The sequence below is a fragment of the Scleropages formosus genome, chromosome 1, assembly GCF_900964775.1.
Source record: "Scleropages formosus chromosome 1, fSclFor1.1, whole genome shotgun sequence".
Lineage (NCBI taxonomy): Eukaryota > Metazoa > Chordata > Actinopteri > Osteoglossiformes > Osteoglossidae > Scleropages > Scleropages formosus.
Genome location: NC_041806.1, coordinates 6,252,018 through 6,373,426, shown reverse-complemented (window position 1 = coordinate 6,373,426; position 121,409 = coordinate 6,252,018). Strand labels below are relative to the sequence as shown.

General features: G+C 42.6%; 5 protein-coding genes and 2 pseudogenes across 8 annotated transcripts in view; 4 read left to right on the top strand and 3 right to left on the bottom strand.

Moving 5' to 3' along the window:
* Window positions 1–1,149: 1,149 nt before the first annotated feature.
* On the bottom strand, window positions 1,150–41,910 carry dnah12 (dynein, axonemal, heavy chain 12). The gene is made up of 75 exons (XM_018737580.2): window positions 41,836–41,910; window positions 41,310–41,383; window positions 34,495–34,706; window positions 32,703–32,790; window positions 32,543–32,569; window positions 32,169–32,358; window positions 31,832–31,901; window positions 31,559–31,717; window positions 30,978–31,173; window positions 30,228–30,416; window positions 29,956–30,109; window positions 29,696–29,787; window positions 29,440–29,618; window positions 29,145–29,280; window positions 28,860–28,985; window positions 28,576–28,710; window positions 28,228–28,421; window positions 27,759–27,972; window positions 27,428–27,613; window positions 26,863–27,063; window positions 26,448–26,642; window positions 25,879–26,000; window positions 25,322–25,604; window positions 25,118–25,237; window positions 24,272–24,428; window positions 22,588–22,760; window positions 22,339–22,491; window positions 21,344–21,583; window positions 20,982–21,227; window positions 20,767–20,886; window positions 20,556–20,665; window positions 20,278–20,461; window positions 20,004–20,144; window positions 19,603–19,686; window positions 19,156–19,344; window positions 18,950–19,069; window positions 18,594–18,782; window positions 18,369–18,520; window positions 17,519–17,657; window positions 17,263–17,429; window positions 16,834–17,089; window positions 16,173–16,472; window positions 15,632–15,810; window positions 15,343–15,535; window positions 14,626–14,787; window positions 14,329–14,523; window positions 13,431–13,564; window positions 13,105–13,267; window positions 12,403–12,483; window positions 11,941–12,117; window positions 11,462–11,593; window positions 11,199–11,288; window positions 10,913–11,053; window positions 9,611–9,852; window positions 9,360–9,507; window positions 8,911–9,056; window positions 8,376–8,590; window positions 7,902–8,094; window positions 7,632–7,824; window positions 7,376–7,548; window positions 6,684–6,824; window positions 6,388–6,546; window positions 6,016–6,160; window positions 5,664–5,814; window positions 4,807–5,060; window positions 4,576–4,716; window positions 4,234–4,371; window positions 3,601–3,834; window positions 3,326–3,514; window positions 3,038–3,141; window positions 2,730–2,934; window positions 2,119–2,256; window positions 1,921–2,012; window positions 1,736–1,803; window positions 1,150–1,445 (listed from the first exon to the last, which is right to left on the bottom strand). Exons 3-75 carry the CDS (start codon window positions 34,704–34,706, stop codon window positions 1,252–1,254), a joined length of 11,898 nt encoding a protein of 3,965 aa, XP_018593096.2. The 5' UTR covers window positions 41,310–41,383; window positions 41,836–41,910; the 3' UTR covers window positions 1,150–1,251.
* LOC108925550 (inositol hexakisphosphate kinase 1 pseudogene) lies at window positions 38,028–41,328 on the bottom strand (annotated as a pseudogene).
* A 1,551-nt stretch (window positions 41,911–43,461) lies between the features above and the next one.
* On the bottom strand, window positions 43,462–45,724 carry LOC108925524 (40S ribosomal protein S23-like; annotated as a pseudogene).
* A 5,076-nt stretch (window positions 45,725–50,800) lies between these two features.
* On the top strand, window positions 50,801–61,716 carry LOC108925543 (V-type proton ATPase subunit S1-like). Its single transcript, XM_018737560.2, has 7 exons — window positions 50,801–50,970; window positions 55,712–55,752; window positions 56,196–56,281; window positions 57,384–57,628; window positions 58,742–58,792; window positions 59,303–59,546; window positions 61,281–61,716. Exons 1-7 carry the CDS (start codon window positions 50,870–50,872, stop codon window positions 61,515–61,517), a joined length of 1,005 nt encoding a protein of 334 aa, XP_018593076.2. The 5' UTR covers window positions 50,801–50,869; the 3' UTR covers window positions 61,518–61,716.
* A 9,054-nt stretch (window positions 61,717–70,770) lies between these two features.
* On the top strand, window positions 70,771–98,970 carry LOC108925549 (sarcolemmal membrane-associated protein-like). Of its 3 annotated transcripts, XM_018737578.2 has the most exons (22): window positions 70,771–71,835; window positions 76,705–76,852; window positions 78,540–78,612; window positions 81,511–81,547; window positions 83,723–83,785; window positions 85,506–85,601; window positions 85,925–85,996; window positions 86,095–86,235; window positions 86,370–86,507; window positions 86,651–86,819; window positions 87,137–87,184; window positions 88,335–88,397; window positions 90,908–91,030; window positions 91,310–91,369; window positions 94,896–95,021; window positions 95,175–95,249; window positions 95,441–95,746; window positions 96,047–96,164; window positions 96,340–96,511; window positions 96,636–96,770; window positions 98,251–98,338; window positions 98,680–98,761. In XM_018737578.2, the coding sequence occupies exons 1-21, from the start codon at window positions 71,638–71,640 to the stop codon at window positions 98,332–98,334; spliced, it is 2,445 nt and encodes an 814-aa protein (XP_018593094.1). In that variant the 5' UTR covers window positions 70,771–71,637; the 3' UTR covers window positions 98,335–98,338; window positions 98,680–98,761. The 3 variants fall into 3 exon arrangements, with proteins under 3 accessions (XP_018593094.1, XP_018593092.1, XP_018593095.1); XM_018737576.2 differs by lacking the exon at window positions 98,251–98,338 and having other exon boundaries at window positions 98,680–98,970; XM_018737579.2 differs by lacking the exons at window positions 70,771–71,835; window positions 76,705–76,852; window positions 78,540–78,612; window positions 98,251–98,338 and adding an exon at window positions 79,291–79,721 and having other exon boundaries at window positions 98,680–98,970.
* A 4,016-nt stretch (window positions 98,971–102,986) lies between these two features.
* On the top strand, window positions 102,987–106,372 carry LOC108925536 (BTB/POZ domain-containing protein KCTD6). Of its 2 annotated transcripts, XM_018737550.1 has the most exons (4): window positions 102,987–103,401; window positions 104,121–104,254; window positions 104,928–105,038; window positions 105,538–106,372. In XM_018737550.1, exons 3-4 carry the CDS (start codon window positions 105,006–105,008, stop codon window positions 106,222–106,224), a joined length of 720 nt encoding a protein of 239 aa, XP_018593066.1. In that variant the 5' UTR covers window positions 102,987–103,401; window positions 104,121–104,254; window positions 104,928–105,005; the 3' UTR covers window positions 106,225–106,372. The 2 variants fall into 2 exon arrangements, with proteins under 2 accessions (XP_018593066.1, XP_018593068.1); XM_018737552.1 differs by lacking the exon at window positions 104,121–104,254.
* A 9,874-nt stretch (window positions 106,373–116,246) lies between these two features.
* LOC108925521 (coiled-coil domain-containing protein 71-like) overlaps window positions 116,247–121,409 on the top strand; it is a 10,874-nt gene continuing 5,711 nt past the window's right edge. The window contains exon 1 of the mRNA XM_018737530.2: window positions 116,247–116,616. The gene's annotated coding sequence lies outside the window, so the exon portion shown is untranslated. The remainder of the gene's footprint in view (window positions 116,617–121,409) is intronic.

The following is a 121,409-nucleotide window of genomic DNA, read 5'->3' as shown; positions in this document are numbered from 1 at the left end:
GCACCCCAAGCAGGACTCGAACCCCAGACAGCAGGACCCGGTCCAACCCACTGCACCACCGCACCCTCCCTGAAAAAACTAATAAATTATAATTCAATGGCCCTCGTTGGGACAGTCTCTGCTGCGGCCTTAGTGTCGCATGGGGCTTTTTCTGTTGTAATTCCCTATTTGACATTAGGTTGTTTAAATGTGAATGCACTCTGTACATGAACATTACATTTACTCATTTAGTGGACGCTTTTCTCCGAAGCCACGTACAACGTTAGGATACTTACAGTTATTTACCCATTTACACAGCTGAGTAAATCGAGAGCTGAAAGCTGAACATTTGTTAGAATTTCAAATGCGCAAAAGTTCCAAGAGTTTAAAACTGGATGTTGTGAGGCTGTGAAGAGCTCATTGTCCTTAAGCATTTTCGGAATTCAGGAGGCCATTAGGAGAGAACAGAAAGAACAGGCAGTAGGTTGTATCCTAACAAGGTTGATGAAGCCATAATTTACACAGTTTCCAAAACTAGCTATTGTATAAGACACAGAGCTCGCATTTTCAGCGTTTCCTAGGCAACTACTATCCAGAACTGAGAGTCAAAGGTTCGGTAGGGTTTCAGACTGCGTCCATAAGCAGGGAAGTGAACGGACTGATTACAGAATGTATGGGTAGGTATTAATGATGGGATTTCATTGTAGAATTCCATTTACCTGTTCGGTGGCAATAGTGCTATTTCTTATGTTCTCTGTTTTCACAGTCAACAAAGTATCTGTCACAAGATCAATTCCATCCCACAGAATCCAGAAGAAATATCCGTGCTTAACCAAAAAAAATATATATACTTAGGTTTCAGGAGTTTTTTAGGCCTCCACTGAAATGATGGTGGGAAGGAAATAAAAAGTAAGAAATAGTTGACATGAACATGTGGGAATGAGAGTAAAAAAAAATGCCATTAGATGTTAAATGTCTAACATTGTAAATATACTCGAAGTCGTTGCATTGTGAGGCATATCCCTGAGGTACAAAAACACACATTTTTAAACGTAATTCTAAATAGAGACATTTGTCAAACATTCTACAAACTGTCCTTCATAATGCAAAAAATGCTAAAATGAGTTCCAGTTGAAACTTCATGAAGATATCAGAAAAAGGTTTGGGAACTCTGTTACTAAACACCCCTTGTAATGCATTTAAACATAATGTGAAACTAAAGAGGAAAAATATGTGTTTACATTGAGCTTCTTGTAAACAAAATATCTGTGGTCAGTCGTCCAGCTGACACAGCAAGGCCACTCCTCTCTTGATCCAATGCTGAGGGGGGTTCTTTGTGGGAAGTGTCATTGAGATGACGAAGTTGGTGGAATGTCCGGTGGTAGAAAGGGTACCCTTACGCTCACTTGTTTTGTACAACGGACACACATAGAGGCTTGAAGTCATCACAATGTATTGCTTCTTTGCTAGAAAAAAAAAAAAAAAAACAGACATGCACCACAAAAATTAAAGAATGCTCATACCAAGGACAATTTAAAGGTAGGCCTGACTATATTTGTGAGAACTGTGGATACTTTTACCACAATATATACCAGTGGTACACCATCTAATATACTCCCAACTTACTTACATTTTGCTATTTGAAAAAATATGACATATATAAGCAGAATGTCAAAAACAGACGTCTTGCATAGTATTATTCATATTTCTGGTTGTAAAGTGGACTGCAAGTGCTGCAAACTAGTCTGAAACTTACTTGGTTTTATCCAGATGATTGGGAGTAAATCAAAGAGAACTTTGGGGTGCTGTTCTGTTAGAGCGCCACTGTGAGGAATTAAAAGAACATGCTCATCACGTGAAAGTCCTATATACATTATATCAGTGAAAATTGTGATTGATTCCAAGATAAGGTAATATATAAATATATGATCAGATATTTACATTTTCTTGTCCCACCGTGCACCGTCCAGGAAGAGCCCATGGATATAGACCCCATCCTCAGGGAAGGTGTCTGACGTGCTGATGGGCAAGACCTGTCACATGAGGAATGAAATGCAGAGGTAGGGAAGTACCGGGAATAACCCTGCATATACAGTCGTGGGTGTCATAAAATTAATGTTAGAGTGGAGGCAATGGTACCTCAAACTCAAAGCCAAGGAGGTCAATGGGGATGGAGTATTTCCTAGCATAGTTTTGCATTGCTCCTGTCAGGAAGGCTTGGGTGAAGAAAAAACCAGACAGCCAGAAGACATTGGGCTTGTTGTTTTCATACCAGACCTACGAAGACAAACGAGTCACACATGTAATCGCATACGGCCAAAATGCAACTTTTAATAATCTCAGAATAAACAATTCAGTAACTGTGACTAATTTAAGTTAGGTTATGCTTGATAATACATGTATAGTAAATAGGACCATGTCTTAAAACACAGCACAATGAAAGAAATATTGAAATTTGAAATAAATGTGAAATTCTGCATTGACACTATCTTGATGTGATATGAGGTTCATATAGATAAAACAGAAGAATTATTAAATTACATTTTTTTTCAATAGAAAATGAAAAGTATCTGGGAACAATACCAAGTTTTCAAGTTACTTTGTTGGAGTGCCCAACCTTGAGCATCCAGTAAGAGAAAAAGCTCTCCATGGTTTTTTAAATAAAGCTCAATTTGAAATTTTCTAGAGTTAAAGACTTGATACTAGGAATTAAACAACAGCTAAGGGTTGATGTGAAACTACGACCCGACCTGTAAAAATTTAAGCCTTGCAAGGAAGTCAGTGACATAGCTGCCAAGGGGCTTGAGGCTGGGGTATGAACGCTTGGCCCACTTCTCTGGTACCTTCCCTACCAGCAGACTGCCAGCCACGGCCTCCAGCTCTGCATCCATGACCACCAAACCCTTGATGGCCTTCTGCAGGCTTTGGAGGCTGTTACGTATTGTGTAGGTCAGTCTGGAGGAAGAGAACGAAGCACTTTTAAGTAGTTGTGTGCACCCAACATGTAAGAATCGTAACTGAGAGCTGTGATGGTGTGGATTATTGGGTCAACACGTACGTGTTATATCTTTCCATCTCCTGCACCAGAACAGTGTTCATACTTTCCTCATACCTCACTGGATATTTAGCCAGGGCAGATTCAGTATCAAAGTTTCCTGGAAGCTAAGCAGAAAGACTTTTTTTCAGAATAGTGAGCCTCATGTAGTGTTTAGCATGAGGTGTAGAGGTTAATCAGTATTACACAATGTAGGCAAAGTATTAAAAAACAAGGATTTGTTGGCATTGAAAAGTGAAATCAGTACTGCTCTCTTAGGCTATAAATGTCAAAAGGGAGTAAATTTTTAACCTTGTTAAGGATATCACTGGCAATGTCAAAGAGCGCACTGTCTCCTCCTGTGGTTGCACCACCCTTTGTTCCACCCCCCTGGGTTAACAGCAGGGAATCAAACAGAAGCTTTGTTTCCTGCAGGTCCTTGGAAATGTCCACATTCTCATGCATTCCAAAGACTTCTGGATTTTGGGTAAATGGCAGTTTCTATGGATCAGAAAATAAACTGCATTAAAAAAAAATGTTTCTATAAAATTAAAGAGCAAGACATTCGACCAGTCCTCCAAACTTACTCTGATGAACTCCACATACTCCTCATAGCTGGACTTGGGTGGTGCATAGTATATTCCACTGGGAGAGAATTTGTATTGGGGGTTTTCAATGATTTCTTGGTTGTAGAAGTCTGCCAAAACAGTCATAAGCAACCGCCGGTCCCAGTCATCCGTAACACGGCCACCATAGTTGCACTCTCCTGTGAGGTAGGTAATGGCCTCAAAAGGAACTACGTCATACTCGTTTATAAAAAGCTGGAAGATCAAAAACAGGGAAGTGGTTTTATACATTTTATGTATACCAAATGTCTTTCTTACCAAAAATATTGGCAAACAAAGAACAAATGGCACCAAAAAAGAAAAACAAAATCAAAAAACCTATTTGCTACACCACCTTATACCTCCCTTAAATTCTGGTTTTTAACCAGACCTAGAGAGTAATTATAAAGCAAATAAATATCCATACTATATATAGAGAAAACATTTCTTTCTTAATACCACATATATTAAAGCTGATGTTGGTACATTACCAATGTAAACAAATGGATGTCTCTTGGAGATGATTTCCTAAAGAGCATTAGTCAATAGTACAGCTGTCTACAACCCAGGGAATTTGTATTTAATTCTTAATAATTATTCCCCACTGCCACTTACTTGCAGCTGTCTCATACTAATGCGCAGGTCAGATTCATTGAACCCATAGGGAATGTTCCACCCCAAAGGCCCAAATTTCTTCCTCTCCTGGACCAGGGCATGGAAGAAGCAAACGCCAAACAGCAGCTTCTCCCACACCTACAAGGGGGAGTAAAGCGAATGGAATAAATAGTGACCCTAATCCCCCTTATCTCTACCATGATCACACATTTTGCTATAGACTTAGTTACAGTTCATTCCATTTTTTAATGTTGCTGGAATAACTCCAGTTCCTCCAAACTAGGTGATTCACAACAATTTCTGCAAGTGATCATATGAACAAATTCCTAGTACACGACTCACCAACTCTTTGTCTGGACAGCCAGCAAAGAACCCTTCATCAGACAGCGGGTCGGAAATGTACGATTGTAGCAAGTTCAGCCTGAGGCCTGTGGGTGGCTCATTGGTCATCTTCACCCCATTCTGTAGGATGCTCACTGGGAACTGATCACACAATGATGAGAAGGTAAAAGGCATAGAAGTCTTCAGTCTTGAATCAATCTATGTAAACCACAGGAAAAGCTTAGAAAGTACCTTGGGTGAGGGGTAACTGGTGAGCCAAAGCCGGAAGTCAGGATGGCAGATCTCAGGGCTGAACTCCTCACAGATCTTCTCAAGGGTTGGCATCCATGAGATGGCTAGATGGCAGTTCTGTAAACACACCCAGGAGCCCTCTTTGGAGCCAGCACGGATCATCTTAGCAGCAATGGGACCTTGTCCTTGGCCCAGTGAGATGGACTGGAACCTCGCTGTACCCATGTTCTGGTCACTAGCAAACTTGAGCAAGCCTAAGAAAAACAAACTTGTTTGCTTGGACTTGAAACTAACCACAACACTAAGCAGATGTTTATCACAATACTGCTGACATATAGCAAAGGAACTAGTAAAGCTAGGACTATTAAAACAATAAGTCACAAAGTAAACTTATTCTTACTGGATTTTTTTAAATCTAAAGGCTAATACTAACATTGCAAACCATCATTGTATAACTGCAATTGCAGTTATGCCCAAACATTTAACTTCTAGTCCACATCTGATGGAAAGTGATTTTAAATATTAAGATAACGCAACAAGGAAAAGGAAAAACATAATATAAAGAGGAAAGGATCAAAACATGGAAATAAGGCTAAGTCCTATCTGCATCTTCTACAGCTAATTTAACTAAAAATCAATGCTTTGATTTGCATTTATCTTTGTTACATCATCACTAACATGAGTTTGATTTTAAGAAATCTGCTTAAAAACTTTGTTAAAATTTAATAAGCAGTTTTACAGAAAAACAGAAAAACATACTCATTAAAAATGAGAAGTTAAGCTATTAATATGTTTTCTTTTCCTTAGAAGAGTAGATATGGTGTTTGATGCTCTGGTGGATTGTAAATAGTACTCACTAGCCATGGGGTCAGCACCAGGGGACAGCACAAAGACCAATGGGATGGCACTGTTGGAGTCTACAAAGCTCTTGCTCAGATCAAATGGAGGTGGTTCCACAAACTTCTTCCCCAGTTTATCCGTCACATAATTAGCAAGAGCTGGTGTAATCTTTCAAATGAGGAAGTAAAAACCAAAATTATATAAATTTTTTAGATACAGATAAATGCTAAGAATTAATTCAGTAATATGTTACTATACCATTACTAACATCCTTACCAGTACATCAATACAAATTTGATTCATAAGAATGTCACATAAGACAAGATTTGATTTATTTTGCATAGATGTTGGAAATACTTCAGTCCTTACCTTGTCAGGCCTGAGGCATCGATAAATGATCATTTTCTGAAAGTCGGTGAGTTGGTCACACCAAGGCATGGGCAGCTCTGTGTTGTATGGCTCCTTGCTGTCATAAATGGGGAGGAAGTCCCCTGGGTTCTTGCTGAAGCTCTCCCTAAATACCATAAAATGATGAAACACTGATTATTTACATACAAAGGACTTCAATGCTCCTACACATTTTGTATCCAAGAGCCTTGGAAAGCTCAGAGGACCCGAAACATTCTTCTGATCTGAATTGTAATTAAAATTCAACTGAGAATATGGTTGAGTTAGTTCACAAATAATGTCAAACCAAGGTCATGGCATTGTGGTTTCAGGAAGACGGCTGGAACATGGTACCTCAGCCCGTTCAGTGCAGGCAGGTCACTGGCCCGACAAATCTCATCCCAGCTGCGGTCCTGCAGCCAACTGGGATCTGGATTTGGCAATGTGTTATGAAGACCCACTCCACCCGTCAGAAGAAACATAAACTCTGTATACTGAATCTCTTTCTTTGCTCTGACCAAAAGAAATTAAAAGCAGAAGTGAAACAAATGCATCATTGTGGGCCCAATTAAATTTTGTTTTCATTAATGAGAATAATAACCCCTCCGCTAGAATAGAGCATGACAGAAGGCATCTGGCTCCCAACTCACAACTGGAGGTTGCAGCACAGCAGGAAAGAGAAGAGCAGTTTATCCTTCTCAAAGAGTGAGCGGCAGACGTTGCAGTACAGATTGTATGTGAAGTGGTCCATCAGGTACCGAAGTCGTTTCTCCAGGATCTTTGATTTATTACTGGAAAGAACAAGTAGAGATTAGAAGTCATGTCTGCTCTGAAGTAGAAGACTTTACTGTGAAATGTGGTAGAATTAAATCATATACTCGTGCTGCAGATTAAACACAATAACATTCATCTGGAACATATAAACTGTAATTTCACACTACAGGTGGTCCCCGATTTACGATGGTTCAAATAACGGTTTTCTCGACTTTACGAGGGTGAGCTGGCGATAGGCATTCAGTAGAAATCGTACTTAGAATTTTAAATTTTAATTTTTTCCTGGGCAGTGATACACGGTGCTATACGCTTTCGCAATGATGGGAAGTGACAGTGATCCGCATCTTCCAGTCTGTCACGCAGAGGTGCGTATTAGGTGTATTAAATGCATGTTCAACTTATGATATTTTTGACTTATGATGGGTTTCGCAGAACGTAACCCCATCGTAAATCGGGGACCCCCCTGTATTTGGCACAGCTGTCCAAATACAAATTGACACACCAAAAATCCAAAATCAAGTTGAAAATTTTTTTTCTAATGGCTGATTTAATTGTGTGTGTTCCTCACCTGTCCTGAATGGAGTTGATATAGAGGTTGACAAACCAGGCAAGAGAATACTGGTACATAGGATCAATGTTGGCTAGGTCCGCAATGCTGAAGAACAGGATAGAGGAGTGTTTGGCAACTGCTCTGTAGCCTTCCCTTGATTCTGCGATTTTTATCTCTGTCTTCTCAGCAACCTGACAGAAACAGTGGGAGTTAAAGACAGCACCCTACATGCATGGGTGCATCTCCAAGTCAAGAAACAGTCCAACTATCAAACCTGCTGCTTCTTGGTGATCTCATTTGACATTATTTTGGCAGAGTCCAGAATCTTAATGGCACTTTCATCCTCCAGAATGTTGCCCTGGGAGGACTGCAGGGTTTCTAGGATCTTGTCCTCTATCTCCTTCAACTGCTTTTTGTTAGCAGCAGATTGTAGGATAAGTGCAGTTCTTTCTTCTTCGAGCTCTGGCCTGCCAATAAGTTCAACTCACAGTGAGGACAAAATGTAATGCTTTTCTACAGCTAGCATTCACCGCCTCATATTTACCTTTCCTTGGCCACCACAATGCCAAGCAGCTGGTCCTCCAGTCCTTCAGGTGTGATCATGAAGTTGAGCAAGGAAACTTTAGTGGCCAGCTCAGGCAAGTAGTGAGGGTTCCTCAGCTTTGTGGTGATGTAGAAGCGAAAGTCACTGGAGTACTCTATCACACTTTCTCCCAGTCTGATGCAGTCCATGCCCCCTGTGGGACGAAAAGCTTGCATTGGTGGATTTCACTCTTGTAGAGATACAAATATCAATAAAGTCTAGATGAAGAGAATACCAGAGAATATCATGCTCTGTTCCATCCTGTTTCTTAGTCTTAGTTATCAAAGGTGCTGATATACACTGTAGGTACATTCATGTGTAACATGTAGTTAACTATAGATTCCTTGGGGTCAACGATACTAAGACAGAACCTTCAGTTTTTATAGCTCCTATAAAGTTATAAATACAGATAAGGATTCCTTAGCAAAACTGCACCTTGTTTGAAGATTTGCTTTAGCAGCAGGGGTTCCAATGAGGGGTCCAGCTCTTCACCAACATTTTCCAGTAGGCAGGGTGTACCAAACTGGAGGCAATTTTCCAGGGTTCGCATATAGTCTGCATCAGTCAGCTTTATCACACTGAGGTTGTTTTCCTTCTCTGAGTTCTTTACCCATTTATTGGCTTGGCCCTGAGGATCAATCATCAGTGGCCTGACAGGCAGAGAGATATTCAAAAGGAAATTATATGTGGTGGGTAAAAGTGGACACCGAGTCCAAGTTAATGAATTATAACTCAGAGATCAGTAATATTACACACAACTTGTATGTATCACCATCTGAAGCATAAAGCACTTTGGCTGTGGTTTTTGCACGGCCTGTGTGAACCTACGTACTTATAGTACTGTCAAATACTTATCACAAAAACCAGAAACTGGATTAAATCTAAACTTAAATAACTAAAGGTTTTGTTTTAAACCCCGAGCTGTGGTTGATTTAGTCTATGCTTAGCTGTATGTACAGTCACCACTTACCATCGTCTGGAGTTACTCACAATGACCCCATTATCGATGGAAAAGCTGTCTGTGGGCAACCCTGCAATATTCCAGGCCCTGATTTTGATTGGATCTCCAAGAGTCTTACTGAGGGAAAAATCATCTGATGACGGGATGTTTTTGACCTAGAAACACGTTCAAAATTTGAGGAATCAAAACAGGCTAAAAATATCACGTTTGTATGCTTTACTAAACATTAAGGAAAACAATGCATCAGAAGAAAGCAAACATGTGGTCTACCCGACTCGGGTTGTTGGCATTACGATCCACACTGAGATTAGAGATTTGGAAAATGGATGGATGATTACAGCTGAAAGAAAAAAAAACCTTAAACCTCTAAAATGCAGACAGCCATAATCTCAAGCTGCAAGCAGAAGTCAGTGACTTAGTGTCTCCTGCTCTCAGCTGTGATTTTTAGTGAAGCATACCTTGCAGAGTTTGGTCCAGGCCCTGGTGCAATCAAACCGGAATGCAGCTGTGAAGGCACCCAGGTAGGCAATGACCCCAGCAGAGATCAACACATCTCCTGTCAGGTTGTCATACGTGTTCTGAAGATCATCTGCTGCCTTTGACCATCTTCACAAGGGAAAAATGCTCTGAGACTACTACTACTGGTTCAAATTAGATACAAAGCCCAATGAAGTATAAGCATGTGTATGAATGAAAAAAAATCACAAACCTAGTCTTTTCTCCTCCAAGGCCTCCAATCAGCTTCTCAGCTCTGTCCAGCTTATTAGCGCAGAGTTCCACCTGAAACTCCAGTTGAGCTTTCTCTTGAGTTTTCTCCTCAAAGGTGCGCTGCAAAGCTGCCAGTCGATCCTCCACCTCTTTTAGTTCGGCCCGTTTTTGGTTCAGCAATTGCATTGTGTTAGCAAGTGACTGCTGAGCTTCAGCCAGGTTGGCCTTTTTAGGTGCTACCACCTGAAGAGGGAATACAGTGAACCTATGATTATGAAAACTAGTCATAAAAATTCTAAAAAAATTCAAAAATTGTGTTGTTTATTTCTTTGTACACAGAGAATTATAGTCCTTCAGTTTCAAACTGAAGAAACATGTTCAACTGTTCCACACTAAGAAGACTGATTCTCTGTGTAAAAACACTGTAAAAATAACAATTTAATGACGGCAAATGTTATAGCTTGAGCAACACCCAACCTAACTGAGAAGAAAATTTATAATATTTTATCATTTCCATTTCTGAATGCTTTAGTTAACAGCTAAAAATCTTGATTAAGAACAAACCAGTCTTAGAGAAAGTTTCCAATGAACTGGCTGAGCTTACTGTCCATCCAACTGCAGTCTTGCTTAAGCAGATGAAAAAAGCTAAATAAGGAACTGAAGCACAGTTGCCATCCAGTGATGGGATCAACAGTGCTGTTAAGGCAGTCTGAAAGTGTGCCATTATTAAATAAGGAACTAAAGTAGCACTGCGGTTGGGTGACCAAACGCGGTAGAATGGACAAGTATCTAAGTTGCTGAAGTTCTGGGGTGTGGCAGCTTGTTGTGCTTGCCGTGAGGCTAGTTCTTTTTGGAAAACCCTAAAATTTCATAGTAAGCCTAAGGGAATCTGAACTGCGACTACGACTGAACTAAGGATATATTGGGGAGCACCTTAGTAAGGTTTATGAAGTCATAATTTAAACAGTGCCCAATATTAATTGATATTAACATTAACTATCATACCATATTACAACACCAGTTAGTTAAGACTAGTTATTGTATGAGATACAGGGCTTGCCTCTCTAGCCTTTTCTGGGAAATTATTGTCCAAAACTGAAAGCGAGAGGGTTCTTTAGGGCTTTGGACTAAAACCACAGCCAGGTGGATTCATGAGCGGATTGAAAGGCAAAGCAATGAAAACGTGAATAATGTGTACACACGACCTTTGTTGGTCAGGATCAACAAAGTAAGGGGATAATAAGAAATAATGTTGTTAAACACGGAACACAATTAATCAAAAAGTAGTCAGCACTTAGTATACCTTAGCCACTCTGTCATAAACTTCCATGGCTTTGATCCATTTGCACAAGCCCTCGGCTGCAGAAGAGGCTTTGGCCACCTTTGCGGGGTCAAAATCGGGGTTGGTCATGTATTCACTGCGGATTTTGTGCATGACCGGCACCTGTCACATAGAAAGTGAATAGGACAGGAGGGTAACGCTTAATAAACGTAAATTTCATACGTTTACATTAGCATTTTAAGTTCTCAGTCTTGGTACCCCTACCCAATAGTTAGACAAGAAACAAGCATTGTACATGTTCACTTACAGGAATGTTGTCCTTATCATATTCTCTCAAGTCCTTCAAGAAATTCATATCACCAAGTAGCTTTTTGCTTGGACCCCAGTAGTCAAGAATCTGTTGGAAAACAACAAAACAAAAGTCCTTCACATCTGCATTGCTATTTAACAAATAAATATTAAATTGTCATTTTTTTAGCAGTCAACCAACTGAGCTGAAAGTGAAGAAATTCATGGACAAATCTCATCACCTGTCCGATGCCGCCCCTGCACCACCAGACTGAGTCTCACCTTCTGTCCAGTTCCTGCTGGGTCATTAATTTTCTCCGGTTTGATGTCTTTCATTACACAGACTGCTGCCATCACCAACTTTACCCCCGAAGGAGGATTCTTCATGGATTTTACTATGGTCACATCAGATGGCTAAAAATGTAAAAATAGAAATTTGTCCAGTAATGACTAAGAAAAGAAATACTTTAAGAGCCAGTAATAGGAACTACTGAAATACTTGAAGGAAAGGCACCTCAGAAATTATATATAGCCAGTTATGTTCTGTTTTCTTCAGGTCAATATACATAGCTCTAAATCCTTCTAAATATAATTCTTATTTGCATAAATGGACAATACCTGTTTGTTGTTTTAAGTAGGACAATATAGTGCTCTAAAGAAAATTGTGCTTTGGGCACCTACATGCGACATCTTTTCTTGCAAGAGAAAACTGAGGGGTTAAAGAACCATTATAATCCATGCTACTGTGGTCCACCACATACTTTGAGGGTGTCAAGAGCAGACAGAGCAGCCTCTAGGGCAGGGATGGCTTCAGCCAAATCACTTTCGCACTCGTCCTTCAAGGCCTGTGCCTCGTTTGCCTTGAGCGTGGCCATCTCTTCATCCACTCGCACAACCTTACTCTTGGCCTCCACCTGTACCGACTCAACTTCGATCACCTGCAGTGCATCAAAGGCAAAAATATTCCTCTCAGTTCTAAGAATCTGGGCACCATAAAAAGTCCTACTGAGTCTATTACCTACACTAAACACCACAGATTTCGAGGGTCACAGATCTTACAAAATGGTATGAATGCTACATGAATGAGAAAGGCAGCATAAAATTTCAGTGCATGGTACATAAAGCAAAAATTTAATTTAGCTAAAAATGATGATTAAATCTGAAATAATTATTGAACTTATGAGCTGTGCTAATTATGAAATGAAAAATTGGCTTATCTTCACCTCCATCATCCGTGTATTTTCTATCTTGGCTTGTTCCAGTTTAGGCTGCAGGTCCACCAGCTCCTTCTTCATTTCCCCCACCTGTTGGAAAGGATTTGATCCAATAAATTACTGTACTTGTACCAATAGCATGACGGAACCTTGAGGCAGACATGTTTCAGTCACAGGAGATTTTAGACGAATCAACTCAGGAATCTCATTTACAATTTGAACTTATTTAAATGTTTCTCCATTTGTAGGACTGAAAATTAAACATTTTTTTCATAGAAAAGCAAAGGACATTCACTGAAGCAAAATTAAAATAATTTGCTATTAAGTATTGTATTTCTTTGACATTTTTCTTCAAATTCTCCAATTATTTGCCTATTTATACAGCTGGGTAATTTTTACTGGAGCAATTTAGGGTATGTACCTTGCTCAAGGGTACTATAGCTGGAGGTGGGGATCAACCCTGAACCCTTAGGATCCAGTGGCAGTGGCTCTAGCCACTACACTACCGGCTATTTTCAGACACATGTATACAAATATTTGCAATTACTATTCCACATGACTGTGATGGACTGGGACTCTATCCAGGGTGTACCAGCCCTAGCCTAGCACCCAATGATTCCGGGATAGGCTTCCGATTGCTGTGACCCTGATTTGGAAAAGCAACTGGACAAGTGACTGAGTCAGTGAATGTAGTCAACATGAGGAACTAACCTGAGACTCAGCAAAAGCTAGCTGGTCCAGCCCATTAGTATACCTCTTCTTAGCCTTCATTACAGTGTCTCGTTTCTGTGTGAGGAGCTGCCGGAAAGCAGCGATAAGCTCCAGGTAGGAGGTAGGTGTTACATAATTGTGGCGTCCTAATTCAGACAAGAACCTGGGTAAATGCAAAAGTCAGTAGTCAGGCTCAAAATGCAGAGACGTGGTAAAAAATGAGTATTGAACAGAGTCTCATCTTTGTGTAATTGCTGTGCTGATATTGATTCATTCTGATCTGTGTACTGTATGCCAAATTTAGAGAATAGAAGTCTCTGGCATACTTTTGAGACAGCTCGCTGGCAGACGTGTGGAAGGTTTTACAGATCGGTACGACCTCTAGACGCTCATGATCACTCATCTCAAGTGTTTCAAGGAACTTGTTGGCTACTCGCTCTAGTGCTTCCTCTGGCCAGGGCTATAGAAAGAAAAAGAAGGAATATACTAATACAGTAAATACCAACAACATAAATATGTAATAAAAAAACAATTAAATAAAAAGATAACGAATTTCACTAACTCTGCTTTTCTTCAGTATTGAACTGACAACTTTGTCATGGGAAAAGTAGTGTGAGATAATCAACTTTACAATAACTGACCTATTAATCCTGCATGGTATTCTCATGGTATCATTTCTGGGTAAGTACCGTGATCAACGGTACAACAACGGAAGTAAGAATTGACCCAGAAAAGTTTCACACAAGGCAATGTCCCTTAAAACTAGACTATGGTACCTACTTTTTATTTATTTTGTATTCATTTACATTTATTTTTTTTATTTATGAGACGCTTTTCTCCAGAGCAGCTTCCACTGAACTCTATGTAGTATTAACAGCCCACACACCTTATTCACCGTGGTGACGTACACTGCTAGATACACTACTTACATGGGTCACCCATCCATCTATCAGTGGAACACACTCTCTCTGTCACTCACACACTATGGGTGAACCTGAACAGCATGTCTTTGGACTGTGGGAGGACACCAGAGCACGTGGAGGAAACCCACGCAGCCAACGTGGAGAACATGCAAACTCCACATAGACTAAGCAGGTATTGAATCTATGGCTTCTCGCACCACCCAGGTGCTGTGAGACAGCAGCACTACTCGCTGTGCTACCAAGCAGGTACACTACTTACAATGGGTCACTCATCCATACATCATCACTGCCATAGGCTCACCTGGAACCAGTCAATGGTACAGCAGTTGATGAGGGAGGGAAACTGGCGTAGGCGGTTGCGGAAGGCTTCCCCAATGGGACTGAATGCCACCACAATGTGGAGGTTCTCTCGGCAACGTGTCACAAAAAAGGCAAAGAGTGCCAGTGGTGTGAAATCCGCGTTTTTGTTCCCTGCTTGGGCAACGGATCGAACCGCCTGGAGAAGGAAAAGTGGTTGGAAGTAACACAGTATAAAGGAGTACATGAATAAAGAAAAAATATTGCAGCATGAAATATGCAAAGAAGTTCTACAATTCACCTCCATAATCTCTTGCTTCTCATCCACAGCGAAAATATTGGGAACCTCCCCTGTATTCAGCAAACTGTCCACATCCTCAAGGAAGGCCTCTTCCTTGATCTGGGCATCAGTAAGCAGGAACACCGTCTTCTGTCCTTTCAGGCCGGCACTCTTCAACAGACGCTTTGAGGAAAGGAGCAGCAAGAGCCACAGAGTAAATGTTTTTAAATCCTTTTTACTTGATCTAACGATGTAACCACAGAGGCAAGTCAGAGAACGTCTACGGTATCACAGGAATTTCATGAAGATAACATTTGAATTTGTTCAGATTTAAATAAAATTATTAAAAGAACTCCTGAACAGCTAAGACACAGAAGATCCTAATATATCTGAAACTGCATCGTCAGTCTGAGCCCTGTCATCTGCTAGATCTCAGCAAGCATTGTTCTAGAAGTGAAGTAAGAGCTCATTTTAGAGACGTTTAGATGCTTCAAAGACCTTGATGTTATTCAGTTAAAAATTTGACAAGACTCTCTTGGGTAGCTCCGAATGGTCATTCTCTACCCTCCAGGTTTCTACGGGGGCATTTCAGATAGCGAAAGCACTGCAAATATCTAAGCACTGCTGGAAATATTGTGAATGGGTCAAGCATTGCCTGTTTAAAATTGTGCATTCAAAGTCATTTTAGATTTACATTTTTTAAATTTAGATTTTAAAGGAGGTGGACTGGCACTGTACCTTGAGGTCATCTCTCCACTCATTCATACCGTAGCTCTTGGAAATCTCAGGCTGAAAGAGCACCATCTTGGCCATGTAGGTGGCCAAGCGAGTAAGAGACTGTCGACCACTGCCACCCACTCCCACCAAGAGGGCGTTACCCCCAGGCTGCTTTAGGATGCGGCTGATCCGAGAGAGGTGTTCTAAGACATACCTGTGAGAAAAACGCAATCATGGAGAGCTACCTCAAGTCTGAACTTTCCATCACTGCTTTGTTTCCATTTTATGGGATCAAAACAAAAGCATTTACCGAAAGATAACCAAGTTCATGCGGTTCTTGTGTGTCCGGTTGTACTCATCCAGACAGAGCTCCACAACCTCACTGAATTTCTCCATGGATGGCACTTCAGCATAGAGTCGCTCATCATCTTCTAAATCAGGGTTCATGTAATCTCCAAATATCAGGTTCTTCATGTTCTCCTCACACAACTGTATCCAAAAAATACACAAATGATAAATGCTGTGTCCTGTTACTTCAAAGTGACATAAAATTTTCAGTGAAATTTTTAAGTAAAAAAATGTAAAGAAAATAATTTATGAATCCTTTAAAGCATGAAAAGCTTGAAGATTTAGATTCAGATCTATATTTGATATCTGCAGTCACTTTTTTTCCAGCCATGGAAGCATTAAGTCCTCAACTAAACCATCACTTCATGATGGTGGAAAGGGACATATGTTGGAGCAATAGCCGTTGACTGATCAACTTGTTACTTTGACATAAACTCATCCATGCCAAGTACATGGTACATGTGTCAAAATATTTAGAAACAGCATTTCTTCACAAGACATACTGGCTTGTTGTTTTGCTTCAGGTGCTCAAAAACATTATCGAAATTCTCCCGGAAGTGCTGCTTCACTATGTCATTTGTTAGTTTGTAGAGCCAGGCTCGGTCCATGTCATCCACCAGGCGGTCGTAAAACACACGGAAGACCTCATGTACAAAGAGGCGGATCATGGTGAACTTGTTTTGAAGGGACTCCTTTTTGAGGAGGAGGCACCCCTGCACAACACGAGAGAAGTCTCTCAGGTTGAAAGTGTAGTGGGACTTTGCTGGTGTTGGCAGAAGGTTCTCCATGGCTTTCTTGTACACCTGGAGTAGACACAGGACATTTACACAGGTTAAAATCAAATTAGTCTATCATATTATAATATTACATGCTACCCTGCACTAACTCTGAATATATATGCTCATTCTGTCTCAAACTAAATTCTATTATGATCAGTTGTAATGTTTTTATATAGGAATCTTAGTCATTTTAATAAAAGCATCATGTTAATAAAAATTATGTTAATGTAAACAAGTGCTCTCTTCCCTTCGTTGCAAAACTTCAGCTCCTTCAATAACGCCAATATGTGTAAAATGCTACAACTGCCAATGTAAAAGCACATCAGGATAAACTGTTTATCATTTATAGCAAACATGGTTCAGTGTACCTGAAACGAGACGTTACCTCTAAAGTAGCAGCCACAATCTGGTTGCCCAACGTCATATACTCAGGTGGAAAGTTGTTGACTTTTAGGTAGAATGCAACAATATTAGAGAAGATATGGACCATCGTGTCATCACTGAAGGCATTGATGCCACAGATGTTAAAGTGGCGCAGGAAACGTGGTGTGACAGCATTCCGCCCACCCCCGGGGGGTCCCATGGCGGATAGCAACTGCAGGTCATTCAGGGATATCTTGCTTGTGTCTTTCACATCATACCTACAACAGCCACTTTTTTTTATTAATTTATGTAACACTTTTATGGCAGTGACAGTTAAGGTACATTTGAGACAAAGCACCATCATAAAAAGAACTAAGGGCAATAGTCCAAAGCAGCTAATGTTTGAAAGCACAGTGATAAACGTTCTGAGTGATCATGCATTACTCCTTACCAGTTTTTATGGTCGAAAAACTGGCGGAGCAGCTCCACAGGAGGCTGTGCGCCAAACTGCTCCAGTGCAGGCATATTCATATCATCCACAAAGATCACACACTTCTTCCCCATTGGTGGGCCAAACACCCCTTTCCGTCTCTTATCCAGCCGAGCCATTATGATGTTCTTTAAGAACACAAATTAATCAGTGTGATGCATTTTTCAGAGATCTCAAAGCTGTTAATGGACTCCATTGACTTGATTTCGGTATTTACCTGGATCTGGTTGGCACTTGTTCGCGCTGAAAAATTGATGAAGAAGGGTATGTAGATGTCTTTGTCCAGGTTGTTCATGAGTTTTTCCTTCACATACACAGACTTGCCAGTCCCAGTAGGGCCAACAAACAGGAGGGGTCTGCAAAATGTTAGCTCAGTAAAAAATATGATACATCAGTAAAATCTGGATTATTTCACAGGACTGTCACACACAGTAGCAGTAACAGCGACATCATGTTTCCAAAAATGAGATAATGTGGTGGTCTGGGAGCTACCCTAGAAGCACAGGGAATGAGACATGGTACACCCTGGATGTTAAGCCAATCAATCGCGAGGCAGTTACACACACACATATTCTCTCACATGTACACATACCGTGAGCTATTCAGAGTCACTAATTCACCTACAACACATCTTCAGACCGTGGGAGGAAACCAGAGCACCCAAAGGAAATCCAAACAAACATGAGAACCTGGGAATTCTGCAGACTGGGTTCAAACCCATGACTCAACTACCTGCTGAGCCAACATTCACATTTACATTTATTCATTTAGCTGATGCTTTTCTCCAAAGAAACCTACAATGTTAAAGTTACAATTATTTACCCATTTTGGCAGCCAGGTAATTTTACTAGAACAATTCAGGGTAAGCACCTTGCTCAAGGGTACTACAGCCAGAAGTGAGGCTCAAACCTGTGACCTTTGGGTCCAAAGGCAGTCACTCTAACTACTACACTACCAGCTGCCTTAACTAAGACATTAATAAAACTTTATCAGCACAGAAATTCAACTGACCAAACCCTCAAAGCAGGAAAATCCAACAGAGCTCTAGCAGGAGGGTAAATACTCACATTTCATGTTGAATGCAGATGTCCATCAGGTAGGTATACCGAATCGTGTCAATGGTTGGAACAATGATGTCTTGCACTTTGGTTTTGCTGTCTCCAAGACTGGTGCTCTTTATTGCCTCGCTCCAATGTACCCATCGACCTTTACCTTTAAACTAATATGCAGAACAATTTTCAGAGAACTAATTCTCTCTTGCTTTGAGAATGTGTCCCTGTTTCGCATCATACCTCATAGAAATAGTCGTAGACAAGGCCCTTCTCACTGAAGGCACAATCCCACTTCCCCATACTGGAAGGAATGGGGTGCTTCTCTGATCGGCCAGAAAGAATCTCCCTCAGGAAGTTGTCAAATTTGAAGCGACTATCTGTGTCACAGCTACCACCCACAGACCACACGATGGAAAAGGCAAAGGAAGCCTGAAAAAGTGAAGAGTAGTGGTTTTTGTTTTAGGTTGGGAGACTGCCTTTTCTCAACAAACCTGACATTTGACCCCAGAAACACTATCATGAAAAATGAAAAGTGAAAAGGTCTTAAAGAGTATTGATGAAATATTTGTTTTTATATAAACAACACCAATTGTTACCATAATCCATGTGGGTATGTTCTTGGTCCCAGAACTGTCCTGCAGTGGATCATGTAGCAGCATTGCAATGAGCCGTGTCAAGGACATCACTACGTTGCTGTCACTGGTGCCGACGACCTCCTGGAAGGAACAGAACTTGTCGGAAGGGCAAACCTCTCTGGCCGGCATTTAAATTACATGTGAGCACATGCTAGGTAAGCACTTACCCTACAGTGTTTGCGCAGCATTCTGAGGGAGGGGGGTACCAGCCAGTGGAAGAGTTCTGTAAGCAGGGAAGTTTTCTCTGGCTCCTTCAGAGGCTCGGGCAAGGTATTTAGCCAAGACGACACCAGGGGCTCCCAGCCCAGCTGAGAGGGCTCCATGTAGATCATGCCGCATCGGCTAACTGTAGCTGGCTGTGAGGGATTTCATCATGGTTAAAAGAATGTCAGAGGGCAATTTAAAATACTTTTCAGAAGTCACAAAGTCAGACTGCAATAGAGCGGTCAAATGTTGTCTACACAAGCCTAAAAGGGTAGTGATAGACGTAGATAAGAGGGTAGTAAATGCTATAGTCTACTGAAGGTACTGTAGTCTAAAACTGTCTGCAGGTGAAGACGTCAGTATAGGAGGGTAGCTAATTCAGACCATCAAACATATTATGAAGCATTTACTGAGGCCTGAGACAGGTCCATGGCTTCAAAGACAAGACTCATCTGATTGGACATCTGGATAATCTCGCCACTCATCAGACACAGCTGGAAGACAAAATAAGATTCATTATGGAGCTGCACTTGTTTGAAACAAAAAATACTGGTATGCATCAGCTAAAATGCAAAAATACTCCAAGAAAACTAAAATGAAACTTGAAATGAGTATATGCTACAGTCAACAAGTTCTGAGACTGATCTCCATGTGGCACTGCTGTAGATGTGAGCCAGTGGCACCTGGGGCACAGCAGCCTCACATTGGCAACCAGGCTTATAACTTTTTGACTGTACTACATAGCAGACAAGTGATGTGCAGCAACAACATTTATTCTTGAAAAATTTTATTGCCGAGGAATGATTCATGCCTTTTTGTTGTCATCAAGTACTGTGTTCATACTCTCAATCCATAGTGTGTCAATGGGCCCATCAAACACAACCCACTTGCGATCTGGGGTTTCTGCTGAGGCAAACTCCCTAAATGTGTTGGCCACAATTCCATCCACCCACTGCAAAAACACAAAAACATTAAGCAAATGCTAAATTTTTTTTAGAAGAAAGTACACAGAGAAAAGTAAAAATATTAAAACATTAACCAGGACACAGAATCAAAAGAAAGATATAAAATAGATATGCATTCACCTCATGAGAGATTGGATCGAATTGACCGAAAAGCTGTCCCATAGTGATGGATTTGGGGTTAACGGTTCGGTACAAAACTTTCAGTTCATCACAGAGCCCTTTCTCATTCATCATGGTCAGGGTGTCTGCCAGGACATGCAAGACTTTTGTTTTACCAGCAAATGGCTCTCCTACAAGCATGAACCTGAAAATGGTTGTTGGTTAGTACTGTGCATCAAAACCAACGTCCACTTTCATCATCACAATCTGATAAGAATGACACAAATTAATATTCTCACCCATGGCGAACAATCATCATTTCATAAGTCTGGATCATCTTTTCCAGGAACACCTTCACGGGTTGTACATTATGATTCTGACAGCACTCATGAGCACATTGCAGAAAGAGCTGCATAAGTAGATTAACAACATGGACCAAAAGGTTAGCTTCCAATTTCACACCAAGTGAGAACATTAACAACAAATGATAGGAAAACTGAATCTGAATACCTGATAGTCAGCAACAGGTAAGGAAATGCCAGGGAAGAGATCGCTTGTTATCCCATTGAAGAGGGGGATGTCATGAGAGAGGAACTTGGGCTCATTTACGTCCTTGATCGAGCGAAGAAGCTGGAAAGACACAATAAGGACACTTAAATGTTTAGCTTTCTCTAAAAACTTATAAAACATACACTTTCCAGTGGTACTTCAGTTCCGGTATTCACCAGAATATCCTCATTTTGATCTGGGAACTTGAGCTTGAGGTTTCCAGCAGCCACGAGCACAGCCTTAACTGCCCGCATGCCGTAGTCATAGTGAAACTGGGAGGACAGTTGTTCTGAACATAGCCTGTAGGTCATCACGATCTTCACGGACAATGACTTGGCATTAATGAAACCATAGGAATACAGGGATATCTCTGCAATCAGCGCATAGTTGGGGACCATCATTGCCACTGTTCTGAAGAGGACCTGGCAAAGCAGGGAAAGAAAGTCATCTCAACCACATATCTGAAGAGTAAAGAAAATGAGGAAATGAGAATGATAAAAATGCAAAAGAAAGACCGACAGGATGACAGTAAAGTCACCTTCAGGTTGTCAGGGAGCTCAGAACGGCCGGCATAGCCTGGGTTCATGGTGATGGCAACAAAGCAGTTGGGGTTAAGGCGCAGTTCTGTGCCCTCAAAGTCAAAGTACTCAAGTTTCATTTCAATGGCCCTCTGGATGCAGAGGATCTGCTGAGCCACCACTGACAGCACTTCCAGCTCAATGCGGTTGAACTCATCAAAACACGCCCAGGCACCTGAAGAAGCCAATCCTTTGAAGAACTGGGACAGAAGAGAGAGACTAACTGAGTTGAGCCAGACCCCAGTGCAGTGTGCCAGGAAAAATTCATATGATATCCCTACTAAAGAGCAGTGAAATGCAACAGGAGAAAACTCCAACTTTATGATGCCCCTCAGGGCTTTTCTACAAACACAAAGCACAGTATGCTCAGTTGCAAGATTCTTCTTTTTTGGTCCGGCTTACTGTCTTTAAGGAAGTCACACCAACCTCCCAATCTCAAGAAATTTTATGGAAAGGGTCAGATGCAATGGCTCAGACTCCAGAAGAAGGTCGTAAGGTGGCTAACCAAACTACTTGTTTGGTGCTGGGTGAAACCGGAGAACCAACATTTTTTTTTTCACTAAGCTCGACAGAATTGTGGAAAAGTACTGAATCATGCTCTAGAACATGCTGTGCTCTGTTTCCTCAGGTACCCCGATGCCCTAGAAAGCACTTCCTGTTTCTGTCAATGTCTTGCACAGCTGTTATTGCATACCATTCCAAGAACATTGTGTTATCTGACACCTTTTGTATGCAACAGTTGACCATACCCCGAAACATGCTACAAACTGCTAAGCCTCCCCCTGTCTTCTATAAAAAAGCCACTGCCCGTGCTGCTCAGAAAACCACTCTGCTGAGTCGTCTCCCAGCACACTGTTTACCACCGTTGTACTCAAAGAATCAAGTAAAGTGGCACTGAAGTTGTAAAACGTCTGCAAAATTCTTCCATAGAATTCTGTCGCGCTTTGCTGATTACCTTTCCCATGGCCAAGTAATCCAAACCATCAGAGCAGTTGAACACCACGCACTGTACTGCCAGAGCCTTCGCAAGGTCCTTTGTTGTTTCAGTCTTGCCAGTTCCAGCGGGGCCTTCAGGAGCCCCTCCCAGATTCAAGTAAAAAGCACCAATCTGTCACAGGACAAAAGTATGGCAGCACAGAAGTGCTTTCAGTTGAACTCATTTCCATAGATCCTTCCCTTTTCTGCCACCATCTCCATAACTTACCAGTGTTCGATAACATCGATCAGTCAGAGGGGTGATGACTAGCCTCGGAGAGTTGCCAAGGTACTCGTAGGCATATTTGACATCACAGTTGATGATGCGCACACGCACATTGTCTTGGTCCCAGTAATATCTCAGCTGTGCCAACCATTGGAAGTCTGTCTCATGGGAGACACCTGGATAGAAAAGGGGGGGAAGGGGGTGGTGAAGTGTTATACAATAAACAACCATCTTCATCAGCCGTGTTGTTATTATTAAAGCGGGGGGGGGAAAAAAAAAACGAGCATGAATTCAAGATGAAACACGGGGGAAAATACATTGTAAAAACACATTTCTGGAATTGAGAATTAGATTAATTTTGCTGATACCTTTTCCCAAAGCAGCTTATAATGCTAAGCTACTTACAATTATTTACCCATTTATACAACTGGGATTTTTTTTTTTTTTTACTGGAGCAGATTAGTACCTTGCTCAAGGGCTCTACAGGAGTAGGTGGGATTCAAACCAGAAAGCTTTACATTCAAAGGTAGCAGCTCTAACCACTTTAACCATATATTATTATCACAGCCCCTTTATGTGCTTTAATGTTTCTCAGTAAGGTCATTCCCCATCACTCAGTGTCCCAATACCCAGTTTTTCAGCAATCAGGTTTGAGATTATTATTATTATTATTATTATTATTATTATTATTATTATTATTATTATTATCATCAGTCCAGTGCGATAAATTAAGATTACATTTGATAAATGGCAGTGTGAGAGACTGTGAGATGCACTGCATTGTGGTGACAGCGTACACACTCTTCGTTGTATTCCGGCACTCTATGGTCTGGCTTGTGTACTCATATGTGTTTATATCCTCTATTTTGTACCATTGTGCTTTAATTATATGTCACTGTTGCCCTGTCAACCCACACACACACGTTGTCTGAAACCACTTGTCCCATGCGGGGTCGCGGGGAGCCGGAGCCTAAACTGGCAACACAGGGCGGAAGGCTGGAGGGGGAGGGGACACACCCAGGACGGGACACCAGTCCATTGTAAGGCACCCCAAGCGGGACTCGAATCCCAGACCCACCGGAGAGCAGGACCTGGTCAAACCGATTGCACCACCGCATCCCCTTCCTCATCAACCTAGTAAACCCTAAAAACTGCAAAGTAACAAATGTTTTTTTTATATTTTTATCTTTTAAAATAGGGAAAAAAGTTAAGCCTAAAATCATTAAATAACTTGCAAATGTAGACAAATAGCCATGTGGAATGCTGAGGAAACTTTTTAGATACAGGCCTGTGTTTGCCACAGCTCCATGCACAGTTCATAAAAGCTTCCCATAAATGTGCATAATTCAAAAGCTTTGTGGAGGCCACCCAATGAAAAAAATGGCTTTTTAAAATTATTTTCTAAGAACCAAACACCTTTAATGCCAAGTAAAACTGTAAAATTTTAATATGTTACGGTAATTTTCCTTTCTTATGATGATTTTGGGTTATTCTGGGGTGAGACTGGAATAGAGCTGGAACAAATTGGATTTTTTCCCCCTATAAAAAATAATGGAATAAATCATTTCTTCAAGCTTCATCCAGTTTTCCCATATTCGGTTCTCTTTCAGAAACGAGACAGGACCTATTGAAGAGGGATAAGTGTACGTATATACATTCAGCACATAAGACTCAAAATCTACATTACCTTTTTCGATCATCTCGCTGACCACATCCTTGGCATGCACGTCAATGGTAACCAGGGCCCCTAGTGTGATGCGGGTCTGCTTAGGAAGCTTTCCCCTCACCAGTGCCACTATGTCGTTCAGTTGGTCCTGTAGTGTTTGGACATAGTTCTTCAAGCCCTGTAAACAAGAGCAGCTCATGTGTAAAAACCTTGAATCCATCTATGGATACATTCATCTTCAGTGAAAACACTTCCTGTCAGAGTGTCAAGTATACATTCTGGGAAATACATAGCTCAAGTGTTTCTACATCTGATCAGTGTCAAGACTGAGGAAAGGTTTCTTGGTACCCCATCAATTATTGTAAAGTAAATGACGGAAAATGATGAAAAAGATGCGTTGATGGCACTGTGCTTGAATCTCAATCTAAACACATAGGGATACTATGATCCTTGCATTTGACACACAAGCAGGGTATTGTTCAAATTTAATTTTTTTTCACCCAAGAAACATTGCCAGACTGCCTCTAATTACATTTAGCGACACCCCCGCCCCCCAAAGCATCTTACAGTGTTATGGTACTTCCATTTATATAGCTAGGCAATTTCTTTTACTCAAGAAATTTTACAGTAAGTACCTTGCTCAAGGGTACTGAAGCCAGAGGTGGGAATCAAACCTGTAACCTTGGGGACTAGGCAGCAGCTCTAACCACTACACTATCAGCTGTTCCATTTCCAAAAGTATTTAAAATTGGAATAATTAAAGTAATTAAAATTAAAGTAAATCAATAGTAATAATTTCAGCAATAATTACATTAAAAGTAATTAAAGTAATTTATGTAATAATAGTTGTTCTGACAGTGGTGCTACCTCAGGGCCTTTCCTAATCGCCTCATGGACCTCAGTAGTCCAGAATATCTGAGACGTGCACAGAACCACTTGTCCAGGCCATTCCCTGACCCATTTGCTTCTTCCACTCTGCGAATAGGCCTGTGGAGAGACCATAGTAACACATCAACACAATGCAAGGAACAAGTGAGCCAATAAAAATGTACATTTACTTAAGGGTATTACCTGTAGGGAGTGCGAAATCACATCTCGCACACTGCGCAACATGATATCCTCCACCTGCACCAGCCATTTCTCCACCGCACCGCGTGCTTCTGACGTGGAGATGAGCTCAATGAGCTCTACTCGCTCTCCCTCCCCGCTGTACATAGCCTGGATGTCCAGGTTAGGTAAGAAGTCCAGCTTCGCAATGCCCTCAAAGCATTTCTTCAGATGAGGCTGAACTCGCATGGGATCCTTGGTCTCCGACAAGATTTCCAGCATCTCATCATTGGACAGGAAGAAAAACCTGATCCACAAACACATTAACAGTAAAGATGCTTGAGAATTTGAAACAGCAGCTCAAAAAGGGCTAAAGCTTTTACCTCACCATGTTATTTAATATATGCTCCTTGCAAAATGGCAAGTGATAAGCTTATGAAATGAAATATCTGCTAGAATTAGTCATGTGCACTTATATATTAATTATTTAATAATTGAATAGCTATCTAGTTCCAAAGAACATTTCGTGAATATTGCAAAAGTGGCCATCAGCAAAGCAATAAATTGTTGTATTTCATCACCGAGGAAAGAAGAGCCTTTTCTTTTCAAGGTATGCATTTAGTCCTTTCATGATCTGTTCCAGAAGGTTGTTGGAATTCTGGAGGTTTTCGAGTAAGCCAGGCAATGAGGTGGCTGGCAAGACCTGCAATCATGGCAGTATTAAATATTGTTAAACTTTTTTGTGCATGGGTATGACTGCGTGTCATATCCAACAGGGGTTAGAAGCCTCAATGATTTTGCTCATAATATCTTCAGAGCAAATTGTTCTTGGTATTTAAAGTAACTGATCCCATTGAGGGGTGCGGTGGCGCAGTGGGTTGGACCGCAGTCCTGCTCTCCAGTGGGTCTGGGGTTCAAGTCCCGCTTGGGGTGCCTTGCGGTGGACTGGCGTCCCATCCTGGGTGTGTCCCCTTCCCCCTCCGGCCTTACGCCCTGTGTTGCCGGGTAGGCTCCGGTTCCCCGTGACCCCGTAAGGGACAAGCGGTTCTGAAAATGTGTGTGTGTGTGTGTGTGTGTGTGATCCCATTGATACTACGGTGACCATATGATTAGTCCATTGTCAATGAGACTTAAAATGTTCTTTGTGTACCTTGGGGTCCTTAACGCAATGCCTCATAACTTCCCTCCAGTGCTTATCAACAGACTGAAAAAGGCGTCCTTCCTCAGGCATCTGCTGCATAATATCTTCAGATGAGAAGATGGGCTCCAGGTAGAGCCATTGGGCTTGAACCTTTAGCCACTCATCAATCGTCTCCTGGATCCGGATCAGACGCTCCTCCCATACCTACTCCAAAGTACCGACAGCTGTCACACACATTATCTAACATAACCGCATCTCAGTCATCTTCAAACTCAACGTCATTTTCGCGAAGAGGAGTATTAACAGGGGCACCTAAAGACTTTTCCATAAGAACAGATCTCCTTAAATAAAAACAAAAAATGTCAGAAATGGGCAGAAAGTAATGCAGCAGTTTTGGTTTCCAGTAAAAAAAAGGCTGTAATACCTTGATCTCAGTTTCAAAGGGCTTAATGAATGGTGACCCACGCATTGTCTGGGTCTTTACTATCTGATCGTCCAGCATGGTCTGGATTTCATCCACTGCACTGAGGATGGATACACCAGACTCCCGGTAGGGGTAATAACTGAATGACACATTGTCCCATATCTCCACCATGGTGTACATGGCCTTTTCCAGGGAATATTCCTGCACAGAGAGAAGAGGGACAGACAAAGCGGTCCATTGGTCACTGGTCTCAGCCACAATGGTGACTGTCATGGTGGATTTCCTTGAAACCTAGTTTATGTCCCCTTCTGTGTTCTGAAACACCTTCAACATGTGAAGCATTTTAAGAAAATGTATCAACTCTTCAAAATCTACTGGCTTTAGACAAGGCTTATTCTCCCTTAAAAGGAATTCCCATTGCAGCTGTGATGAAGCCATTAACCGATGAAACATCCTGCAGTCTTCAGGCTTGGTCAACCTTCTTCTGCGACTACAGAGATACTTGAACCGTTAATGAAAGCAATGTGAAATCACATGTGGGACTTCACATGAGACATCTCCGCACCTTACTGGCTGCAGTGCTGATGATTTCAAATTTATTCAAGTAGGGTGAGAGGTCCAGCTTCAACATCTTACGCAGAGTTGTGCCTGAGTCAGGCGTCAGGTCGAAGCCCACAATCTGTGACATCTGCTCCCAGTGCCGGGACCTGATGCCTGGGTTACACATGGTGGAAATCATGGGAATATGCTCCTGTCAATGCAAAAAGTAAAAAAACACAGCAAGTTAGTGATGTGCTCAAGAGTTATTGTATAATTTCGTTTGAAACCTATATCACTGAAATGTGAATGCAGCTACACTATCGCTCTCGTTTCGCAATCAGTTTTCTGAGCTGTACCTGGAAGTGTTCGATATGTTCCAACACATTTGAGCAGATCTTGACGGTGGGGCTTTCATGCTTGGTCCCGTCAGCATCCTTAGCCTTGTCTTGCTCCGCCTTCTTCTGCTTTTGCAGGAAGAACTTCATCATCTTGTATAGCTCTGCTGAGAACTCTTGTACCTCCTGTAGAATGCTCTCACCATTTAGATCCAGGAAAGACCCATCCATCCATCTGAACACAAAGAAGAATGTGGCAGAATTATGCTCCTCTGCAGCCGAAGCTCCACGAAAGGCAAATGAAGTTTATTTAAACTGTAATTTCAGACAGAACTGACATGGCCCAGTGAAAGGCACCTTTCCTCAAAACAATTTGGGTTTACTCTCACAGTAGCTCCTGTGCATTTGTGAAAAATTTTTGATCTTCAGGTACTACTTAATATTCCCGTATGAGAAGAACCACAAGTCAAAAATTCAGACTTCAGCGCACCTCTTTTCTGCTCGCTGCCATTTTTGCACAAGCCCAAAGAGCTTCTGATAAGGCTCTAAGCTCTCTTTGATGGTGTCCAGCTTTGGGTATTCTGTCTGCTCATACTGATAGAGAGTCTCTTCTTTATTGATAAAAGCCACAGAGTCTTCTGCATCCTGAATTCGTTTCTGTATTGTTCTCACATCATTCACATACTGCCAGGAAGACAAAATTGGGGAAATGATACTCTTAAAATGGACATATGAATAGCTTAAAGGCATGTTACTCAAATACAGGTAGAAAAATACTTTCTGACTTTAAAGAAGTCATGTCTGAAGAATACAATTTTATAGAAAATAACAACAATACCTGATTCATCATGTCTAACTCAGAACACTCCGCAAATTCATCAATCCTACGGCTGAGTTTCTCCAGCTCAAGCACCAGTCTGTCTCTTCGGGCAAGTAGCTCCTGCTCTCCTTTCCTCTTGGCTTTCTCCATGATCTGGAGAAAGAAGCATCATAATCCTGCATGTTCCACAGTATTAGCACAGTGCCATTGACCCCTACCCCACCCTGCAAGGGCCACCTACACGACAAAATAATTACCAGAAGTGATCTGTATTCAAAACAGTGTTTTACATGTTCCAGTACCTCATTGTTCAAGTCAAAGACTGGATTTATCTTCTGTGGCCACGTCAGAGCAGTGGAGTTTAGCCTGAGGTCCTCTGAGTCAAATATGTAGACATCCAGTAGATAATACAGCACACGCTTAATATCCTGCAACAAGAAAATGTTGGCTCGTATTTTTTAAATAAGCCCTCAGTGTTCAGTAGCCAGTTATTATAGGCATTTCTGTGGCAATCAAATTAGATTGAATTAACAATCTATTGTAGGAGGAAGCAGTTCAGAAATCTGTTTAAGAATTTATTTCCTCACCAGTATTCTTGTATTGAGTTCTTCAATCCCTTTAGTCTTGATGTATTCAACGTAGGAGATCATCTCCATCATGTCCTCAGTTGTATCAGGGACCTTTAAAGCGTTTTCTCTGATGGTTTCAAACTCCTGACAGATCCTGTGGAAAGACAGAATTTTGATGTTTGTATAGTCACACACCCTATAGTCCCACTAAAATCATAGGTGCTTCAGCAAAGGTTTTGAAGAGGCCCTAATGGTTCACTTTACCACCAAAAACAAGCCTAAGCGATTAGTCATCAGGGTGGCGAAAGCTTACTCGTGGCTCTGCTTGCGATGAGTTGCAACAAGGCGCTCCAGCAAGGCTTGAGCAAAGGCTTTTGCTTTCTTAGCCAGGCCCTGTTTCAGTTCCTCACATCCCAGACAGATCATAGCAAAATGGGCCATGTTAGGCAGGCTTGCAATCTCCCTGGACAACGTTCGAAATTCTTCTACCAGCTGAAAGACAGGAGGCCATTTCTCACATCTTCAATTCAAAAACACAGCATAAAGGTCAAATGAGTACAGCCACTAACCTCAGTGTACTCATCAAATGCATGTTCCTCCTCCATGAATTTCCTCACCCGACTCTGGGCTGTTCCATTGACCAGCCAATCATAATTATTTACTGCAAAATACAACAGATTAAATCGACCTCCTGAAAAACTAATCAGACAGAAAAGTAGGTCACAAAAGTCAAATCTGAGAAAAAGCAACATGGCAAAATGTCCTAAAATAAGAAATAAGATCATGAAATACACTGAAGAAATGGCAGCAGGACGTTTCAGCAATTCACCATATTTCTGGAAGTGTTTATCGGGTTCTTCAAAGTTCTCCTTGACTGCATCTTTCAGAGTTGTTCGGGCCCATGCCACAACACGAGCTGGCAAACTGACATCAATAAATGAACCAGGAGCTTCAGCCAACCAAGATTGCACAGTTTGGACTTCCTAATGACATGGGGAAAATGGAGACTTATGACTAGATTACACTTTAGCATTGTGCGTTGAACATTGTGTGACACGATGGAAGGAAAGAGAGCTTCTGCCCATGCTATGCCTTCCTTGCCTGCATTGTGCCAGTGATTTGATCTATGGTCTCCAGAACAGCCTCCTCCAGGTCTTGAAAACTGGGATAGAACTCCATCTTCTCATCATCAAAGGTCAGATCCATCTTGAAGAGTGGGAGCTGGTCAGACCTGGACGGATGGAAGAGGCTCACATACTCCTTTATACTCCTCTCCACTAGGGCTTTCAGCTGTGGAAATCCAAAGTAAAAAGAATGTTTCATAACCATTAAAAATACAAATCTGTAAAATTTCATAACAAAATACATTGTGTATAGTAAAAAATTCTCTATTCTGTCCTTCACATGAGCTTCGGTGATACCAAGGCATCCCTAAGGTCAAACGGGTTAGCAAATGACTAATGGAAACCACAAGTACAATTTTGAAAGGTTTTCATTAAGTTTGATAACTTTGTTACACAAATTCTGATATAAAGATACATAAATCATAAAATTGTGCAAAGGTGTATTACACATATAAAAACCCATGCAACAGCAAGACAGTACTATATTGTAGAAAACAAGACTTTAGGAAACTCAGAAACTGATATTCCAACTTAGTAATAAAATTTAGACACGGATTCTAAAAAGCAACTGTTTATTGCATGTTTTTTTTTTAAGTAATAATGTCTAGTTTCATTACATACTCTGCTGTATTAAGAGATATTATAGGAGACTTATTTAACAAGCTGACATATATCACCCTCTCTTCCATGCATTTACAGTGTGATGCCATTTGACCGAAATTATGACCTGGTTGGAGATGAGTGTGGATGCGCAGTTGTAAAAAGAGTCAAGCTTCTCTGTTTTGATACTCTGCAGGGTGTCCTTGCTTGTCAGTAGATGAATGACTTTTGGGAACCAGGTGTTCATGATGTTCTCCTCGTTCTTCTTGCACTGCACTGTGACTTTGTTTCGCAGGCTCTCACAGTCAATGGGCCCTGTGGACCTTCAAATGCCACCAGCTTTCACACACAGCCTTCAATCCTCTCAAGAGAAACATTTCATGGGTGTTTTCTGACTCTGCAGAAGGGCGATGCTATTCAGGATTAACCAGTTTTGCGCAAAATTCTGTATATAGCAATACAGTCACTCATTTAGGTGACACTTTTCTCCAAAGCGACTTACAATGCTAAGGTTACAATTATTTACCCATTTAATACAGCCGGGTAATTTTTACTGGAACAATTTCAGGGTAAGTGCCTTGCTCAAGGGTACAAGAGACAGAGATGGGAACTGAACCTGTGATTCCACCTGCCGACTAGTTCCAGCACAACTGTAGACAGCTTTTTCCCACCGCAAGTGCTCAACATGAACCACTTTAGATGTCTTACCTACAGTCTGAAAGGTCCACCAGAAGCAGTTGAGAAAACGTCTTATGGCAAATATCCAGGATTATCCTCATAACAGGGTGGAGGACATGCAAATTGTCTCTTATCATCTTGCGACTCTTAAGAAAGCCATCTTTCCAAGGGGTGGAGAAATCAGGAGTTCTGTTAGAAAAATAACAAGTAAGAAATACTGTAAGAAGCCTGGATTGTAAAACACATGCAGCTTAGAATCTGCCAGGTTCATCAGTTCTACAAAGCCAGAATGAGGGTACTCACTGCTCTGACTGCGGCATCTCATGGGGGTGCTCAGTTTCTTTGCTCTCTGGACTTTGGAGAACCATATTCACTAGAAGCAGCATGAAGAACAACCAGGTCAAACCATACTTCAAAGAGCTATTCACCTCATGAACAAATTCACACCATACTTGTACAGAATTGCACTAATCATTCTTCACTAAAAACGATAAAGACCATGCAACTTGAATAACTGTGGACTATAGTTATACACTACAAGTGGTCTTAAACACAGAGCATCTGAAGAATGTATTTCTGTCCTATGGTAAGGTTGGTGTAGTATAACAGGCGACATGCAGAAGGGTAATGGGAGGCTGACCAGTGTGTTTAACCATGTCGCTGAGGAAGTTCTCGCTAACTTCCTTGCAAAGTTCCTTCAGCAGATCCAGGTTCCTGGGTTCCTGACGCAGCTGCTGAGGTACACGGGTGAATATGGAATCCAACCATTGTTGAGGGATGGGTGCAATGGGGCGGCCCTCTACGCAGCTTTTCAGGAATGAGTAATTCATCTACAGTGAGAGAAAAATATCCTACTTACTAATTTGCTACCATCAGAGTAAAGAACGATTAATTGTCGTGAATAATGAAGCGAGTTGTTTTCAAGAAAATTTGGCACAAGGTTATTAACATGGCAACACATTTGTATGTTAAATTATTTCCATTCCCATCATAACAATGTTGTGTGATACTCACTTTTCGCTTTCTGTCTTCACTGATCATCTAGAAGGCATAAATATGTTTCAGTGACAAAAAATGTACATGCTTTCAAATTATAGCAATACAGTGCATGCCATGCAGGTTAAAACTGATTCACAGGCCTAACATTCTGTAAAGTGATGGCTTCTTCTCGTACTTTGTCAGAATCCATTGGGTCCGGTGAAGAGCGAGCTGGTCGTTTCCCCCTCTGAACCTTCTGATGAGCCATCATTGCATCAGATACCCTACAGGAAGACCCGATAGTTATTGTGAAAATCACAGCTCGTGAAATGCAACTGTAAGGTTGCAAGGTTGCAGGGTGACGTTTTGTTGTATCTTTAAAAGACGCCAAAGTCAAAACCGCTTCAGTAATTAAACTTAATACACTACAGACGGTCCCCGATTTATGATGGGGTTAAGTTCCGCGAAACCCATCGCAAGTCAAAAATGCATTTAATACACCTAATAAACATCTCTGCATGACAGACTGGGAGATGCAAATCGTTGCCGTTGCCCACCATTGTGAGAGAGTATAGTACTGCATTTCATATCAAAATTTGAAGTAGGGGTTCTACCGAATGTCTATTCCCAGCTCACCATCGTAAAGTCGAAAAAATCATAAATCGAACCATCGTAAATTGGGGACCATCTGTACATGCACATCACATTGCTCCATGCATATATAAACACATGTTTTAATCATATGATAACTCAATAACATTGAAGTCAGGAGTAGTTTCTGGTTGATTTCCATGGCATCAAAAATAGAGCTTTTATTTTACTGTAATACATATATAAACTGAAACGTCATCTCCGTTAGTTATTCCATCTTATTTTCATTTATTCATCCAAAGTGTCCAAATCGCCAGCGTTCTGCTGTACATTTTTCTTGTTATTTTGAACAAAAATGGCACGACAAGCAGTACAAGAGCACTCCCCTGGGAATTCTCCTGAAAGCCAACCCCTTTGGGGGAGCTTCTTATGCCAAGGGAATTGTCCTTGAGAAAGCGAGAGCTGCTTTGCTCCTTTATGTCGTTTGTGGCCTCTTTGATATGAATTACCACTGTTGAGACTCATAAGGAAAAGCGGGAAAGAACTTTTGTGAAGTGATGGAACTTTCACAGCGTTCCAGGACCAGCCCCCAGTATCACTTCAAATATAGGTGGTCCCCGATTTCCGATGGGGTTACATTCTGAAAATATCGCAAGTCGAAAATGCATTTAATACACCAAATACACACCTCCGCGTGACAGACTGGGAGATGCGGATCGCTGCTGGAGCCCAGCATTGCAAGAGAGTATCGCTCCGCAAACTGTTTGCCCGAAACCCATCGTAAATCAAAAAAATCGAAATTCAAAATTCGAAATACACTTCCTACTGAATGTCTATCGCCAGCTCACCATCGTAAAGTCGGAAAAAATCGTTAGTTGAACCAACGTAAATTGGGGACCACCTGCACATGTAAATATAATAGATGTTTTGAGAAACTTTAGGCAGAAATGTTCTTCATTCAAGTAAGGTTTTCATGTAAAGTGTTTGCGCACCGACTTGTCACTTTACAAACAAAATTGGTCCGAATCGTAACACGGTTCGAAAGTGCCGTCTATTACTCTTTCACTCATGTGTGAGTATTATGTTCACTGTCAGATCTGTTCAGGTTAAGTACGAAAATCCATCAATTTGCATGCGACTCCTTCTTTTAAGGGACAATTACCTACAACATTGCATGTAGAGGTCAGCCACTGTGCGTAGGGTATATGTGTCGGTAGAAAGGAACACATACCTTTAACTTTCTAAAATTTTAGAAACCAGATCCTTGAAGACAACGCAGTTAAGAATTAATAAACAAGACAGAAAACGTTTGAATCTTTGGAAAATTGTACCTTGATTATTCAAGTCAAGAAGCTAGTGTACCATGTTTGTGCCACTGAGAAGGATCCAGGTCTTACATTATTCCACGCAGCTGCTTCTGCACCTCCCCGCTGCGCCTGTGCCTCAGTAAGTGCTTCCTCATGGCGCTCCAGTGTTCAATGCCTCGGTGTCCGGCCATGGACCCTTGAGTCAGCGAAGGCTCAGCTGATGTGCTTGGAATGGGCGGCAAGATGTTGTATTTCCCTAGGCCCTCTCCACTGGGAGGCTTAAAGTCCTCAGAAGCGGCCATCTGAGAACAGAAAAGGAACTTCATTATTAGGGTACAAGTGTTGTGTCATTGTAAGTCTAATATGTCAGCTCTCTATTTGTCATCATGGGGTGTGTGGCAAATTTCTCAGATTTTCTGCAGCTTCTATACGCATCCTTATATTTTGTTAAATCTGATTTCTAAACGTTGAAAAACGTGTCGCAATAATCCATGTTTACATTACCACGGAAAAATAAAGCAACAGATGCCGGAGAGCTAATCAGCTGTTGCCTTTTCACAAGTTTCGTAAATGCAGATTTGTGCTTTGAAAGTAGTTATTAGCCATTATAAAACACAGTTTAAAAATACAGGTTTCCCCATTAAATGGGACTAATTCATTCCATGAAATCACAGTTAGGTGGGAAATCACTACATGGGGGTAAAATTACAAAGTGCTTAATATAAATTGTCATAAAAGGAGCTCCCGTGGGGTGCCCAGCACACACACGCACACACGCAAAAAGCACCTATTTGGAAGACAAAGGGAGACTGATGTGCCGTAGCCACCTCAATCAAGTGGTATCACTGTTAATGTTCTGGAGATGTCTGGCAATGGTTCAACTCTATCAGGAGAAATGACTGTAACAGGCAAAAATCCTGCTAAATAAAGCCAAAGGCACGTTATGCAAGTAAAAGGGTTCCTATTTTTATTCATCACTCTATCGCATTTTCATTATGTGGGATCTGGTTCTACTTACTTTGGCTGGCCGTTTTTTAACTTTGATACTTTGATGTGGTTTCCTTTCACAAAGGCAGTTTTACATCAGCTTAGTTTCCCCTGCAAATCCAGGACAGTTAGTCGTTACTATGGCAACCGTAAACAACAAGAGCCAACCGTCACTCCAGCAGACACATTCGGTCGTCTGTTCATATTTAGTAAAATAATCTGGTACTTCTGTATTATTGAGAAGCATCTGTACAGCAAGTCAGTTTTTACGTTGCTAGAGATTTTTTTTTTTTTTTTAATTTTTAATCATACAGCAAAGCAACAGATTGCTGTTAGTTTAGCTGTTACCTTCTCCAAAGGGAACCAGATTTTATGCAAATTTGAGTACACTATAGTCTATAAAGTCTTACTTTGGTTGTTTTAATCTTTTTCACTTTGATATGGTTTTCCTTTGGTTAGGCAGTTTTACAAGAGTTTTGATTCCTCTTTGGATAAAATACAGTTGGCTATTGCTACTATAGCAAATTTAAACAATGAGGACCACTAAAATGAAAATTATAAAATTAAATTTCATCAGTAATCCCTTGTATTGAGGAAATACAATACATTGGGAACCTTTTTTATAATAAAGTGTTTTATAAATACTTTGACTGGTTGTGTTTAATTTTTTTTTGCTTTAATGTGGTTTCCTTTTTTATGCACTTTCATGAGTTAACCTTCATAACTATAGCAATGGTGAACAGTGAGGGCTTTCATTCTGATCAGTTTTATTTACACACGTTTCAAGTTTCACTAAATTTTGGCCAGCACCTTGTGTTTCTATACACTGAGAAACCTTTGCAACTATCACTAATGTTTATATTGATTCATTAGCTGATACTTTCACCCAAAGGATCTTAGTGTTAAGGTTATAATTATTTTTCTATTTATACAGCAGGATAATTTTACTGGAGCAGTTTAGGGTAGGTAGCTTGATTAAAGGTACTATAGCCAGAGGTGGAATCAAACCCACAACCTTTAGATCCAAAGGCAGCACCTCCTACCACCACACTATCAACTGCCCAACTAGCAGTTCACAATGTATGGATACATTACAAATATTTTCCTTATCACAGATCAACAAAACTGATTTTGATCAGTTAGCTGTTGCCTCCTCCAACAAAGGCATTATTATTTCATAAAAAATGTGAAATTTAAATGATTTTTGAAAGCAGGAATTATCAGATATAATGTGTAATTTACAAATACTTGGCTTGTTTTCAGATTTGCTGTTTGATTTGTTGCAATTTCCTCTAGTGCTACTACAGACAGGGTCTTTCTTCGACTTGCTCTTTTTTAAAGGTCAGCTTGCCAGCCCTGGTGAAGTCTAAAAGGGCCTTCAATTCGCTGCCCAACTCATGAACTGACCAGTATCTCAGTAACATGATCAGAGGCAGGTGACTCTCTCAGCCATGATGATGCTTGCAGGTGAGAAAGGAACAGATGTGTGATATGTGGTGCTCCACCAGCCTGTCATTCTGCAGGTCCATTGGTGTAGTGCAAGTCTCCCACACGCCCCGTGCAAGATGCACTCACTGCATTCCCTAGGAACTTTACTGATTGCTGGAGGAGGTTGCACTTGGCAGGGTCAAGCTACAGGCCTAGTGGCCAGAAGGTGGCCACTGGCCACCTCTCAGAAGTGCAATAGCAGATACAAAGGTGGGACCACTGGTTAACAGCTCATCGAAGAACATGATATTTCAGCTGGGGGCACATCAACCAGAACCTGTCCCACCAGACACGTGAAGGTAGCCAGGATGTTGTCCACCCTGAAAAAGCAAAAGCTGAGAATTCCCAGAGCTCTTTTCCCAACATAAACAGATCTTCTCCCATATTTCCAGGATTAATCCAAACCCTCAATACTCAATGTTTAGACAGGTGAAGCACGTAAAGCCTGAAACAGAGTTCAGGGTGCTATTAATGTGCAGCAGGTAGGGATCCTGTTTGGTGGCACCATTTGGATTATGAAAGTTCACACAGAAGTACCAGCTACCATCCTTTATCAAGACCTAGACCACATGGGTTACCCAGTGGCTGCTGAATGGCTCCATCACAGCAATATCCTGCAGAATGTGCTGACGTTTCCATGGGAACGGACATCAGGACTGTTCAAGCAATGATACTTTCTATCGACGTGAAAGCCAGAAATTAAAAACAGGATAAGAGTCTCCTTTGGACTGCAAAGGACACTTTAAAGGATTCCATGGACAACCAGGAAAACAAAGAGATGGATCTTGGAGCCAATCCAGTGAGAACTCTCACTAAAAGATGGCAAAGCTTAAGAACAGCACTTAACAACACGCTGCCATTAAATAGCTTGTAATGTTGTAGTTCTGAAACATTACTGTAAATCTGGGTGGAAAATATAAAAAAGCCAGAGCCACAATAATCTGAGCGTCTCAAGGCCAACTGAGCACCGTGGGAAAGAACTCATCGCTCTGACCACAGTAAAACGTAATTCTAATAGGAAACTCCCCAACTCAGCATTTCTAAACACAATTCCCTCTGCGGGAGTCATGGGAACCTGGGAGACAAGCAAAAGGAAAAGGTTAAGGAGCCTTTTTATTTATTTCAGTCTTTTTATTTTTATGTGCCGATGGAAGAATACAGTCCAGAATATAAGTGCAAGTTTCTCTATTTGCCCCTTGAGTCAAAACGAAAAAACAGCAGATTAAAAATGAAGAATCGTGACTTGATTGTTCGGATACATTTTTACAGTGCAAGTTATAAGATTTTCTATCAGGACAAAGTGACAAAGCTGGAGGAAAGTCGTATGACAGAAAAAACAGATTAGGGTTATGATGACAATGTAAATGACTTTTAACATCCTTTTTAACTCCCTCCCCTCACTGGAGCATAAATATTAAAAGTCTCAGAGTCCTTTGCACTATAATCATGACACCCAGCAAATACATTTTTGGATATAAATCCGCAATTTTGAGGATGTTTTCCAAGCCCCACCTCAATCTTAAAATAATATAAATATAAAACAATAACATAATATAATAAAATGACAGTGAATACTCAGCGCTGTATCCTGTACAGTTTTGGAGTCATCTTAAAAGCATGTGTCTTCTGGAGTGGAAAGAAATGAATGGGGTGGGTCTCATGTGGATAAAGCCTTCAAAAACTATTTACAGCAATGCTATAAACCCATTAACTGGAAGAATTTGCAGAAACAAAAATTGAGGGGACATCCACCAGGCAACCCTCTTTCCAAAACCAAACATACACGTCTCCTACATACCTACTCCATACATCCAAAGACACAGTCGTGTACAACGCACAACAGCATGAGCACATTGCACGATGACCCTGGTGCTGTCCTCAACTGCAGTGTTATTTCTGACCAGCTTCCCAATGCCATGCTTGGTACGGCCACATGATGGCAATGAACCCACAAGGATGGGCATAACCTTCTCCGTTGCAGGGGGAGGGCGGCAAAGTTTCTACAGAACATGAGAACACAGAGTCTGCCATATGTTACCACCACTATTTCCATTGGTGCCCTGCAATGAGAAGGACAAAGGTTTATTCAACCATCATTGTCCATCGTTGCACTAAGAGATACAGCAGAACTGAGTCTCTGTTTCCTTACCTAGAAACGAGCTTTTAATTGCTAACTAATAAGACGTCCTCCTCATGTTCAGATGGGGTTCCTCCAGATGCTCTAATTTCTGATTTCTCACTGTTCAGGTGCTTCAGGTGAACAAGGGAATCTATATCTAAACTACCCTTAGCGTGTACTTGTGTGACTGAGTGCGTGTGATTGCCTTATAGTGGTCTGGCATTCCATCTTAGATGTGCCTTAAGTTCTATGGTTTCCAGAGTAGGATCCAGACCACTGTAACCCTGCACTGTGTAAAAGGTTACTGGAAATGGATGTATGGATGGATGGATGGATGGATTTTATTCTCCTTTTTCTGCAGCTTAATATCTGAGTTCAGTGGGACTGAGTGTTGACAGTACGGTTGGACAGAAGAGGCTGCTCTTTTCCCTCGTGAATGTCTTCCAGAATCTTCATGAGGTTGTCCAGTCCGAGAATGTATCCCCCATCTGGACCATCATGGACAGTCTGGTCGCCACGGAAGCCTTTAAACGTGCTGTGGGCAAAGTCTATCATACGAACGTCCACAGTGGGAGGCGGAAGGCTATGGAGCTCAGGTGGCAGAGTCAGCTTCACCTCGGGGAGGGTACAGTCTGGGTCCGTGTCGCTTGGTGCCTCAGCTGCTTTCTGCCACGTCCCAATCTCAGGCTCCTTCCCCTCATAGATGATGAGCAGGGAGCTGGAGTAGAAGCGGTAAGATATCTGTTTCTCTATGATGACCTTCAGACTGCGCAGCTTGCTCAGTATGGGCTCCAGAAGGTCCTTCCGTAGCTGCACGCCGTTGTGCATGAACTGATAGACTGCCTGCTGAAAGCCCTCGATGGAAAGACCCCGACCATAGTACTTGTTCCTGCATAGGTAACGGCCTGTGTCCATCTGGTACACCTGCATGCCGCACACCCGCATCCCAAGTGTGGACGAGGTGGTCTGCTTGCATTTCTTTATCTGGCGCGCTGCCTTCTCCTCGGTTGCATCGTCGCCGTGCTGCCGCGTTCCCATCTTCAGATCCAGGATGCACGGGTACACAAAGCGGCGCACCACGTTCTCCAGCAGCAGGAACTTGTATAACTTCCTGTGTTTGAACTCGGAGCGCATGTGGCTGAGCTGCTGCTTGAGGCAACGCAGGCTCCAGGGGTTGTGGCTGATCTTCTCCGAGCTCAGACCGCTGTTGCCATCCCGGGTCCTGAAGGGCAGGTCCAAGTGGAGCTGCAGGTCCAAGCTTGGGCTCTTCAGCTCCTGCAGGTGCTCGGTGTTGTTGCCCTCGAGGGCAGCCCGCTCCTCCTTGTGTTCATTGCTAACGCAGTGGAGATTGCGGCGCGAGCGCTTTCTCCGCGGCCTCACCCTCTCGGCCGGTTCCTCATGGTCCAGTCCCTCGCTCTCCCCGTACGGGTATGCCACCAGATTAATGTAGCCGTCAAAGTCCTTCTCAAAAGACACCAGCGCCACACCCTTGTACTCGGGGGTGAACTCCTTCATCTCAGGGGGCACGGACTCGTAGAAGCGGTGCTCACGGGAGATCAGGGGCTTGCAGACGGTGTGGTCGTCGTAGAGCATCATGCTCGCGTGACCTCCCACCTGGTGAAAGAAAGGCTCCAGCAGCACCCCCCCACACCGACCATGCCCTGGGTCTGAGTCCTGGCTGCTGCTGTGCTTTCCCGCCTCGCTGCTGTGCAGGGGGCACATGGCGTTTGGCTACGTGCTGCCAGGGGCATCGGCCCGGCACGCGGGATAGGTGCCCGAGGCAGAAAGCACACGCTGCTGCCGAGGGGAGGAGAAGCCAGTCGGCCAGAGGCGGGGCCAGTGCCGGACACACCCACTAGCCTGCTTATCCCGGCCTGCTGAGCACCAGGACGGGTCACGGTCACCGCCTCCTGTTCTACCGGCGCCGGGTCCGAGAACCGCTCTCTTAGCTGTGGAGGACTGGCTCCAGAGCGGTTCCGACTCGTACCCACAAGGAGTAGAGACACCCCGCTTAGCTGGCTGTCCTTAAAGCAACTAGTAATGAATATAAACAAGTCTTTCGGTTAGTTAGTCCACGTGAGGAATCCGCCGCCCTGAACCTCACAGGACAACTCTTAATAATCCAGCCTCTCTATATATCGAGAAACATCTATACGAAATCAGATTCAACATTGCAGATAAAGCATTACTTTAATAAAAACAAACATTATTTTCAGTAAAGCAACAGATTCCAATGAGTTAAAGGAGGGCAAAAGAATGCAAATTCTGGTTTTGGAAGCAGAAAAGATGCAAGGATTTTGCCAATACTTACTCTCCTCGGTTGTTTCGTGCTTTATTCTGTGCGTTTTCCTCCAGTTTTGGATCCGGGAAAGTTGGCCGTCGTTACTATAGCAACGGTAAAAAAAAAAAAACGAGTACTTTCACAATTAAGACATGTTTTATCATTAACAAATGTTAAGCTATTATTATTTTCAGTAACATAATGTTATTTGAAAACTAATTTCATAATAAAGTCTAGTATGCCAGCTGTCTGATTCAGTGGAAACACGTTTCTTGTTTGTTTTGAAAAGCGTCTGTTCACAATATTCCATTAAAACATTATTCAGTTGCAGATGTATTGAAAAGCATATGATATGTAGCTTTAATCTGTTCACACATAGCCAGACATTAAAAAAAAAAGAAAAAAAAATCAGATTATCAATGAATCAATGACAATGACACCGCAGCAGCGCATTCCAGCGTTTACGACTAAGCGACACACGATTTCACCACAAATGCAGATTTGAGCTCTGAAAGTAACACTGATCAGACGTACATACTAGTTTACAAACACTTACTTCAGTGGCTCTTTTGTCCACTTTGTAACTTCGATGTGGTTTCCCTTCGCTTAGGCGGACTTACGCCGGCTTAGTGTGCTTTCCGGATCCAGGAAGAGAGCGGTCGTTACCATAGCAACGGTAAACAACGAGGAGCATCGCTGCGATAAGATGATCTTAGGTTTACGGTGGAGGGTTGTGTTTATGGGAAACAGAAAGGGGTGGCGCTGCAGGTCGCGCAGTCTGAACCTCAAGTGTTTCAGGTCATGCGAAGAATCTAAATTACACTTAAAGGGTAACTGTGTGCCTTATGATGGACCGCCATCCCATCCCGAGTGTTGCCTATCTCTCGCACCTTGAGCTTCCTGGGATTGGATCCTACTTCTGCGTAGGAGGTTTAGGAAAATGTCAGATGCTATGACACCCACTCATTGTTTATTAGTCTGTTTTGTTTTCAAACTAACTGCTTTTTTTGCGTGACTTATATTGTATTGTAACGACCCGCGTTACTGTTTAAATGTAGATAGTTGCATTATGGGAAATAAAGTTAAATGTGTGTAACCACTGGGGGCACTTTAGGGGAAAATGGTAGGATGACCGTGTCTCGCAGTGTGTGGAAGTGTCTAGGGGCGCTAAAGCAGGCTAGCTGCAAGTGGAGGTCCTGGAGGAAAAGGGGTTCTCGGACCGAGAGCATTATTTCTCTTATGCTGGTGTTCGAATAAACCGTTCGTTATGAACGCTGCCTCCGCGTCCTTCTTCGCCCCATCCAAACCCACGACGCTGCGCACCACAGTATATTTTATATCATTTTGGCATACCAGCTTGGCACAGGACTACACACAGTAATAAATGCCTTCACTGATGAAAACTTCTATAACATCAGACTGAAACTATGCTGGCATAGCTTTGAAGAATATCGACTCTAAATTCAGTAAATTCCATAAGGGAGACTACTCAATAATTAATGTGTTTCATTGCACATATATCCAAATTCCTAGTCTGTTTTCAACATGGATATGTATAACCCTTTTTTACTGAAGTCCATGGAAAAGTTATGGAAGTTGCAGTTTCTTCTGCCAGTAAATGCTTGAATTTTAGGAGCAAGCTAGATGCTTCAGCTCAGGTTGGAGTTCGAGTGTGATTTTTCTTCTTTGTTTTCTGTGGGATTTTCAGAGGAAGAAGAAACTAGCCAGACATCTCCGCTCATCATATTTGAACTGTATGTAGTCAGTGATTGAAATCTCCTGCATTGCATAACCTGCATAATATGTCAGAGGAGCATGTATCTGGCCTTTGACAATCAAGTCTGAAAAAGTACAAAAATTCAGTCAGTAAAGGTGCAAATTCCACACCAGAAATGTTACAGGCTTAACTAGAAGTTGTTCTGCAGAAAGTATTACATAACTGTATCTGCCCTGATTAAAATTTTTACTCTGCATATTAATTTCAACTGTATCTTCGTACTAGAGTTGTTGTTGGCTTCAGTTGTGAAGTCAAGTTACAATCGAGGTGAAAAATTCTAACAGAATGTTAAGTAAAAGACTACTAATAGTGAAGAATGTATAAAAATCAGCCACACATAACAGTCAAACAAATGTTTTTGCTGATTTTTTTTTTTTTAATTGCACATTTCAATGATTGAATTGTTTATGATCTGGGTCTCTCCTTCTTGCCTTTATAGAGAGCCAATAGAGACATACTGGCCACTTTGACAACCTTAAATCCCACTCCTGGGATATCGCCAACAGCATGAACCTTACGACCAAAACTGGCCACCGGGACTTCATCGTTCTCCTGCAAACATAGCCCATCGAGGTTTGTACTGAGACACTAAGTTCCATAAAAATATTTCATATACATCTACATGTAGCTGGAAACTTTCAATTAAAAACATTACCTTTACACCATTACAAAAATATTGTCATGTTGTAGAGAACCACCACCACACATGTTAATTACATTCATTCCAAGCATTACATGGTCACTGATTGACCCCGAAAGCCATGAACACAAAATCAAAAGACCACTATAGCAACAAACAGAACCTTTGGTTTAATTGTATGAATTAATTTATTCCCACATCCTTAAAAGCCTAAAACTGAGAACTGATCTCAACGAAGTTCAAACAGCCATCATTGGGGACAAAGGTAGTGATCTTCTATCCATTTTTTATTAGCTGGACTCTTACACACTTACTAATGGCAGAATTAGGCTGTTTGGCTTCAACATCTCCAAGAAAAAATCAGAAAAAATAACAAGAAAAAAGTACAGCAGAACAACGATGATACAGATACTTCGGATGGAGAAATGATAATAAGATGGAATAACTAACAGAGATGACATTTCAGTTTATCTATGTCTTCTGTGTTGCTAAGTTGTCATATGATCAAAACGTGTTTATATATGCATGGAGCCATGTGATGTGCATGTACAGGTGGTTCCCGATTTACGATGGTTTGATTTTCGATTTTTTCGACTTTACGATGGTGAGCTGGCGATAGACATTCAGTAGAAACTGTACTTCGAATTTAGATTTTTTCCCTGGCAAGCAAAATGCGGTGCGATACTCTCCGATGCTGGGCAGCGATCCTCATCTCCCAGTCTGTCAAGCAGAGGTGTGTATTTGGTGTATTAAATGCATTTTCGACTTATGATATTTTCGACTTACGATGGGTTTTGCAGAAGGTAACTCCATCGTAAATCGGGGACCACCTATATTTGAAGTGATAGTGGGGGCTGGTCCTGGGACGCTTTAAAAGTTCCATCACTTTACCAGAGTTCTTTCCCGATTTTCCTTATGAGTCTCAAGAGTGGTAATTCATATTAGAGAGTCCACAAACTACGTAAAGGAGCAAAGCAGCTCATACTTTCTCTAGGACAATTCCCTTGGCATGAGCGGCTCCCCCAAAGGGGTTGGCCTTCAGGGCAGTGCCCAGGTGAGCCTTCTTGTACTTCTTGTTGTCCGATTTTTCTTCACAACGATGGTTCCGCAGCTTCCTCGCCGTACGCAGTCCACGACACTTTCCTGAAGAAGTCAAAAAGGAGACAGAACGTGAGTCGGAAAATATGCCCTTCCCGGTGCTGGTCCAAGAAAAGCTCTATGTACGGGCTGACCGTGCTGAAGCTACAGAGAGATGGTCACTGATATTTTCCCACCCTTTCACCAATTCAAAGCACAAACCAACACTTCTGCTGTTTCCAGCTTCTCATCGCCAGCAACAAACGAACGTACTTTGTCAAACGAGACACGTCCAGACCGAAGAGCGCGAAACGTATGCATTGTGGCCTCACGCCGTGCCCCAGTCGGGCTCGAGAGTCGCACAGATCTCCGCTCCAACGAGCGCAAGCCGTGCGTTACAACACAACTGTGTGTGTGTTACCGCCTTCATTCACTGGTTTCACTTTTTGCTGTCCCGTTCATGAGTCCCCCCATAATTGCTAGTTTAACTCTCAACATTATACAGTAATTGAATGGACATATCATGCACTGTGATTCATTGAAAAACTGTTTTTCCCCTTTTCATGACGATGAAGGCACCTACTGGAGCATAACGTAGAAATGAACTCAGCACTTGTACATTGTTTTGAGCTGAAAACAGGACGTAGATATTTTCAAGTGATATAAACTGGACTCTTCCAATGCAGGGTCCCAGAGCCCATACCGGAAGCACAGAGACAGGGTGCACGTGATGACAGTGTGTGGGGTAACCACACACGCTTACAGTCTGTTCTACATTTATTCGTTTAGTGGACACGTTTCTTAAAACTAACTTAAAATGATCTATTCATTAGGTAACTTTGACTGCAGCACTTTAGAGTAAGTTCTACGCTCAGAGGTACTGCATCTGGAGGTGGGATTCTAACCTGGTTCCCTTTGGGTCCAGGATCTCTCGAGACCAACGGTTGCCATCGTCAGAACCTTTGGGTCCACCTGCAGCGGCTCTAACCAGAACACTACTAGCTGTGTTTGTGCTTTTATTTATAAAAGAGTCTTTTACAAAATATTGTTTTCTTGGGGAACAGATTGAGTAGCGATCAGAATGGTCCACATTAGCAATTATTCCCCATGTGCAGAAAGAGAGATGGTCTCTCTTTGCACTATTCCAAAATATAGTGGTTTTTCAGTCCATATTAGCTTTGTTTGGCGGCGTTGGATTTGGGTGTTCGGGGTGGTGAATTCTGGTTCTTTGCAGCAGACAATGACTGGATGTGTCTTGGGTTCAGAGGGTTCATTGTACCTCTTCCCACGTATTCCCCTTCCACTCAAGGTCGTATGAATCTCCTTAGTACGCTATTTGTGATTCTTTCTCACAGAGTGTGGGGGCACGGTGGCGGAGCGGGCTTGGCCGGGTCCTGCTCTCTGGTGGGTCTGGGGTTCGAGTCCTGCTTGGGGTGCCTTGGGATGGACTGGCGTCCCGTCCTGGATGTGTCCCCTCCCCCTCTAGCCTTGTGCCCTGTGTTGCTGGGTTAGGCTCTGGTTCACCGTGACCCCACTTGGGACAAGTGGTTTCAGACAGTGTGTCTTTCTCACGGCCCCAGGATGGCCTTGGTGATGTGAACCTGTCCAACCACAGTCTCCCTTGCACACTTTTCTTGCTGTATAATCCCAGAATTGCAATTCCACTTAAAAAGGATTGTGTTCATATTTTGACCATGTACCCAAAAAGCATTTCATAACAGAAAGTCGCAAATTATTTTCTTGGAAATGAATTCATCCTTCTTGAGCCCTGGTTTGACCTGCACCATTACACTGAGGCTGAAAGCTGACAAGGCCGGTCGTCGGAGCTCTGACTGACGACACCATCTGTGCTGGCAAAATAACCCTCACCTCTGTGAGTAGAGAAGGACTCTGAAAAGCTGTTTCAGCTTCATCACCTTGACATGAATAATACAGCAGTCATTATTTTAATTAAAGAGTCATTACGACCACTTCATGGGCCAATTAACCGTTCTTAACCTTTCTACAAATAGGTTTGTTACTCCAAACTAGGTTTATTTAATTTTGGTTAAATTTCAAGAATTATTCATTTCTTTCAACAAAACCTACTAGTGGTTCAAACATAGGACTAATAGCGTAGCACACTGCAGTACAGTACCGAGACCTCAGTGACGGGTTCAACCGGGGGTCTCAGGGTGCTAATCATTTTGCATCCCTACATCCCACACTGATATTTAGAAAACAGACAGCACACACACACACACACACACACACACACACACAGACTGAAGCCGCTCGTCACGGGGTCGCAGCGAGACAGAGCCTAACCCGGCAACACAGGGCGCAAGGCTGGAGGGGGAGGGGACACACCCAGGACGGGGCGCCAGTCCATCACAAGGCACCCCCAGCAGGACTTGAACCCCGGATCCACCAGAGAGCAGGACCCAGCCAAACCTGCTGCACCACCCCAGCCCCCAAAAACAGAGAACTGCTTGGTTATTTTATTGTCCCTGCCACAACTACGCCCACAACTCAACTAGCAACACTTGGCTCCAGTTAAGCACCTGATTTCAAATGGAACACTGGACTATAAAAACCACTACACAACCACTTTCCACTTGTGGAATTTCACATTGAGATAACTGGTTTCTCTGTGCTCATAGTGCTCACCACGGTCCCCTTCCGCTTCCCCTTCCCCTTCCCCTTCCCCTTGCCCTTGCCCTTGCCCCCGACTCCTGTTCTTTGTTCTCTGGCTCCTGACCATTCATCTTGTTTCTCGACTTCGTCAATGGATCTTCACTTTCATCCTGATCTCCACTTGACTGAACGTTCGCTCGACAACGGAAACAAGTCTATCCCCTTAGCCTTGAATGAACGATCCTGCACTTGACTCCTGCTTTCCCCCTGTCCTCTGCTCCGCATGACAGTCCCCAGGCATTGTTGCATATTTTGCTTTTAACCCTCATGGACATAACCTCAAGTATAGAGGTGCAAAGCTTATCTGAATTGCTTTAATGTAGGACATATGCAGTTAAATATATTTGTAAGATTACGACTTTGGATACAATATTGGACTAAGCAATAAAATAATAATAGGAAGGAAATTATCTGAAATTTTGTTTGTAGCAGTGTTGGAGACATCTTCATATGGTACAGTGAAACCTTATGCAGAAAAGTAATTGATGAACCAATGAGCATAATTTATTTATCCCTTTGGGGAAATTCAGGTTGCTACAGAACCAAACCCATCTCCGGACGGTGGGAGGAAACCTATGTTGAACAAAGCAAGGCATGCAATCTCCACAGTGACTGAGCCGGGATCAAACTTTCATTCTCTCACACCGGCCAGGTGACGTGGGACAGCCGCACTACGCACTGTGCCACCATGCCCGAGGTACACAGTTATAAAATACACAAAATGAATTTCATAGTGTTAAGACTCGTTCTCTAAATATACTTTGCATTCAATATGTCTCATCAATAGTACTTCAGGTATTGCTTCACTGAAATGTTGCATTACAGTAGGATGAGATAACATCTATTTTAAAGCCTTGTTGTGTATATGATTCATTGGAGCGCACTGCCCCTGTTGTCATAATGATGAAACTAGCAATTCTTGTTTAATTCAGCATATTTAGGAGTAAATTCAGAAGAAATGCCATTCAATGACATGATTTTAGTTGGATTCCAAAGTTCCTGGTCTGAGGACGATGCAGGCAAAGCCATTCCCTGTACCCCATCAATGCATGCCTTTGACACCAAGCCAGACACAGTGAAGACATTTTCAACCAGTCACAAACACCTACGATGCCTGCAGTACTGCCATCACTTGCTTCCAGTCAATGATGTGGCTGACAAATCGTGCCACAGTAACAAATATGTGACAGCATATGAATTAAACAAGCGCTGCCATCTGTACTCACATATATTGCGAGCCTCTTTCAGAATAATTGTTTTCGTTCCAAAGAAAAAGGCCTGTCAGTCCATGAATACGACATAAAGCCCAGCAGACATGACAGCCTTTTTCAAAGCACTGATTTTTTTTTTGTAATTCCATTTAACATTCAAATAATGAGTCTGTGATAAAACAGCCCCAGCGAGCCCTTGTCCCCCCCAAGAGATTAAAATTCTCCAGATCGGCTCGACTGCTTCTGCTCTAGCATTTGTTACAGCGCTTGGTACATCCATAGACACAATGAAATAATGTAAATGTCCACAAACGCAGCCTTGGCTTGACTAAGTGACACAAAAAAACAAGGCAGCAGCCGCAGTTATTTTCTGGCAATGCTTGCTTTCTCAGGGTAGCCCTGATTGATTTAGTGAACTTGACATATTTCTTGGCTGGCTAGATGCAGAACATTTTTTTGTGACCTCAGATGTGTTTAACTCCGATTATAAAGCAAGTTGGAAGTGAACGGCCACTCCGCCAGCTGCCACGTGTACAGCTTTTTGAGTAATCCCTCTTTTTTCTCTAATGCAACATTGAGGCTGACTGTCATGTTCTAAGACGTGCTGATAATTTTTCTTTTTTGCTCATCCACAGCAGTTACAACGCACCTTAACTGCTCCAAGTACGTATACTAATGGGCTATTTAAAGTGCTTCCTTGTCAATAATCACTGCGTCACATTTGTGTTTTAGCCCATCTCCGTTACCGATGCAAACCCAGCTGGTATAGATCACGTATAGGCTATTCCAGAACTGCAGCTCTGTAAAAAAGCACATAATACATTTTACATTATATTATTTAGCAGATGCTTTTCTCCAAAGCCACTTCCAATGAGCTCTATGTAGTGTTATCAGCCCACACACCTTATTCACCGCGATGACTTACACTGCTACGTACACTACTTATAATGGATCACTCATCCGTACAATCAGTGGAACACACACACACACACTCTCTCTCTGTCACTCACACACTAGGGGGGAACCTGAACAGCACGTCTTTGAAATACAAAACAAGGAACTGCATTCAGGCATGCCTGTTCAGTCGACTTAACAAACGTAACCCACTTTATCAAATATAACCTCTATTTTGCATTAAACTTCCTTTGTTATTACGCCCGCTGCCCTGCATGTGATTTTCCTCTACGTGCAGAAAGTACCACACGCCAGTAAATTGTATAGATATTGGGAAAGTGTTGCTCCTTTAGGATTTTCAGTAGAGACAGATTTTTAAGGAATAATGAAACATTTTTAAAAACTGCAATATCCGTGAATCACGGTACAGCCAGTGTTACATGCAATATTTAGATGCTTTTTTTTTTTGATGCTGTTAATCTGAAATAATGTGAAATGGGAACGAAACCTTTTTCCTAAAAAATGTATTTATGGGCAGTGTACCATAGATGCAGCGCTGTATTCAGCGCTGACCATAAAGTAGGTTTTCCTGTCACCCTCCATTAATACAGCAGTGTGTTTGTATAAAAAAAACAGCATGATTCAGCTATAATCACATGCATGAGGGGAAGATGCTTCAGGCAGTATGACACAAATATGTGGGAGAAAGCTTTTATCTAGTCTATGGAGAAGCCCTGGTCAGCCTTTAGGGCCAAAAAGATGTCATTTCATTTTTTTTCTTTTTTTTTTTTTTGCAACATACTTTTCGCCATAGGTATTTAGCTCCATTAAATATAAGCTGAGGGGCTTTTCTCTAGATAACAGGCATCTCTCTTGTGAATGAATTCAATTACTGAGGCAGCGGAGCGTGGAACTAGGTCACGTTATCATGGATTCTGTTGTCCGTCTTAGAAGCGTCGATGCCTACACATCCTGCGTGATGGTGACCTTGAATGTTGCTGATGTTCATCCGTGCTTTTAAATGTTGCCTTTGGTTGAAAGAAGCTTCTTTGGGACAGGAATAAAAAGAGTGATCCCCCTATATTTAGGATTTGCCAGCAGCTATGTTTCTGTGTGTGTGCGTGCGAGAGCGGGGAAGGGAGAGAGAGGGAGCGAGACAGCGAGCGAGTGGGTGTGACGGTGACACACGATTATCTGCCTTCGCCGAGTCCATTGGTCGCAGTCTCTGTCAGTCAGCGAGCTCAGGTTTAGGCTGTTTTATCAAAGCAGCTTACAAGGCAGACTTGTTCTCCAGCAAGCTCATCTGACTGCTTCCATGGCCAAGCAGAAGCCTTTTTTGCTCTTAGCACTGCTATCAATTATTCTCCTGCAGCTGTCACTGCCTGGTGATCAAGTGCCCGGTGTCCTGGGGATGAGGTAAGCTGGCGGATTTGAACTCTTGAGCGTGGGATCCGGGGAGCGACGCCTTGCAGACGATGTGCGGTGCGCTTCCCTCGCTGTGGGCTGCAGGCCATCGGGAAGAAAGGCAAGGTGCAAAAAAAGTCCTGCTGAAAAAGCGTTTTTTTCCAGCTGGGGGAAAAAAAAACGCCTCCTTGTGTCGGCGCCGAGGAGCCCGCGCGACGGACGCGGTTTCCGGATTTCTGGTGATCGCAAGCCGTTCCGTCATCCTCTGAGTTCTCCTGTAGATGTGGTGAACTGGAGCGAGGTGTGGAGGTGAAGTCCGTCTGCCGTGGTGTGCGGGAATCAGTTTGCGGGGCTCATCCCCGTGTGAGCAGCGAAGGCTCGGGGGAAGGGAAGGCGATGACCAATGTTCAGCACCTCTCCGGTTTTCCTTCTTACCAGCACTGTGGTCCTACTGCTGGGATACCTGGATGACCGGAATGGATTTCAAAGTCCTGTTAGTTATTCATTTCTCATGGGTAAAGTAGGGCAGAAAACTGGTACGTTACACTGAGTCTCACATTTTGTTTCGCTCAAATGATCAACAAATGCTGTCGATTTGCGTCGAACGGCTCTTTTAACAAACCCCATCCTACTCGTACGGCGTTAATGAATTTTTGTTAAGCTGCTTCCGTCAGGCTGTTGCCGTCGGAGTTGGAGCGCGAAGCTTTGTGCGCCGAGCAACCTTTGGAATATTTTCCCTCAGTTTCTACGGGACCTTCCAATCCTTCGCTGCAGGACGTGGCTGAATTTCTTTAGAAAACAGTTAAATACTTCAGGGTCTGACATTGCTTAGATAAAAGACGGAATTGTCCGTGTAAAACGACATCGTAGATAAAAATGCTGAGTGTTTTTGAGCGAAGCCCTGCTTGCCGTGATGGTTATGGGGAAGGGTTTTGGGGTTTTGCTCTGAACATATTATGGGTTGTGAACTTGACAAGTGAACTCATTATTTCGGTGTCTGCCTCGCCATCTGAGGCTCTCGCACCTATGCCTTCCTGTGCATCACCAGCTCATATGAGTTCACGCATGTGTGAGTGGGCACACGATGAGAACATGTCCTTCTTCCATTGAAATGGTCTTCCTTCAAGCCGGGCATTGCAATGCTCCATGTGTCAATGACATTGTTTCGTCACCCTCTTTTTTGCCCAGCCGTATTGGTAGTACCAATGTATCAATTGCGCTCATAACGTCGAGATCAAAGCTCTTAGCTAATGAATACTTTTTTTTTCCCCTCCAATTAATTTATGCTGTTTTGCCTTTTTAAAGAACTGCAGCAAGTCAGTTTGTCCTACACAAACATAATATCCAGGGGGAATAAACGAGATGGAACACCACCGAGAGCCAAGAGTTGGAGATCACAATAACTTATTTGGACATCAGATCTTTATCCGATTCAATATTTTGGCGACATTATGTTGTTTTCACAGCTTTGCTCATTCACATTAACAGTTATTAAGGAAAGATGAGATTTATTTTTGATCATTTGGTTGTTACAGTACGGTAATGCTACAAAATAAAATGTATTTTTATTAGTGAGGAAACACTGAAACAAAATTAATATGACCTAATTATATGAAAATTAGGGGGCGCGGTGGTGCGGTGGGTTGGACCAGGTCCTCCTCGCTGGTGGGTCTGGGGTTCGAGTCCCGCTTGGGGTGCCTTGCGGTGGACTGGCGTCCCGTCCTGGGTGTGTCCCCTCCCCCTCTGGCCTTACGCCCTGAGTTGCCAGGTAGGCTCCGGTTCCCCGCGACCCCGTATGGGACAAGCGGTTCAGAAAATGTGTGTGTGTGTATATGAAAATTAAATATGTACATTTGCAAATGAAAGCAAATAATTTTTTTAATTTGTAATGTAATGTATGTAATTTTCTTGATATTTTCATAAACGATATCATCATAAAAAGGATTTTAACATGGAAAGCCTTCTGTAAAAGTTTGAAATAATATGTGAAATGTACTTAGCTGTAGTCAAATTCAGCAAGTTATAATTACATTCAGCTGAAAAAAATAACTGAAATAAATCGAGCTGCTTCACAAATGTCTCAGTGACGGAGCCTTGCCTCCAGTTTCATAAAACCAATGTAGATCATAGAGGTATTTTGCTTTTAAGGTTTCTCTAGTCAAAAAACTTATTTTCTATAGGCAGTTTCAACACTAACTGTGCAATTGTATTTATTTATGCACTTATTTTTTACACACCATACTCAGGTGACTATGCACACGAAAGGTGTGACTAATACATACCGTACGTACTGTACCTTTCTGGGTCAGAGTTGCACTGATTTAACTTGATGGAGGTCAGACCAGGTCAGAAACCAGAAAGTGAAATTCCAAAACTAAACAAATGCCCACATAGAACAGAAATGCGCACGGTGATGTTCTATGGAAGATTTTTGCAAGGCCATTCCGCCTGCTCTTTGGAAGCTGGTGTTCGCAACCTAAACTGGCAAGTCAGCACAGCCTAAAACAACCATTAACTGAGGCGACTATCCGGACTAGCAAGTCTGTACGTAAAAAGCTCTTGCCGAAATACAGACATCTTCATGTTCTAGCTGTATAATTGTTTTACGATTGCCAGCTCTTCAGCGTCAGAAACGCCGGAACAACCTACACATTACCTGTACATCCGCTATAACTGCATCCAGTAGCCATGACTGTCATTGTTGGCGGGCTAGTTGGCAACACATTGCTTTCCAATTTTTATTGGCACAACGAGATGAGATTTTGTTTTCATAACTCTTTAGTTTGACTGGATTGAACAGAAGGCGGAACGGGGGAGTAGCAAGCCCAAACTGAACATTACCGCAGTAAAAACCCCCGTGAACTCACTAAAGTTCATTTTGCTTTACGCAGCAAGCAAGTACTTAGGAACCAGAAAGTAAGTGCAGTAATAATTGCAGTAATTTTATTGATATTGATAAGGATGTTGCTACATTGTTCAGACGTGACTGCTGTGTTGAAAAATGGAGGGAAAGGGGGATTTTTTTGTTTCACAAATGGGTTTCTCTAGTGTTACCATATTGAAGGGATGCACAGTGCAGAGAAGGAAAATGACAACACATGGGACTATATTCAGTATGATTTATTCTTGTTTTTATCAGATCTGAGATGGTGAGACAGTCGGTTAAAAGGCACTTCTAAATCTGTCGCTACATCTCAAGATTCCATGAGGTACCTAGCAAGCTGTGACTCACAGCTATGGTTTGCAGATTTCTTTGGTTACGTAACGGCTGTAAACAACCCTGGAAGATTCACGAGCAGCCATAGCCAATAAGGATGGCACAATAAGGAGAATGACCTCTCTTTTTATAAATCTATATACGCCTGTGTGCGCGTGTGCGTTGCGGCTTGTATGTGCATTCAAGGTTTGTATGTGTTTTGCACGTTTGTTAATGTTTCTTTTGACAGGTTTCTTGTTACGTTTCTTTCCCGTGGAACTCGGCTTTAGGCTTCGATCATTTGCTTTAATTTTCACTGTTATCGGACGTCTCGGAAGAAACGTCAGGAATATATGGGTATGCATGTGACGGTGTAGCCATGTGATGCGAAAATCCACCCCAGAGGGATGCGGAACAATGTGCTGATGATGCATAAAGGGGGTCTGATATCAGACTGGGTCTGTTATAAGCAAACAGTGATGGGTATATGTAATCATCCCAGGGTGAATGCAACATCAACATTATTATTATTATGGAAATGAAATTCCTTCCAGAAAAACTAGTTTGGCATATGACAAGGGGTTTCCAGACGTTGTTTGTTTTTTGTGAAGTATTTTACTCTATAGATCTATTGTCCCTACAGCAGCCAGACAGACATCATTAATACCCAGCTCTCTCGTTCCTGTACCCATCAGTCCTGCCTGATCAGGTCTTCCCTGGCAGCTGTATTCAGACTGTCAGCTTCTAATCTCCTCTGCCCATTGCAGAGAGCCCAAGGCCAGCATCTGACCTCTGTCTTCCCAGGACGGCAGGGCAAGTCGCCAAGAGCCCTCGACCTCCCATCTAAGCTCCGGAAGAGCGGCCCACACCATTCAGTCAACGTTTAATCAGGCTCTAGGATCTCCTGAGCTGAGCTTATTTCCTCCGTTACATTCTGATTAGATATTTAAACGGCTCCTCCGGGGATGATCTCATCACTGTTGGACAACATAGGGTTTCCCCAAGGTACTAAATGAAGAAATATCATAATCACATTTCAGACAATATACTTTTATCTGTGTGTATCCAAGTCCAATCGAGGTAGCCCAGCTGTCACAAAACAGCACTGGGGGTGGCGTCCGTCAAAGCCTGCCAATTATGGCACAAAATCTGTAGCCACTGCAAGAGCTTTAGCAGCTCCTTTTCACGCCGAGACTGCGATGTCTAGGAACTCATCAAAAGTGTAGCGCGTATATCTTGCGTGAAAAGTTGTGTTGATTTAGATTAGTTTGCAAAGCATTTTCGTAAGAAGCTTCCACATAATCTTCTCTTTGTGGTTGGTCTGATATGTCATGACCAAATATAAGACACAGTGACATTCTGCTGGGAAATTCTTTTATTTTTGGCTTTCTGCTTCAGCGTATTTTATTTCCAAGTTCTTTAGGGTCTTGACATGAAACTGATGAGGGCCTTTTAATTAATTTTCACTCTCTCTTAACCACAGCCTAATTCTGCTATTTTCATTATAGTCCCGGCTCATATTCTAAAATTATTCTTGTCTTTTTTTTCTATCTACAGCTCTGAAGTTCCACCATATCGAGGAGTCAGACTTAGGGCAGGTAATTATACTTTTGCACCGATCTACCAGATCACCGGGACTTTGAGGCCCCATCTGTCTAAATTATTGTCCTCCAATTAGGTGACACTTTTGAGTAAAACACCTTAGAATTTTTGATAAGCAACTTTACAAGGAATTACCAGTTTATACAGTAGCATAGTTTGCAATTCAGGCAAACAGCTTGATCAAGGACAGTGCAGTAGGAGCAGGAATTCAAACCCAGGACATTCAGAATGTAAGGAGACAGTCCTTACCACTATGCTACCTACTATCTGAGAGTAAAGCACTATAGTAATGTATGTAACAGAACCATTAAAGATAGGTATAATAAGCCTCATCATAGTAAAGTTTCTATATGAGTTTGCTTTATCCCACGTTGGATGTGCTCTGCGTGGCTTTTGTAGCATGAAAGAGATACTTCATATCATGAATATGTCTCCACAGATGATGTGGACATCCACAGTCACAGTGCCTCTCACGAGGGCAGTTACCTAGCCAAGCCAGAGACCCCACTGGGAAGGGTTCTACAGGTCTGGAGTTTGACTTCACTGTCCTTGAAGGCCGTATTACATTTGCAGAGAATTTTCCAGAAAGAAGGATTTAAAATGATCAATCTGCAGTTCGCAGCAGAAAACGTCAAGTTCTGTCTGTTGGAACTTTTGCAACGCTCATGTTATGTTTACATATCAAAAATGAGATCTCGTACTGTTATTTCTTTAGAAAGATGGTAATATATACAGTACTGTGCAGAAGTCGTAGGCATTTAGATGTTTCACAAAAATATTTGTTTTAGACGGTTATTTCATGTCTTCTGCATTAGTGTCAATGGGAAAGAGCATATTTTAGATTTCCAAGCATTCCTTTTGCAAAAAGTTACAGTACTACAGTAAGGGTTTTGAATCTCGTTAAAGAAAGAAAGTAAAATAGTAATAAACCACTTTCCAAATAGAGAACTTGAGGTCTTTGTATGGCAAACCGATTAACTGAAGCAGGAACAGATGTATAGAGGAAATAAAACTGGATGAGGGACAATCATTCTGAAAATGTGAGGTTTTGAAAGATGTGGCAGTTTAAGTCTGAGATCTTACACCATGGCAAGAGTGGGTACAGCAACAAGACACAAGGCGGTCGTCCTCGGGACGAGCGCTTGTTGACGATGGATGGTTACTGAGCTTTGTAGGAAGTTTATTCATTAAGAGCATTATTTTTGGAATCATTCTCACTTTACAGCTTGTTCCCCAAGTGCCTAAAACTTTTGCACAGTACTGTATGTCATTGTAAGGTTGCTCTACTAGTATTTTCCAGCTGTTATTGTAGAGGAAAAGTCAAGAGCTCTGTAAAACTGTGTGGCAAGAGCTGAAACAGTGGTTATGTTAATAAGATTATTACTTTCACTGTGTTGAAATGAGTGCCCTTGACACTTGCATAAGTCTATTTGCAGTAATTTAGAAAACCACACTGGCATGTTTTCATGCGGAACGATGGGTACTCAATACCTTTATATTGTACTTTACATCTTCTATGAATACGGATGCTTATTGTTATGGAAGTACACATATATATATTTATATATCGAGGTCACAAATTGAAATAAAAAATGCTGTGCTAATGGTCTCTGTCTCTGATCTCCAGCCTTATGCGTGGCATCTACCACCATCCCCATCGATGACCCAAAGGAGACTACTGCAGGCCGCTGGCTCCACCCCCTATTCCCCTCTTAATGTGGTTCAGAACGGAAAGATCTGCATTCTGTTCCGGGCTAAGAAGTTGGCCATCAGGTACAAGAACCACACCATTGTGGATCTCACAGAGAGGGCGTTTGGTTCCAGCGCCCGAGTGGACACCAAGGGCTCTACGTGCAGCAAGGATAAGGCCACGTACGTCTACCGTCCTCATCTGCGGATTTCCGGCGATTCCGGCCAGTTTAGCTACAGCCAGTTTGTTCTAATGCCTGTTTGACCACAGTGCCCTTCCACACACTGCAGGAAGCACAGGGCACAGCTCAGTCTGTCATTCTGCCTATTTCATCACTCTGCAAGCAGCAGCACCATACATAGCATGAGGCAAAGCACTCGCAGCAACATGACATATCCTTCGGAGAGGCTCATTGAGCAGGTAGCCAAGATGCCTCGGTCAACTGGACTCCCAAACCCTGTCTCTCTCTGTAGAATTAAGGCCAACAAGTTCCCCCAGTAATATACGTATCTCAAGGTCAAAGCTACTTGTGATGCTTGTGAGCAGAGCATTTATATTCTAACAGCTTTAATGCAGCACTAATAATAGGGGTGATTCATATCTTATTCTCTCTTGACCTATTGATGTTCATGCCAGCGCACTGCATGAATTAAACAAACCATAAACACAAATTAGGAGCAGTGTTATGCAATCATAATATCCTTTTTTTTTTTAAACTAATATTTGTATGGGTAAAGCAAGCTCTAACACAAAGGAAATATTAAAATGCAGGAAAAAGCTTGTTATTCACCTGTGGAAACAGCTGCCACAGTGGATAAATATTTCGAGAAATTCAGTGTCATAACTGACAAAAATTCTTCTTGTGAAGAGTCAGAATTTTGTCAGGAGTTTTTCTATAGACCCTTTGAAATTGTTGCTTAGCCTCACGCTTTCACCGGATTGGCTGGTTTCAGAGGTTTGTCTCTTTGCGTCAGAGATTTTTTTTTTAATAACGATGTAATGCAGCACATGTGCGTTTAAAATTATGACCGTAAATGGTACGGAAGATTGTTGTCTTGCATCAACGATTCCTCCTTGAATGAAGATACTTGTGTTACTAGAAGAGTGAGCACACGTATATATTAAAAATCGGATTTGGGAAAAGAAAGTTCATGTGAACCAACACTAAGACATTGGGGTTTGATTTTAGAGCCATTTTTCGCTTTCTACGCAGTCTGTAAGTAATTATTTATTACTTACAGACTATGAAAAAAAATTACTTTCTACTGTAAGTAATTATTGTACCTTTTAAACAGGCTATCGCTCCGATTTGGGGATGTCGAGGATCTCAGGGGACTTATCATAAGGTATGTGCCACTCAAGCATGTCGAGAAATTTTGAATTTCCTCCCAGGAAATATCCACTTAGTTTATATTTCGGGTTTATTATGACCATATTTATACTTCTGGTTGCAGTAAAAGGTGATATAGATGCAACATTGAAAAGGTTTTGTGTATTTTATTTTTAGTAGCTCAGCCAACACGGTAATTCAGAGTAAATTATGGTTGTTACTTATCTACTACAACATGATATAAAATGCTCACCGGTGTAATTAAGTACCATTTGATGTTACTAACTTTCAGGGCTTCAATCAGTAATATTTAGTTCATATGTGTTCGGTCCTGAAACACCAGGCTTCATGATGCCCAGTTCTTTTCAGAATTTTGGACAGATTTGGAACCATAAGCCATAATCTAACATTAGTCAGTGACTCTCACCAGGCTGGCCCAGCAAGCACAGCTTATAGCTGAGCTCTTTATTTTCCTGTATGAAAATATGATAAACCATGTGAATCACCAAGGCTCTTCATCTGACAGGCTCCAGATGTCCAACACATTTTATGAGTCAGCGGGCCAGAACTGGTTTACGCTGGACAGCGTTCACATCCACTACAACTGGACCAGTGAGGCCACCTTCAACGCCACAGAGGTGTACGCCCCTGCCACCTACTCGTACCACTGCCAGCACGTCAGCAGCCTGCAGAAATACGACACCCTGCTGGTGCCCAGCTCGCACAGCGACAGCGCGGCCAACTGGCACATTACCTTCACTGATTTCCAGGTGGGAAGAAGCAGGCTGTCACTAGGTGATGCACTGCTGCACTGCCGCATGCATTTCCACATGTTACTCAGGGCTTTGTCACACTTTTGTGTTCGTCTTACATTTACATTTATTCATTTAGCAGATGCTTTTCTCCAAAGTGACTTCCAATGAACTCTATGTAGTGTTGTCAGCCCGCGCACCTTATTCACTGCGGTGACTTACACTGCTAGATACACTACTTACACTGGGCCACTCACTCATACATCAGTGGAACACACACACACACTCTCTCTGTCACTCGCACACTATGGGTGAACCTGAACAGCATGTCTTTGGAGTGTGGGCGGAAACCAGAGCACCCAGAGGAAACCCACGCAGACACGGGGAGAACATGCAAACTACACACCGACTGAGCGGGGATCGAACCCACGTCCTCTCGCACCACCCAGGCGCTGTGAGACAGAGTGTGTTAGAGTGTAACACGTATGCGGAGTCCTAGAGTTCATTCTTGTTTTGACCTCTTATACTCAATCTCTTACAGAAGGAGTTTGTTTAAATGCACGTATTCAAGCTCCTTGGTTCATGAAGTTCATTGCTTGTCAGAAATCCTCCTGTGCTAAAAAATATTTCTAATATTTTAAATTGCATTTTTGTCTTTAATTCCCATTCCCAGAGTAACCTTAATTTGAGCTTTTTTCCACAAAAATCACAGTCACACAAAAAAAAAACTGCCTGATGCACAGAGCAAAAATAACACTACTACAGTATTATATTGAATCATAACAATACACACACACACACACACGCACAGTCTGAAACCACTTGTCCCGAGCAGGGACGTGCTGAGCCAGAGCCTCACCCAGAAACACAGGGCGCAAGGTGGAGGGGGAGGGGACACACGCAGGACGGAACGTCAGTCCATCGCAAGGCACTCCAAACGGGACTCAAACCCCAGACCCATCGAAGAGCAGGACCCGGTTAAACCCACTGTGCCGCCGTGTCCCTGCGTAACAATACAGATTCTCTATTTAGACATTTTTAGTCACATCCATGAAGCTACATCTTTTCGTCCCTTAAAACACTTTTCATGAGGATTTCTCTGACGCTGCAATGAAATAAAAAAATTTTGTATCATAAAGGCCAGCTGGTAGTGTGACAGTTACAGCCGCTGCCTTCGGTTGCCAGTTCAAATCTCAGCTGCTGCTGTAGTACCCTGGAGCAAGGTACTTACCCTCAATTGCTCTGGTAAAAGTTACCCAAACGAATAAATGGGCAGTTGGTCTAAGCTTAACATTATAAGTCATTCTGGAGAAAAGTGTCAGCCAAGTGAGGACGTGTGAAGGACAAATGTACCCACTATTTTCAATATGGTGTATAGACTATACACCGTACACACCGTTCTTTCAAAAGAGGGTGTTAGCGGGGGGGGATTTGAAGGAACGAGCGGCGCATCTACAATCATATTCACACAATCCCTCTAAAACCTCATACAATCCCTCTGATCCGTCACACAAATGCTCTGAACCCCCGGCGCAAACCCTCTGAACCCACGACTCGAACCCTCCGCATTTACGAGCGTTCGTTTCGCAGACGCTTTTCTCCGAAGCGACGCGCAACTCCGAGAAGAATGCAAAGGGTGCATTGACGCCGACAAACTCCTTCATCCCACCCCCTTCGCGCAATCTCATTATATAAGCTTCTTGACGACGCATCTCATTTTATATATATATATATTACTTTTTCTGCTGACAGATACAGGCTTTCAATGTGCAGTCGGGCAGATTTGCCTCGGCCAGTGACTGTGCCACCTTCTTCACGCCAGCCATCCTGATGGGCCTGGTGACATCACTCATCCTGCTGCTAGTGCTGGCTTATGCCCTGCACATGGTGGTGCATCTCAAGCACATTGACCGCTGTGAGGAGCACAAGGCCACCGTCTACTTTCCCCGCAGCTCTGAGGCTGACTGTACGGACAAGAACAGCCTGTGAGAGGCTACGGCCACCGCCCCTCTGCCACGGGGTCGTCGGACAATCTTGGGGACCAAAGAGACTTGATCCGCTGGGCTGATGAGCACCCCCAACCCCTACCCATCCCCAGGAGAATCTTCAGGCTCTTCCCGTGCTGGATGCATACGGCATCGAGAAAAAAGGTGCAAGAAAAACGAAGGAATCGAGCTCCGCGGACAGCTCCTGACTGTCCAGCTGCACTGGTACCACGATTGCCCAGGCGGAGTTACTTCCTTTTCTTTTCACTGGCTCCATTTCGGCCAAAGGCCTGAGGACAAGTTGGGATTGGGAGACACGGAGGGAGAGGGTGGGGCGCCCGAGCAGATCGGACCAGACCGCAACCGTTTATTGTCAGGCACAACACACTGCTGCTGGTGAGAAGTAAAATCCTAATTACAACGCCAGTATGTAACTCCAGTATTAACATGATCTCTAGTGAGGTTTTATACATAATCGAAGAAATGCAAACAGTGACCGACAACTGGAATTTAGTTTTAACGTTCATACTCTCAAGAACAGGCAGTAAAAATATAATCCAATAAGAACCTATTATTTGAAATGTATCTGGAGATGTTACCTTTGTTTACCTTCAAACTCTGGAAGTTTGGAATCCGTTGTGTTATTCTGCGGAAATAAATCTCTCGTTGGGCTCTATATTTTGTAAATGATTATTATATTTGATTAGTCATTCAGTGTAGTCTGGCTGGGGCTTGAATTGAATCAAAACTTTTTGTTAAATGTCATCATAAACAAACGTCAAAACCGTTGCAATGACTTCAGAAGACTATTGGCTCTGTAAACTGTCAGTATAGGTCAATAGGTATTTTTCTGTGACTGGGAAAAAAAAATTATTTATTCCCGCCTGGAAAGATTTCTTTTTTTAAAAAAAAAAAACTGAGAATTAATCGCTCACATTGAACTCTGTCTTTTGTTGTCTAAATTCTATCTACCGTGGTTTATTGGCAGTGTCAACATTACAATGTATTGTGCAAACATACAGCATGCCGGTGGCTAGAAATTAACTTCTGCAAATCACAAAAATTCATATGGTTAGCATTGTGTGAATTGTATACTTTAGTCTTAAATGTACCATACAATCTGGCAGATTTTTTGATGATCAGCTGATGTATGTGGAACAATAAATAATGGTCCATATGAAATAAAAGTGTCCAAGATATCTGTTGGCAATACTCATAATGGGATTTTATTATGCAGTACATCTCTATTTATTGTAATAAATCTATAATTGTATAACCCAGAGCAGGATCTGTGTGCAATATGTTGTTTGTCCACGAATTCTGCAGCACCTCTTAGGGCCCTGTAAAGCACCTGTGGTGCTATAAAAATACACACACACACACACACATTTTCAGAACCGCTTGTCCCATACGGGGTCACGGGGGAACCGGAGCCTACCCGGTAACACAGGGCGTAAGGCCAGAGGGGCAGGGGACACACCCAGGACGGGACGCCAGTCCATCGCAAGGCACCCCAAGCGGGACTCGAACCCCAGACCCACCGGAGAGCAAGACTGCGGTCCAACCCACTGCGCCACCGCACCCCCTTCGCTATAAAAATAGAAAACATTAAAAACATGTATTAAAACTGAAAAGGTTTGTTAACAACATCGAATGGAGTATAACAGTGAAGGAAAAATTCCTACTGTTACCAGTGTAAAAACTGAAACATTGCTAGGTTCAGAGCATTCAGACCATGAAATCATTATGTAAAAACCTCTGGAATTTTCCCAATGTATATCGGATCATTTTATCCACTTGATCGTACTGTGTAATCCTATTATAAATCAGTGCAAGCCATTTTACTCAAATTGTTCACGTTAAGGGTACAACGTCAGGCCCTTTGCTACTGTTTGAATTTTCTGCCTCTGTTTCCTTAACCACTTCACCACCTGTTGCTCCCATATGCATTAAAGTCTCAGTGTCTGGGTTAAAATAACCACTTCAGTCCAAACAGCTAGAGGTAAGAGTTTTATTTCACCTGTAGGGAACTGTAATAAAAAAACTGCTTGTTATTACAGATTGCACATGCATATATGCTCACAAAGAGAATATATCTTAAGTGGAAAAACTTCCAAATATATAAAAAAAAAAAAAAAAAAAACTTTTGTATTCATAGCCAGCACCTTGTGAACAGTTTTGGTTACAATTACAACAGCTTTGTATTTTTTCTGTGATAATGATTACATGACTGTGATTTGCAATATATGCAAATTAGATCAATATGTGGAGACGTAGCACTGAATAAATCATTTTGATGTAGTAAAAATCCTCATTTCAAGTCTAGTCTTACAGCCCCAGCTGGTAATTAAATTGCATTTTCCTTACAAAAAATGAGGTTAATTACACAATAAAAATGAGTAGTGTTCAGTTAAAGGAGAGAGTTTAAATACTAACTCCTCTCAGAGGGGATAGATTGTGATTCCTCAAGTTAAGAATATAACTGGTAGTGGAAGTCTGTTCAGAACTCAATTTGTTCACAACTCCAAAGTCGCATCTTCCCAGCAAATCACAATCAATAAAATCTACTTAATTCAGATTTCCTTTATTTATTTACTGGTTAACTTCTCTAAGAAGCACAGATTAAGCTATAAGAAATAAGAAATACTTTGTAACGGCAACAAAATGCAGAAGGAGCTATGAATAAATAAATTTTTACTTTATCCTCTAGGATTTCTGAACATGGAACGTACAGGCATGCTGCATAATCGTTGACGTACCATTAGTTTTCCCTGCCCCTCAGGGCAGAGAGGAGGTTCAGTAAGTCCTCTGTTTATTTTTAATGTTATTTATTTCTTTGGCGGTGCCGTCATCAACAAAACTGTAGCCCCGGGACCCAGCCCAGGCTGGTCTCCTTGGTCCGCGTGCAAGAAGAGCTAGAGACCATCGCTCTCCAGCCAAATGAATGCAAGCTATTTTCAGCTGGTGTGCGTCACTGGGGTCCCAGTGGGAGTACCCAGCTTTGTGCGGTACAGTCCATTGTCTTGCTGTCACCCACTACAGCAATGTTCTGACAAGCTCTTGTGTTTTTCCATCACATGAGGAGAGTTCTTTGGGCAACAGCTCCTAAATTTACTCATCTTTCGGCCACTGGATGCCACGCAAGCCGAGTGGTGCTGACAGAAGAGCTCATAGAGCACAGCAGGCAAAGTACTGCAGCTGGAGTATTTTAAGGACAATAACTCGCACGTGAGCTTTTCCTTTTAAAAATGGCATTGAATTAGGAAGGAATTTCTCTGTAATTCTCGATTCCAAGCCAATGTCTGTCCCTCGGTTATAGCACGGGGAGTTGTTTTGAGTCCTCAGAATGGTCGTGAGTTACTGGTCCAGCTTCGGGATTGGATGTCGCTATGGCAACTCCTCTTCCTTTTCACCTGCAGGGATGACACCAGCAGTGATGCTCATGGCTAGTCAAAAAAAAAAAAAGGCAGGAATCCAAACCTAAGTGCGATAACCTGCAAAGAGTCCTGCGAAATCACAGACAGAACACAACACAAAACCTTCACACATTGCGAGGATAACAAAGGAAAGCACGTATGAAAATTGGACTGGATTTAAAATTGGATTGGATTTCACAAAAACGTGCATAATTTTGAGTTCCATGTGGGATCCATTTAATAAATGAAAGAAAACCCTTTAAGCGCTGACTTACAGCGAACACAATCGAAAGCGTGACGGTCGCACATCTGTATGATCACTGAGAGTTTAATCAAAGACACAAATGAACTGGACCTGAACAAATCAAAAGCTGGTTTTACATGAAAGTCTGTTTAGAACGTATTCTTTCACAGAACACATAGCACAGGGGTTCACAACAGCCACTGAGTGCCAAACTACTTCATGCAGTTTTTATGATCCTGGGATCCATCGCCTTGTATTCCAGCAGTAAAACAATGTTTTGAGAGAAATTAAAGGTACGCAAAATAATTATAGTCATGTTATAGTATCCCTGAGAAAGGTACTGCGAGTAGCGCTGCTGTCTTACAGCGCATGGGTGGTGCGAGAGGATGTGGCTTCGATCCCCGCTCAGTCTGTGTGGAGTTTGCATGTTCTCCTCGTGTCTGCGTGGGTTTCCTCTGGATGCTCTGGTTTCCTCTCACACTCCAAAGACATGCTGTTCAGGTTCACCCATAGTGTGAGTGACAGAGAGAGTGTGTTCCACTGATGTATGGATGAGTGACCTGTTGTAAGTAGTGTATCTAGCAGTGTAAGTCGCCGCGGTGAATAAGGTGTGCGGGCTGAAAACACTAGAGTTCAGTGGAAGTCACTTTGGAGAAAAGTGTCTGCTAAATAAATAAATGTAAATGTACTGAATTGCTGATGCAAATGAGTAAAAATGTCAGGTCACTTTTGTTAAAAAGCATGGATTAGGAAACAAAGCAGTCACAACAATATAATTGGGACTATTTTAAGATAGTTATTGTTTTATGAAACCATTTAACAGAGCACAGGAATCCATGAGATTTTTTTTTGCTTGATGAATGACACGAGTTACTAATCCATTCTATTTCACACACACTCTCTGAAACCGCTTGTCCCCAATTTAATGCATAAATTGTACTTTTGCTGAGATGTACGTCGCTTTGGACAAAAGTGTCTGCTAAATGAATAAATGCAAATGAGAGGGGTTGGGGCAAGCTGGGGCCAAGTCCAGCAACACAGGGTGCGGGGCTGGAGGGGACATACCCAGGACGGGACGCCAGTCCATCACAAGGCACCCCAAGCAGGACTTGAACCCCAGACCCACCAGAGAGCAGAACCTGGCCAAACCCGCTGTGCCACCATGACCCCCCTATTTTCTACACCGAAATATGAAAGTTTGTATATACACAGCTTCAGGCTGTATCTGATTGGTTTAATTTAGTACATTTGCTGAAATCCTTTTGCTTGTGAATTTTCCATGACTGACCAGACCAATTAGTTCAGCTGGAATGTGGCTGGTTTGCAGAAGTTTAAATCTGTAGACACACAAACTGATACTCGGGTTCACTGAGCGAGCCAGTCCTCCACAGATTGTACTCTTCAGGTCACGGGGGGTCACAAGCTCCATCAGTGCAGATCGCAGGGTCATCAGTAACGGGACATGTCATTTAGAGCCATACTTAAGAAGGACATGTAGTGCACTGGAGTGGACTGATGTCTACAGCCACAGTGTAGCTGAGTCCACAGGATATTACAGAGTATTATACACAGATCCGTTTCTGTTCACTGAATAAATGCTCAAATTTAAAAGTACAATCCAGTTAAAAAAAAACACAAAAAAAAAAATATACATAAACAGTTATCTGAGATGGTGATATTCTCACTTTACAAAAAGACTTAACGAAACGAAAATTAATGTTAAATTCAATTTGTTTTGCATAGGACCACTTCAAACGTCCAAGCGCTGTACCGAAAAAATACAAATAACGTTATTGATCTATTGCACGTTTCTCTGCATTGTATTAAAGCACCAGCGTCACGTCAAGTACTTGAACAGGCAGCAGAGCAGAACCACATCAGAAGAGGAAAATTCATCTTCTAGAAGGATTTCCCCCAAAGCAACGTGTCCTGCACTTGGTGCAGCAGCAGCTCTGCCTCTTCAGGAAAGAACAGGTAGCCCCTGGTCATATTTGACATGATGAAACAGTCTGTCTGCGCATATGGCCTGACCCCTGGTTCTACCCTCCTTCAGTCAGTCTCCAGACGTAGTAAACTTGTCATTTTTCATGCTCGAAACAAGGCAAGTCCAGAGCAATGATGCTGGCTGTCCTCCAGAGGTGCTTCTGCTGTGTTCTCCATTCTACAGTGTGATCTTGCAAGAGACAAGGGCATTGCTGTGGAAACAATTAAAAAAAAAAAAAAAACAGCCTAGTAACTGGCAGTGCGATATTAAAATGCTTTCAGCAAGTTGGATGTGCAAAATATTTATCTCTCTTAATTTGTCTGTTTTCATTGCAGTACACAGTGTTTTGTTTTTCACAGAAAACATCTATCGCGTTGTTAATTATTAGGAGGCTCACATCAAAGGTGACCTGCAACATGCATCCTATTTATACAGCAAAGTATGTTATTTATTTACATTTACTGGAGGTATTCAGGACTAGTAGGTTGCTCTACGGTACTACATTGGGGCAGAGGATTCAAACTTGGGACCTTTAGCAGGCAAGGAAACAGCTGTAACTGCCACACTACATTGCAATGACTTCTTATTTTTTAGTAGTCTCTTAGCAGACCCCTTGTATGATTCTTTTCTGATGCTAGGTGTTTGGTGTGAGGCTGATACTGGTGTGATTTAGTAGTTACTGAACAAATCGGATGACATCAAAATAAAAATGAACCAGAAAACTCAATTTAGCAGCTTTTAAGTGATACAGCAAAACAAATAATTAGAGTTGTCTTTGTGCAAACAATTAATTTCATCATTCAAAATATGGAATAAATTACAATAAATCCTGATTTGGATTAATCAGTCCCTTGATTGCTTAATTGCTGAAAGCCTCAGAAAATTTAAGAATATAATGATTTGGACCTCAATAATACAGAGCTGAGAAAAAAAGAAAAAAGTTTGCAAATTTTTTCCCTATACCGTGTTTCACAAATAACACCAAATTGGTTTAATACAATTAAAAATGACAGTTAGAAGTCAACTAATGTATCCAATTTAACATTTAACATTTAACACATTTAATTAACTGTTCAGTCAAGCATAATTAATTCTGAAAACTCCTCTGGAACAAAAACCTGCATGCACAGCGGTTACCAGGAAAAAAAGAAAAGTTAAATGTGCAGCAGCAGCAGCAGCAACACTTCGCATGAATTGCTTATTTTAACATTCTTATTTTGAGAAAAAACTCTTACATATGTCTTGCAATGAAAAATAATGATGAAAGAAGGCACTCAGAGTCCTGATAAAATGGTCTTTATTGAAATATTCAAGCAAGAGTTATTATGCAGACAATAGCAGTATTACTGCATTTCTATAAGCAGCCATCAGAGTCAAAACCAGTTTATTGTTGACTGTACCATATAGCCAGAAGAATAACTGCCAAATAGTTCTGTGTAGGACAGCCTGACAGCTGGAGAGAGCATTTCTTCAAAAGCAGCATGGATATGGCATCTCTTCCAACATGGCATCATTGCCAACAACTGGAGTGATCACCTTGGTAAATACAGAACAGGTGCGCCATATGAAAACTTTACACAGTCTCACAACAATAAACTTGATGTCCTATAAGGCTACCCCTTTGAAGGGTAATGTGATATTTAGCTGTTTTCCAGGCCCTAGGGCAGAAAAACAGCCCCACAACATTATACTCCCTCCACCAGGCTTCACAACTGGAATGAAGTTTCTGTCTTGGTATGAAGTATTTTGTCTCCAAACATAATGCTGTGTTCATTTATCAAAAAGTTAAACTTTTGTCTCATCAGACCATTGTTATAACTGTGCTGTGGTGGTCTTTTTTCAAACTTGTGATGGAAAGAAATGATTTTGAAGAGCAGTGGTTTTCTCTGTGGTAATTTCCCACAGACACCACTCTTACATTTACTTATTTAACAGATGCTTTTCTCCAACGTAATTTCCAATGAACTCTATGTATGTTACCAGCCCACACACCTTATTCACCAAGGTGACTTACACTGCTAGATACACTACTTTCAATGGGTCACTCATCCATACACCAGTGGAACACATTCTCTCTGTCACTCACACACTATGGGTAAATCTGAACAGCATGTCTTCAGACTGTGGGAGGAAACCGGAGCAAACCCACACAAACACGGGGAGAACATGCAAACCCCACACAGCCAGAGCAGGGATTGGGCCCACATCCTCTCGCACCACCCAGGCGGTGTGAGACAGCAGCACTACTCGCTGTGGCACTGCACCGCCCTCTTCTGATTCAGTGTTTTTCTTAGATTCATATTAGACTCATGTTCAACTCATGAACATGGATGTTATCAACTGCAAGAGAAGCCTACGGAACCTCAACTGCCACCCTAGGGTTCTTTGTCATTTGTTTCAGGATTGTATGGCATGCCCTTGCATTAATCTTTGTTCAATGCCCAGTCCTAGGGAAAGTAGTCACAGAGCTGAATTTCTTCCATTCGTAAACTATCTGCCTCACCGCAGACTGATGAAGGCCAAAGTATTTTAACATTCTTTTTTTCCAACTCTTTGCAGTCAGGAGAAATTCTTTTCCTGACGTCATTTGAAATCTGTCTCAATTAGCCTGGATTGCTCATCAGAGTTATGTCGTGAAGAGCACGCAACCAGAATTATATGTGTTAAGGGAGGGCAGGTCAAATCCACACCTTCATTGACTGGAACAGCTGACTCATTTATTGGAATACACACACACACACACACACACACACACACACACACACACACACACACACACACACACACACACACACACACACACATTTTCAGAACCGCTTGTCCCATACGGGGTCACGGGGAACCGGAGCCTACCCGGTAACACAGGGCGTAAGGCCGGAGGGGGAGGGGACACACCCAGGACGGGACACCAATCCGTCGCAAGGCACCCCAAGCAGGACTCGAACCCCAGACCCACCGGAGAGCAGGACTGTGGTCCAACCCACTGCGCCACCACACCCCCTTATTGGAATATATGACTACAATTATCCTCTTCTCAAGATGCCATCGCGACTGTTTAAACAATTTATTCAGTAAAGATATGTAAACAGAAAATATTTTGTGTGCCGTTTGTTAAAATAAGACTGTCCTTATTTATTATTTTGGCACAGACAAGGATCAGATCACATTTTTGGAGCCATTCATTCGGAAACCAAATCATTCCAAAGAATTCAGACCTTCTGTCACAACTGCTCCTTAGATATTTGTACTTGTGCTATTTCACTACAGAATCTGCTACGTTGACTTTACATTTCATTAAAATACTTCCTAGACACATCTCAGTATATGGGGCGGTCAGACACAAGCTGATCTTCAGGGCGATGTTCAGGTGTAGAGGTTGATCCCAGGTGCAGCACTTGTTCATTTTCCTAAAGTCGATAAGGTGAGTTCATCTTCATTTCTGCCTGATGATATGACATGAAGCACGAGGGGACTGAATCTGCTCATTTAAAAAAAAAAAAGAAAAAAAAAAGAAAAAAAAAAGTATCGCGCGCGCTCTTCCTAGACCTCCAGCACTGTAGGTGGAAGCAGCCGCGTAACCTGCCACGAGACCCGACCGCTCTCGAGCCCCCTTTTGCCAGAGAAGAAGAGTGCGAATCCGTTGAAGCCCCATCGTTAGTTACCTAACGGTACCAGGGGCGGAAGCAAGGTGTAACATTTTCATCGTCGGCTAACTTCTGGAAATTTTTGCCAAACGCGACCTCGCAACCCGTAGTTCGCGTAACACGCCGGAGACTTAGCAGGACGGTTAGTAGCACCACAGAGCGAGGCATGCAGGCGGTTGTCACGAATTCGCCTCCTCCATACTCCATATATTTTTAGCGCGGTCTGACTCTGACCGGAATAGTCGCGTCTGAGCTGTTGAACGCCGTGGCTTCACGATAGGATAAAGGTGGAGGTTCAGCAGAACGGGGCCGTGTCCGAGTGAGGCGCTTAGCCTTAGCTCACTGCACCTGAGGCGTTCGCCAAGCAAGTTGTTTGAGGGGGCGCTCGCGCGCCGTTTCCCGCGCGCCCGTAGCCTAGGGTGAGCGGGTGAGCCGCGTGCACGGCGGCGACGCTGAAAGTTACCGCTGCGACCGAGAAGACCAGCTGTCTGCGTGAACGCGCGCGAAGAGAAGAGAGAGAGAGGGTGGGCGAATAGCCGGGTGCGCGCCTTCCCTCTCAGCGCAGCGGAGCCGGGCCATGACCAGGCTGCCGTGCTCTCAGCCCAGGGGGGTCACATCGTCACACCTCCATGCTGCACGAGGCTCTTCTTCTTGACCTCATACGTAAATATGGACATCTTTCTAGGTGCTGACGTAGTCCGCTATATGTGTGCAGCTGTCGGTCCACGCGGGATATGAGTCGTGTGCCAAAGGTAACACGGCGCGCTAGTCCAGACTAGAGAAGCTCGTCCCTCGCCTCGTGCGTGTACAGGGGCAGGTGAGCGGCCCCCATCATCATGCCTTCCGCGCTCGCCGTGTTCACGTGCCGCCCGAATTCGCACGCCTTCCAGGAGCGCCATGTGTACCTGGACGAGCCGGTGCGGATCGGGCGCTCGGTGGCGCGCTGCCGCCCGACGCTCAACAACGCCACGTTCGACTGCAAGGTGCTGTCCAGGAACCACGCGCTGGTCTGGTTCGACCGCAAGATGGCCAAGGTGGGTCAGCAGTTAATATTAACTTAATTATTAAGCTTACTCTTTATATATATGTCTTAAGCTGCAGGGTAAATTTTGCTGGAACAATGTCGGGTAAACGCAATTTTATTTACTTCGCACAGGCTTTTCTCCAAGCGACTTCCAGTGAACTCTAGTATTATCAGCCCACACATCTTATTCACTGCAATGACTTAGACTGCTATATACACTACTTACAAGGGGTCACTTATCCATGCATCAGTGGAACACACACACACTCTGTCACTCGCACACAATGGATGAACCAGAACAGCATTTCTTTGGAGTGTGGGAGGAAACCAGAGCACCCAGTTAACATGCAAACTCCCCACAGACTGAAGGGGGATCGAACTCACATCCTCTTGCACCACCCAGCCGCTGGGAGACAGCAGCGCTGCTCGCTGTGCCACCATGCTGCCCTGTATATAATAATAAATGCTCTAAAAATGTAAACATAATTACAAGGGAGTGGAATGGTCTTCAGAGGAAACCCACACAGACTAAGCGGAGATCGAACCCATGTCCTCTTGCACCACCCAGCCACTGTGAGACAGCAGCGCTACCCTGTGGTTACACCTTGCTGGGGTGGGTTTTGACCCAGGCTCGCTTGATTGTGATGGGACAGATCTAAACAGGTTTCCACCTTCTGGCCCTCAACGTTTATTCATTAAGCCAACATTTCTCTCCAAAGCATCTTAGAATGCTAGTTTACCTACCATTGTTGACCCATTTGTACAGTTGCAGTGATTTAGAGTAAGTACCTTGCTCAAGAGTAGCACAGCCGGAGGTGGGGTCCAAACCTGCGACCTCTGGGTCCGGAGGCAGCAGTTTTTACCAGTACGCTACCAGCTGTCCCTTGTAGCTTTGCTGAGGATGGAGAAAGAGGTACAAAAGCTTTAACAGCCTTACCATGTGCTGAATGCATTATTGGAAACTTACTTTTTTTCACTGGCTCTGCTTTCGTGAAATTCCTAAAAACATCAGTTATGCTTATATTTTAGAAATGTGTTGCCAAATGCTTTTTGATAATATACTTTTGTTATGTATATAGAGCCAGCAAGGGCATATTCTGGTTATGGTGGTAAGCAGAATGTTTTCAGTTCTGATTCCACTTATACTGTATTACTCTTGACCAGTGTACTTTCCCTGTATTGAGAGAGTAAAAATACCACGCTGTAGGGGTAAGCACAAGTGCTGCCGAGTTAAAATTGACTCGGGACACAAAAGTGGTCCGTCATTGACGTCTTTCACGTGTGTACTGGAATATTGAATACTGGGAGACATCCAGAGGCCCCACACCCTAAGCCGGTTTGAAATTTACACTTGAACGTACTGTGCTAGCTCGGGTACTGTGAGGCACCAGGGTTACCCCTGTACCGTGTACCTAGCTGTATAAATGGGTAAATCAGCATAAGTAGCTTTGTAAACAAATCTGACATTATACATCACCTTGGATGAAGTGCCTGCAAAATACATGAATATTGTCATATCACCCTGTGCCCCATTTCATGAGCTTTTTCAAAGCTTTGTGGTCAGAGCCCCAGCCTTAACTATTCCGTTTTGCTTAGAAATTACAAAAAGTATCCTCAAGTGTAAAATGTTGGTGCGTTAATTTTTTTTTTTCCAATATTTAATATATTGATTCATTTTGGATTATGGCCATTACTTGCTGGCACATAGTCTATATATATATATGTAGAAATTCTATGTCTGGGTGATAGCCACATGACTGATACTAATTAAAAAAAAATTGCTCTTTTTTTATTGTCAAGAGTTACAAGGTTGAGCAGTTGGTTGGGAAGCCAAGTGTCGTTGACGACGAGAGAGCGGGTTTCATACTTAAACAGTGTGCGGTGTCGCTGGGTGCCAACAGCTGCGGGCTAATTTGGAACCGCGGAAATGGCCATTCATTTGTCATTGGCTAGTTTGTTTCACTGTGTTGGCTGGGAAGTTTTTTTCCCCTTTTTTTCTTTTTAAAAGGAAATTACTCGAGTTTGGAACGCTACCGGTTGCATGCACCATGATGTGTAGCAGACTAGGAAGTAACACGCTGCTCTCAGAGCATCAAGTGGTTGTTTAATCTCATTCTCATCATCTATGTGCCTCGCTGATGCATGTGCACGTTTTATATATTTAAAGTACTGTTGTCCTGCACTGTTGAGTGTGAGTCATAAGCTATACTGTAAAATTTGTATTGCAGATGCAGAAAAATAGCACAAACGAAGGCTCAGGTATCGCTAGTAGGCAGGTGTGTTCAAAGAATGAATTGTTATTCCCTAATTTGTTTTGAGAGTTGTTTAAAAAAAAATAAACAAACATGCTGAGGCTGTTCGTAGATACTTTGTCCATAAGTTTAAAATTCTAATGTAGTTAATTGCGGTATTTAGCAAGTGTTTTGTAATATTGGTACAAGTTTCTCTCAGGGCCTTAGGAAGGCTGCTATCTAGTACATCATCCAAGTCCTACGTAAGTCATCTGACCTCTGACTTCTGCAAAACTATTCAAAATTGCATAATGTGCTTTCCCAGCGGTTGCTGTGAGTCAACTGAAAAACCCAATTTATCTGTAAGAATAATTCTCTGAATCTTTGAAAATGTGGCGTGAAATTGAACAGGCGTGGTTTCCTGTCACAGCCGAAGGACCGATGATGTAAAATCATGTCTTTTATGTGTAACGCTTCTTTATGTGAATCTTTTTGCTCTTCAACGTTCTTTTCCCTATTACGTGTTTCGGCTGCGGTCGTATGTCACCTGGTGTCTGAACCGAAGGAAGTTCTCCCTCTAGTATAGTTGCTCATAAGTAGGAGCCAGCCAGTTTCACTTTCTGTAAGCGTCACAGGATATACTATTTACTTATTTAAATAATCTCTGTTGGTGTAAAAGCCTATCCCTGCTATTAGTTTCTGCAACGTGTTCATTTGAGCACGTAAAAGGTATAAATGTATGAGGAAACACCGAAGAGTAGAATTCAGCAACGCTCTGAGGTGTATCAGGGCCCGTCTCACTGATTTTTACCGGAATAAGATGGAGTGCTTACGCCCAGAATCTAGACTTGGCTCACGTTTGATCACTGTAAGAAAGGGAAACCCATAATACCGCTTTGTTTTTTGTAAAGGCAGTCACCAAATGTTTATCCAGCAGCAGGACCACATCTGCAGGACAGTATGGACAGCTGTTACCTGGGTTCTGCACTCGCTGCCCTTATAGCCAACAGCCTGCTGTCTAGTAGAAATATCTAAATGAAATACTAGCTGCTGAACTGTTTACACTGCTTTTTGTCCTTATTTCACTTAGTGCATTAGTATTCTGTTAGCTGCTTTCCCAGCTTGTACCAAGGTCACTCTGTGGTCTCTGACACGTTGCACTGGTTGCAGAGCAAAGGTTCGCAAAGCAGTATAGTAAGAATGGCCTGTGCTACCGGACAACTTAAACACTGGTCTGTTGCTGAAGGAGTGTTTGGCTGTCGGGTCACCGTCATTTCACTATCGCTCATCATTTCAACGGGGAGGCCCAGACAATGCAACATGGCAGGTGATTGTTTCTGACAGTCATTTGGGGCACAAAAATTGAACGTGAGCGTTGCATGTTTGACGGCCATCACCTTCTGCTCTTCTAGCCTTGAGTATGGTTTTGTAAGAAAAGTGTTTAGCTGTGAAAATGGGTTAAGAATTGTTCAAGTTGCTTTGGGGAGAAAATGACAAAATAAGCAGTTCAGTCAAGTTCGAAGTCTTTGGCCCCACGTTCCAAGGCGGTGCTCGCATGCCCCGATTGCTTGAAACCAAAACAGCGCCAACCTTAGGGCGTGTTGACTGTACCACATATCTAAATAAAAATATCGCTTTACAGGTGATTTAAAAAGTACCGAAAAAATTATCAGTTCCTCTAGTCATTGTATGCTGAACACATGGGTGCTGTTTTTAGGAAAAATTTCTTTGACACTAATTATTTCTCTTTGGGGAACTCCTAGATCTGAATATGTCTCTGGTTAAATTCTGCATCTCATAAAAATGAATCAAAATAATTATATTTTGTTATGTACAAGAATCATTTGAATCATTCTTTAGCAGTCAGTAAGAAACAAGGAATTTGCAATAATGGGATAGAAAATTTAAACAATTTCATTATCAGCTTCTGTATCTTTTCTCTACAGTTTGCTTTTTCAGATTTCTTCAATCCAGTTTAGGAGTCCACAGTGTCCTCAGATAATCCACCAGCCTTTATTAACAAGACGGACTTCTGTTTACCTCTCCCTCCCAGAACAGTCCCATACAAAGAAACATTGCTGTAAAGGCTAATGCAAAATATGATTATTTAATACAGTGCACTAATATTTCGATGGTGGTGTTGCCCTATTATGCTGCCGTTTCATTTTTGTTACGTGGCCTTCAGGCAAACCTGTCAAAAATACAGTAGACAGTACAAACACACATGTATGTACTGAACCCCACATGTTTGACTTCATGACAACACAACTTATGTTCCTGTTCCCAGCTATACCTCCCACAAAGGTTGAGTACGAGTATCTGTACCTTTGACACCTCGTTGTTGCCTCTGCTTGGACTAGCTCTTAGTGGGGGAGACATCGGCTGTGTCATGTCTCTTTAACAACAAAATACAGTAGAAAACCAGTTATTTCTACATTTCCAAAAAAAAAAAAAAAACAACAGTCTAAGTGTATGATCTTACACCAGTGTTAAGTTTACTGTTGTTTCACATTTTTGTTTGGTTGTATTGTGGACTTACCCTTCACTTATAAATGCTGTGTGTATTTGTGTGTTTGTTTATTGCTCTGTAGAGTGCAGTAGAGGTGGGTCTGAAGGACACTGATGGAGTTTTTTTCCTCTGCCTGCAGTTCTACCTCCAAGACACCAGGAGCAGCAACGGCACCTTCGTGAACAGCCAGCGCTTGAGCCGTGGATCAGAGGAGAGTCCGCCCTGCGAGGTCCTCTCTGGTGATGTCATCCAGTTTGGGGTGGATGTGACTGAGAACACTCGCAAAGGTACCATTGGCGGAGGCCGGAACTGCCTTTCGCACGTGTTCGATGGATGTTCGCTAAAATGGTAGCAGTGAAGAGGAGCTCTAAAACATTTGTCTATATTTGAGAAGCCTGTCAGAATGGCGCTGATAGAACTGGCCCACCTAAAATTACAAATGCATACACGAATCCCTTAGTTTCTAATTTAGCCATACAGTTTGTATTGGAAATGTAATTGCAATCTTTGTTTGCTGCTTTAGCATCTCCTTGCTAGTGTTGATTTGACTTCTGATGCTCAGCATTCTACAGGTACAGTATGTGTGAATGCCATACACACAGTGTAGATGTAGTTAAATAACAGCAACACACACTGATTTGAGGTGTCTTGGTTTGGGTAGTCCCATAATTATAGGGTAGGTAGCTGTGTGGCATCGCTTCTGGTGAATAGCATGAAATTCAAGCATCTCACTCGTTTGACTATCTGTCATTTTTCTGGCTGGATTGTTTTGTGCCTTTTTTGATTTCCTTGGCTGAGAAGAGGGGGTGAGTGTCTAAATTAGAGTCCAAGTAGATCCCTAGATTTAGCAGCAGACTTCCCTTATAAAAATGTAACTTAATTCCTTGCATCTAAGACCCATAAGTGATGCTTTGAAGGAACACATGTTGGCACTCGGTTATTTTGGTGTCTTACATAATTGTCTCTGCTTCAGCCTGTTTGTGCATTTGTTTTATTTAGCTTTTCAAAAATGCCTTGCAGTACATCAGTAACATGTACAGAAGTAACAAGCATATTGTTTGCCAGGTCCTCTGTGCTGCCTGGGCTCCAGAGGAATGTTATTTGTGGCAGTAGGACAGTTCATGCCAAGGCTGATTTACCTGCCGGAATACCTAATCTGATGATTACTGCAAAACAGCGTCAAGGGACTTGTGGACAGACGGTTTCATCAGAGTCTGAGAAGGGTGTCTGTGGTTTTAACGTGACAACATTTTTCAAAGATGGTGTTCCGATTGGGGGGGGGGGGAAGGGGTGGTCAACAAGAAATCGTTCTGCCAAACAGTGTGACGCACATCAGTAATGCCCCAGTGGGACCATGTTCTGGATAAGGTTTATATGTGGAAAAACACACTGCAGCCTGAGAATCAACCCCATCTCGTTCATGGTGTGTAGGCTGTTTCATTCTGTTTGTAACCTTATTTGATGTGTTCACTGTTTATTTCTGTTTTATCCTTATTTTTATAATGCCGCATAGTTCACATTTCTTTTGCGTGTACTCTCTCAACTTACATTTATTCATTTAGCAGACACTCTCCCCCAAAGCGATCTACATTATAGAAAGAAATAGTAAGTTCATGACATTAACAGAAGGATTTAGATGCAGACACATGATTCTACAGTAGTAATGTAGTACAGCTGTAATTTAAAAAAATAAATATGGTAGTTTACTCTATTTGATATGTCACCCTTTATTAGGGCTACATACTTGCTGGTTTATTATCAATGCATTTTTACTTTGGACCCTGAAAATATTCATTTAATGCACTTTAAAATTGTAGTTGGCTAACACTGAATTTAAAGTCAACTAATGTTTAAGGAAATGAATGATATATGGCTCTTTATAACATAGTTATCACCTCCAGTGTTTGTGAAGAACTCCTATGGATTTGAAAATCATGACTTGCTCATAGGACCTTTTTTCCTCTTCTTTTCTAGTCACCCATGGATGCATTGTGTCTGTAGTCAAGCTGTTTCTTCCTGACGGTGTAGAAGCTCCAAGACGATCGGAGTAAGATTTTAAAATTTTAAGACTACGTCAAACTTTTTAAAGGAATTGATGATTTCATTAGAACCGCTACTTTTTTCTTGGACAACTGATTTGTTCAATACAAATGTAAACTTGTTATATACCTGTGATCTTCACTGTAGAATATTTAGTACTTTAAGGGAATCCTACCAAATCCTCTCAACCAATCTTGGGATGACAAGTCTATCCATAACCGTCATCGTGATATACTGTGTCACTAGTGTGTAACTGTGTAGCTGTTCTACACTCTCTGAATAGCGTTTAACAGATACACCAGCGAGCCCTTCATAAAGAGAAAGTTTACATCAACACGTATAAATAGTGCTTCAGCCTGCTCTACCTATGTCTGTTTTCACTGTGGTCAGAGAAACGAAATTAAATTAGAACGAAATGGGTTTCATGTGATGAGGTCTTTCAGTGAGAATGACTGGAGGCCGCTGCCCTTGTACAGCTAAACTTCTGGAAGGTAACTGTGCTGGTAAAGCGTTGTGTGTGTTTATGTGCATGTATGTTTAAACAGGGATTCTTGTGTTGTGCTTGAGCAGATCTGTGACTCAGAATTAGTCAGAAATGGACAGTATGGTGTGTTCTGCTGGCTACAAGCAAGTCTCACTTTCAGGGTGAACTTCTGCCCCTGGAGTCCTTAGTTGGCAGAATTTATGAAAACCCAGAAGGTTTTGGAGTCCTTGTTTGATAGGTGGCGATTTGGACGCTGAAAATGTGGGTGATCGCACAGAGATAATGGGAGGATTTGTTTACGTAAACTTTACTTGCTAACATTGATTATGTCTGTGTTCGGGTGATGTTTGCAGCACATGATGATGTAGAGAGTTAAAGATAAACTATACGCAGAGGAAGAAAAGAAGAAAAGCAAAAAGGACTTGGAACGGACATGTGTTTACATGCTGTCGTGGGATCAGTGCCAGTGGAGTACAGCAAGGTGGAACACGTGATTTCCAGGTTATGAAACCTTAGATGAGGAAGTGTGTCAGTGCGAAGGTATAGGAAGTTCCTGGGTCTCCGACAAGGCAGCAGACGGAGAAGGTCAAGCAACGCAGGGACAGGTGATCCCGAGGAGCCCAAGTCACATGGTGAGGAGGAGAAAGGTTCAGAATTATAGGAACCTACTGCTCTACGGTGTGGTAATTTTTACCTGTTAGGGCGTTTGCCAACCAGGGAAAGCCAGTGTCCCTCTTTCGAAGTTTAGTACAGTGCTTACATTGTGTAAGTTGTGCTTATGACAGCATATCATGAGTTCTTAGAGAATTCAGGCTTTGAAGTGTTCAACACCTGGGATGTTTTCAAAATAATGGTGTAAAAGCTAATAGAGAAGTGTTGTTGAACAGTTGATTTGGCGTTAAGAGCCGATATGGTGTGTTTGAGCTCCCGTAAAGAGTACATTTGGGCACAAGGTGCAGTTGAACACATGTTGACAGATTTTGCTGCAGGTGAGGTTGGATACTGTGGACTAATTTCTGATGATGGTTATGATACCAATAAACTTTATCGGCGTAAACCATACAAGTGCAGCAGTTAACATGCGTGGTGAAATACTGACATATGTAGTAGATGATTAAACAGCTGGAACATGGAAGAGAGCTCCAATGAAAAATGTATAAAGTAAAAGGAACAAATCTGATTGAAACACTGCAATGAACAGAAATAATAAATTAGGAATGTGTATGTTATTTAAAACAATTTGTAAATACGACAAACGACACAATTTATGTAAACTGAAAAGAAATACAATGTGTAAAAATAAACAAGTTTTTTTTTTTTTTTTTTTTTTTTGGTAACACTGCTGACCCCAAGATGAGCTTCAGATATCCCTGTGCTTTTTCCTGGTATCACAGAAATGTTTGCAACTTCATGGGGGGAGAATGATAATTCAGCAGTACAGTAAAAGCCCAAATAAGATAGGAACTGTAATATTAAGAAAATGATGCATTTGTTTTCTTTTTTTTTTTTTTTTTTTTTTTTTTGCAGTGAAGAGAGATTAGTTTGGAACCAGACATTGAAAGTTGGAATTGTTTTGATACCCAGACTAACTGGTTTTAGTTTTAACAAGCCTGCAAATTCCAGGAGTTTAACACCTATTTTTCTCACATTACAAAGACTGTCAGTCAGCAGGCCACCAGGAGAGTAGTGTCACAGAGGAAGACACACTTTTACAACACAGAAAACAGAAGCGTGACGTGAAAGATCAGTGTGGGCAATGTGAACCTTAATGACCATTGTGCACATGAGAACCACGTTATTAATGTTCCAGTAACATTAATTTGGACACCATTTCATAAGTGGGAATTAAATGTTAATGTCACAGAATTAATACATCGTTGCCACTTTCAGTTTAGGTTAAACTGCATATGAACTGAAATGCTTCAACAATGTGAAGAAATAAGCAGTTAATTTATGGTGCAGAAAACAAAGTATTAACAGAAAAAGACAGTGTAGATATACAGTATATATAGCATTTGTAAACTTTATGATTTGAATCAGTGTTCTAGGCCTAATAGGTTAGGTATCTCTTTCAGATAAATGTCTAATGAGACAATAAAAAATAGTAATGAAAGAGCAAGATCATAGGATCTTTCACTGAATTTTGTTTTCATTCTTTTTAAGAAGGGTTCATTCTCACACTGCCCATTTGAAAGTGCATGTGTCCAGGCAGCTCATGTCACTATTTGACTACTGCCGTGTGTGTGTGTGAGAAGTGTGGACATACAGGAAACTGATGAGCTCTGTTACTTTGCCCTCTTGTTCTGTCCTTATTGCTGTGCAATGTGTGTTCCTTCACAACACAACCAGATACTCGGTGCTGAAGTGCTGTGTATGTGATGATGGCTGATCCCCCCCCTTTCTTTGTCCTGCTTTCTGCAGTGTAACTCCAATACCATTGGCGCTTCCTGTGGACAAGGTGAGTGGCCCTCTCCTCGTGCACACTGCCCTGGTGTCACTCTTCTATTTACGTTACACGTGCCTTTACGTACTTTGTAATTTTTTGCCCTGCATTGCGCCACGAGAGACCGATTTCTCACGTTTCACAACCCCAGCCCCATGTCCTGAAGTTTGAGGTTCTGCCCATTGAAGAAAAAAAAAGCCCTTCACGGGGGTTGCTTTTCAGACACTATGCAGCTTGTGCTTCGTTGCTCTTGTAGCAGATTGTCCTGCAATTACTACAGAGTAATTAGAGTACAGTACTGAATAACATCAGTGTAGCTGAGCTCATTAAACTGTTGCTGACTTAACAGCAACAATAATTCCAGTAATTTTTACTCCAAGTGAAGATTATAATTATTTCCTTTAGATGTGTTTTTAGCTCGGTTGTGTATTCTGTTGAAGGATTTGCAGACCTGGATGACTTAGTTTAGAGCATCCCTGTCAGCCCTTACCTTACTTCTATGCTGTGGGATCAGTGTACAGTGGCTGCTTATATTACTGGCATTTCAGTTGTGAATTTTCCAAGATATGAACATTTTTCTCATTTGTTGGTGAAGCGGGCAGCGCTACTGTGTCACGAAGCCTGGGCTGTTTGGGCCCGGGCTTGAATCCAGCTCAGTCTCTCTGGAGCTTGCGTGGGCTTCCTCCAGTCTCCCCCCCCCCCCCCCCCACTTCAAAAAACACAAATTTCAGGTGAATAGGTGACTCTAAATTGCCCGTAATGTGTGGATGTGTGTGGCTACCCTGAGATAATGTGGTATCGCTTCCAGGTTGTACCATTCTTGGCTTTGAGTCCGGTGGGAGATTCTCGACTGATCTTGACTTGGACAAGCAGTTACAGAAAGAGAGAGCAAGAGAGCATTTCCTTGTCTTTTTTCTGGTGTTTCTGCTTGTTTGAGGCAACGCAACCTAAATTTGCACAGCCAGTCAGTAAGTGTCAGTAAAACACACTAATACGGAAGAGGAACGCGAGACCACCATATTTTAGCTCACTTCCACAGTGTTTACAAGTCCTGGTCTGGTGTTCATGGTGTTGTGTTGCACACTTACGAGATGAACCAGTCAGCAGTCTGCACTGAATAGGATTTTGGGGAGATCACATTTAAAAAAAAAAATCACAGGACATCTGTATTATCTTACTGATTGTGATTTGCTAATAAAAATGACGATGTGCAGAATACCAAGTTAGGAACAGATTTCCGCTCTGAATTGTTTGTAAGCTGAGTCTAAGAAAGACATGGAACTTTGCAATATCTGGTGTTTAAGATTTGTGCTTGTATATCATGTTTGTTTAATGCTGAAGGTTTCACAACTAATCTAACAAAACGCTCTGAGCTCATCATTATACGTATTAAGTCATAAAAGCTTACTTATGATAAGTGATACCTCATTTGGACTTCGGGGCTTTGCATCCTGAAAACTTACCTTTGGTAGCTGAATGCTGGGACTGCGGGTAGCGGAGTGGTTAGAACAACTGCCTTTGAACCCAAAGGTCACAGGTTTGAGCCTCACCTCCGGCTGTAGTACCCTTGAGCAAGGTACTTACCCTCAATTGTTCCAGTAAAATTACCCAGCTGTATAAATGGGTAAATAATTCTAACCTTAACATTTTAAGTTGCTTTGGAGAAAAGCGTTAGCTAAATGAACAAGAAAAAACTTTTTTTTTGAGTGTATTTAGTTGCCAGGATGATGTACTTATGGTATATTTACTGAGTATTTACCTTATTCAGTATGCAAATTCCAAACAATTTTGGTCCTCTTCAATAAGTTACCTGTGCTCCACTTGTAAGTTGTTCAGCTCACATCTTTACCTATATTGCCCTCTTTTTACACTATTAATCAGCCAGTGAAGTATAAGAGGGCTAGATACCAGTAGGAGCAATCCTTATGAATGCTAACCAGTAATTCATAAGCACCTGATAGAGGGTAAACAGATTTCCTGAGCTGGTTATCTTATCCCTTTTTTTATTTAAACAAAAACAGTATTCTATTAATTATTCCTCCCAGTGGTAAGTGGGTAATGACATAGCCAAGATTTGCCATGAGGACTGTAGGGCAGAGTTTATATGAGCATCTGAGGGGATGATGTGGTACAGGTGGTATGGACTAGTGATGTACCCATGTCTACCCTCTGTGTTCCTCTTCCCAACAGGTCACTGCCAGTACGCCCAGCATGTGCTCTCAGGAGCTATTCCAGCTGTCTCAGTATCTGCAGGTATTGCTCACCAGTGTCCTGGCATTTTCTCCGAAATGTGTGCAGTCATCGCCTGGTTAACAACATGTACAGTTTTTTTGCATTTTTGGACTTTTTTTATCAGTATTCACTCGAAGAATCATGCTCATATGTGTGTTTTTTTCGATCTTGTGTCTTTGACCAAACCTGTGCACCCTACCAGTAATCTTTGCTTCTGTGCAAGTAGCCCAAACGTGTGTCGCTTTGGGAAATACAATGAATATCAGCATTAAGTATTTGCAAATGTAAAACGTATGTTAAAATGTGTACCCATCTTTAAATAAAGGTAATGGGTTTTTTTTTTTTTTTTTCCCTCCCCCCCCTCTGGGGCAAAATAAAAATTCAGTGATATTAAATGTAAAATAAATGTTTTATCAGTGTATATTCTGTCCTTTATATTCTAAAATATATACATTCTGCATCATACGACATCATGGACAAAAATTATTTTGTAAAATACTGGGGCGTGCTGGGGATTGACTGGGCATGTGGTGGTACGAGGTGAATTGACGGAGTATTTTATTAAAAACAAAAAACAGTAGCGCTTCAAACACATAACAGGAAATAGGAGCTTTTGGCAGCAACACAATCTGTCCTTACTCAGTGTAATGAGGGCTGTCCTTCATTTGTCCATAAAAAGACTATAAGACTACTGTAAGAGACATGGTTCAGGTGCAGCCTATGGTTCATGAAGTGGGTGTGGCTTATTTTAAGGTGTAATTTCTTATTTCAACAAATCTATAGTAAAATTTTTTACTTATATAGCCATTTCTCAACAGTTCAACTAAAATGGTATGATTGGACTGCAGTTCTTACCGAGTCATAAGGTTAGCTTACAAGTGGCGTTACCAGAAGCACTTTGGTTTCTAATGGTCATGTTAACCAGGCAATGACTGTAATTAGGCTTTGGGCTACTATTGTTTACTATGCAATGTTTAATGTGGTAAACCAAAGTAGTGAATAATGGAAAATCTTATTTGAGATAAGATATATAGAAAATATTAGAAATAATTTTTACTTTACTGTACTTTTTATATGGGGGGGCACGGTGGCGCAGTGGGCTGGACCAGGTCCTGCTCTCCAGTGGGTCTGGGGTTCGAGTCCCGCTTGGGATGCCTTGCGACAGCCTGGCGTCCTGTCCTGGGTGTGTCCCCCTCCCCCTCCAGCCTTACGCCCTGTGTTGCCAGGTTAGGCTCTGGCTCTCCACAACCCCGCATGGGACTAGCAGTTCAGAAACTGTGTGTGTGTGTGTGTGTGTGTGTGTGTGTGTGTGTGTGTGTGTACTTTTTATACCTTGGAAGTGGAGTCCGTTGTTTTGAAGTACACACACTGTCTGAAACCGCTGGTCCCAAGCGGTGTTGCAGTGAATCGGAGCCTAACCCGGCAACACAGGGTGCAGGGCTGGAGTGGGAGGGGACGCACCCAGGACGGGTCTCCAGTCCGTCAAAAGGCACCCCAAGCAGGACTCAAACCCCAGACTCGCTACCGTGCCCCCCTACTGTTTTGAAGTATAATGCCAAATTTTGGTTTTTCTGCGAGGTTTTTTTCAGTTAATTGATCAGATTTGATGGTCCTTTTTGTTTTGTTCTTGTAGTTAATAAAGTCTTCAGTGCATGTAGCAGGGTTGTGACGGCACTGAACCTCTTGCCATTACACAGCTTGTCCTCCCTTAGTTGTTTACTTTGTCTTTCTTTCTTTGCAGGAGGCCTTGCACCGGGAGCAGATGCTGGAGCAGAAGCTGGCCACACTACAGCGGCTCCTGACCAAAACTCAGGAAGCTTCCAAGGGCAGCTGGCAGGTACCGATGACCTGTGTGCCACTGTTGCTATGGTTATCAGGTTCATCAACCAAAGTGGAAGGATTCTTTCTTGTTTAGTCATCATGCCCTCTGTTACCCCTGTTGAGAATCTAGTTTTGTGTTACTACAGTGAAATGCTGGCATGCTGAAGAGATCCAGTAGTGTTTGTCAGTCATAAACAATTAATGATGTGTGCCTGTTGTACAGGATTCTTATTCTGATGACTTTTATTTACTGTAAGAAAAAAGAAGAAAACCAAGCATTTGGCCTGTATATGTTTATCGTATGTGATGACAGCGATGACACCTGTCATCATATTTCAGGCTTTGATTGATGAAGACCGGCTGCTGTCTCGGCTGGAAATGATGGGAAGCCAGCTGCAGGTGTATTCCAAGGTAAGGGCCTTTCTGTGACCTGTGTGCCTGGCTAAGGCCATTGTAGTGTTGCGGGGCAGTGCTTCCCAGTGGCAAAGGGACATTGGCTTGTGTTGCAGAGCCAGACAGAAGATAGCCTGCGGAGGGAGCTTGAGGCCCTGCAGGAGGATAAGCACAAGTATGAGACCACTGCCAAAGAGTCTCTGAGGCGGGTCCTTCAGGAGAAGATGGAGGTGGTCCGTAAGCTCTCGGAAGTGGAGGTTAGTTGTCCGGAGTGCTAGCGCGAACTTGGACCTCGGAAGTTCACAAGTCCTACTGTAACCTGTTTGCTGACCACTCTGGTTCAGGTAGATATTTTTATGATGAAAACGAGTCCACGTAAAAATTGTTCCAGAGGAGCCTCAGCAACACAGAAGATGAATGTACCCACCTGAGGGAGATGAGTGAAGCTGCACACAAGGACCTGAGAGAACTGGCCAGCAAGTACAATGGGGCACTGAAGGAGGGCAGAGAGCTCGCGGAGAAGCTGAAGGCAAGTGTGAGCCTCGCAACGGGCGCTGTTAAAGTGGCCGCAAGGTCTTCAGCATCCCTGCTTCAGATGAAGGCGCTTCTGTAACAGTTCTGTGTTCAGTTCTAATGCGTGCTCACTCACCTATCGCTGCTCTTTGTCTGCAGCTAGCAGAGAAACACCAGGAGGAATTGGCACAGAGCAGTCAGCGAGAGAAGGCGGCCCTTCAGCTCCACATCGCCGCCCTGGAGGAGAGGGAGCAGACACTGCAGGCTCGCATAGAGGCCCTGCAGGCTGACAATGACTTCACCAATGAGCGCCTCACTGCCTTGAATGGTAACCGCACGTATTTACAGCCTGTATGCTCAAGGGGAGGGGAGGAGTACAAGTTATGTGCTCTGAAAGTTGATCATGGGAGAAGTACCCCAGGAAGAGTAACCTATAAAAATGGGCATCATTATACATTGTATAAGTACAGGTACCGCCTACACTAATAAAGTGAAAAATAATATGTAGTTGCAGTGATCAGAGGCTAATTACTGGTGCTGGCAAGTAGTCATGCAGATTATTGGGTCCATTAATTTCTCTAAGGGAGGCAGGAAATGAGTGATTGTTTGCTCATCAGTCAATCTGGTTCTTTTCATTCTTCACAGTTCGTTTAGAGCAGCTCCAAGAAAAAAGCCTGAAGGGGAACAGTTTGGGTGAGTCTGAAGCACCTTGTTTCTTTAATTACAGCGTGTGTAATGTGCACTGTTTTATAACTCGCCTGTGCTTCAGTGCACTGTCCATACAGGTTCTCTCCTCATTAGCCTGTTCCTCTGGGGGTGGGGGTTTGACTGTGCTCTTCAGCAAAATCGGGTGTGGTGGACTTATGATTAAAACAACAGATATGTGCAAGTGGAGCATTGTGGGAAAAGCTGCACACCACTTGGGTTTTGGATATGAACAAATCACTCTGGTGCCCGTGTGCTAATCTCTGAAAAAGTCTTTATTGCATCAGTTTTAGCCAGCAAAGTGGCCTGGCAGAGCAGCGGCTGCAGTGGTCTATGGTCCGGCAAGGGTCCGTTTAGCGAGCGTTGGTACCGGCAGAGGGTGATGGATAGTTGTCTTCCTCTCCGCCAGTAGAGGGCAACTGAGTATTTCAGCAGGAAGCCAGAATCCAACAGTTCAGTTCACCTTCGCTTTCCTGTAGCATTTATATTTCTGTAAAGTGACCTTTCTGGTCTTGATTAGACATGGAAAATGGGTTTCACAGGAAACTGTAGAAATATTAAGAGAAATGTTGATACCCTTTTTGGTTATGCCCAGCATTAGAGGAATGGAAGCTGCACTCATCCCCAGCAGTGCGTGGTGGTTCATAAAAAAATTTGGTACAACACTTGAAAATATAGCTTCTGTCATGGATACTTTGGCTCGATATTGCAGGGTGAATTAATAACCATGCAAGAAACTCCTACAGAAAGCTCCTGTTTGAGGAGTGAGGCTGGGGTGCAGTTACTGTGTCAGCCAAGCGCTGTCACTGTTGTATTCCTTAATAAAGTACTGTCTGTCTCGCGATGTCTGCCGCTGTCACCATTTCTTTGCCCGAATTCACATGTGTCCACACAAGAACTGTTACCAAGAATCTGACAGTCAAGAACATCTGGTGTTAAAGCGTTTCTCTTAGAAACACTGCAGGATGATTATAATGCCTGTTTTCAATGCCATTGTTTTTGATTTTCTGATGCAGTACATATTTTTTTCTTAAAATAGAAAAAGTAAAGCTGCTGAACGAATATGTAATTGTTAATCTGTATAAAGGAACATTTTTAATCCTGCAGCTTCTTTGATTTTGTTGGTTTTTATCTTTAGAGAACCTGCTTTTAAAAAGCGGAGGAGACTGTACTTTCATCCAGCAGTTCATCGAGTACCAGCGTGAGTACAACCTGTCCCTTCCTCTGTTTCGTCCAGCCAGCCTCATTGCCTGCGAAGGGTTTGTTTTCTCTGAGGGCGCACAGTTTGATTTTAATGATGCTGCTTTGGAGCAAGCTGAATTCAGTATTAAAAAGTATTTCTAGTATCAGTCAGAAAAGCGACCTCATTTCTTGCCCATAGCAGCTACATTGCATGAGGTAAAGGAGTGTGCTTTTTTGTGCAACTACAGTGGCATTTTATAAATGATGGAGAAACCTCAGGAAAAGGCCAGCTTGTATTACAGAAGAATGCTGTTATGAATAGGCTGTGGTATATTTGTAGTGCAATGCTGGTCTGTGTTTATAGGCAAGGATAGATAGATGTGCTTTTGTTGGCACCCCTAGCTAGTGCAGATCAGGCTGTTGCCTAAGGGACAGGGCAGCATTCACATGTCAGTGTCATCTGACATCTGCAGAAGATTATGAATGCAGGACAGGAATTCCTTAAAGATACTCAGAGTATACACTTCAAGCCACAAAATGTTGTGCTGTAAAGGGGGCAGGTTTTAGTTCTGGAGCCTATTCAAAGTGAAAAGCTTGGATGCTACCGAAAAGGACAAGGTCAGGTTCTGTGGTGTGAAATTCATTGGGCGAGTTACCTCTCATAGACGCAATGATTTATGAGGGAAAACATCAGCTGGTAGTTTTGGATCTGGTTCTCTTGTAGTACATTTAATGGAGTAATAAACTGGAGTTGGATGAGGCACATATTGTCACTTGGTTAGCAGGATAGAGCATTAAAGGGTCATTGAACACAACCTCCAGCTTCTATGGTAAGAGGAACTATGTTTTTTCCTTACGATGGCCAGGTAGGGTGGGCAGTGTGTGGCATTCAAGTCCTCTGTCCCCTGGCAAACCTTTAGTTGTGTCTGGTGTCTGTCCTGTCTGTCCTAGGTCCCTGTATAAGTCAGCTGGCGAATGATAATACAGCACAAATTGAGCAAATTTAAAAAAGGAGAAAAAAGTGGAGAACAGTGACTAAATACAAACCGGGCAGTCCAGAGTTGCTGTCTGTAGGACTACATGGATGGAAACTTTGGTAATTTTTTTTCTGGTAACATTGGGTGTGTGCTTTGGGTACAGAATTATTTTTAGCTGGTTGCGCCTGTCCTCTAGGTTGGATTCCATCTTGATATCAGTGTTCCACAAATAAAACCACTCCCTGCTGCTTTCGCAGCTAATTGCATTGACCTTATTGAGGTCTCCTAGGGGGCCCGAGTTACGAAGCGCCTGTGCTGCGATATCAGCCTCCGCATATCACGTTCGTCATAGAAAATAGACTCAAGCTTCGAGGAATATATGTGAATGAAGCAGGCATGTTAACACAGCATGTTGAGTTCCAGTGACGGTCTGATTAGGTAGCTCACATCTAGCAGTCGTGTGAATGGTAAAACATCCACAACAGGTGGCTTCAGAATGTTGGATATCTATTAGAATAGAATATTCTAATTAGTAATTAGAATAGAATATTCTAATTAGAATATCTATTGTCAGAAATAGTTGGTGAGGCTGAGCACTATATGATTTCTTGTGTTAATTATTTTTTTGTTTCCTTTTCATGATGATACTGGATATCAACAATATTTCATTTGCATCATTGAAAAGAAATCAGTAGCTGTTTCTCTATATCAGTAAAGGTTTTACAAAATCTTAGATAACTTAGAAAGGCTTGCGTAAGGTACGTCTAACCATTCCAGAGATGAGTTGGAGTATCCAGACCTCAGTGTTAAAGAGCTACCATCCTAAGCATTGATAATAGCTAGTTCATTTTGTGTTATAAATCATTGCCTTTAAGAGGAATTAAATGGTAAAACATGACCTTACAGAGAAGACGGTTTAAGTGGGGTAGAATGGAAGTCTGTGGTGTTAGGGTACAATGTGACAGCGCATCCTTAAGGACTGTGGACTTCCAGGACAGTAGTGTCATTTCTGTTAAATCAGAAGTCAGAGCAAGTCTTTATTTTGACTCCATTCCTCTTTAATCAGTTGTATAATTTGAGTCGTCATACGGAGCGAAAATGGAAGCAACACATTTATGATGTTATTTTATGGGGTAGTGCTAAGGGAGTGCAGCCAACAATCTATTAAGACAGCATACGAAGAACAGTAGTACGCGCTCCTCAACCCTCAGGTTTCCCACCTCCATTACTGTCATATTAACAGAGAAGCTTTGACTCGGAGCTCCAACCGTCAAACAAATAGCATGACTTTGGAGGAAAAAGTCAAAAGTTTTGGTGTGCTGCTGAACCCTTCTTGGGATGTGCCGGTTCAGTATGTGACTACATTTAGTACTGAGGGGCTCTGAGTGGGGAGGGAGCAGTTCCAGCACGACAAAAAGGATCAATCTTTCTGACAGTTGTCATCTAAAGGGTTAAAAAAAAATGTTAGTTTAATTTATTTACCTTTTTCTTTAAACCGAGCGGTTTGTTGGAAATTCTGCTGAATGCTGTGGTGGTTACTTCACGTTCGCAGGTCCCTTCCCTCCTCAAAATGGTATCTTCCATCTCCCCTCGGAGAATCGGATAGATGTTAAAGAGTCAGCTACGTCAGACACGCTCAGTCTCAGCAAGGATAAAAGCAGTGAAGACACTACAGGTAAAATTTTTATTTTTTTTTTTCCTTTTTATCTTTGTGTCATCTTGTTCTCTGTACCTTTAAAAACAAATGAGAATGAATTAACTGCAAACTCTTCCAGATTGTTTTTGTCACTTTTAGCTGCTTGGTAATGAACTAATGTTTTGTAATGTGTGACATTTTCTGTCCATTTTATCAGTAACGTTAAGAGGAGATCTCTTGAGTGGTGAAGTGTAGAGTAAGTCGCGTTCTTTGGCTCTCCTTAAAAGACTTTTCTCATCGTGACTTTTTTTATTACAGACGAACAAATGGACAACCAAGAGCTGAATGAGTCTTTCAGTCAGGTCACACTTGTTAAAGGTAATAAGGTCCTCTTGTGTCCTTTTTTCCCCCACTTTGCTTAAAAACTAATGATATGTGTAAAATCTGATTTTTAAAATTAAATTTCCTATGAGACAAGTGTAAACAGGGAGCGCAGGACTTAAGCCCTGCACAATGATGGTAGGTCCTTCTTTGACTATATATGGCTACAACAGGCAAATTCTTGGTGGAACTGAAGTAGAATTTAAAAAAAAAAAAAAAAAAGAAAAAAACAGCCCAAAGGGGAAGTTTGTACAGGCGTGGCACATTGTAATTATTTAATTTGGCAGTCTGAGTCAAAGCTGCTTATGGCCTTTTCACGGTAGTTTGCTGTTGCCACAGTGATACTGGCATGGCTGGCAAGAGACTTTCTCCTCACATGTTCAGTGTGTTAGTCTAGCAGTCAGGAGGAGTGGGGTAGAGCTCTGCAGCATTGGCACATGGAGGGTGGGTTTCGTTATGGACTGTTTAAGAACTTGGACAGAAAACGTTTTTGTGGGGGAATGTATTTCTTTTAGAGTAATTCATTCTTCCTAGTTGTCATATAAGGATGTGTGTGCCCTTTTGTCATGCCTTAAAATAAACCTGCATTCTGAAATGTCATCACTAATTTTTACTGTGATCTTTTTTTGGCTCGCACAGCTTTCTCCAATGAATGTGGTGCTGATGGCTCGCAGCAACCCAGCTGAGCTAATCGGTAGAACGTCTGAACCCAATTGGGAAAAGACCATTTGAGGAATGCTGCCCTCTTAACAGATATTTCTAAACAGATATTTGATGTAGTGTTTATGAATCATGTGGACAGGCTGCAGTTAAATTCTGTTCCTTCTGTGTCATCTGTGAAATGAGGGAAACAAAGCAGATTAAATATTTCAGGAAGTTTGGTTAGAACAAAAAGGTCTGTTGGTGACACCATGAGATTAATGTAGCTTGAAGAAGAGCGGGGAGGTACAGGGTTTGAGGTGTACAGCTGATACATTGTGGTGTGTGTCAAAGCATTCTTCCTCTTCATGTTGATAAAGGTGAATGGTCTTGGAAAAGTCCTAACAGGAATCAAGATTTCAGGAAATGTAAAACGTTACAGTGTGCGGAACAGAAGTGGGAGATAGATGAGTGTTTCATTCCTTCCTAGGAAAGAACAGCTGCTTTGGGTGTGTTGTAGCTGCATGCATATCACACATTGTTGAGGTAGGCTCTGCCCCAGGAGGTCCTTTCAGTTTCATAGCCCACTTTGGCGTGGTTCGTTTCCACCTGGGCTGATGTTGCCTGTTCAAATTCGAAAATCTGGTCTCTGTTTAAAACCTTAGATAAATTTCAGTACAGTTTCAATCAATGAAATTTGTGCACACTTTGACAATTCACTGAAGCCCTGTTTCCATGAGCTTTGTTTACCAGGACTTCATGGTAACATCACAATGAAGTAATTTTGCTGTGACTGCCAGCACCAGCCACGGCATGCGCCACCGTGTTGTTGGTTGGCTTCAGCCCACCGGTGTCCTCTGCCAGACACCCAGAGGCCTTGGTGCTTATGTGTTGAGGTCATTTCTTTTTCCCAGTGGCTGATAAGGCCTGAGGGCAGTTGAGTGGCTCAGGGTCCTACCAGCTCCCATGAAACATACCCGGAGAGCTCGGCAAGAATGGCTTCACATGCTTTCCTGAAAGGAGGCTGGCTGTCACAATGAACACTCCTCTTCAGTGTTCCCGAAAGCTCCAGCACATGCTGTCCGTCCAGTTGACAGCCATGCTTTGCCATGCTAACTCTTTTGAAGTCAGTAAGATTGTATGAGGGTTTTAGAAATTTCCACATTGCGCTTAAATTTACATCATACCTTGAATCATGCAGATACACTATTTTTGGTTCATTTTAACCTGGTAGGGCTCATTGAGCACAATAAGTCTTTTGCTGGTAATGGTGAATTGATGCAGTAGGATTTATTTAAAGGGTGGTAGGTGGTATAGTGGTTATAGTTGCCACCTCTGGACTCGGAGGTCAAAGGAAATGCATCTGCTAAATGAGTAAATGGGCCACGTGCAGTTTTATTTGATACGCATGATTCTAGGTGTCCCAGTAGAGTTTTGCTAGGCCTGGAAGCTCAGAATCCTCTTTGTTCCTGTTTTGTGGGTTGGGTAGTTTGGACTTATCATGGCATCCTGCAAACCTCTGCCTGTGTCATTGTGGTGATGCTGCTGAGTCACCCTCGAAAAGCCTCCCTGTTTTTTAGCAGCCATGCTTTGCCCTATCACCTGTAGAAGTATCCGTGGTTTGGTTGTCTAAGCAGTAACTTATTTCAGCTGTCATATGTATTATATCTATATGTATATGTACACCCTGAATATGCATTTCAGGGTGTATCAACTGGAATCTGTGTTAATGACTGGAAACAGACCGTCTAAGAATTTACTAATGAACAAGAGCTTGCATGGAATGGAAAAAGAACTTTATGCAGGCCTTAGGTGGAACATTTTTTTTTCTGGGTTATTGCTATTTTGAGAAACTGTCTTATTCAGTGAATAGGCTTTGTCTTGTGGGAAATTACCTTTTTAATCCCATTTTCATTTAATCTAATTTGAGGAAATCTGGGGCAAGACAATGAGATTGATTTGCAGCAAGTTTTCCCCAAGTCCTCTCATTTGAAGAGTAATGTGAAATTGTTAGGGCTCAGCATGAAGAACATGTCCCTCAGTTTTGAAGAGCCATGTCTCTCACTCTTTAGAAAGTCAGTCAAGCAGGACTTTCCTCCCCTGATGAAAGTTCCAGTATTATTGTTCCATCTTAATATGCTGTTTGTAGCAAATGGACCTTTTTCATTTGGATCTATAGCATTGGCTTCGGTTGACTTCTAGCGTAGTAGTTTTGCTACCGTCTTTTGCTATTTTTGTTCCAAATAAATGAGTAGTAGAAATAAAACACTAACATCCATTTGTAGCCTGTAAACTTTTTGTCCACTGTGTTCAAATGTCTTGTCATCTTTGTCGTAAAGCACGAGGTACGAGATTGTATCAGTAGCTTTGTGGCTAGGAATATAAAATTATCTGCCATAATTTCATAAACTAACCCACACATTGAAAAGATGGGATGCAGGTGGTACATGTCTCCAATTGCCCATGGCTGTAGGATTTTATCAGCAATGAGTACAAAGACTACATAAAACCCATGGCATTTTAATTATGGATGTACCCTCACATCTTCCATTAACATTTTGCAGTCGGTTCAATGGAGTAATTCATTGCAGAAGTGCCCTTATAGATGGCATCTTTCTCACAGTAGTCTTTTCTAACTTTTTTTTTGCATTCTGGATATACTGTATTGACTAATCCAATAAAAGTTAACATGAAATTTACTCGTTAAAGGGAACAGATACATTGTGTCGATAGCTATAATTGCTTCTGCATGGCAAACCACTGCTCAATTTTATGACATCTAGTTTGATTCAGCAGAATAGGGGGGAAAGGATTTCTCACCTTCTGTTAGCTCCCTTGTGTAGGTTTTCGTAGGAGTAAGTATGGACTGTCCTTGTTCATTCAGATGAACTGCAGCACTCGGACCAGGAGCCTGTGGATGCAACGCAGGTGATCCAAAACCTGCAAGGGGAGCTGTGTGAAGCCCAGGAGCTTGCGAACACCAGCCAGCAGAAATGTATGGACCTGCAAGGTACAGTTTTTGTTCTGTTTTGCTTTTTTTTTTTTTTTTTTTTTTTTTGAGGGGGGGGTGGTGTTTACAAAATCTAAGTCTGAATAACCTCTGTATAGAGAGTGATTTCAAGTATGTGGAAGCTGGTACAAGATGGTTTGTGTTGTGTTACAGCTGCTTTGGAAGAAGAAAGAAGGATGAGTCGAAAGCAGATGGAAGACTCTGCGAGGCAAATACACACTCTCCAAGGTAAGTGTGTGGGGCTGCAACACTAATGTTTCTCTAATGAGGCCAATTAATGGTGCCGCAGTTGCTCATACGGTAGGATCTGTCCACTGTCTGAGCTTTACGCTGAGCTTGCGTGTTTCACGGAAATAACGGTAAAATGTATCCACCGGTGTGACGTTGGTGACTCTCTGCCCCTGGTTCTGTGTACGCAGCCCAGCTCCACAAACTTCAGGTTGACATGGAGGAGCTGCAGGAGCAGAAGGAGAATGCCATAGCTGATGTGAGAGAGGAGCTGTGCGCTGCACAGGAGGAGGCGCTTACGCTCCGCCGCGCGGTGCAGGCTGCTGCCGCTGAGCGGGACCACGAGATTGCTGCCATGCAGAAGGAGCTGGGCACGGTGACGGCTGAGCTGGAGAAGTGGCGAAAGGCTGCCACCTCTTATGAGCTCGAGATTGGCCATCTGCAGAGTAGCCTCCAGCAACAGAGTCGGCAGTGCCAGAGGGCTGTGGAGCTTGAAGGTACTGCTGATTGGGCCCATCACCTTGAGCTGTGTGTCCAATGTTTTGTTGCACATACTATATTCTAGGTTTTTTTTTAAGCACACACACACCACCTTCATCCCTATAAATCTCTCATGTTTTTGTCCAGTCATTACATGTCCTGAAGGAAAATATTTATTGTGGTGAAAACTGTGGTCGTGTAGTCTCTCCCAAGGGTACGGGATGAAGGTGTGTGTGTGTGTGTGTGTGTGTGTGTGTGTGTGTGTGTGGCTACCAGTGGAAACTTGTACTCTGTGTTGAACATACATCCCTCCACAGGTGAACTGGAGAAGCTGCAGGCAGAATGTCTGAGCCTGCAGCAGGAGTGTGCGGACCTGCGCTCCGAGAAGGAAAACCTTCTCAAGAGGCTGCAGGAGCTTGAGACGGAGCTAATAGGGTGAGTCCTCATACACAGATGTGCGGAGTCTTTGCAGAACAACCGAAACGTCTTTACGCACATTCTGAAAAACACTAACACCTTCTTTTGTTGGACTCTTATATAAATATAAAAAGTGTGTTCTGCTTCACTTCTGATGGTCTTTCCTTCTGATGTCATTTTGATGGAACTCCAGGTCTCAAGAGCAGAGCGCCTCCCTTAGCAGCAGCCTGCAGACCCTGGAGAAATCCAGGGGGGAGCTGGAGAACTCGCTGGGTTCCCTGGAGGAGCAGCATCGGCACAGCACAGCCAAGCTCCAGGCCCAGCTGGCTCAGGCCCAGAGCAGGACCAAGGACTTGCAGAAGGAGGTGCAGTATGGAGCTCCCTGTGTGTGTGTGTGTGTGTGTGTGTGTGTGTGTGTGTGTGTGTGTGTGTGTGTGTGTGTGTGTGTGTGTGTGTGTGTGTTTGTTGAACCACTCTTGTCCCTTGCAGTATGAAGAAACTCAGACTCTGCTCTCGAGCCTGAAGGAGCGCATTGAGCAAACGGAGCAGGAGAAGCAGTCCATTAGCGATGAGCTCCAGCAGTGCAGGTCTGACCTGAAGCAGCTGCAGGACAAGGGAGGCAATGTAAGTGACCATCAGAGACGACTTGCGGCTCTTCTCTTTCCCAACCTCGAGTGTCGCTGGAGACGTGCAAGAAATTAACTTGTAAAGTCCTTGGCTGCATTTAGCTTTGTCCCAGTGCCTGTTTCAAGACACTTTTTTACAGTAATTATCTACAGTTATTTAATTTTGTAAAACCATTGACTGCACTCACACTTATGCTTCTTCTGTGAACATTTATTCATTTTTATAGCCGCATAGTTCTTAGTATAATCTTATTTCCTATATTGATACAGTGCCCTTGTGTTCAGGCAGAAGAGGGCCCAGGTCACTTCACATGTAATCACATGTGGCAATACCATGGACTTCATCTGCTTTTATGTGCAATGGGAGTTGCATTTCTTTTAAGAATAATCTGATATTTTACAATCGTTTGTGGGGGGGGAATAAATAAATTAAAAAAAAAAAAAAAAAAATTTAACTAATGTTTAAGACATTTTACACACCAAAGGATCATAATTTCTAGATGCAGTGGCAAAGATCTTTAAAATGCATGGATTTAACACCAAAAGAGTGGTCCATATAATAAATGATCCATGTCAGCTGGACCTTAACACACCACAAATAGAAAATGTTAAGCATGAGCCGCAAATTTATACAAAAGGTGTATCAGTAAAACTCCACCTGTACTCAGTGTACCGATTCATAGAATTTCTCTGCCTGTCCAGAAAGTTTTGTCCTGTGGCTGTTAGTTCTCTGTAATTCGTATTTATCTGGTAAACGAGGGTATGAAGTTAACCTCCCAACTTCTTTGACTTCCACACCGCCTTGGAGTTTTGAACACTTATACAGGTGGTCCCCAACTTACGATGGTTCGACTTGCCATTTTTTCGACTTCACGATGGTGAGCTGGCGATAGACATTCAGTAGAAACCGTACTTCGAATTTTGTTTTTTTCCCGGGCAAGTGATATGCAGTACGATACTCTTTCGCAATGCTGGGCAGCGGCAGCGATCCGCATCTCCCAGTCTGTCACGCAGAGGTGTGTATTAGGTGTATTAAATGCATTTTCAACTTACGATGGGTTTCGGGGAACGTAACCCCATTGTAGATCGGGGACCACCTGTGTACAGAGTCCCCAGAAATACCCCCCCTCCCCACTGAGATGGTACCTGAACTGTTTGTGTTTCATTTCAAAACAGCATCAACCTCACAGACAGAACTTGAACCAAGAGCAGAATAAATATGTTGGGTTTCCTGAATTTCAGTACAGAAATTTATGTTCTGTGCCTCATTTCAGACAAGTTAACATCCTTTCACTGCTCGTGTCTTGTTCCTTATATGTGGCTTCTAGATGTTATAACTGTATCCGTTGCTTAAGTGTTTGATGTTCTGTTGTGGACAAACTGACCAGATCAACCCCTTATCACACCCCTAGTCTGATCCAGGTAATGTTGACAGAGCGTGTTAGATTGATTCTTGTGATGTCCCTTCCCTTCTGTAGCCACCCCTATTGCAGCCTGCTCAAGCCATAGTCACCGGCCTTATCCTGGCTTTGCTGTATTGGTGCTTCGGCCCATTGTGGTAGAAAGGTACACGCGCTCCTATGTGCTCCGTGTCTTTCACATCTCACCTCTACCTTTCATCCTCTTTAAGACCAGTGCATGGCGGAGAATGTTGTCCACTATGACGTTCCCTAATTTAAATCTCTACGCTATTGGTAGTTAACTATAATTCTCATCTGATACCTGTTCATCTTGCTTGGATCACTAATATTTAACCTGTGTTTTGGGATGTGGAGGTTGGTGTCCTATTGGCTTTTTTTTTTTTGTGGTATTTCCAACACATTTGAAGATGTTCAGTCTGCCTTCAGGGTAGTTCCCATGTTGATGTGACCATGCTGTCATGACCTTCTCTGCTCATGTCATTTCAGAGAAGCTGGGCTCCCTGGATGTCGGCAGTTGCAGTGATAGTCGCTGTGACCGTGGGAGTGCTTTACCCAGGCCTGGTCAAGAGCTCTGCTTGAGATGTCTTCTGTCACTATTCACGTACTACCAGATTGCTCCTGTCCATCCAGCCACAGCCCTTATTTCCGGACCCGAGCCACAACTCCATTGCTTCTTGTTCTGAATTGGGCACTGTTTGAGAGTAGAACTGCAAACTCATTGCTGTATTTATTATAGGAGAAAGAGAGTGAGAGTAAATAAAATTTTACATGACTAGATGTATTTCCGTACTTTATCATGTTTGCATAAACTACATGTTCTTTGATAGGTTTCAGACTTGTTTGGAAAGGTTTTTTTTTTTTTTTTCCCCTCCCTTTTTTCATTTCTTCCTCCCCCCCAGAAACATGGCTGACCACATCAGAATGGACCAGATATATTGCGTTTAGATAAAAATCCAAATACACTGCTCACCAGGGTTGGTGTGTCTGCCAGTAGTTACTTGACACACAAGGTTAACCTTTTTTTTTTTTTTTTGACCTTGCCTTCAAAAACTAATAATGACAAAGGCATTAGGCTTTTATTCTTTTCTCTTTTTCATCAAATATGCCAAATTCATTCAACTGGCAGAACAGTATCCCTTGGTAACATTTTGCTTTATAATATGTTATAAACAAATACAACAAATGAATTGATGTGACATTGTTACATAATCTCTTTGGACAGAATGAAAGTAAAGATGCCTTATGGTCTTAGTTTGGGTTTTGTCTGTAGTTTTAGAATACAGGGGCTGTCTCTAACTTGAACCTTTATTTGACCGTAGATGTAAGAGCATTTGTTCCCTGGTCATCAGTTAATATAGTTGCAGGATTATTAGCATTGATTTTTTTTTTTTTTTTTCCCCCCCCCTTCCATTCTTGTAAGGTTTCCAAGATTGCCTGCAGTATATTTTCTGAAGTGATGGTCAGGTGCATTGTTCAGGAAACAAGTTTACTGCAACACACTAAGAGACAGAACAGATCGAGTGAATAAGGGATGGCAGTGGGAACTGATTTGCAAATTCTCTGCTTAATTGGGTTGGCTCAACTTTGGAGCTGAGAAGCAAAAGAAATCAAAGAATCCCAGTTGCCGCGGGTTTGTTCCATATTAGAAACCAAAGTATCCGTTAAAGTGATTTCTGGAATGTGGATTTAGTGAATGTGAAGACGGATGAATAATTCATTTTGAAATGAAAGGACAGAGTTTGTTATTTTGTTGCCGAAACAATAAGGTGAACATGTGTGTTGGACACCCCAGTGGGTGGGCCAGTGGTCAGTCAGTCAGTCTGTACTGAGAACCGTGGGCCAGGGCAGTTCATGTGTTCTGTTTGGACTTCTTGGTGGGAACAGATTGTGAGGACCGGAAATTACATCCCAAAAGAAATGTCTGAGAGTCCTTCAGATTTGGAGGGGGAAAAAAAATATATACACACATATATAAACCACCTTTGAAGTAAGATGTAATTGTTTTGGCTTTTCCCGTTTGTAAGATCAAATTCAGAACCAAACAGGCCGTTTACTGAAACCATGATAATGACACCATACAACATCATTTTTGTATATAATTATGCTTTCAACTATTGTTTTGAGATGCTTTAATTCAGATTTTTTTAATTAAAATATATTTTGTTAAGATGCAGCAATTGCCTTAGGAATTTCTGAAGTATACATTTTAAAATATTTAAATTGAACATTGGATGTGCAAGATTTAAATAAATAACTCCAGTCTCCTCAGCGTGTGATTCATTGCACATCAGTTAGTGAAACGTCGGACTCTCCTTTTTTACCTATAACTGCTACTAGATGTTCAGATGTGCCTTCATGTTTTCATCAATTATTTCGACGCCTGTTGTCTTGTGTTGTAACAAAACAGTTCAGATACTTCAAATGTGGATCAAGTGTTACGTTTCACACACGCTGTGTGCTGTTACTCATAGAACATGTTTTATTTTCAGTGTAAACTTTTGGAATGTATTAAGAAAAAACTATGGTTTTGATTGGATGATGACCTTTAGCGCCACATCAAGGAGAATTCAAGACTATTGGTCCACATTGTATGTACAGTATTTATAAATTAAAATGAAGTTGGCTGTTTTACGAAAGCGTCCACAGGTAACAATGGTACGTAAAGGATGGGAGAGATGATGGAAATTCTGCAGGCTTTGTGAAAACCTTCCGCTGGTTTTGTCCCAGCGAAAGTGGGAAAGTTCAACACTGTGTGGGTAGGATGACTGCTATACTTTCATCAGTTCAACTTCACATCATGTGTGGGCTCATCAATCCCTGCTCAGTGTGTGTAGAGTATGCGTGTCCTCCCCTGTGTCTGTGTGCGCTTCCTCTGGGTGCTCTGGTTTCCTCCCCCAGTCCAAAGACAAGCAGTTCAGGTAGATTGGTGACTAAAGTACCCTTACGGTGTGAATAGGTGAGTGACTATGACTGTGTGTGGTACTCTGCAATGGACTGGTGTCTTGCGCCCAATGCTTCTGGGATAGGCTCCGGATCACCGCGACCTTGCTGAGGATGAGTGATGGATGGATGGATGGATGGATTATTGTTACATATGTTTAGTTTAAATAATCCCATTTAAACACAGTTCAAGTATAGAAGAAACAATTTCTCAGATTTTGTGTCTGGAGTAAAAATTCCACATGGAGAGACAGTAACAAATACAGTATAGTGTCCTATTTCCAAATTGTCCATCGGATGCAGGTTTCTTTTCTTTAACGGAGTCAATGGCAGTGCTGTACTTCTTTCAGATGAGATGCCATCTGTCATAGGCAGTGTTGCCATGACAACATGAGGAAAGCTACTGCAGCTTTTATTGTACACTGGCCCTGTTGCACTGTTCTCAGAGGAAGAGTTGTGACTCCGGGAGCTAATTCCAGAGGAGACGGATGGTTTTTTTTTTTTTTTTTTTTTTTTTTTTTTATTCCCCCATATCCAAATACATATTTTTGAACACCAGGCCTTCTTTTTGTAGCAAATTATGGTTAATATTTTACAAGTTTTACAAATAAGATGAATTTTAAAAAATACAAGGATAATAGAATGATCTGTGCCATCACTGTAGAAACCAACAAATTCAAGTACTAGTATGGCGATAAATATAAAAATGGATAAGACACTTGTCTCACTGAAGAACTTTTAAAATATATATTTTTGAACAATATTTACATTTTATATATGAAGTTCCTGCCTTATTTCCTTTGCAGATGAGATTTGTAGGGATTCCTGCTGTGAGAAGGAAAAATTACATGGATAAAAATCCAGTGTAAATATGGTAGATGCTGCACTGCTCAGGTACTGTTTCACATAGTTTGTCTTCAATTTAATCTTAAACTATACTGATGTGTGTTGTTGATCAACTTTCACATCAGTCACTAAGAAACAGGTTAGTTCAAGGACCATTTCACCCCTTTTGCTGGTGCCAGGAGCAGTGAAATGAACCATCTGCAGTGTTTTAAAGGGGGGGAAAAAAAGGAAAATCCATAATGATCCATACATAAATATGCCCACACACACACACACCCTTCCTTGCAAGTGCCACCTATACACAACATATGAAACCGTAGAAACGTCTCAAAATAGTGCCTTGAAAAGAGTAAATATCAGGGATTTAAGTCATTTTATTTTATAATATGCATATTAGAATACAGTGGGAGGCAAATATTTGCGTCAAACACGAGCACAGTGAGTTACACTGATTTTACATGTTTAAATATTGGCTGAAAACAGTGCTGAAATCATACAGCGGTCTTCATATGTTCATTCAAAGCTTTCTAAATAAATCCATCAGGAGCGAATATGAGAAATATGGGAACGATGAACGCGGCACGATGACGCAGCGGGTCTCGCGCGCGCCTCCACGGTCGGACAGAGGTTCGATTCCCCTTCAGTCGGCGCAACTGGCTAATATCACAAATATTATAATACTGCCTAAATGTATAATTATGACTACAGCAACAAGATTGTAGAGGTTATGTGGAGCCTGAATTTGGAGAAGCGCCCAAGTAAGTACCATAGTTTAAGTTAGTTAATCTGATGGCGGCTAAAAGTCCAGTTGCAAATTACTGAGAAGTCACTGTATCATGCAGTGTTCATACGACGATAACATATTTATATTAGAACTTTTCTCCAACTCTTCTAAATACTACTAGTTATATTTTTTCCGCCACGTTATTACGCTCCCGCGCTGACGGAATCACTCCGTGTTAGCGCTTTGTTGTCCATCTCCCGTACTGAAGGACGTGCCCCTCCCCCCCCAGGCCTACTGCAAATATGCTCTAAATACACCGAGCACCGGGCCTGAGCAGCATCACTCTTTCGTTGTTTTCCCGTGTTGATAAACGTGCCGCCGAGGCCTTTGCGACCAATACGGCAGCGAACAGCGCCGTTCTGTGTGAGCTGCCTGTTGTCCTCCTCTAACACGGACAAACGTGGCCGCGAGGCCTGCGGCGACGTGTTTTGCAAAGCGCCCAAACGCGCTGAGGCGGTGAATGGAGCCACTCCGTGTAAGCTTCCTGTTGTCCTTCCCCCGTAGCGCCGCAGGCGAACAGGCGGAGTTCAGTGCTGCTCTTCGCGCGACACACGGATCTGTTGGTACACAAATGTCGACGTAGTGGCCGGACCGTTCGCGGGATGTCCGAGGCGAGCAGCTAACGCAGCCCTCAGTCGGTACGTAAGCGATCGGAACCCCCCCCCCCCCTTTTTTTTTTTAAAAAAAGAAACAAAAAAAAATAATGAAATAAAAAGCTGATCATTTCACCGTTCAGCTTTAACCCGGTCGTGACAGCTGACCGAACGCGCGCGCGATGGCTGCGCGCATCTTGATCAATAAAGACGGAGCGAACCGAAGCGGGTCGGTTCCGTCCTCCGCTCCGGCCGGTTTGGTGCGGAAGCCACGGTTCCGCTTTGCCTGGTTTTGTTCCTTATTATGAGTGGAGCCCGAACCGAACTGGACCGGGGTGATGCGCGGCAGCGATGAGCGCCTCGTTCTGCCTGGAGGTCACGGCGCTTCGCTCTCGAACCGAAATGATGAGCGGAGGGGGGAGGGGGCGCAGCGCAGAGCAGCGCAGAGCAGCGCAGAGCAGCGCAACGAAAAGCCCAGGCGCGTGCAGTTAAATGGACACGCAGAAAAGCCCAGGCGCGTGCAGTTAAATGGACACGCAGGGGCCCCTGCGTGTCCATTTAACTGCACGCGCCTGGGCTTTTCGTGCCCTTTAGAAGCGCTTTTGAAACATTAATCGTTGTGCTCGTGCTGATCGCTCAAGTTTTTCTCGTTATAACAGTAGTTGTATTTAAAAAAAAAAAAAAAAAAAAAAAATCCAGTGTGTGTTTGTTTGATGTCTGCGCGCATAGCCATCTGTTTGTTCTATCATCCACTGCTTCTTCAGGCAAGGGCTGCCTTGCAGATTTGTCGGTGCAGTGGGCCAGCAGGGGGCGTAGTGGCTAAAGAGGTCCTTTCCAAGCTCAGGGGTCCCGGTTCAAGTCCCGCTCCAGTACCCCGAGGGGGTGCTCGCCTTGAATTGTAAGAGTAACACGATATCGTGCTGTAGAAATTATTATAAGCAGGTTGTTGATCAGACTTTTTAGCCACTTTGTGCAAAGGTATCATTGCATTACATTTATTTATCAGACAATTTTCTCCAAGCGCCTTCCAGTGAACTCTATGTAGTGTTATCAGCCCACACACCTTATTCACCACGGTGACTTACACCGCTAGATACACTACATCACTCATCCATACATCAGTGGAACACACTCTCTCTCTCTCTCTCTCACTCACTCACACACTATAGCTGATCCTGAACAGCATGTCTTCGGAGTGTGGGAGGAAACCAGAGCACCCGGAAGAAACAGACACGGAGAACATGCAAACTCCACACAGACTGAGTGGGGATCGAACCCACGTCCTCTCGCACCACCCAGGCCCTGTGAGGCAACAGCTCTACTTGCTGTGCCGCCTGTATCGGCCACATACAGAATAATACTACATGGAAATAGTATTGAAGCTCCCAGAAACAATGAGCAATGAGTTTGTTTTTGTACGTTTTTTGTTCTTTAGACATTTAGGCTTGCAACCAGGCATATGGAATGTGAACTTGGAGAGGGAGCAGTCCAGATTTTTCTTTACCTTGTTTTTAAACTCTGCGCATGGTACCACCTGTATAATGAATTTGTCGTGGTTTTACTCTTAACAGGCGTGAGTGGGACACGTGAAGGAGAGGCACACGGAAGGACCGCACAGAAGCGCTGGGTGCGAAGGGGAGCCTGCAGTGATGCACATGGATAATGGACACTGGGGATACATGGTCAGTTCCATATTGATGCATTTTTTTTTTTTTTACGTAAAGTCGGGGAAAACTCGGTTTACAATACATATGAACATGGAACAGACGCAACACGGCGGCAGAGCGGATGGTGCTGGTGCATCATAGCCCCTCTGTCATGTGTTTGGCTTGAGGTTTGACTCCAGCTCAGCGTGTGTAACGTTTGTGTGTTTTCCTTCCGCGGTCAAAAAGACGTGCGTCGCAGGTGAACGGCTCACTCCGGATTGACCGTAATGCGTGTATTGTATGCGTGAGTGAACGAGTGTGCGATTTCCCTCCTGTGGACTGGCGTCCTGTCCAGGGTGTACCCCGCCTTGCGCCCTAGATTTGCGGTATGGGCTCTGGAGTGTCGTTTGGAAATGTGGTTATCAATAATATATGAATGGCTGATGGAAACCACCCCCCCCCCCCCCCCCCCCACACACACACACTCTGATGAGCTGAGTCCCTTCCTCTTTTCTCATCCTCTCTCCATTTACAGATGGCTGAACCGGTTACTCTGAATGTGGGAGGTCACCTGTACACCACCTCAAGGTCCACTTTGCAACGCTATCCTGACTCCATGCTGGGGGCCATGTTTCGCGGCGACTTCCCCTCGGCTCGGGATGCCCAGGGCAATTACTTCATCGACCGCGACGGACCTCTCTTCCGCTATATCCTGAACTTCCTGCGCACCTCGGAGCTAACCCTTCCCCTGGACTTTAAAGAGACGGACCTCCTGCGCAAGGAAGCAGATTTTTACCAGATCGAGCCCCTGATTCAGTGTCTCAATGACCCGAAGCCCCTTCACCCGCTGGACACCTTCGAGCAGGTGGTGGAGCTGTCCAGCACTCGCAAGCTCTCCAAGTATTCAAACCCTGTGGCTGTTATCATCACCCAGCTCACCGTCACCACCAAGGTGCACTCGCTGCTGGAAGGTATCGCCAACAGCTTCACGAAGTGGAACAAGCACATGATGGACACCAGAGACTGCCAGGTGTCTTTCACTTTCGGACCTTGCGATTACCACCAGGAGGTGTCCCTCAGGGTGCACCTCATTGACTATATCACCAAGCAGGGCTTCGCCATACGGAACACTAGGGTCCATCACATGAGCGAACGTGCCAATGAGAACACAGTGGAGCACCACTGGACGTTCTGCAGACTCGCACGCAAGGCTGAGGACTGACGCGCTCCATTACTCCTCCTAAATCGTACCGTCGTCGCGTCAGCGCTGCCACGCGTGAACTTACCGCAGAGGCAGCAGAGCCTCTCCAGCATATTTCCTGGAAACAATTCAATTTGAACAGATCGTCATAATACGGCAGTTTAATGGGGGGAAAAAAAAAAAGAAATATTAAACACTAAATCTGCAAAGGTAACATTTAACCAAATACTAAGAGATTTGAACAAACAGGCAGTTGCAACGCAATAGACTTTGTTTTTAAAAGCTTTTATGTCTTATTTCATTCTGTATAAATAAAACTTTTTTTTTAAACTTGATTTTTTTTTTTTTTGCGTTATGTAAATTCCTGCTTGAGGTCTATGAGTTTAGCTTAATTTTTTAATTCCCCTTCATCTTATTTCACGTAGATCTTTTTTTTCTTTTCTTCTTTTCCAAGAAACCTTGGTTAGTCAGAGAAAAATATTTTTTTGTGTGTGTTCCCTGTAGGAGAACGATATTTAGCATTGAGACAGTTCAAGGGAGCCTTCATACTTTTCTAAAAAGTACTTAATACTTCCCAAATGAAGAGTGGTACCTTGCATTACGGTGTAAAGTAATGCCAAGTTAAGATTATATCCCAAAGTGCACATCCCTGTTTTAATAGTCATCGATCACGTTTTTCGTACTCTGTTGGACCGTAAAGCTCGACGTGCTGATTTCCAAGAGGCATCTGAGAGCTGGTGTGTATTTGTTGTATTTCTTGTGAGAGTAACAACGGAATAAACTTTTCGATTCCGTGTGCTGCATGCTGCGTTACGAGACTATTGCATGTGTTTGTCACGTTCTACCGTTTTTCCAAAACTGCAGCTGCACAGCGGGATTAGCTCTGTAATTGTGTGTCATGGATCACGCATCAGATCCTGGCTGCAATTTACTGGCAAAGGCTTGCAGAACATTCCGGCAAAAACATCCGTGCTGAGCGGCGGTAAAGATGCAAACATTTGGCACAGTATTTAATTTGCATCATAAGCTAGAATTACAGTTGTATGTGTATCATGAAATTTGTTATTTATTATTGGTTTACGATGCTGAAAAAAGGATTATAGTTTATGAAACTACTAGTTCGCAAACCTCGGAATCATTAATTGTGGTATTCGGACAAATGGATCTGTACAAATGGTCAAATTGACCAAATTGGCTATGTTTAAATGTGTTCATTGGCTACATTTTGTTTGGTACTGTAAATGATTTAATGTTTCCTGTAAGATCGACATTAAACATGCAAGTATGTGATATTACTCGCTGTGTGTGTTTTCACTTGTTTTTGGGGGGAAAAAAATGAAAACATGGAAATTCAGAAGTGTGTTAAAGCTATAGTGTATCAGGTATCATTTATTATGGCAGAAGAGCTTAATTTGTCATATAAATATTATGTAATTAAAAACATGCTACGGGGGTATGGTGGCGCAGTGGGTTCGGCCAGGTCCTGCTCCCGGTCGGTCTGGGGTCCGAGTCCCGCTTGGGGTACCTTGCAGTGGACTGGTGTCCTATCCTGGGTGTGTCCACCCCCCAACCTCATGCCCTGTGCTGCTGGGTTAGGCTCCGGCTCGCCGTGACCCCACTTGGGGCAAGCGGCTTCAGTCAGTATGTGTGTGTGTGTGTGTATATGTATAAATGTGCTTCTAAAACCTAAGAAAATTGCATGTGATTCTGAAACTACTTGTAGATTGTGTGTAAGAATGGGTTGTGCCACTTACTTTTCTGGAGCAGATTACACAAAAAGAGCAGGTATGCTGACTGTGGTTTGAACTGCTTCAAAAATGACCAGATATTCAAATATTCTTAACAACACCGAAAAGTATGCGCACATGAAAAGGTGGTGGTGCTCAGCAAAAAGTGTCAATGCTGCTACTGGTAAGTATGAGCACATACACCGGGGCAGCTACCTTCTTCATTTTGGAAATATAACAATTATTTCCTCTAATTTGGTCAAATGCGTTGCTGGGAGAGAATCAGTGTGAAGCTGAGGATTCAGCTGAACCTCTGATGGCCGTTCAGGTTGGTCATGTGATGATGTGATGAAGAAAAAAAAAGCTGTAGAGGTTGTGAACTTAAGAAAATGTCACGATTGGGGTATTGAAAGCCTGTTTGTATTTCAGTTTGTTTGTAAGTCCAAAACCCACCTTTACCTCTTAGTCCCAACTGATGAAACCTCAATAATACAGACATTCATAGATTTCTTTACTGGTTTGGTGCTGTAAAAGACTCCAGCATACAGTACCTGCAATAAATTAATAAGAATAAACTTGTAAAACTTGAATATTTTTATTAACTTCAGTCTTCATAAATATGAAATGATTAGAAATAATACAAAAAAAAAACATTGTCTCTACAAACTCATATCCAGCGAAAGCCACAGACAGACACTGTCTGAACCATTTGTCCCATGCGGGGAGCCAGAGCCGAATCCAGCAGCACAGGGCGTGGGGCTGGAGGGGGGACACACCCAGGACAGGACGCTAGTCCATCACAAGGCACCCCAAGCAGGACTTGAACCCCAGACCCACCCCGACCCGGTCCAACCCACTGCGCCACCGCGCCCCCCACCAGTGAAATCCGATGCTATTGATTTCCCGTATAAATTCGTGTAGCATTTGCAGTCTAGTTACTGATCATCAGACACAATGTGTAAACACTAAAACTGACAAGAACTGCATTTACTCATTTAGAATCAGAATCAGAATCAGAACGAGCTTTATTGCCAAGTATGTTCGCACATACAAGGAATTTGTCTTGGTGACAGGAACTACCACAGCACAGACAGAATGACGGTGACAAGACACAGATGAGAAGATAGAGTATGTGAGCAAGGGATAAAAAATATTTAAAAAATATAAAGTACCCAATATACAAAAATAGTACAAAAATAGTCGCTAGATACAAATGCAAGGGAGTGTAAGAGAAATGTGATAAATAGTTATAAATATAAATAGCATTATGTATTGCACGGTTTACTCTCTAGGTGAGAGATTTAGGTGTTCATGAGGTAGATGGCCTGAGGAAAGAAACTTTTCTTATGCCTGGCTGTCCTGGTGCACAGTGCTCTGTAGCGCCGGCCAGATGGCAAGGGTTCGAAGAGGAAGTGGCCTGGATGTGAGGGGTCTAGAATGATTTTGCTCGCCCTTTTACTGACTCTGGACGAGTGCAGTTCTTGGAGAGCTGGGGGGGATGTGCCGATGATTCTTCCAGCAGTCCAAACTATCCGCTGCAGTCTTCTGATGTCTGACTTCGTAGCTGAGCCGAACCAGACAGTTATAGAAGTGCAGAGGACAGACTCGATGACTGCAGAGTAGAATTGCATCAGTAGCTCCTGTGGCAGGTTGAACTTCCTCAGCTGGCGAAGGAAGTACAACCTCTGCTGGGCCTTCTTCACAATGGAGTCCATGTGGAACTCCCACTTCAGGTCCTGTGAGATGGTGGTGCCCAGGAACCTGAATGACTCCACTGTTGCCACAGTGCTGTTCATGATGGCGAGTGGGGATAATGCTGAGGTGTATCTCCTGAAGTCTACGATCATCTCCACTGTTTTGAGCGTGTTCAGCTCCAGGTTGTTATGACTGCACCAGACAGCCAGCTCTTGGACCTCCTGTCTATAGGCAGACTCGTCGCCATTCCGGATGAGGCCGATGAGTGTGGTGTCATCTGCAAACTTCAGGAGTTTGACAGAGGGGTCTTTTGCGGTGCAGTCGTTGGTGTACAGGGAGAAGAGCAGTGGGGAGAGCACACATCCCTGGGGGGCTCCAGTACTGATTGTGCGAGTTTCGGATGAGAATTTTCCCAGCCTCACTATCTGCTGCCTGTCTGTCAGAAAGTTGGTGATCCACTGACAGATGGAGGTGGGCACGGAGAGTTGGGTTAATTTGGACAGGAGGAGGTGTGGGATGATGGTGTTGAAGGCTGAGCTGAAGTCCACGAACAGGATTCTCGCATAAGTCCCTGGTTTGTCCAGATGTTGCAGAATGTAGTGCAATTTAGCTGATGCATTTCTCCAACCGTACATTTATTTACCCATTGAGATGTGCATCACTTTGGGGTTATCATAGAGTTGGGTAATTTAGGGTAAGTACTTTGCTCAAGGGTACTATAGCCAGAGGTGGGGATCAAACCTGCAACCTTTCAGTCAAGAGGCAGTAATGTTAACAACTACACAACCAACTCTCTCATTGGTCTTAAGAATTAGTATGTAGTGCTGCCAGGGAGTGTAATGTTTAGAGCCTCTGACTTCAACTGAAAGTTGCTTGTTCTAATTCCCCCTCCTGGTACAGCGCTCTATTTAAATTTAAAAAAAAAATTTTAAATCCTTCTGTATAAAAGGGTAAAACACTGCACGTCGCCTTGAAGAAAACCATGATCTCAAATAAATTTAAATATAAGGAGGTCGCTGACTTCTTTTTGCATCCGTTCTACTGCCAACTATCGGCCCAGAGCGTAATCTCAGTTTCGTTCGCTCTGGCGCTTTCAGAAACTCAAGGAAATCCAGTACAATGGTGAAGAAAATGAGGTTAATAAACTGAAATTCTTAGATCAAGCCTTCCCATCACGAGGAGACTTGCAGTGAAAAACCTCTACTGAAAACACGTAATGTGGACCTCGCCGTTTTTGGAATGCCTACGTTGAAAAAAAATAGGAGTTCCTCATACAATGAAAAAAAACAATAATGCAAAGAAGTGAACAGAACAATGTTTAAAGTACAGTGTAAGAAGCGATTAAATGTTATTGTGCAATAGCCACACGATGGTGCCAAAGCTGAGAACTAGGAGGAGGAAAAGGGGGGGAGAAAAGAAGAGGTAGACTAAGGTGAAAAAGAGAGAGGAGAACAAAAAAGAGTTTAGAAGATAAATGTTAATTTGTATTAAAAGGACAATCTTAATAGCCATTGCAGTAGAGATAGCAGTAACAGCTGGGGCGTATCTAGGAATTGTGGGTCTCCTGGAAAAAAATTTACCCTACCCCCCCAAATAAAATCAATAAATTACTACTGGAATTGTTGGGGGATCAAGTCAAAGTCAAGTCAAGTCAAAGTGGCTTTATTGTCATTTCAACCATATACAGCTGGTACAGTATACAGTGAAAAGAAATAATGTTCCTCTAGGACCATGGTGCTACATAAAAAAACAATATATTACAATATATTATATTACAAAGATGTATTACAATAAATACACTATATTTACATTTATTTATTTAGCAGATGCTTTTCTCTAAAGCGACTCCCAATGAACTCTATGTAGTGTTATCAGCCCACACACCTTATTCACCAAGGTTACTTACACTGCTAGATACACTACTTACAATGTGTCACTCATCCACACATCAGTGGAACACACTCTCTCTCACTCACACACTATGGGGAAACCCGAACAGCATGTCTTTGGACTGTGGGAGGAAACCAGAGCACCCAGATAACATGTTAACGCCACACAGACTGAAGGGGATCGAACCCACATCCTCTTGCACCACCCAGGCGCTGTGAAAATAATTGCAAAAAAATTTCAAAGGGAGTGGGACGGTGTTCAGTTGACTATGGGTGTGCGTGCGAGGGTTGGTGTCAGTCCAGTCCCAGGGTATTGAGGAGTCTGATAGCTTTGGGGAAGAAAGTGTTACAGGGTCTGGCCGTAATCTCTACTACTGTGGGCCCCTAAAACCATCATCACCATTCACCCACTAGTGAGAGTCCTGAGGCCACTACACACTGTTTCTTTTTTTATCATTCACTTCTTCATTTCTTCTAAGTCGTCAAATTTATATTCTGCCACACTGTTTAACTTCATCACCAGTATATCTATTTTTAAATATCTTACACAAAAGCTTATTGTGCACAGCATCCTCCACAGCACAGAAATTAGAGGAACATTGGTCCAGAGTCTAGATGTTTGGTACCTGCCCCTCCGAAGGGTTCTTACTCTGAATCTGCTCCGGTAAAAATTACCTTGCTGTATAAATGGGTAAATGATTCTAAGTACATTAAAATTGTAATTTGCTTTTGAGAAAAGAGTTGGTTACCTGAATTCCATCCATCCAATTTTAATAACTGCTTGTCTTGAGCAGGGTTGCGGTGAACTAGAGCCTATTGCAGGAGCATTGACTGAGGGGCTCACACCCTGGGAGGGACACCAGACCATTGCAGGGTAGCCACACATGCACACTCTTACACACACTAAGGACAATTTAGCGTCGCCACCTGAGCTGGATGTCTTCGGACTGCAGGAAGAAACCAGAGCACCCAGAGGATACCCATGTAAATACAGAAAGAACATGCAAACTCCCCAAACACTGAGCGGGGAAGAAACCCATGTTATCTCGTACCAGCTACTCACTGCACTGCCACCTATTACCTGAGTATTATTATTATTATTATTATTATTATTATTATTATTGTTGTTGTTGTTTTTTTACATAGCAGCAGCAGTAGTATTACATTTTCAGTTTCCGTTATGATATAATATTTACCTAATCTAGGGATGCAGTTGGTTGAGATTGTCAGTTTCATAGTAAGTGGGAACTATATACAATTGCTAGTTTTTGTTACGGAAAACGTATAGTGTTTGTTCTGCAGAGTGAAAGACAAAGTAGATACTAAATACCTTTTGTGAAAATAAAATACTGGTAAGAACTGTTCTGTTGTATGAAAAAAAGGATGTGTATTTTCATAAGCCACTGAAGAATTTTTTTTTTTTTATTTTACGGAACCCCCTTTTACAGAATGAGTAATAACTAAGAAAAGCCCAGTTGGTCCAGATGTTCAAAATTCAAAGTAGGTAAAACTCAATTGAACTGGCCATATTCCATTAAGTTTTATTCATTTGACAGTTAACCAGCTAGACGAAGGTTCAGGTTTAGGTTCAGTACTATAGGACACTAAAATAATATAGCGCCACGCCTTACATTAAATACAAGTTATATAGCCACTTTATTGCAGCAACCTAAATAGTATTTAACTTAGCTATTTAAGTGATATTTCATTGACAATATGGGCATTGGAGGTCTGGCAAGAAAACCCAGAGAACTTGTAACATAGTTAATTAATGGTGTGACCTTTACTCTATTTCTGTTCTGGCTTTGTCTTCCTTACGTTTGAAGAAAAACTGGGATTTTTGTGGGCATTTATTTCTACAACAAAGACATAACACCACCATTTACTATTAAGATTCCAATCTGCCCACATGTGACATCATCTAATTTTACTATATTATAGGATGATAAAAAATCTTATTACTTCATATTTAACAGAGCACTTTATGAAGGACATGAACAAAAGTTAATTTAACTTTAATACATTTCCAGATTTTCTACACATTAGTTCTACAATTATTTGTTCAGTTGCAAGTCTTCAGTAGCAGTTATAAGCAGACTACAATATATACACACACACACACACACACACACACACACACACACACACACACACACACACACAGTCAGAACAGCTTGTCCCACCAGGGTCACGAGGAGCCAGAGCCCAGCCCAGTGATGCAGGGGACACACCCAGGGTGGGATATCAGTCCATAGCAAGGCGCTCCAAGCAGGACTCGAACCCCAGACCCACCGGAGAGCAGGGCCCAGTCCAACCCACTGTGCCACTAGGCCACCGCACCCCCCAAGCTACAATACTTTACTTTGAGGTAATAATAATCTGAGTATATATAAATCAAAGGAGTTATGCCTACATGATTTTTTACACTTTTCAAGCATTTAATATAGCAATAGCAATAACATATTATCAACATACACACACACACACACACATTTTCAGAACCGCTTGTCCCATATGGGTCACGGGGAACCAGAGCCTACCCGGTAACACAGGGCGTGAGGGGACACACCCAGGACGGGACGCCAGTCCGCCGCAAGGCACCCCAAGCGGGACTCGAACCCCAGACCAACCGGAGAGCAGGACTGTGGTCCAACCCACTGCGCCACCGCACCCCCTTATTATCAACATACTTTATTGTATTTACTTTTATGGGGTAGCGCAGTGTTGCAGCGACTAGCGCTACTGTCTCACAGCGGGTGGGCTGGTAGGGCTGAATCCAGCTCAGTCTGCGTAGAGCTTACATATGTTCTCCTGGGGTCATCATGGGCTTCCTCCCTTTGCACAAAGACCTGTCTCAGATGAGCTAAAAACTCTAAATTACCTAGAGTGTATGAATGTGCCTCCTATCCAGGGTGTATCCTGGTTAGCCCTGTGCCCCATACTTTCAGAACCGGTTTACATTTATTTATTTTAGCAGATGCTTTTCTCCAAAGCGACTTCCAATGACCTCTATGTAGTGCTATCAGCCCACACATTTTACTCACCAAGGTGACTTACACTGCTATATACACTCCTTACAATGGGTCACTGATCCATACACAATGATTTAGGACGATTGTGATCCTAACCTGGACAAGTGCTTAAAGAAAGTGAACGAATGTTAACTAATATATAGTTAAATTTTCACTATATCTATATCTATCTATATATGTACGCTGGGATGGCTGGACCCAAGTGCAGGATCATTCGTCAGGAATCAAGAGGTCAGGCGAGTTCTCGTTGTCGGGGTCAGGCAAAGGGTCGGGCGATCGGCGGTCAGAGTGAGAGCGAGGATCCAAGGACGTGGTCAGGGGGCGAAGTGAAGAGATATAGGAAGAAGGGATGAGAAAGAGCAGGACATAGCGCAGGAGGACGGTTGTCTCAGATGAAATTCTGTAAGTGTACAAGAGGGGGCACGGTGGTGCGGCAGGTTTGGCTGGGTCCTGCTCTCCAGTGGGTCTGGGGTTCGAGTCCTGCTTGGGGTGCCCTGTGATAGACTTATGTCCCATCCTGGGCGTGTCCCCTCACGCCCTGTGTTGCTGGGTTAGGCTCCGGCTCCCCGCGACCCCATATGGGACAAGTGGTTTCAGATGATGTGTGTGTGATTGTATGGGAGCTGAGGACAGTCTTTTAAAGGTGAGTGGTCAGTCAGATGCTGTCGACTGTGGTGCGGGCATGGATGTGACTATATATATATAAAGAAAACTTTGCTAAACACAATTAAACTCCTGTTTTCCTTCAGAGTTTACTTCTGCCCCTGAATGAACTAGGTCGTCAATCAAGGCAGCACAAAACTCAGCATTCAACTCTGATTGGTCAATTCCAAATCTCAACTCTGGTTGGTCAATTTCAGCTCTCACTGCAAGGCAAAACTGTGAGTGATGGCAATCACTGGCCAACAAAATCAAGAGAAGAAGTCAGCTGTCAGAGACAAGATGTCTGTAAAGATTGACTATAAAACTTGGGGGCAGTTAAAAAGAGAGAAGTGGCAATAAATGTATACTTGAAAGAAGAATAGAGCACTGTGTGTACAGTTGCCTAATAGAAGAGCATCCTGCATACTTGTCTAAATGTGATATTTATCCCAATTATATTTCAATGTCTTCTGTCACTACTTTGTTCTATGCTTTTGTAGCTTTCTGCAATTTTAAAGTTCCTGTCTGTCTGTCTTTGTATCTAGCAGAGGTACGTGTTGTGTGTGGTGACTTGGCTTCTGTGATGGCATGCTGCATATAATCAAATCAGCTTTGAGCGGCCAGAACTTAAATTGATTTGAACATGACGAGCAGCACAAGAAGTTCGTGACGTTGCTTCCAACTTCTCCAGACATCTTGGGGAAAAGAGCTGCGATCTTTGTCACTTTCCTCTACCAAAAAGACACCACCAGCCAGGGTCAGGTCTGTCAGGTTAGACGCCCTTCCACGTCAACCCACTGTCATTTTGTCTATCTTTCTACTATCTCCTGTAGAAACGACTTTATTATCATAATGCAGCGAAAACGAATAAAAACACCCAACAAAAAATATCATCTTTCAGTAGTACGATTCCAGTCTTTCTTTTTTTTTTCATTTTACTGCAAATTCAGCATCGGTATTGAATACCCAGCAACGTCACGCGGACGAGCCGCCCTCCCCACCCCATTCCTTATATAGATGTGGAAGCACCTTTCTTTTCACATTTCCGAAGAGATATTTAGCTCTTTTAAGTGATATCTCCCCGCCTCCTCTCTGAGTATATTCGCTGTCTGTATCTGCAACTCCCCCCATGGTCTGAAGTGGTAGCCATTTTAATTCGCTCTCAGCGAAACCGCAACGAGAAGGAACATCTGGTCTCGGAGCAGGGAGACGAAGAGGTGCGCGCGCCGCCTTTTCCTGCACAATCGCCACTTGTCATTTACAGAGCCAAGAGCTTGACACGCGTGTTTTTTGTTGTTGTTGTTTTTTTTTTTTCTTTCTCCCTCCCCTTTTTGTCTGAGGCTTCTACACGCGTGGCGTTGCTGCTGTCCATCATTGGATGCGGAGGGTCAGTTTTCCAAGCGCTGCGCTTAAGAGATCTTAGACAAGGTAACGTTGTTCGTCCGCGCGCTCTCTGCTAAGCAGCTCCTTTCTAGAAGAGGAAATTTCTCCAAAATCCGTGCGGAAAAATAAATAAATAAACAAACAAACAAACAAACGCGGGGCGTGTTTCCTGCCACCTAATGTTATGTGTCGTTGCGTGACCTTCTGTATTCGTGGCAAGAAATGCCTCGAGCTTTTTACGCGCACACTTCCGCCGGTCATTGTGGGGAAGTGGATGGGATGTGGCGGCGCGCCTGGCTGTATTGTCGCGGGGTCTCTTAATGGCTTTTGGTGCTCGGGGCCTCTCAGCTGTTTTTTTGACGCACGTTCAAAGTTGAGTGCGGAGGCAGTCGGCGTGCCGGTTGTTCGCTGCCACAGCGCGCAGACAAGGCGGGACGACGCTCGCGCGCTGTCGTCGCCGGCCTCGCGCTCACTCAGTCACTGCGTGTCCGCTGTGCGAGTAACAAAAGAGAAGCCCATTCTTTGTTTTTTTTTTTTTTTCTTTTTTTCTTTTTTTCGCCCCCTCTCCCTCCCCCCCACCATCGCGACACACCAGTCGCTCGCTTCTCGGACTTAACCTCCTCTCGGACACCGCGACTGACTTTGATTTTAACCCTCAGCGCACTCGCGGAACCCAACTTGAACATGTCACGTTCGCGATTTCCCGTCCCTTCGCTACCGGACGCGTCAGTTGCGCATCTCACAAGTTGCGGCAGCTATCTGCTTAACTAATGGATTCTTCTTATTATTATTATCTTGCCATTGCTACCAAATACCCCACAATATGCGTTTTATTTATACCGGACAACTTTGTTTTTTTTTTTTTTTTTTTTGCATGTACTGATGAACAATACAGCTTTTGAAGGTGGCTAGTTAGTTATGAAGGCCCTCTATTTGAAGTGTTTCTTCAATAGATTATGTGGCGGTGCAGCGGGTTTGGCTGCTGTGTGGCGGGTCTGGGGTTCGAGTCCTGCTTGAGGTGCCTTGCAATGGACTGGCGTCCCGTCCTGGGTGTATTTCCAGTCATTGGTTGTTTCTTCACCAGACACAATTTAAAGGTTGTTTTTGGGTGTCAGCTGTGTGTAGATAAAGTAGAACTTTTTTTTGTTCATTTTTGTACCAGCGAGCCGTCGAGGGCAAACTTTATCCAGTGCCAAGTCTGGAGACCTGACCTCTTGCCCAACAGGCCACGCCCAGTTGGTCCCCGTGGACAGTAAAGGACACCCAGTGGTCCACTTATGTTTACATTCGCTGATGTGGAACACCTGCTCATACCTTTATGCTTATCTTACCCAGCACTGTAAATGGGTAAATAACTATAAGTAGGGTAACACTGGAAGTTGCTTTGGAGAGAAGCATCACTAAATTAATTTAAGTAGATGTTAATGTCTTTACCTGACTTTGCAGGTTTCGATCTTGCATTCTTAAAGGTCTTTATGGGCGAAGAGTTGTTATCATATAAGAACAACATGGTGACACAGCGCATGAGCTGCACATTTGGACGTGGGTTCAAGTCTGGCATTTGTATGTGCGGCGATTGCGTGTTCTGCCCGTGTTTCTGTGGGTTTCCTCTGGTTGGTCTAGTTTCCCCCCCACAGTCCAAAGACATATATTTCTCAGGAACTGGTTATAAGTTGAGGGGGTGCGGTGGCGCAGTGGGTTGGACCCCAGTCCTGCTTTCGGGTGGGTCTGGGGTTCGAGTCCCACTAGGGGTGCCTTGTGGTGGACTGGCGTCCCGTCCTGGGTGTGTCCCCTCCCCCTCCAGCCTTACGCCCTGTGTTGCCGGGTTAGGCTCCGGTTCCCCGTGACCCCGTATGGGACGAGCGGTTCTGAAAGTGTGTGTGTGTGTGTGGTTATAAGTTGTCTTGGACAGCGCTACACACTAGTTCACTAATCAACGTATGCTGCTTTGGAGAAAAGCATCAGCTAAACTAATAAACGTAGACAAGGTAAGGTGTTAAGTAAACTCGTAAACGTTAAAAATGTAGAGAGGTGATGAGGTGAACAGTGTTGAGTTTAATTTTCATTCTGTTGACTTTTTCAGCTCATGTTATTTTGGCAAATTTTGTGTAAAAGTGAAAATAGGCAAAAATCCAATTATTAATTTGTGTTTATGAATTATGTCTTATGATTGTTTTTTAATACAATATTCTAGGCAGAGTACAATATTCTTACAACCCACCTTGATCGTGCTGTCAGAAGGGTTAACGAAGGAGGGCATGGGAGATAGAACTGTAGGAAAACAAGATGTTTTTATTATTACCCCTAAGCGTGATTAAGAGCTGCACTGTGATTTAATGCACGTCTCCTAAGTGAATAAATGTAAACAGACCACAGGGGATGTGGACCGAAAAGTACATTGTATTGGGAATCAAGGTATTGCAGGAATATTTGTCATACAAAACAGTGGATAACACATCATTAAGGTGTGCGGCACGTGGGTAGTTTTTGCCGATCTGATGCTGTAAGTTATTATTAATCAACACTCATTAATCAGTAATCCTAGCAATAATTAAGTTATTTTAAGATCTTTAAAATATTTTATGGAATTTTTTTAAAATATAGTTTCTTGTTATAAAGTCATCACTTATTTTATTTTTTCAAACTTTCCACCATTTCAATAGTAACTTTGCCAATTTAATAAGTTGTCGTTAGTATATTTCTGCTATGGCCTAGTTTTACCTTGCTTCATACCTTGTGCTGGAGTGAGCTCCAGAACAAGCAATTGTAAGTGACAAATAGGTAAGTTCTTGAATTACTGGAGTTGGGTAAATAATGGGATGCTTTGAATTTTGAGTTAAAATGCATCCTAGTGAAGGTGGCATGTCCTGGTACAAAGACAGCAGCTTAAATCTCAACACGAACTCAAACCCTAGGATGAGTAGTGGAAAGCTGTCAGGTCAAGTGGCCTCAAGGTAACAAGAAAACAAAGTAGTGCTGATTTGATGAAGATGTAAATATTGACATTAGGCGGCATTAGCGCTGTACCATGTCCCAAGCAAGGTTGAGGACCTCATTCTGGATTACTGCAATGATTTCAATTTGAAGGTCACATTGGGAACATGCAAAATACACAGGAAAGGATGTTATACCCCATGCGTATTTTCCAAGGGCTGTACACAAGGACCCAGTGCAACCACCAACCTGAAGAGTAACATCTGAATTGCACAGGCTGGAGAGGAGGGTAATTTCCAGGTGTACTGTTTTCGCAATCCCATTGACACTGGCTGTGAACATGCTTGTGAAGCCAGTAGAGGTTGAGTATAGAGGTGCATGCACCAAGGCTGGTGTCAGCCAATTACTCATCAGAGCCTTCATAGACAGCTTGACAATGACTACATCATCCGTCCCAAGATGTAGGTAGATTTTGTAGGGGCTGACGAGTCTTATCAGATGGGCTAGAAGGAACTTCAAGCCAGCAATGTCCAGATCTATGCTGCTGAACAAGGGAAAGTTTATGGGTAAGTCCCGCTTTAGCATAGATGTTACATTGATTCCATTAATTTTCGAGGAATCAGTGAAAATCTTGGGCAAGTAGTTTCATTGCAGTGTGAGAGATACAGTGGCAGTTGAGGCAACTTACATTTGCATTTATTTATAGTACACATACACATAGGAGATCAGGGGACAAGGGAGTCCAAAAGAGATGTTTTGCAACTGCTCTTAAATGTTGAGAGCGATTTAGCAGTTTTGATTCAGACAGGGTGGTCATTGCACCACATTGGAGCCAGAATCAACACCTTTGTGCTTTTCATTTTGGACCTCTTGTTTGTGGAACCACCAAATAGCCAGAAGTGGAGGAGTGTAGCAAACCATCAGGTCTTGAAGGTACTGGGCAGAAGATCCATTGATGGTTTTGTAGTCCATAACCGGGTTTTTGAACTTGATGTGGGCAGCTATGGAAAACCAGTGAAGAAACACAAGGAGGGGAGATACATGAGAATACTTTGAACTTGCATAGAGTTGAATGGGTGGGTAGCGGCAGTGGAGAGTCAGGACTGCCATGTAAGTTTAAAGCATTGGTTGATCAAAACGGCATCTTGCCCCGAGTCCTCAGGCCCCTTTTGGTTAACTAATCTAAAAACTGAAAGTTGAGGTCTTTGAGTGAGAGATAAGCTGTTAGCTCTGCAGGTGGACTAGTGTACCTTGAAGCTTGGACAGCATTGCATTTTACAGGCTTAGGAACAAGCTAAGTTACCCTTTTGAAAAAGAAAAATTAATGGTAACATGGACAAGAGAAGTCCTACAATACAGGGACTCAAGCGATCCTAGGAAGGCTGCGGCAGACACTGAGGTAAGGACAGAATGAAGCAAAGTGCATTGGCTGCAGTGGGGAAGGTTGAGCCCAAGCTTTATCACAGCATCCTGGTGGCACAGTGGCTTCTGGAAGACCAGGTGTGGACAATGTTCCATCATGGCAATATGAAGAGATCCAGGGAAAGGTGAGGAACAAGTTTGATGCAGGTGAAGGTGCGTGCAGCAATGAAGAAAGAATGGATGGGTAGGGTGGTAGGGATGCAGCAGGAAGTAGTACAGGCTAGGTAGGAGCAAGTGCTGGAACATCAGGTCTTGTGGGCAAAGTTCTGGATGAACAGAGCCCCACCGTATTAAATTTAAATTGATCCGGGCAGTTTACGATGTGTTGCCTTTGCCGATCCAAACTGTGCTGCGGGGGAAAATTTTCTTTTATTTATTTTTTATTTTCCATCATGCCCATAGCGTTCAAAGAGAGCAACGCTGGAGAATGTCTTCAGCAGCCATCCAAAAATGCTTAGGGAGGGAAAGAAAGGCAGCTAAGG

Bases quoted from the DNA above. Each gene is read 5' to 3' on its own strand.
- dnah12 (XM_018737580.2), bottom strand. From the start codon at position 34,706: ATGGCCGCTTCTGAGGACTTTAAGCCTCCCAGTGGAGAGGGCCTAGGG. The intron at 28,422-28,575 runs GTATTGTTGTTA...TCTTCCTGGCAG, and splicing joins AGTTAGACATGATGAATCAG to TATGTGAATGATGTGAGAAC. The intron at 14,788-15,342 runs GTACAGTGCCAG...CTTTCCTCAAAG, and splicing joins AGTGGAGAGATGACCTCAAG to CGTCTGTTGAAGAGTGCCGG.
- LOC108925549 (XM_018737576.2), top strand. From the start codon at position 71,638: ATGCCTTCCGCGCTCGCCGTGTTCACGTGCCGCCCGAATTCGCACGCC. The intron at 95,022-95,174 runs GTACAGTTTTTG...GTTGTGTTACAG, and splicing joins GAAATGTATGGACCTGCAAG to CTGCTTTGGAAGAAGAAAGA. The intron at 96,165-96,339 runs GTGAGTCCTCAT...ATGGAACTCCAG, and splicing joins CTTGAGACGGAGCTAATAGG to GTCTCAAGAGCAGAGCGCCT.
- LOC108925536 (XM_018737552.1), top strand. From the start codon at position 105,006: ATGCACATGGATAATGGACACTGGGGATACATG. The intron at 105,039-105,537 runs GTCAGTTCCATA...CTCCATTTACAG, and splicing joins ATGGACACTGGGGATACATG to ATGGCTGAACCGGTTACTCT.
- LOC108925543 (XM_018737560.2), top strand. From the start codon at position 50,870: ATGGCCAAGCAGAAGCCTTTTTTGCTCTTAGCACTGCTATCAATTATT. The intron at 50,971-55,711 runs GTAAGCTGGCGG...TTCTATCTACAG, and splicing joins CCCGGTGTCCTGGGGATGAG to CTCTGAAGTTCCACCATATC. The intron at 59,547-61,280 runs GTGGGAAGAAGC...TTCTGCTGACAG, and splicing joins TTACCTTCACTGATTTCCAG to ATACAGGCTTTCAATGTGCA.